Source organism: Aricia agestis, chromosome 8, assembly GCF_905147365.1.
Source record: "Aricia agestis chromosome 8, ilAriAges1.1, whole genome shotgun sequence".
Classification (NCBI taxonomy): Eukaryota; Metazoa; Arthropoda; class Insecta; order Lepidoptera; family Lycaenidae; genus Aricia; species Aricia agestis.
In genome coordinates, this window is record NC_056413.1 from 10,918,635 (window position 1) to 11,055,184 (window position 136,550).

The 136,550-nt window shown below is 35.3% G+C and overlaps 1 protein-coding gene and 1 long non-coding RNA gene across 2 annotated transcripts; one reads left to right on the top strand and one right to left on the bottom strand.

Annotated features, from left to right (window-relative positions):
- Nucleotides 1-9,066: 9,066 nt before the first annotated feature.
- On the top strand, nucleotides 9,067-25,332 carry LOC121729277. The gene is made up of 3 exons (XR_006035942.1): nucleotides 9,067-9,187; nucleotides 12,993-12,999; nucleotides 25,322-25,332. It is a non-coding gene; the product is annotated as an uncharacterized LOC121729277 (long non-coding RNA).
- LOC121729274 lies at nucleotides 21,738-112,349 on the bottom strand. Its single transcript, XM_042117738.1, has 10 exons — nucleotides 112,136-112,349; nucleotides 57,959-58,153; nucleotides 26,431-29,359; nucleotides 26,006-26,244; nucleotides 25,789-25,865; nucleotides 25,334-25,697; nucleotides 25,009-25,139; nucleotides 23,850-23,999; nucleotides 23,393-23,550; nucleotides 21,738-23,207 (listed from the first exon to the last, which is right to left on the bottom strand). The coding sequence occupies exons 2-10, from the start codon at nucleotides 58,038-58,040 to the stop codon at nucleotides 23,087-23,089; spliced, it is 4,251 nt and encodes a 1,416-aa protein (XP_041973672.1). The 5' UTR covers nucleotides 58,041-58,153; nucleotides 112,136-112,349; the 3' UTR covers nucleotides 21,738-23,086.
- Between the last annotated feature and the right edge of the window lie 24,201 nt (nucleotides 112,350-136,550).

Genomic DNA, 136,550 nt, shown 5'->3' on the forward strand with positions numbered 1-136,550 from the left:
ACCGTGCATAATGAACTAAGTTAATATTTTAACACATTGTATAAAATTCTATCATTGAGAGATCGACCTAGCGGATTTTTAAAATGTATATTTATCGAGTTATTGAGTTATCTTAAAATACCCTATTTTAACGAAAAAAAATATAAAAAGTACATGTGATTTTTTTTCGACAATGCCCATTGTGGGTAGGGAAATGTTATAACGACATGTGCAAAATGTAAATAAAGGGATTGTCTACGTCAGCGGCAGGGCGCTGTCAGTTTTCCGTTCTATCTCTTATTCACCACCCTTATCGTTTGTATATTATGCGGCTTTTGGATAAACAATGTACAAATAAATTACAAAATTGAGACTATGCGAGACATAAAGACTCTTTCTCTTTGCCAGGAAGTAAGTTACTCTTGAAATATTATTAAAACTAACTAGGTATTGATACCATCGAAGAAATTGATTGATAAACAGTTGACGGGCCTACATCAGCCCATAAGGGCCCCGAAGACGATCAAACGGTTTGACTCAAACACGTAAATTTTGGTTTGACTCAAACCGATTTGATCGTTTACAAAGCTAGTTTGAACGGTTTGTCAAACATTTACGTGTTTGAAGCTTGTTTGATGAAATTTCATATTTTCGTTGTGTTTGACGCGCCGTTTGATCGTGTTCCGACGCGTTTGATCAAACCCGCTTAGTTTAGTGCTGGATAATGAAGAAGAAAAAAAAGAAGCTGTTGTTTCTAGCACTTTCTGAAGATGTTCGTGGGAAAAACGATATTATCTTAGTCGATATGCCATACCATTAATTTGGACCAAAGTCGTTTTCTTTTTTTTTCTACTGACGCAGGACATTAAAGTTATAAACATAAGATAAGAAAATCGCGATCCCCGTTCTAGAATCTGGACTCAAGAGTCTAGACTCTAGAGCATCTTCTGCATCACAAGACTTGTACTCGACAGTGCGTATTGAATGAAACTGCGCAGTGTCGTTTGACAAACCATTCAAACCGACATCAAACGGTTGCATCAAACACGTAAGGTTTGAATCAAACCGCTTGATCGTCTCGGGGGCTTTTAAGACTTAATATATACTAGCATTATAGGTTTATGATTGTGCCTACATCATTTGGTCGGATTAAAGACGTCATCTGTCAGCTGGGTTTGACAACACACGACCAAAATACGTACGTCCGCCATCTGCCTAAACTGTGATAGTACTAGGTGCATTATAAGTTTATGGTACAAGGGATCCGTAGTTTTTTTATGGAACCTTTGTTGTACAATACTTCAGTAAAGTTTGATAATGAAGATACTGAATATTGAACTTATACATATATAATGAACTTATTTCTGACTAACTAGATATTGCTCATAACTTAGTTTTCGGAATCGTTCGTTGCTCACAAACTTTACCAAAAGTTTAATTGTTATTTTGTAACTTAATATAATATAATAATAATTTAGAGTTGCATTCCACATAATATTTTTATTACTTACTTTGAGGTTCCAGATTCCCATATTATAGAAGACTTAGGGCCTGTTTCACCACTTCCTGATAAGGCTATCCACCAATTAACTTGACAGATCAAGTATGGGGAATCTGTCAAAAAAGTTGTGAATATCCTATTAGGCACTTTATCAGAAAGCGGTGAAACAGGCCCTTATAGTAACCAATGGCGAACGTTACAAATAACACTTCCACAATAGACATAACTACCTTTATAAATTCGTATCTCCTTTTTTTTAAATAGATTCAGTTGTTACGAAACAATTTGTAAACAGCTCAGCTCCCGCATAATTTCGTGACTTAGCTCCAGCCTCCAAAAGGGAAAAACACTTTACGTGTTCTCTTTGAACTTCGATTATTCTTTTCAATTTAAGTTTTTTAGAATATTTTGTATTTCATAACAAAATATAATAAGAAAATCGGCCAAGTGCGAGTCAAACTCGCGCACGAAGGGTTCCCCTTAAATATATATTTTATTTTTATTATTAACTAGCTGTTGCCCGCAACTTCGTCCGCGTCAACATTGTATAATAACAAAGATGGATAGTCCGCTAACAAATATGAAAAAAAAGTAAAATATAACCTCCTCCTTTTTGGAAGTCAGTTAAAAAGTAGCCTAAATTACACCTTACTACATCAGCTATCAACCAAAAAAAGTCCCGGCAAAATAGCTCCAGCCATTTTAGAGATTAGCCGGAACAAACAGACAGACAGACATACAGACAAAAATAGTAAAAAATGTTGTTTTGGTGTATGTAGCGAATATAGATTCATATGCATGTAGTAAAAAACGGTTCTTTCAATATTACAAACAGACACACCAATTTTATTTATATGTATGTATACATTAATTAATTATAAATTTCAAAAGTCTAGCTATAGCGGTTCTTGAGATACAGCCTGGAGACAGACAGATAGACAGACAACAAAGTCTTAGTAATAGGGTCCCGTTTCTACCCCTTTGGTACGGAACCCTAAAAAGGTCAGAAGTCAGAACTTATTTATATTTTGCATCTTTACTTTACTACATATTGGTTTCTAACTGGTACTTACCATTATGTACTTATACATAAATAAACCGGCCAAGTGCGAGTTGGACTCGCCCACAAAGGGTTCCGCAGCAGCAATAAGGTTTATTTATATGAAATTAAAATGTTTTCGATTTATTTTTATATTTCAGTTGATTTAATGAAGGTTCAATTAAGGTTTACTATTTATGACGTACAAAAAATACTACTAGCTAAATCTCGTTCAAACCAATTTTCGTCGGTAGTTTTTATAGTAATGTACATCATATTTTTTTTTAGAATTATCATGCCCCTACTTTAGAAGTTAGAGGGGGGGACACACAATTTACCACTTTGGAAGAGTCCCTCTCGCAAACTATTCAGGTTCGAAAAAAAATATATTAGAAACCTAAATATGATTTTTGAAGACCTATTCATAGATACATCACACGCATAGGTTAGATGAAATTATTTTTTTTGTTTTAGTTGTATCTATGGGGACCCCTAAAATTTTTAATATATTTTCCATTTTTGTATCGAAATCTTAATGCGGTTCACAGACTACATTTACATACCAAGTTTCAATAGTATAGCTCTTATAGTTTCGGAGAAAAGTGGCTGTGACATACGGACGGACAGACAGACAGACAGACAGACAGACATGACGAATCTATAAGAGTTCGGTTTTTTGCCATTTAGCTGCGGAACCCTAAAAATGTAATATAATATTAAACAAGGAAGAAAAGAATAACTTTTCAACTAGTTTTCTGATATTTAAAATTATTCTTGCTAATTAAAGGCGAAGTGAGCAGTACTCGGCTATCATTCAGTTTTTAGTAACATTTTTGTAATTGTAAAACATAAATAAATATATAATTTAAAAAATATATATTGCTTTCTACCTTATTTACGGCGCGGTGGCATTACAGATGTTGATAATTATTATGCGCTGGATAATAAGATAAAGATAAAGTCAACGCTGGCTCATGGCTGACTCATAGAGCAACGAAAAGTCCAAACTTTTAGTTAACTTGATATAAACACAAGTGATGGAGGTATCCACTACGAACAATAAATAAAAAATTTGATAATTTAGGTTAAATCAGATGAGTTTTACACGCATGGGGACGAGGCGGAGGGAAAGGGTAATTCATATGTCATACAATATTATATCCGAGATTATTTAACCGAGATTATTATCTGCGTAGTTTCTAACAACAAGATCGAAAATTTTCATCCAACCATTAAAGCAATAAAACAACTTCGTCCTTTGTTTAACCTTCTAATTATCTTAATTAATAGGCAAGCTCTCTCAATAATTATTTCGTTCCCCGAAGGCAGGCTTCCGCGGGACTTGTTCAATTGTTTATTTATTTCCAGCACATCGGGATGAGCGGACAGTTGGTGGGGCTTACTCTAATCTCTCTCGTAGCAAACGTCGCTCAGGGAAAATTCTTCCGGTTTTCCATTTTTTAAAAAGATGTTTTGTTTCTCCTCTAATGGATTTAGTTTCGTGAGGAATTTTAAATTTCTATGCACATTTCCTTCATTACGTAAAAACATTTATACTTTGTAGCATAGATTAAGACCCAATTTCTCCAACGTCTGTTAGTGTTAATGGCTTATTAAAATGTCATGTCTTCTCTTTCACTAGAATGAAAAATGAGTGAGATAACGTAATACTAATTCGAGCATTAACTTTAACAGACGTTGATGAAATTGGACCTAAACATTGATCTCGCTTCGGAGCGCCAGCTTTTCAAGCTGGAATTAAATGGTATTTAATTTTGCCCAATAATTTGTTTATCCATGTTTTGTATAAAAGTGATTTCTGGAAAAACATCAAAATCAAACATAACGTCAGCTAAGTAAGATTTTATTCGCCACAAACAAAAAAAAAAGAAGCCGACATTTTACAATTTTCCATGAAAAGAAACTGTAAAGTTCGTCTACAATCTATATGCTAATACATCAAGTTAAAGCCAAGGTGATCCGAACATCCTTTCACCCCTCTATCAGGAGCACGACGCATTCATCCCCGACGAAGGTACTTTTATCTGATGAAAAAACGTTTTTACATTTCGACGACGACGTTTGCCTATTGAAACATTACGGTCAATGTGACTTTTACGTCTGAAAAGAGTTGGATTTTCCAATCTTTTTTGGCTAAATAATGGAATCAGAGTTTATTTCGTTTAGAACCTTATTGATATTTTAAAATTAAAACCTTATGAATAGTTTATTTATCTACTGCAAGTAAAAATTAAAAGTATCTAGTAAAACTTATTGCAATTTTCGTAAGAGACAACTAACAGAGTTGGTAGAGATCATATTGCTACGTAATCATTAATTGCATACGTGTGTTATGTGCACTCTTGCATAGGAGAAGTAACTAGCGCTTTTTTGGACCATAGTTGTTAATTACGAAAACTCACAGTAAAACCTAGACTCTATGATGACGAACTAGTCAATAGTTTAAATATCTATATATTTTGTATCGTCATTCGGAAATAAACTTTGCCGTTTCTACAGAACAATGAACATTACAGGAAAAATGTCATAACATTTTCACGCCCTTCAATATATCTAATCAAACCTACAATAAAACACTATTGGAGTCAATATTGACAAACAATTTTACCACTTGCGACTTGACCGTCGGCCTCGCCCTGAAAATCCCCCACTTACAGCGCGAGGCCATTTTTTCATGGAATTGTGAATGTTTTCCTTGTTTACTTCTTCCTGCTCGTCGAAGCGTATTTGCATAGGACCGTGCGATATCGAAACGAAATTACTGAAAGTCTAAATAGAAATTGTTGACCAAATATTATATTATTTCGCCACGAGTAACATGAAGAAATTAATGATTAGTGTCTAATTCAAATTCAAATCGTTTATTTGCTATAAAAGTGGTGAATACAATAGGTGGTAATGATAATTTTTTGAAGAAGTAACACTTTTAGCTATGAAGTCATTCCCAATAATAATAATTAAACATGTATATATATATATATATATATATATATATATTCTAAATGTCAAGAAAATAGTGAGAAACATATTATATTCTAAATATCAAGAAACTAAACAAAATACAAAATTTCACACCATGCTAAACACACCATGCCGAAATTCCGCGGCGGAGGTTCAACAAGATTCCGCCTGCAATGTATTTTAATTAATTATCGATGACACACCATGAAGAAATTCCGTCGCTTTTAAATCTTGTATGCGTTTGACATTGCTGACGTAATCATGCGGAATTTCTGCTGCGGAACTTCGGCATGGTGTGTTTAGACACTTAATATATTATTTTTAGAAGCTGCTACTACTAGTACCTTATTTGATGCTTTATGATTTATAAAAACTTATAACTGTCGTCCAATAATATTGAAGACATGAGGTGATGAATGATGTAACTAATTAACAGGCTTTGGGACCAGGAAAGTGATTCGAAATAAAAAATCGACCTCGACTTGGACTCGCCCATGAAGGGAAATTAAAAGATTTTTGATTTACTTTTATATTTCAGTTGATTTAATAGAAGTTAAATTAAGGTTTACCATTTATGACGTATAAAAAACTACTTGCTAGATCTCGTTCAAACCAATTTTTGTTGGTAGTTTTTATAGTAGTGTACCTACATCATATATTTTGATGTAGGTACACTACATCAAAATATATAATGGGATGGGATGGGATGAAATAGGGGAGTGGGGGGGGGGGGCACACATATACCACTTTGGAAGCGCAAACTATTCAGGTTAGAAAAAAATGATATTCGAGTATGATATCCATAAGGACACGCATATTACGTTAGATGAAAAAAAAATTTTTGTTTCAGTTGTAACTATGGGGAGTGGGGACCCCTATAATTTTTAATAATTTTTCAATTTTTGTATCAGAATCTTAATGCGGTTAATAAGGGTTCCGTTCCCAAGCAGCACAAGTACATCTAGTGAAGCACTATTAGTTATTTTATAGAATTAAACTTGGTATTCTTACATAAGAGTCAATAATCCCTGGAGATATCCTGAAGATATCCTTATATACCGAGTTCAGTAAAAATGGGCACCTGTCTACACTATAATGACAAGAGCAGCATAAGAATTCATCTTTAGATAACGATATGAGCAATTTATATTTATCTATAGGAATATCTACAAAACTATTATAAGAACATAATAAGAGGCACATAAGAAAGGAATTAGGTTTTGTAGCCAACATTAAGATAACACAATTACTCTACTGACGTTCTAGTGGTGAATATTTTTAAAACCACTAATAATCAAAATCAACTAAATAAAAACATCAACAAGACTTTTTTAATGGCACACCGTAGTTAAAAGTATTTTAAGTTAAAGCTTTAATGGCGAAATGAAATTAAATAAGTACTTATAATTTATTTTGTATGTTTCACGCGAACGGAGGGCTCAAATTCCGTGCCGAATTTATTTTATCGTAAAAGTTGATGAGATAGTTTTAAAAAAACTTATGGGCCTAATAAATTCGTAAATTTAAATGATATTTTTTTAATAAAAAAATCTTATTGATGCACATTTTTAAATATATTTTGTTAAAATAAATACCTAAACAATGTATTTTGATAATTTTTTTATTTATTTAAGTATTTTTATGTTTACAAACAAATAAAATGCGTATTTTATTGTAACTAAATTTTAAGATTTTTTACCAAAATGGCGATTACAGTAGTATTCTATTAATAAAAATGGCCTCTAGATTGAATTATCTATAACTAAGTCTTGATTAGAAGATTTACTCCTAAAATTGAGCTAAAGGTAATTTTAAGAGCATGACAAGTCAACTTGAACTTTCACCAGAAAAATTAATCTTTCAATAGTATAATTGTTCTTAAGACCATCCTATCGTAATCTATAGAAAGAAATGTTTGTAAACTATTTTTTCTTGTAATTATCTATCAGTATATTCACACTGGCATAAGAAGGTGTTTTGTTCGCGTTTTGGTGATTTTTCAGTGCAATACCATAGAGAACCAATATTTCCTGGTGGCCTTCCTGTTTTATTGTCAAAAATATTCGCAAATTATTAGGTACCTAGTTGCTTATTACACGTGTTTTAAAAGCAAGCAAATTATAGGCACCTTCATCGCCAGAATCTTCACTTCATTGTCAGTCTATAGTTCATCATGGTTTTCATCAAGAATCGATTTTCGAGACGGTGTCAATTCTTCTTCTTCGCAACTTGATGAAAATATGTCGATTCGTTGCTGAAGTGATCACTGATGAGTGATGACTGATGACTTTGAGGGCAAAGAAAGTTGACGTGACTGTCTAGCGGCACCTTTTTTAGGGTTTCGTACCCAAGAGGTAAAAACGGGACCCTATTACTACAGTCTGTCTGTCTCCAGGCTGTAACTCAAGAAGCGCTTTAGCTAGAAATTTTCACAGATTGAGTATTTCTGTTACAACAAATACTGTAAACAAAATAAAATTATTATTTATTTATACCCATATAACAAATGTGATTTTTTCGTGGCTCGTAGTGCATAGGCAACACGTAGGCACTTAAAATGTTTACAGAATTCTCAAATATAATATATTTGTACTTTAATAATTAATACTAAAATTAAAATAAAATAAAAAATTAAAGGGTGCTCCCATACAAAAAAAAAAACACTATTTTTGGCCTATTTTTTTCTCCATAACGGTACAGAACCCTTCGTGCACAAGTCTGACTTGCACTTGGCCGATTTTTATACTTTTCCACTTTTCTCCGAAAGCCTCCTGTCTTCTTAATATCTCCAGATTTCTTCATGCTTGCAGAACGCTGTCCTTTATATACTTAATACTCTTAAAATAAAATGTTTAAAGCCTAAGTTCCCTAATGAAGGAGGAAACAGGACTTTCACTAGAGTATACACTATTGAGTATCTAGTCATTGATTCTATTGAGTAAAGACTTAAAAAAGTGCCTAACAAATGCATCTAAAAACCTTTTTGATTACTTTTAGAGTAATTGTTCTACAAATAATTTTAATTCTTAAAAAGTATTTGTGATAATAAGTCTATAGAATAATTGAACTACAGCAGCGCTTTTAACAGAGCAAATATAGTCCATAACAAATCAAATTGCTCTTAACTCAGTGTAATGAACTAATAAAGGTTTTAAAACAAGGAACACTAGATATTTCTTTCTATTAGAAACTTAGTTCTTATTCAAAACCATGTATAGAATGCCAATGTCTATTATGTCGATAAAAAAGCCATGATTAGTACTCCTAAAGCATAAATAGATTTAAGGCGTTTGACGGGTGCTAATTGGGTTCTTTGCCCTTTGGCTACGGAACCCTAATGATGGGGATTCTATATTATGTACATTGTACATCTATAATATTAGCTAGATTTTGAAGTATATAGTAAGTTTCAATGTTTGTTTTAATTATGAGGGATAAAACGAGTACTTACTTGCTTTTATGTTGTAAAAACCTTCTTCATCCACATCCCACACATGTCTTCACAGGAGTCGCAGATCCTATTGCAGGGATCTACAATAACTATATTTATTCTGTCAGACCAACGTCATTTGGTCGGAACTCGGATCATGTCAATTCAATGTTAACTATGATTTGTCGGCGAGTTTGACGTAACACGACCAAACTATGTAGATCCCCCATCTGCCTAGGAATCAACTTCTCTGATAGTATACTATATGAGAAGTTGTTTCCTAGGCAGATGGCGGACCCGATTTGGTCGCGTTAAGAATGCACCTGACCCTGACTTGACTACATACTTAAACCTAGATCTCAAAATCAGTAAGGTCTAGAAAACTGATTTTTTTTACACAAGTAACTTCAGTTCATGAAGATTAAATGCTCAAGACGAAAACACGATTACTGAAAAATGCTTGATAGTTTCTTTTTTACAAAAAACCTTGTTATAGACACATTTTTGCTTGGATCTTCGAAGTTTGCTGTCTTTTCTTTAATACTTTTTAGTATCTAAAGGCGATAAAACCTAAATTTGCTCCAAATATTTTTTCATAATCATTATAGTTCATCTTTTATTCAAGTAAAACTAACTTGGCGATGATTCCGCGTCGTCCTTTTTCACCTGGTATATGAAAGACGGACGTGAGTGTGAAGAGAGAAGGACGATGTTTGATTGTTTGGGTCAGTAGCTCTCTTAAGTCAAACCCATTCGACCGATCACAGCTAACATTGAATTGACATAAGCCGACCATGGCCTGTAGACAAGTGGCAAAGCGCTAACGCTAACGCTAGCGCTACAGAATGTATGCGATTTGACATAAGTCATCGCATCGCTAGCGAATAGTAATGTCAAATCCATACATTTTGTAGCGCTAGCGTTAGCGTTAGCGTTAGCCTTTTACCACTTGTCTACGGGGGCAGGTGACTGTCCATCAACGGCCTGGGAATCAATTTCCTAGATGGTACAATTCCCCCAGGGATATTTTGTGCTCACGACCTTATGTCACGTATATAAGGATCATTTCAATGGAGCTGGAGGTAATATAACTATGGACTGTTATTTCAAGCTAGGCAATTAACGTGGCTGGTCACGTGCCCACCTCGTCTTACTCTCTGAGGTTTTCACTTCTCATTATTTTATAGATGTTTACCTATCTCTTAGCTTAGAGAATTGCGATTGATTAAGCGTTGAGTTTTGTGTTTTATTATACTTTTTGTTTTGTTTATAAAATGGGTAGATTTCATGTTCTGAACAGAATAACTAATAAGTAATTAGTATCTAACAAGCTTAAAAAATATAAACCGTCTAAGCAAAAAGTACAAAATTCGGAAAAATGTATAGCGTCATTATTAATCTGTTGAAATTCGAAACCTCATTAATTATTTCTTTAAATCAAACATTTAGCTTAGAAGCTAAGCTATTACGAGTAGGGCATCGAAACCAGGACCCAATTTTCAAAACCCGGGTTTTCGGGTTTTCTTAAAATTCAAAGATTAACGAAGCGAAAATACTTTAAATATGACTTTCAGTGATTGCCAACACCTTTCCAGTAAAATACTATTTAAATACCATAGTGTGCGGTCACATAAAAATTAAAAAAGCGACTATTTACCTTTCCTATTATATATATTGGATCTTATCAAAGCTAGGGATAAAGATTTTCGGGCCAAGATTAAGTATTACAACAAGTTTCACCTCCAAATTACATAATTATATTATTAAATGTATTTGTATTTTATGAAATATATAATCCATCAAGAATTTTTGAAGACAGTAAATGAAAGAATAACCTTAAATATAAAACGTATGCCAATAAATCTCTTTATTTAATCTTTTACATTTTTATTGCTGATTGTCACGTTATTGATAATTACATATTTGGTCCTAATTGATGATATACCTGTAAATAAATTTTTGTGCTTAGTTTTTACTTGAATTTGCCTTTTGTCTGCATTGCTACGGTATGAAGCCGAATATTCTTTTCCATTTAAGGTAACTTTTCTGTTATCCAACAAACTGGAAATCTTACATTACTGAAAAATCTTACATTACACTACACCTCAAAGCTTTTTGTAGTCATTAGTTCTAGTCACAATAGACTATTCATGTCAGATTACCATATAATTGATGAGACCAGACCATAATATTATGGCAAATATGGAATGTTGCTTATAATGAATTTGGAAGATTAACCACGTTGTTACACTCAAGGAAATGTCTTTGGCGCTGGTGCTGATAAAAACTCTGCTTGTTATATTTCATCTCGATTCACTAAAATCACGTGTTTTAACCACCATTCGTCCTATTATGTGTTACCAACATCAGTCTCTCAACCAATAAAAAGCAATCTGCCGCATTTGTCAGACCGCAATACAAAATATGGATTCAAAATATACTTCATGGAAACGCCTCGGCATGGTTTTGTCAGTTGTGAATATAACAAATAATGACAAAAAGCATAACGACAAACAAAAACCTTTAAGTGTTTTTAGTAAGTTAGACGACTGAAAATAATGACTTTAAATTGCAAAGAAGACTGGGTGTCATACCGCAGCAGGACACAACTAATATTTTTTTGTAAAAATACTGTATGCAGCCAAACATCGATCAGTATAAATTATTACTATTAATTTGACAATCAGCAATAAAAATATCTCATTCGAATAAAATTTTCAGTTTATGAAACGAAATAAAGATTTGTTGACTTATCATTGATTTTTTGTGACTGTAGATACCTGTGATTGCTTTATAAACGATAAAATTCGGAAAAGTGTTTTAATAACATGTTTTATTAAATATTAAAAAATAAGCTATCATTGTTCCATACACTGTCTTCAAAAATTCGTGACAGGTTTTTAGATAATATTCCAAAAATACAAATATCCCGAAGACTTTGTTATCACCAACGGTCCATACAAGTTTCAACGTTTTGTCACCTAGTGGCTGACTTGCCCATCATCAAAAGTCTACGGTACTTTCAGCAGACTTAGAAGTTAGAACCCTTTGAAGCTGTCCACATTTTATTTTGTAAGCCTTTGATCACATAATAAACAAAATTGTAGTCAATCACTGAATGTTGATTGAAAACTACAAAATAAGTTTAATAAGACTTGGCTTCCATGAAATTTGAAAACTTTTTGCCAAGGATAGATTGTTTGAATAGACTTGGCTTTTTTATATTGAATAGTTCTGGTAGGTTTTTTAAAATATGTATTATTAATTAATTATTATTAATAAATATTTTTATGTCAATTAGTCTTTAATGCTCCTAAAACGAAACTTTTCCTTAAAAATATTATATTTTGTTTAATTATGACCAATATAAATAATTAAACCTATACAATATGTTATAAAAATAAATGATTTGTATATTAGTTTGTTACAAATACCATTAAATCAGGCCTGGCCTTTAATAATTATCAAAAAAACGAAAAACCCGAAAAGCTCGAAAAACCCGGGTTCCATTTTTGAAACCCGGGTTTTTTCATGATCCCCAAAACCCGGGTTTTCCCGGGTTTTCGGGTTTCGGGAAAACCCGGTCTCGATGCCCTAATTACGAGGGCATATGCAGACAAATACTGCCAAATTACCCTTACTTTGGAAGCCTTTGTGTGGCTGTAGTCGGATAAAAATACTTAACATCTTCATCTGAAATATCGCAGCCTTCTGCTGGTATTCCAATTATAATTTGAATCCCTTACAATAATACATAATCAATATGAACAGTATTGTAAATTCATGTGACAACGACGAATTAATATCATATCACTGTTGTTTTCGTACCGAACACCTATGGGATTAGAATCGATATCGAATCCGTCGTCGGATCGGTCGTACGACTGATCGACGCGCTGAATAGGCAATCAAATGGCCATTGAATTTACTGCGACAATATTAGGACAGTATTGTTAGAGATATATTGGGAAATTAGGTCCAAGTAATTATTATAATGTTGCTTAGAGGCATTGTCCGAAAGCCTTTGACGTCAGACACTTGATATGGGCTTTCCGTGTCAGGTACATTGTACATAATATAATAATAGGTCAAATAGGTTCTAAATTGTAATAGGTATAAAATATATTTATTATAACGAACTGAACAGATCCACTTGCAGTATACGATTATAATAATAACATACTTATCTAATTGTTATAATAAGATAATTAAGAGTTTTTAACTCAATCTTAATGATTGTGCTCCAAGCTTTAATTTCATATTGTCGCTTTTACATTTTACTCCATTGTAAAAGGAAAGCGTCAAAAAATAGGTAACGAAAAATTGCGGATGAAATATATTGTGCAGGCATAATACAGAGTACAAAAGATGGACAAACGAGGAGGCAGAGTGGGCACTTTAATGCGGCAACATTTGTCTAAAGGGTTGCCAGGTTTTGTTGCAAAATATAATAATATTCTTTATTTGCTACAAATTCGCGCTATTGTCGAATCCATTAGGATGGTTTGAAAGAAAATCTCTCTGGTATATTTAGAGTTTATTTTTCTTTGGTTGTCACAAATCACTTTTCTTTTTTGTTGCAGGACGTTGATCATTAGTCATTACTCATTGCGTTAGTATACAGTATTATTGAAGTCTGGGATCGAAAAAAAAGTTCTTTGGAACGGTTCTTTAGTGGAAACTATAAACTGAGGAAAGAACATTAAGCTTTAAAAGGCATCGTAAATAGAGGGCTTAGTTAGATTATCGTCTTTGGAGCTTTTCAAGACTTTAATGTCTTATCAGTAAATATTATGGATACCATTCACGACTCACTAAAAAAAGTTTGTAGCAATTTCAAATTGTGCATTAAAAACGCAAAAAACCTTTACCTGACTTTCGTACCAATTTACCGTATTTCCGTACCAAAAATGAAAATCGGTTCAGCGGTTTACGTGCGAAAAAGTAACAGTATCGGTTATTTTCGCATTTATAATATTTGTGACGAAGTAGGTATTATGTATCTCCTTTATTACTTCGACTAAAGTTTTAAACTATATTGGATCTAAATCCGAACACATAGTCCCCAAGATAGCGGTCCATGAATAAATGAGGAAGCGATTTGGCTGAAATTAATTGCGCGGTTGGGAGCCGGCAGCCCGCAACATACATTTCCCATCAGGGGGATTACTCCTGGAGAGTTACGTAACTGACCGCGCCATGTTTCGTGCTTCACGTTGGCCAATGTTGGACAAATGGCGTGAATTTTGTTCATCTTCGATTGTCGATGCATAAATCTTGTGGCACTTGGCCAATGTTGGACAAATGGCGTGAATTTTGTTCATCTACGATTGCCGATGCATAAATCTGGTGGCACTGGCAATGATTATCCATAACTACGAGTATTAACTAGGTACCAGTCCTGTCCCCGGTTTTCAGCCCTTCGGTTGCCGAACTGTTTGTTAACATTATGGGAGATCACAGACGGCACACTTTTTGTGTGATCGAGTCTGCGGCGCACAAACAGTCTGCATGGCCGCGCCATGACGGTTGTATGTGCGCCGCAGACTCGATCACAAAAAAAGTGTGCCGTCTGCGATCTCCCTATGGCTGATTCTGAAAAAACAGTACAGACCGCTAGGCGTTATTCAATAACGCTTCCTAATGCTGTATCCACACATGCCACCGGCACGGTCGGCGGCCCGGCCGCCAGCTAAGCACACATGCCGCCGGCTTTGGTGGCAAGGTAATCTCAAAGCCGGCGGCAAACCCGGCGGTATAAGCCGGCGGCATGTGTGGATGCGCCATTAAATCTATCATACATCTCGGGACATCGACATCGCGACTAAAGTCAGCCTATTCTATACAGGTTGTTCGGGTGAACCCTGTTATCCTTAAAACCATCAAATGAGAACGTCAAAATGAACAACTTTTTCTATGAAAACAATGAATTAAAAAAAGCCGTCGTCATACCCATACAAATTGCCGATCCGGGCAATTTGTATGAGTATGAAGACAACTTTTTTTTTGAGTTCCCAGCATTGTTCTCATAAAAAAAGTTGTTCATTTTGACGGGCTCATTTGTAGGTTGTAAGGATAACAGTGTTCACCCGAACAACCTGTATAAAGTTACCATACTAAATTTAATCAAAATTGCCTCTTTCGCATTTATTGTTCCATAACAATAAATGCGAAATTTGTTATCCATATAACAAAACAATACGAAAATATAAACAGTCTTTACTATAATGTAAAGACATTATAATGAAGACTGTTCATATTTTCTGATTGTTTATTATTTATATTTATCCTTATAACCTAACTCTTTATATTGGCTATTATATTTCTTCGCTTCATTCTTCGATATATAGTGTGTAACAAAAATAAGTGATAATACTTTAGGGTGTGTACGTGTTCCTTGTAGAGAGTTCACTGTGAAAGTAGCAGCTCTGAAAGACGAATTTTATTTTTCACTTTTGTATGGGCAAGGGCCCGAGCGTCACGAGTTTCCCCATACAAAAGTAAAAATTTTTTTTGGTCTTTCAGCGCTGCTACTTTCACAGTGAACTCTCTACAAGGAACACGTACACACCCTAAAGTATTATCACTTATTTTTGGTACACCCTGTATAATAGGGATGATGACAAGGTCAAAGATTAGCGAATTTTGTTAATAAAATAAAGAAATCACGGTGAAAAATAAGAGTTCCCAAAATTACAGCTCGATAGCATTTGTATTTTTTTTGTTACGCGCCTTCAAAGTTGGATAATCAAGTCGATTTTCTTTTCAATTAAATTTCTTAATATTTGTATACAATTCGATAACTTATGCAATTTAAAGCAACTTTTGTTATGAATGACACTATTCACACTTATGAGTTATGACACTTTCATAAACGCAATATTTAATATACCTATCAAACAAAGTTCTCTCCCGATGCGTACAAACTACGAAAGATTGACGTCAGTCTTTCGTAGCACTTTGTATGGAGCGTTTCGGGCAGGTGTATTTTATGAGATGTTTGAATTGTCATATCTTGGTGAATTTTTAAGCTATGAGAGTCATTGTTTCAGCAATGTTTCTATTTTTTAAGGGTCTTTCAATTACCAATAAGAAAAAAAAATAGTCATCAAGCCTATTGACTAAAAGTAGTAGTGCTTTGCATCCCGCTAGGCAATACGCGTTTTTTTTCTTTAGAGTATGTGGGTACTCGCCAAAAATATCTCGTCTGGTCACTCGCTCGTCAGCGCCCTCATTCTTTGTTAACGCGAGGCAACGCGAACACGTTTACTAAGTAACCATGCTAAAGGACAGCGCTCAGAAGAAAATTGGTTATTATTATTAAGATGATTGAGTCAGTGTTATAAGTAACTAAAGTCAGTGTTATTTTATCATGTAACAAGAAAATACATGTAAGTACTATTAAATACTTAAATAAACGGCAGGCACTACCGAGGCCTAGACGAGCCAATTATATTCAATACTAACCGGCATGTAATACGACCGCGAGTCAATTAAACGTACAATGTGTTTGGACTGCGAGTCTTTATCACAATCTATAATATTATGTATGCTTTATCTGTTCTATAAATAGAATTATAGAACTATATGTTTTTCGGATTGGGGGAAACAACTGCAGGTGATTACTGCAATCATTTTATTAACCGACACGTACTGCGACTGTGAGTCAATAAGTACAGTGTGTTTGGACCGCGAGACCTTTTACACAATCTATATTCTATATGCATCGGAATTGATTGCGGATCTCTGACGATGTTTTACCTATTCTATAAATAGAACTATATGTTTGCCCGATTGGGGTAAATAACTGCAAGTAAATTACTGCAAGTGTTTAATTATATTAAGTTATTTTATAAACTGCCATAATGTGCGGATTGACTGCGGGTCTCTAAACACAATTTATATGCATCGGAATTGACTGCGAGTCTCTGACGATGTTTTATCTGTTCTATAAATAGAACTATGCGTTGGCTGGTTTGAGGGTTAACAGCGAGTTATTTTATAAACCGCCATAATGTGTGGATTGACCGCGAGTCTCTAAACACATTCCTTCTGCATCGGAATTGACTGCGGGTCTCTGACGATGTTTTATCTAAAAATAAAAGTATAATATGTTGGCTGGTTTACGAGGGTTAACTGAGAGTTAATTACTATTTAAATTTAAAATATATTGATATTTTTTAAATCAACATAATGTATGGATTGACTACGAGTCTCCGACAATGTTTAAAAATAAAAATTAGCAACTACCGCGCGTTTTCCCGCGCTCTTAGTTTTATAAATAGAACTACATACGAGTATCTTTGCCGTTTTATAGAGAACAGCTATTTTGAGCTAATAACTAGATTGACTGCGAGTCTCATCAGTTAACAAACAATGCGCGTCCCGCGCGATTCTTTTATTCTAAATATAGAACTACGATTACAATTTATTATGTCTGCCGGTATATAATTATTATTATTAAATAAGTTTTGCACCAATGTTGGGACTCGGGATACACCGCGAGTGTATAACGAAACCTACTGGGGGAGAGCCGGTAACCGTCGGCTGGCGCCGCTAGTACTGTACCGCTACAAAACCTTCGAGTTCGAAGAGCGTTGAGTCGACTAAACGCTCAACACCGCAGCAGTAGTGCTGACAGTTATTTTTATATATATATGTTTTACAGATGTTACTATTATGATTATTGTGGGCTTAATACAGCTATCCCCAACCCGCAGCCCGCGGGCTGCATGCGGGCCGCCGCGCCGGGACTTTATTTGTAGCCCGCGTGATGTTAAACCATTTTGAAATTCACGCCCACCGGAAAAATCAAAGTCAACGTGAAAGTCTTTCACTTGTAAATCGTTAATTTTGAAAATTTATTCGTCGTTATCGTTTATCGTTATTTTTAAACCTAAAAATATTTGTTGCGGCCCGCGACACCAAGACCAAAAATGTTTGCGGCCCGCATGAGAAAAAATAAATAAATTAGGGAACTTCGTTCCAAAAACAAAAAAACAGATTGGAGACCACTAGCTTAATATATTATACATCATAACATCAATAAATTATTAGAATTTAAAACTATATCTTCGTGTACCCCCACCGAAGGTTACCTTATTTCAAAGATTTTCTTTTCCCCAAACAAAGCGGCGGAAAATATTGTATTATATTTTAAATACAATTTTTGAATTATTTTAAATTTGAAACCACTTCGTAAGTTTATTTCGAAATTACATATTAATTTGGAAAATTACTGTACAACTTTAAAGCCAATACCCAAAAGTGGATATCTAGCAAAAATAGATTTAAAAGCCTACTTCTTGGTTCCTATTAACTCACTAATCCATCGAAAGATTTTTCGAATTTACAAAATTTTAAGAGCCGTAAGTCTTGACGTACAGACTATCAGATGCGCTAATATATTTTTTTTTGACAAAAAATATAAAAAGGGAAACCAAACCAAGCGTATGCTTTATCACTACTAGACTTACCACGCTTTAACAATATTAGTGTTCTAGGACAATCTTCAGCGTTAGGCGCCCCTTTTTTGTTTACGTTTGATTGTTTGATATAATCTCCCTCCCACCCAGTCTGCACGAAACTATGTTTGCTGCAGTACCCAAAGAAAGAAAGAAAGATTTTTTGCATTATCTCTCTCTAAACATAATGAGGGCGCTGACGAGCGAGTGACCAGACGAGATATTTTTGTCGAGTACCCACATACTCTAAAGAAAAAAAAACGCGTATTGCCTAGCGGGATGCAAAGCACTACTACTTTTGGTTAATTATATATCTTCGAATGACGCGACTCATATAATAATGATCGAACTTCACTTGGTAAATTCGTTTGATCATTTAGTATTTTATTTTCCCATAGCAAAAGTTCGCTTGCACAGCAAACATCAATATTTCGTTAGTATTTCTCGGTAGCCATGAGTTTGCAATTCACTTTTATGATTCGACTTGGAATTAGGGCTCATAAAACGTCGGAAATAATGCGATGACTTTTGCCTTCAGGCTTGTTCAAGGTTTCATTTAGCGCCTTTTTCATTCTTTGTTCCGATACTTGTTACATTCTGCGTCACGTCTAGCATATTCTCTTTTTCTTTAGGCATTACAATATATAAAACTGTATTGAATGATAAATGACTTTAGTTTATAACAATCAATTCAATATTAGTTACAAAAGGCTTTCCAGGTTGGCCTCAGATTACGTAACAACGATTATCACCATGATTGTGAATCAACATCACGCATAATCGACACTGACAATGAGCAATTAAAGACGAAAATTTGGCTCTCTACACGTTCGTATTGTGTAACGTTTTTCAGTTGTATCCTGAAGTTAGTTGGCCCAATTCATTTTGTAGAGTTGTAGGTGCATATTAATCTTCTTATATGCTTAAGAAGTCGAGAGTCGATACTGAATATTATACCTTTAGCTAATTATACCTCACATCATAAATACATTAAAAAGGTCAGTTATTAGGGCAGTATAAATGTATCGTTTACCTCCGTTATATAAATGCAAATCATGGACCCTTAACAGTAATTTATAGGATTTCGTTCAATAACGGCTGGGACTCGTGACCCTGTGGCTTAAAATGGTGAAGGATCGGGGAAGGCAATTCTACTTAAGACTAAAGCAAAATAGATGGTCTTACAATTCATTTTCATCCTTCATAATAAGCCACGAATTGTTTCATGTTTTTAAACATAGATACTACATAATATTTACAAGGGTTCATACTAGCGAAAACACGATATCTTAAAATTTTCTCGATAGAACAAAAAAGACAAAGATGCATCTAAATTTCACGAATATATTTTCATTTATATTCAAAACAGTGCATTCAAGGGGTTCAATATTTTGATAAATAATATAAAATTCTATTTTACCGAGGGACTGTACTAGCGGATTTTTAAAATGTTGTATATTTATCGAGTTATTAAGAAATATTATATCTGATTCAAAATTGAGTTCCAAATTTTCACCCGAACATACGCACTTACATACAGAATATAGAGCAAGTTAAATAAAAGCTTTTAAAACTAATTTGGCGATGATTCCGCGTCGTTCTTTTTCACCTGGCATATGAAAGACATGAAAGACGTTGAACACGTAAAAGTATACGAGTAGATATTCTTTACTCTGCACTGTGATATAGAGTCCGTTCAAAATTATTGTATCCCTGAGATGACCTTACACCAACGACATAAGGATCACTTTTACATAACTCCGAAGTATAACTGTGACAGCTGCTACTGCGGTGTTTTATTACTATGCGGACATTCGGGCTTTATGTGGAGCTAATATGTGTTGACATGTATAAAGCCTTATGTTGGTTTTATTACGTCTTAATTTTTATACTAAAAGTAAATACCTGCTTTATAAGTTTGAACCATTTAGTTAACTGCAGAATAGTAAAGTAAATACTACAGTTTAAGCGCAACTAATCCGTCGACATTGATCATAAGTTCTATTTTCTGCAATCAGCGTTTTAAAGCATCGTTGTCTCAAGTAAATTGAGAATTAGGCAAACTTTAATCAAGAAAAAAATTAAACAATGCTACGATACGATTTCATTATTATAATGATATTAGCTTCACTAAAGTTTACAATATAATAAAACATTTTCAATAATTGGTTAACTGTTGGTACTTGGGTAACAACAGTATTTACCCTAAACCAACGATAAATCTTCCAAGCATCATTCCAGACGAACCCAAATTGAATGGAATAAAAGATAATTTAAAAAATAAAAAAGCAATTTAAGTCTTCGTGGAATTTTCATAGGCGAAAACAGAGGGAAAGTGCCTTGTTTTTCCGAGGAAAGTTCGCGAAGAACCATTAATACTTTACGAAGTGCAGTAAAACACTCGCTAAGAGCCTGCCATCCTCGTACATAATACACTATACACTTTTAACTGCTTTTCCACACACAAAAGTAATATAATATTTTGTATCTCAAAATTCCTCGCTAAAATTATTATTGTTTATTTTATACTCCGTTGCGGAATTTTTTTTGGGATAAAAAATTATCCTTAGCCAAAAACAAATTTCAGCAAAATCGGTTTAGTGGTTTGGGGATCAAGACAGACAGACATACTTTCGCATTTATTACATTAGTATGTAAGTTGCAAATTTTTTAAATACTTGTTTAGAGGGTATAAAATTAAGTTTACTGAATAAATAAAAATGCAGTGTCAGTTACATAATTTTCTATATTTTAATATCTTACATAAAATTTGTAACTAGCTATTCAAAACAATTAAATTATGAATCTAAAGTACATGTACAAAAATTTTATATACAAGAATTTTTAATGGAAACGACATCCATTGGGTACGAACGACAATAGGAAATTTACAATACGTACTCTCATATACGTTCCAAATATTATATCTATACGAAAACAAAGTATAACATTAAATACAAGTTTTCATAATAAATTGACAAACACGAATGTTTACTTATAATAATTATTATTTAGTCTTCCTTGTATAAATATTACGTCACAAGAAAAACGCTTCGAGGGTTTAGTATGCAATATTATTTTGTTTAAAACTAGCTAGTACTTGTCGCGTTACTACTGCTAGATCTGACTATGCTACGAACAAACAGACAAATAATTTATAATTGTTTTACGATGTGTTTGATTGAATCGAAATTTATTTTAAATTCAGAATTTACTATTTATCTGAAAGATTTTTCCTTTTTCAAGATGCTAAAAAATCAGTTGGCACATTTTTTTCCATGATTTGGCAGTGAACAAGCAACAAGTTCTGTTTTCTATTTTGAACAACAATTTTAACATACGTAAATTACTTCCTTCTCTTTTATTTCAGAATCATATTCTATCATCTATACATCCTTTTACGCTATTTCTACGATCTTAATGTCCATTAATTCGATCGTTACGAAAGGTACTTTATTGAATTTGGGACTCTGAGCTTCTTATAATAAAGTCCATAGCAAAATCAAGATGAAAATATATTTATGTGGACAAATTTCGCGCTAACACAATTCCAAATTTACAATTCAATATTTACAATAACATTTGGCACAACGACGTTGAACTAGACGACACATTTAAAGACAAACGCTACCCCTGCATAATTTAAGCAACGTCACGCATCAATAACTTATTTATTTCCGCAATAAGATAATACGTAACATTGTTATGAGTTATGACATAATATAATATTATGACACAGTCAATACTGTGTCATGTGGCCATTGGGCGTCTATGACCTCCACATGGCCCATTTGACCAGTGTGTCTAGCTTCATGCGACTATTTACCTCACGCCGATTCTACTTGTCTGAGCAAATATAGGTATGCACGAGACTTCTAATGAAATCCATAAAATTTCTTCTATTCATCTCATCTATAACGAATCACTTAAACTAATTATTTACATCATACAATCAGTCGTAGTTACTATTTTGGCAGGTAATAATTGTCGAAAGAAATAGTTATCACAATTTAATAATCCTTCAGTAACTTTTCTTTTAGCAGGACTTTTCAGAGTCGAGTTTTAATAACTAGGTTGCCATTCTTGTCTCCTTCATCTACATAAAAGTCACATCTATGATCTAGCTCGCTGAGTGACATTATTCATAAAATTACTGTGTTCCAATTCTTTGAAAGATTACTAAAGTGTGACATCAGTTATATTATCTAATTCGTTAATCTAAAATTCGCAGCTCAGATTTGAACTAGTAAAATGTCGTAGGCCACTTTCTCATAATTTGTTAGTTTGGTCATAAGAAACATTTTAATATCAAAATCTGATTTAAATAGTCGATCATCTATAGGCCGGACTAAACCTAAACACTGGCTGTCGACGAGATTAAGACGCTGAATTGTTGCGCTGCCATCGAGATTGAACGAAGGAATCTCAAGGTTGAAAGTGATTTTATGATATTTTCCTATCCAAAGTCCTTATATACGCATAAATAATTTCAGCCTCTTATCGTCTATCAGAACTTGTGATGCAAAATGCGAACGTTCCCGACCTACCATGAGTCAAAGCTGGGTGTGCACGATAACATTCATGAACCCAGCTTTAAACGGAGGCCCTCGGATCTAACACTAGATAAATGAAATCTATTCTAATTTGAGGTTAAAAGATGATATTGTCAGGGTGGTATATAATAAGTTAGTTTAAAAGTCTCTGTCATATTCGGAGCGGCGCCTGGAGTAGTGCGAGCGAGGGAACTCTCCGGTGTAGCCGTAGACCTGGGATCCTCCTCCAGTCTGCCCGTACAGCTGCGAGCCTCCGTATCTGTTGACAATTGCAATTTATAACTCACAGTTAGTAAATAATACAATCATCTAGAGTTCTGCAAGTAGATATTTAACGTTGTGAATTGATTGCTAATCAAATAGCAAACAAACTGTCTAAAATTAATATCTGATTAGAATTTTATATAAAAAGGTTTGTTTAAAAAGTTGTCGCTTATAACATACCCATATCCGTTTCCTCCAGTGCCATATATCTGCGAGCCGCGACCCGAGTCAGGAGTATAGTGTTGCATATACTTCTGCAGCTGCGGGGTCCACTCGGAGCGCCACGAGTCTCCGGGGTTCGGATATGCCAGCTGTTCTATGAATGCAGTTGACATTCGCTGAAAAGGTTACGCAAACTTTAGTTGAGAGCATAATAATATTATGAAATCTTTTCGTTTGACTCATATTCGAAAACTAACCGCACGGTTATTGATTAATCCTTGAGTATTTAGTCAACATGGTCGATGTTAATAACTGCGCGATAAATTTTCAAATTAAAACCGAAAGGGAATTATTGTGGTCTATGCGTTGGACAAATTCTTAACGATTCTTTTATCATTCGTTATAACGTGGGTTCAATTTGAGACGTTGTAGTCTCTATATTTCTTTTCTTGTATCTTTGTCGGACAAATCTTACCTTTCCAGATGGCAGATATGGAAGGTCTCGTTCCTTCATCGGATGAACGTCGTCGAAGCCTCCCATGTGGCTCTTGTCCAGCTCCCTCAACATGTCTTCGCTGAGTGGTATTGGCTGCTTCGTTTTTGCACTCTTTTGACGGTTTACCAGCTGTAAAAGCATCAATTGTAATTTTTAAGATGTGAAAAAAATTAACTTATATAAAATGTATAGTCAATGTTAATTAAAATGTTAATATAATAACATTCCACTGCCTTCCAAAAAAAATGTAATGGATTCAGAGATTTTACCATGCCTTACATACGGATGTCAGACTTGGACTTACGATTTAAAGACTCAAACAAAAATCTTGACCACACAAAGAAAAATGGAAAGGAGCTTACTTAACATAAAACTAAAAGACAGAGTAAAAAACACTGAAATTCGTAAAAAAACAAAGGTAACCGATGCTCTATTATTCTCTTTACAAAGAAAATGGAAGTGGGCCGGCCACGTAGCTAGATATCATGACGACAGAATATGGACTATAAGATCGGCAGCTTGGGCCGGACCAACAGGCAGTAGAGCGAGAGGCCGCCCACGCGCAAGATGGGCAGACGAAATAAAGGCAGTAGCGGGAAATGACTGGCTAGACATGGCAAAAGATAGAGCACATTGGATCTCTTTGGAGGAGGCTTTTACCCTTAGGGGGTCCATACAGAAATAAAAATTCTAAATTTCTGCATGCTATTTATAATTTTTGACAATTTTCCTATTAAATGCTAAAATAATTTTAAAAATAATGTAAGAATTTTTATTAATGTAATTTAATGAATATATAATATCATATGAATTTGTAGAATATTGTGATATTTTAATTATTAGTTATATTTGACATCTGATATTGTGATTTAAATTAATTTGCTTCTAGATTTTTTGTTATAATAATTGAAGCAAAACTTTTTTATAATAATTATTTTTTTATGTAAACTCAATACTCTATGGAATTCAATAAAGCTTTATTTATTTATTTTAATTAAAATATTTTGCGACATTGTTTTAAATGTCTCTTGTGGTATTTATAGTAATAGCCAAAACAAATTTCGATACATAATACTTATTAGTTATTAAAATATTTTCAGGCTTCAGGATATTTAATTTAATATTTTGTATAACATACCACAGTTACACCGAATATCACCACGAACAGCAAAGAGGCGAGTGCAATAACAATGACAGCGATGCCCCACTGCGGCAGGAGAGATTCTTCATCTGGCTCCACTATAGTTGGCTCCTCTCGTTTCGGCAAAACTGTAAAATATAAAAAAATACAGAAATTTTGCGACTGGAATCTACCAAAAATTACTCAGTTCTGTTCGATTGGCAAATACATTTGTAATTTTGCCAAGGGAATAGAACAAGTGCTTAAGGCAAAGTACAAAAGTTTGTTCAAGTACTTAATTGAATTGGCATGTAACTTATTCAAAATGGAGTAATATTATTACCAATGAATTCCGTGTATGCGGGGTCCATCACAAACTTTCCAATTTCCAACTTTCCGGAGGATTTATCAATTGTTTTCGTCATCTGCTCGTCACTTTTGTTCAGTCTGTCTTCATCGGGCTGATCACCCTGCATCGCGTCGGGGTCGAATTCTGGATCTGGTATTTCCTCGACGACAGAACCAGGTTTGGCTTCGTGCAGGGATTTGTGGAACAGTTTTTTAATCTGTAACGTGTCAACTTTATCTTCCACGTTTTTCAGCTCAATGAAGTAATCGACGAGCACGGAGCCTTCACTGAACCCATCGATGCGAATGTCTTTGTACCACTTGCTTAGTAAATCGTTCTTGGAATAAACAGAGTTGAGCTAAAAAATATTTGGTTAATTATTATCGAGGATACAAATATTATGATACTGATACAATACAATATTTTCAATTATAATTGATTCAACTAACCTCCTCTTTCACTTCCTTTGCTAACTTTTTCCATTCCTTTGTATGTTGGTCGAGTAGTTCGGGAATCCAATTTACTCCTACAAGGTAAAATATAAATAAGATTATAATTATTAATTGCATGGTGTCCAGACATACAAGTATCAATATATTATTTTATTCCTACACACCACCAGACACAAACAGTTAAATGTAAATAAATAGGCATAATATGTTGTACCTGAAACTAGTTTTATAGTAGCGGCAATGTCACACTCTTGTCGACAAACGCCAGGAGTAGTCGGCGCCGGCGGTGCCTGGGTCGTGGTGGTCGTCGTTACAACGCGTCGAGTCGATGCTTCGGTACTTAAATCGGCTAACGGAGTTGTGGAGGTCGCATTTCTTTGCAATTCTAGCAGCTTCTCGAGTGAAAACGGCGTCGTTGAAGGAGATGGCCATCCAGTGAATTCAGTTGAGGCTCTGAATAAACAAATTCAATTAATTAGTATGTAAAACTAAGTTTTACTTCACATTTATTTTACAAAAAGAAACAGAGCTGTCTTTGTTTCGCAAAGCTATTATAAAACGGGCATTAATTTATTACCAAATTTATGACTATTAAATAGGATGTTTGATTTTTATAAGTAACCAATCAGCAATATTTACCTTGTTGGCCATCCTTTCTGTATTTTTGGTGTAACTGGCGGAGGACCAATACTGGACTTTTGAGTAGTGCTTTTCCTTGTCAATTTACCACCTGGCCGTGAAGGAAAAACTACTTTGAATCCTCCCGGTGCAGAGGTTGTTGCCTCTACTTTAGGAGTGTCAATAGTTTCCTCAGTATTATTTAGCTTGAATCCAGGTGGCAAAAGATTCGAGACATCAGCAATTTTTATTTTCTCCAAAGGACTTTCAATCTTTGTGTTTTCACTACTATTGAGTTTAAAGCCAGGTGGAAGCAAAGCTGAAAGATCTATTTCAACAGCGCTCGCAGGAAGTTTAGGAATGTTTTTAACAGGTTTCGACGTTGTACTAGTTATTTCCGATACATCAAGAGCAATATTTGTATTATTCAACTTGAATCCTTTAGGAAGCAATGCTGAAATGTCTATCTTTTCTACGACTAAAGTGCTATTTTTCAAGTCGGTATTTTCGGTCGGTGGTTTATAGCCTGGAGGTAAAAATTTATTCAAATCATCTTCTTGTATTTTTGGAGTTTTGGTTTCTTTAGGCTTTTCTCTCGGCTTATATTCTTTCGGCAGCAATGATTTATCGTCAAGAATAATTACTTTGTTTTTGGAGCTTATTCCAGAAGATCGCCCTTGAGTTCCATTGATAATCACGTTAGCTATTGAAGGAGGAGGTGATGGAGTAGTTGTTGTAGTTGTAGTACTAGTTGTTGTTGTAGATGGCGTTGTTGTGCTAGTACGTTTATCCTTAAAAGATAGTTTTGGTTTATATCCTGGTGGTAAAAATGCAGAAGGAAGCTCATCCATTACTGTCACTAATGACGGTTTCTTTCTTGGTTTAGGTGTTGTCGATGATGATCGAGGTGCAAATTTCTTTATATTTACAGGCAGAGGATCAGGAGAAGCTCTTTCTGTTATAGCTGAAGATTGTGTGCTCTTTACGGTGAAAAGTTTAACAGGACCTTGAGTGGTTGAAGATGATGCAAGCATACGATCTGTTGTTGTTTCGGTTATTAATTCAATATTTTTATTTTCATTATCAATACTACCAGATAAAACATCAATTGATAGCTCAGATTGGATAGTATCTAATTTATCATTTATATTTTCAGTTGAAGATGAACTACGTGATCCATCTTTTGGATTTTCGGTAACATTCTCTTCATCTTCATCTGTAAGTACTTGTTTCTTTTCTTCTTGTTCAACTGTTGGGAATGGTAAGAAACGAGCACCCGAAACGCTTCTGCTGGTTTGTACTGAGGCAACTACTATCCAATTTTCTGTAGTGACTGACACTCCATCTTCATTTTCTTGAATTGAAGGAGAGCTGCTGGGATGTGATATTTTTGATTTTGGAGTAGGGGAATAAGTCACGTTCGGGATAGATATAGTTCCGTTTACAACACTTTTTGTAGTAACCACCGAAACCACCTCTTCACCTAAAATTGACGGAGTTTCAATTGATGAAACGTCTTCTTTATCATCTTTAGAAAATGTGAATTTTTGGCTAGGTTCACCAGCATCATTATCTAATCCTTGTTCTGGTTGATCAATAACAGTCGAATCAACAAATTCCTTAAAATTATCATCCTTTACCATTGTTTTGTTTGGTTCCATTACCAACACTTCATACGAACTCGTTGTGTTAACTTTTGGAGTCTCTTCAGATTTTTCAGTCTCTTCTGTTGAGTCATATTCATCATAAATATCAGTTACTGGCTCTTTACTTGTTTCAGTATTTTTTGGTGTAGTTTGAGCTGCCTGCGTTTCTTCTTCTTCGTCATCATAATATTCACCGTCATATTCCTCTTCTTCTCCTTCTTGACTTTCAGTATCAACATCTGCATGACTATCATTCTTTTCAGAACTGCTGGGAATAGTTTGTGTACTTGATGAAACAACAGGAGGCCTTTGTGTATACATTTTTTCTATGGATTGTGTTTTAATGGCAGAATCGTGAGCTATATTATCTAATCCCATAGAACTAGCATCAGATTTGCTGTCATCATATAGTTTACTTTGATTTGACTTTATTACCTCTACATCAAATGACCCCTTTGTGTTTTTCATCAATTCCCTGAAGGAACTTATATCTCTTATATCATCTTCAAGCAGCGGCTCTAGATCTAATAAAGGTTTATATTCCGTTGATGCGTCATGATACGAATTAGCAATGTGCTTTGGTAGATTAAAGTTCTTTGCGACAGTATTCTTCGGCGTTGGGAAATTCTGAGGTGTTCGTTTGTCTTCAGGAAGAAGAGGATCAAAATGTGAGAAACGAGAACCAGAAGGCTTTACGCTCGGTCGGTTGACTAACTTCGAAGGATTATAAGTCGTAACTTTGTGATGTTCATAAAGTTCCTGATCATCATTGTCAATTTCATCATCATGTGAAATATGTCCCGATTGTCCGTGACTCTTGAGGCTGTTTCCAGTAAACGGTATATTTTGGAAACGGCCATTCTGAAGAGAGTCTATGTCGGGATTATTTAAAGTAATTTGCCCTAAAAAGGTTTCTGGTTTTGATGGATCATTCTGGTAGGCGACAGAATGTATCTGTGAGTTATCCTCTGGTCTCTTTGTAGGAGCCGAATTTACTAATTGGTAATTAATAGGAGGTGCTGGCCTGAACCTTTGCCGTTGTGATGACGGAAAGTCTGGTTGATTTAAATAATATTGTGTTCCGGATTGACTTCTACCGGTCGGTAATTGGAACGGTGAAGGGTTTTGGTTGTAGCTAGGACTAGGGAATCGTACGTGTCCTTCATTATAAAAAGGTTGCCCCGCTGATGCTACTCTGTAGCTGTCACCGTTTTCCAGAAACGTCGTGGGTCGACTGTTTGGGAATATAGGTGGCTGAACTTGAGCAAAGTTTCTTTCTGGTGTGTAATAAAAGTCATTGTCACCTGAAACAAGGAAAATATAATTTATTACCAAACAATAAAAATTATAAGTTGCTTCTATTTAATCTTATTACATCCTAGGTTTTGAATGAAATATATTCGTAGCAAAAGTTAAATTAAAACAATATTCAATATACAAGCATTTTAGGTAATTGGCAGTTACACGCTAGTAACTTCCTTATGATATAATGAAATAATGAGTTCAGACTTTTAGAATTGGCCTTGTCAATGCATCTACGTAATTGCACATTTAATAAATTATATCCACATTTTAAAAACATGTTGTAAATGTATTACGAAACCGTAGCAAAATTGTCTTTGACCATCGCGAATTTTTGGTTTAGGTAATTATGAAACATAGCTCTGAAAAAGATAAAACGAAATAGACATAAGGCAAACCATAATATACCCAAATGTAGATACAGGTTCAGAGGATAAGATCTAATTACCTTTGCAAATACTGACCCTCGACGATGTCGTGGTGTCATTATATCGAGATAATCAGAGTGAAATTACTTTCTAGCGTATTATATACCTAATTAAGGAGGTATCGGGTGGAGCCTCTTCGACGTTATAGGAAATCGATACTCGGTCCTCATTAGCGATGGCTATCTCAGTATGTAATAAGGCTCCCCGGGTCCCAAAAGTAAATATATTAAGCTCTTATCAAACAGGGGTCCAGATGTAATTAAGAAATACAGGCTCGTAAAAATATTTTCAATACGAGTGTTCTCTCCACGTTGGCCCTTGACAAATACAAAATAAAAGGGCCGAATTGCCCATGTTGCCTATCATTGACGTCGATTGTTGTAATTGTAGCTAGCTGCCTTAATCACACTGGTCAATCATAATAATTATCCATCATGACCCTTAACAAGAATATTATAATCATTCTTTTTAATAATATAAAAAGGCAAAGTACTTTTCGTAAACAAATTATTATGATACAGATCATAATAACATTATTATATCGAGGCAAAACATAGCTTCTCGAAACTATGTTACGGAATGTCGGTTATATTAATATAGAGTCCAAAATATCATTACTTACACGGAAGTCGTGACTTACTAACTTAATTAAGTTTCGGTCTGTGAATAGAATTAATGTGTATCATGCAGACGTTTCTTATTAGTAGTATGAATACTAATGAATTATGAATTTGTACATAGATGATCCGTTACTAACAATTTCAAGGCAGGCTCAACAGAAATACTTTTTAGATTATACATAAGCCTTCACAGTGAATAGCAAAAGAATTTAATTTGGCAATTAATAAAAGTGTATGCCGCCTTCGTTTAGAAAACTAAATCATAATTTTTAATCCTCACAGTCTGGCACATACAAGAAAGAAGGAACTGAAATCGTAGACTGAAATAAAGGAGGCTCTAAACTCAATTATTGTCTAAATTTAGCCAAATGAGTAAGATAAACGTGTAATCTCATACGGAAACATTAATGCAATAAGTGACGCCGCTTCCTGCGAGGGTGTATTGTGCTTCAGGGCTGTGTGGGACTACAATTGCATCATTTACATAATCTAATGAATAATGATTTAGATAAAGATATTTAATAATTTATTCTCGAATTACGTGTGATTAAAATTGTCAAGACTTAGGCCCTTCATCGTTGAGCTGTTGGTTGGTTACTAATCGTGACTGCGAAGCGGTTTGTAGCATGCACAACAACGTCGATATTAAGCAATCATAAATGTTCGTAACCACTTGTATGTGACCATCATCGGCCAACGTGGAGAGGCTGCATGAGGAGTGTTTGCGCCAATCATAAAGATATTTGTTAAAACAATAACGTATTATTATCTCTATGTAAGACTAGCAACACCCCGGTTATTTCTAATTGTATATTGTATACTAATTAAATCCATTACAATATACAATGATTTTCGAGGGTCACTAAAGCTAACTTTAATATTGCAGGATTTCTAATCACTAAAACATGGTGATGATGATGACTGTCTAATGTCTATAAACAACTGATCCGGCTGACGCTAAAATTAATTAAAAAAAAGAGATCTTTTCTTGAAATATTTATATCATAGACATTATTAAAAATAATTACTAACATTTAGAAGAAGGTTACGCTTTAAATTTGTAAAATTGAAAGGTTAAAAAGAGTTGACTTTGAGCTCATAAAGACGTCGAGCAAAGAAGATTTTATGTGTTTATTTTCATACAAAGGCCTCGTGTGATACCTTTCATTTTCCAAAGAAAACACTATGCCCGCGTAAATATTGAATACGTGATAGCAATAACAAGAAGTTCATGTCGACAGATATACGTGTGCTGAAATACACATGCACCTACTATGTATTGTACATACTGTGCAGTATAATAGAATACAGTATAATATATCTACATGAAGTAACAAAACAAAGTGATAATGCTTTAGAATTTAGGATGTGTGTGTGTTCCCTGTATAGAGTGCACTGTAAAAGTAGCAGCGCTTAAAAAATAAGTTAATAGCCGAGCGAGCGCAGCGAGCGTGCTGCGGCAGCAGCCGGCGACCGCCGCCAAATAAAAGGGGGGCTCGGGGGGCACAGGCCCCCCCAAACAAAACAGTTGGCTAAGCGTCGTCTAGCTGTAGTGTTGAACGTTGTAGTCAACAAGTCGGCTAAACGACGTATAGCCGTGTGATTGAATGGCGTTGTTCAGTCAAAGGGCTAGCTGTTTGATTGAACGGCTATTTAAACCAGTCGGCTGCGACATCTACATAGGACACATCACACATAATATACCCTAAGCCTAAGTCTCACTTTGCTTTGTAACAGCCTGTAGTTTCCTAACTACAGGGTGTAATAAAGTAAAGTACCATAGGAACTGTCATAGTAAATGCACGAATGGATGGACACTTGTCATTTACCATAAATATTACGTCGCAATGCGTCAATACTACGTACGCAGTATGCATCTAGCTATGCTAGTTCGGTTACAACATAAGCGTATAATATGTCTACTCTTAAAATTAATACCAAGTTACATTTCACTTCAAATTATGGAGTGCAATATAGCAAAAAGGATTCCCAAATCCCAAGTCCGATTTTACCGTCATAAGAGATCCAAAATGATTTCATTATCCTTATTTTGTTTTGTCTCAGAAAGAAGTTATATTGCGTTATAAATATAAAGATTTTTAAGCTCATCTCACCTTAATTTGAATATTTTCAGGCCATATTGCAATGCGAATGAAATAAATGGCCCCACTTATCACAATCGCCGCGGACAGCTGCTGCCATTTTTTAGGGGACGAATTTTGTGACGTACCAATTTCCACTTCTTTCGCTCCTACTTCATTACTCAAATCGCGTTTTTTGCTGACATAACACGCGTGGGGACTTATCTTTATTTTTGAATATTTTCGTAAGGAGATAATATTTCGCACGTTTTCATATTCTATATCAAAATCCTAGTATAATATCATATCATGTATATTACTAGCTATTTGACAACACGAATAAAATGACATTTTCTAAAAATTTATACATATATACAAGGATTGCTCGTTTAAAGATATAAGGTAAGATATTATAGTATAGTAATTGTAATATACAGTATTATAACGCAACTAAGCCAGGTGATTGATTGATATAAAAGTTTTAAACGCTTGCCACTTGATCTTGCTTGTGAATTCTTTTGCTATTTCAAGCTCTACAATTTCAATTTCTAAACTCTATGCTCTAACTTATTAACGCTACTAGTACTAATACCATCTACCATTACTAGTAGGGCCTGACGTTATAGTGTACTATATAATATATCATTCAAATTGTGTTGAAACAAGAACTTAATTTAAAAAATAGAACTTAAATAAGTAATTTGGAACAGTCTTAATAAGGTCTACTGTTTAATCTTAACAATTTAATTTTGCGATCAAAAGCATTATTCCTATTAGTGTTAAGGGTACCATTAACCGTTTTCTTTAATTAAACTACTTTGTTTGCGACTCCAAACTCGAGGTCGATCTTCAAATTTTCAACAACCTATTCATTTTACATCGGTAAATAAATTTAACATTATTATATTGATTCTTGGTTCTGATAGTCCCTAAACTAGACCTATTTTTTATGTTTCACTTATGGGGCGTCCACAAATTACGTGCGGTGTTTTTTTTTAATTTTCTGACCCTCCCTCCCCCCTGGTGAGATTTCGTGAGATTTTATTCGACCAACAACTTTGGGGGGTAGGGGAGGGCCCCTACCCCCCAATCTTACGTAAACACGCGTTGGATTGTTTGGCAGTAAGTAGATGTATAATGTCAAAGTATGAATGATATTATTTTCTTTCGTAGGAATAAGTGTATGATCTTAATTGTTTAACGATTACGCTTACGATTAAGAGCTCACCTGACTCTAAAAATCAAACATCGTCCTTCTCTCTTCACACTCACGCCCGTCTTTCATATGCCAGGTGAAAAAGGACGGCGCGGAATCATCGCCAAGTTAGTTTTACTTGAATAAAAGACGAACTATAATGATTATGAAAAAAGTGTTTTGAGCAAATTTAGGTTTTATCAATACCTTTTTAGATATTAAAAAATATTAAAGAAAAGACAGCAAACTTCGAAGATCCAAGCAAAAATGTATCTAAAACAAGGTTTTTTGTAAAAAAGAAACTATCGAGCATTTTTTGAGTAATCGTGTTTTCGTCTTGAGCATTTAATCTTTATGAACTGATGTTACTTGTGTCAAAAAATCAGTTTTCTAGACCTTACAGATTTTGAGATCTAGGTTAAAGTATGTAGTCAAGTTAGGGTCATATGGGCTCTTAAATCTTAAGCATACGTACAATCTGAATGATAATAGTATATTTTTTTTGTAACAAAAAATTATATCATTTTGGTTCATAAAATTACGTGAGTTTGCCGAAACCCTCTACCCCCTTTAAACACCTCACGTAATTTGTGGACGCACCCTTACTGACTTACTGACTACGCTGGCTCAGCTACCCAAAGTGGATCTTGGCCTCCGACACGAGTAAGGTACAAGTTGTAACCGAGCGACACGCGACAACTGTAGACGACGTGTCGTCGCGACACTACTGGTTTCTATGTATTTCTATGGGAGATCGCAGACGGCACACTTTTTGTGTGGTCGAGTCTGCGCCGTAAACATACAGTCGGCATGGCGCGGCCATGCAGATTGTATGTGCGCCGCAGACTCGATCTCATCGAGAAATACCCTGCGCAGCTAGCGACACTTATTCATAGAAATACATAGAAACCTGTAGCGTGAAGTGTCGCGACGATACGTCATCTGCTGCAACTTCATTCAGCCGGCTTCCAACTTGTATCTATAAAGATACTTGTATATACAACTTGTATACAGGGTGTAACAAAAACAAGTGATAATAATTTAGGGTGTGTACGTGTTCCCTGTAGAGAGTTCTCTGTGAAAGTAGCAGCGCTGAAAGACCAAAAAGTTTTTTTCACTTTTGTATGGGGAAACTCGTGACGCTCGGGCCCTTGCCCATACAAAAGTGAAAAAAAAAATTTGGTCTTTCAGCGTTGCTACTTTCACAGTGAAATCTCTACAGGGAACACGTACACACCCTAAAGTATTATCACGTGTTTTTGTTACACCCTGTATATAAAGATAATAAGATGTAGGATTGACAATAATTATTATATTAGAAAAATTGTTTCGGAGAGAGAGATTATAAGAAACCATAATTTTTTAACACCATAAAAGTTTTAACTCGTATAAAAACACATTATATTATTTAACACTTCAATTATTATCTGCAGAAATTCATTAATAATTGTACTTAATTAATAATAATTGTTACAGCGAACTGTACAAACACGGATGTCGGTTACCAAAAGTCGATAATAGGAGCGCGTATTGTTTAGGAACAAACATTTGTTGTTTGTGTTTAATTAATTGTTTGTTGATGTTTCAACATTTTTGTATTTATTTATAGAAATAACTTACTGGTGTTTACGAGAAAGTTTACTTTACAAGTAGAAGTTTGGTAAAAATTTATATTATACTAACTTGCGTATTACGTCGAAACCGTTATTTATACGCAAGAGTGAAGTTTTTAATATTCATATAGATTAGCTACGTTCATTTTCTACAAAATATAAATATCCAAATCGATCCATCGATCCGTCCATCTATCACAACATTTTACGTTTTAGAGCAGTATAATAATACTAGATGTTCCGCGCGGCTTCGCCCGCGAAAAAATAGATATTTCACAGAAAAATTATTAGTACACAAAAAATAGCTTATGATCCTTAACGTGGTCCACTTCTTATCTGTGCCAAATAACAGAAAAAATGCTCTAGTAGTTCGTGAGATAAGCCTTTTTGAAATAATTTCCCTTGTTTTTTTCACATTTTCCTCTATTTCTTCACTACTATTACTTTTAGCGTGATAAAATATAACTTATATCCTTCCTCGATAAATGGGCTATCTTATGCTGAAATATTTTTTCTAATCTGACGTATCGGAGTAGTTCCTGAGATTAGCGCGTTCAATGGGGATTGTCCATTTTTTTTAATTTTGCTCATTACAAAAACATTTCGAGGAATAAGGTCAGTGATCGTTTTTCTGTATATAAACGAAAAAAATACCCATTAGTTAATTATATTTTTGAGCAAATATGTTTAACCTTTGTTTGACCTTCAATGGCGTTAAAATAGCAATAAATACGACCAACATTACGTTTCGAACTTTTGGTAAGCTTCTCGTATCAGCTTTCACATAATGAGAACTTGCATTTGACGAACCAGCCATTATAAATAAGATTGAAAGGAAATTTAAAACACTGCAGAGGTCAATTGGCGGCCGATGATGACGTCAGAGCGAAACTTTAAAAATTTATTGAGAAAAAACTAGCCAAAGAATTTCAAAATAATTTAATTTATATTCTTAAAATACCCTATTTCAACGAAAAAAAATATAAAAAGTACATGTGATTTTTTTTGGACAATGCCCATTACGCCCTTTCAAATAATTTCCCCCCTTTTTTTTTCATATTTTTCTCTATTTCTTCGTTCCTATTAGTCTTAGCGTGATAAAATATAGCTTATATCCTTCCGTGATAAATGGGATATCTAACACTTTAATAACAAATAGGACCAGTAGTTCCTGAGATTAGCGCGTTCAAACAAACAAAATCTTCCGCTTTATCATATTAAAGTATAGTTATTTTAGCTAATTATATAGCAGTAACATTATTGTAATGCACCGGCTTACCCGAACAGCGCGGCTTGGAGTTCCGCCAAGTTAAGAGATTTAAATAACAAATATTGTAACGAAATTGGCCTTATTATGTAATACGGGACCCGGTGCATCACTGCCGCATAAAATACATTTAATATTATGACCAAGAGAGAGATTCGTTTGCATGGGTGTAGCCAGAATATTGTCTAAAGTGCCCTCATTTTGCAAGAATTTTTGTGGTGTGCTCTAATGTTAATTGCTATTGCTGAATGCGCTGTACATAAAAAGGGGTATAACATCTTCATCGGGCTACTTCAAGTGATTTATTAGAACGTCTTTTCGCTAACCCTTTTTAGGAATTGCAGGTTCATTGGACGATGTATTTCGCGCTAAAGTGCCTTAAATATTTGGACACTCTTTATTGCAGCTTCTATGCAACACAAGCTAAAACGACGTTTAGACAACGTCATGCTGATTTTATACTGAGTACAAGCAAGTACGAGCAAAGTGCATTAAAAACCTAGAGAACACTTGAATTTATTTAAAAAAAAAGACGGGTTGCACTCCGGAAGTGCCGGCAGAAGTAAAAACTTGATTTTTAACGTTGTGCATTATTTTTTTTAACCCATTTTTCATGAAAATCGATTTAAAAAAAACCGTTTTTTTAAATTAATCGAAACCCTTACAATCGATTAAATTTTTAACCCATTTTTTATGAAAATCGATTGTTAAAAAATCGATTTTTCTTATTAATCGAAAAAACAATCGATTGTTTGAGTAATCGATTTCGATGTTTCAACACTATTCTCCAACCGTCTTACGGTTTTTCGATCAGCACGAGAATCTGACGCGAGTTTCACAGTTTTTACCCATCTCACAAAAGTGCTCAACGCTGCTAAAGAAGTTTTCACAAAAATTCAAGTGTATATTCAAATATAACGCCACCCATAACTCGTTGGCATAAAAAAGGTAAATTAGAAAGATATCCCGATATCAGGCCGTTATCCGCCAAATCCCTCCTGTGCCATCCCATCCTGCTGCTGTCATAAATTCTGACACCTCGCCGATTATCCTATGACTCAATTTTACGAGCAAGCATTGTCATATTTTTGGAATATTTTGAACGTGAAATTGGGTATGAAGAGATAATCCTTGGATTACATAATATTATACCTACCTAAGTAAGATAAATCATTTCATTAAAAATGTTGAAAAAAAAATATGTCTACAGCCAAACGTATAACCTCCTCCTTTTTGGAAGTTGGTTAAAAATAGGTAACTTATATTTTTGTTTTAAATCTTTGTTATATTTATTTATTTACTAACTTTGGAAACTGATCATAATATTGTTATTAAAGAAGTGCATTATAAGTACCTAAATCGATGTTAAAAATACCACATAATGACTATGGCGTTATAATCTTATACTTACTTATATAAAATTCTCGTGTCACAATGTTAGGCCGCGAAACGGCTTCACTGATTTTAACCAAATTTTATATGCATATTCAGTGGGTCTGATAATCGGCTACTACGAGTAGGTACTTATTATATTGATAAGTGCATTTATTGAATAAATAATAGTAAATTATTACAAGTCGAGACTGACGGCGACCATTGTTTGTGCGTCGGGATAGCGTTGGTCGTTGCCATGGTGACATACTTATTTAGTCACTTCAATAAAATAATACGGGTGAAATACTATAAATGGCAAAGAAACGTTTGCCGAGACAGCAAGTAAAAAATAAAAATGTTTTTTTAAGCGTGTATCCGTAATCCACATTTAAATGTTGGTATACCTTAATAAGGTGTATTAGAACGAAGCCGTAGGCGTCAACGAGTTTATATGTAAACAGAATGAAATAAAATCCAATTGTTTTCAATCAGAGCTGCTTTTTTAAAGAATTTTGATCAGTTTCAACTTTCAAATAATGTTTTAGTAATTAAAATTAAAAAAGTACTTCAAACTTAACTTCAATTCACTAGCTAAGTTGATTGGCTATGCCAGGGGTTCCCAATCTTTTTAGCCTGCGGCGCAGTTAACACGTTAAATATTTTGTCACGGCGCCCTACTCTACCTAGTTACTAGAAAAATATACATAAATAACCTTTACTTTTAATGATAATTATAGTTAGGTTAAGCAGGTAAATAGTAATAAACAAATATTAATTAATCATCTACCATCTTTACATTATTTATGATATAACATTTTAAACTTTCGCGTTGCATTATAATTAAAACTTTTTAATCGGGACTTAACGCGACTTTATTCAAGTATTTATTCCCCTCGTGACCACGGCCGTTGCAACACGGCCGAAACATCGAGAAAAAGTATGTACTCGTAGTAGCATTACTACTTGAATAAGTCGCGTTAAATCCCGATTAAAAAGTTTTAATTATTTATGATATCGGATCGGCTCACGGCGCCCCTCTTGCCTTTCCACGGCGCACCAGGGCGCCGCGGCGCACAGTTTGGGAACCCCTGGGCTATGCTATAATTGCTTGTCCTCTCCAACAAGGATGTTACTGAACTTACAAGAACAAAGGAACTACTGACCGTACACGGGTAATTCTATATCTTCCGCCGTTAGCTTTGTAAAGAAAACTACGTCGCGAGATTAAAAATACTTACAAAGAAAAATATCATCTTAATATTAAAAAAGTTTCTTTAAGACTGGAGATAAGTTATTCTTGCGACGTAAATAGCGGGAACGATGAAAACTGTAAAGTTTTTAGCGTTCCGTACCGAAAGGGTAAAAGCGGGACCTTAAAACAAAGATTTCGCTGTCTGTCCGTCTGTCTGTATCTCAAGAACTGCGCTAGCTAGATAGTTATTTCTTTTATAAATTATATAACGGTGAAGGCTGATTTTCGTCGGTCATTTTTGAATTTTAACGACTGTGGGCAGTTGTGGGTAATGTTGGAAAACACTTTAGTCCAATCACAAACTATATTCGAAAAGTTAATATTAAAATAAGCAATCACTATTAAATCACAGTATCTATATCACTCAATCTATTTAGAACGCAGGATGGTTTAGATGCAACCGTCCGCACGCGCCGCTCCCGAGAATTGAAGTGAGTCCTCTCCGCCGCTGGCATTAAATAGTGGCGCGCGCGGTGCACTAACTCCATCGAGCGCCGAGAGATGGCGCTGGCGTTCTGAATAAAACTTGATTTCCGACACGGCCGTCCTGATTAGCACACGCCCTCGTGTGATGATTATTCTGAAACAAATAGTACACGCGAGAACTTCGTTTCACTCGGCCATTCCTGACCAGACTCTATATTAAAAAACCAAGCAGTAATCTCAATTGAAATTTATTTTAGCCATACAAATCTAAAAGTCCATCATAGAAATCAAAATCTTACTAATGGTACTAACAGATACAACTGGGCAAGGTAACAAATCCATATTAAGCATTTCTCAAACTCTACTATGTAGAACACAAACTCTCAAGTAAGATCTCCAACACCACGGCTTCTTTGCCGACCGGCAACAACATTGCCTTCACGTCCTGCGCAAGGACCGTTAACGTACCACTACCATAGAGCATCTAACCCGTGTGCATCACCCGCTGACTGCACATCGTACGGTCCTCAAAGACCCCGACCTCCGCCAGAATCATACGCGCACCGCGCACCCACGGACTACTTGAGCTACCTCAAGAGAAACCGATTTCCACTGGGCTACGGCTACGTAATAATTACTGGTACGGTCGAATATTGTACGGTCGTTAGAGATATTTACTTGAGTTTTTGTCACGATTATTTACAACTTAAACTTCATCATTATTAGATTCACAAAAATCATCAACTTCAACTTGACCCCTTGGCATCTTTCTTAATCTATCGTGTGCGTATTTATAGGTACGCTTAGAATTTAGTGCTTTAAGTGTGTAACGGTTACCCTCCAAAACTTCTATCACCTTAAACGGACCTTTATATTTCGGATCTAATTTGTTTTGATTTCGTTCCTCGTTCTCTAATAACACAAAGTCACCAACCGCGAAATTTTTAATTTTAGCTTTAGTTTTATCAAATCGGCTTTTATCATATTCCGCACACCTCTTTATATTATCTGACGCGCGTTCACGAACTTCGTCTATATCAACGTCTAGCTCTACAGTATCACTACACATCAACGACAACGGTCTCGCCACTTTACCGATTAGGAGCTCTAGAGGCGAAGCTTGTGTAACTCTATTCACGGTACAATTAATCGCTAGTTGAACTTCGCCAATAGAGTCCTGCCACGATCGGTTATCACTAGCCTCTATCGCAGTCAACATTGACTTCAAGACGCTCATAACACGCTCAACCTGTCCATTAGCGCGTGAAGATCCTGTCGCTATAAGGTGCAAATCAATGTTTTTATTAGCGCAAAAATCACGAAACTCCTTGCTAGCAAAACAACGCCCTTGGTCGGCTATTATGCGAGTCGGAGCACCAAATAGTGAGACACTTTGAGATATAGCATGTAAACTGCTCTTGGTATCAATGTTGGTTGCGTGGTATAGAAGCACATACTTCGTAAACGCGTCTATTATTACAAAAATGTACTCCTTTCTATCATTTTTCCCGCTGAGCTTACCCGTCGCATCTACGTGAATTGTATGCCAGGGGCTCGTGACCTTAGGTATCGGATGAAGCTCGGCTTGAACCTTCCCAGAATGAGCTTTAGCTATTTTACAGGTGACGCAGTTGTCTACAAATTTTCTGACGTAAGTATTTAGTCCCGGAAACCAATAATAATTGAATAACTTTTCAGTCGTCTTATCTGCACCAAGATGTATAATCGAGTCATGAAAATTATTAACTACGGACCATCGGAGAGCGCGAGGTAAGTAAGGTAACCATTTGGACCTACGTTTTCTTTGTATTTTACGGTGTAAGACGCCCGCACGTATTTCGTAAGTTTTAGCTTGTTGCTCATCGAGTTGATTATTCTCTAGATCCGTCATTATTTTAGAAATCTCTACATCTCGTTGTTGTTCGGCTTGGAGCCAATTAGGAGAGAGTTCAGTAACATCAACGCGTTTCGGACTTTCACGAGGCTCTACTGATGTCGACTCAAGCGGGAGAGGGTTTCGCGAGAAGAAATCTACATGACTCATTCTTTTTCCTTCTCTATAAACTACGTTAAAATCAAACGATTGTAGATAAGCCCACCATCTATGTGCTCGGGGAGTTAGTTCCTGTTTGGCTTTAGAAGATTTGAGCGAATTGCAATCTGTAACGACAGTAAATTTTCGGCCATGGACGTATTGCCTAAAATGTTTGATAGAATTAACGACCGCAAGAGTTTCGAGCTCATACGAATGATACTTGCTCTCAGCGGGGGATGTTCTCTTACTGTAGTAGGCTACGACGCAACGCTTACCATCGGGTTTTACTTGAAACAAAATCGCGCCATATCCTAAACTACTCGCGTCCGTATGAAGCTCTACCGAAAGATCTGGGTCAAAAATTGTTAAAACCGGGTCACTAGTTAAAATTGAAACTACCTTCTGACGTATATCCTCGTGTTCCGGTTTCCAAGTTAAGTCACCCTTAAGCGAAGTTAGTCGATACAAAGGTGCCATTATTTTAGAAAAGCTTTGTACAAATTGGCGAAAATAAGATGCGAGCCCTATAAACTGTCGTAATTGAGACACGGTCTGAGGAGGTGGTAGAGCAGTAAGGGCCTCTATTTTCCTACGATTAGGTTTGATCTGTCCAGACTCTACTTCAAATCCCAAGAACTCTACCTTCGTCCTGAGGAAGGAGCATTTCTTCAGATTTAAAGAGAATCCTGCCTTAGTCAACACTTCCAGAACCGTACGAAGTCTTTGTAAACCTGACTCTACATCAGGTGAAACAATCAAAACATCATCAACGTACACAATTACGTAATCATGAGCTAAATCACCTAAAGCATTCATGATAGATCGTTGAAATACGGAGATCGCATTTTTCAATCCGAACGGCATAGTCAAAAACTCGTATTGACCCTCGGCTGTTATAAAAGCAGTGCTCTCTATCGACTCTACATTTACGGGAATTAAATGAAAACCACTTGCACAATCTAATTTTGAAAAATAATTAGCACCGTGAAGACGCGCGATTTGATCTGAAATAAGGGGAAGGGGGTAACGATCGGAGACGGTATTACTGTTGAGCTCACGGTAATCTATGCACATTCGATAAGAACCGTCTTGTTTTCTAACTAACAAGGCCGGACTTGCAAATGGAGAACAGCTAGGACGGATAATATTCGCATCCAACAATTCTTTTACACGGTCGCGCATAACGCTGCGTTCCTCAGCGGACATCCTATACGGCCGCCGCTGTACCGTGCGATTCGGGTCTATTAATTTTATTTTGAGCTCGCCCGTAGTCACACGACTTGTGGGTAAGCCGGTTATAAAAAAAATCGAAAATAACTCAAGTATTTGCAACACCTTAATTTTATCGTTACTATTCACGTCCGTTACAATAGAATTTAAATCCAACGAAATCACGTCACTACATTCCTGTCGCACCGAATTGACACTGTGAATTTTAGAAAACGAAATGTCTGTCGCCGTCATGTTAACTACAAAACCTAAATTTAAAATCTCGCGTCCTAACATTACGTCACTTTGTAAATAATTATCAGGTAAAACATGCAATAGAAGTTCAAAAGGAAAACCGTTAACCACCACACAACATAAAATCTGTTCTGTACTGAATACTCGTGTTTGACCAATACCGGTCATAGCAATAACATTGTTTATGCGTTTACCGCTAAATTTTGAAGCAAAACTTTCTTTAACTAACGAGCACTCAGCACCAGAATCGTAAGTAAATCGTATTACTTCACCTTTATGCTGTAGCGAGCCCGACGGTGGTTGTACGACGCAGACGTCGACGCGCCGCTCGGCCCGCGCTCCGCCGCCGTCGGTGTGCGCGCTGCCGCTGCTCGTACACCGCGATGCGATGTGTCCTTGCTTGCCGCACTTGAAGCACACCAAGGTCTTCGCTGCAGGCTGCTGAGGTGCTGGATTCGACGACGACGTAGACGCCTGAGGTCGTCCTCTTGACTCCGTTGGCTTGCTTCTGCACTCGCTTCTTTTGTGGCCGGTTTTTCCACAGTTGAAACACTTTATGGTGTTTATTTTTTGCCGCTTGTTATCGTTTGTACTCGATAATATTTCAGTGGAGCTATTTAACTTCCGCTTTAAATGAGAAAAAGCGTTTAGTTCCTGTTGCAATTTGTCCCTTGTTACAATGTTAGTAGTAAACGCCAAACGTTGTATTCTCGGGTCAAACTGCGATATATGGGCAAGTACTGTAGCTACGGCTATTTCTTCTTTATTCGCATCTTTCCACCGATTAATTAACGACGAAATTAAGCGACTTGCGAACGCGGGTAGGGTTTCTTTCTCGGTCGGTTTTTCGCCGTTTAATTTAATGAGGGTACCTGCTAGTGTCTCGGTCGAAATGAATCTCGTTGTAAAAAGCACTTTGAACTCGCTCCAAGTCATACCCTCATAAACTACTTGCGACAACCATGTTGATGCTTCGCCCTTGAGTGCCCTGCTAACCGCCAAAACCAGTCGACTGCCACTCGGTGGATTTTCTGCAAAGCACAAATCTGCCGTCGCGCACCAAGATCTTGCGTCCGTGTTTTGTTTTTCCGGATCAAATGGCGGTAGTTCCTCGCGATATGCCGGTTTCGGTGATTGAAGCGCGGCAATCAAAGCTTGCATGTTTTTGTTCTGCTGTTCGAACATAGCACGCCACATTCTGGTTTCGTTGTCTCGCTGATCCAACACTGATCCCAATTCTGATAACGGTGAAGGCTGATTTTCGTCGGTCATTTTTGAATTTTAACGACTGTGGGCAGTTGTGGGTAATGTTGGAAAACACTTTAGTCCAATCACAAACTATATTCGAAAAGTTAATATTAAAATAAGCAATCACTATTAAATCACAGTATCTATATCACTCAATCTATTTAGAACGCAGGATGGTTTAGATGCAACCGTCCGCACGCGCCGCTCCCGAGAATTGAAGTGAGTCCTCTCCGCCGCTGGCATTAAATAGTGGCGCGCGCGGTGCACTAACTCCATCGAGCGCCGAGAGATGGCGCTGGCGTTCTGAATAAAACTTGATTTCCGACATATATATTTCTGTAGCCGCTATTTTTAATCTATAATGGTACGGAAACCTTCGTGTGCGAGTCGCAAATCAGACTTGGCCGATTTTCATTCTTTGACGTAACGACTGAGTATTTTCAATTAATTTCTGAATTCAAAGGCTTTGACGTTAATCAACATGTAGATTGGGGGGGGTGGGATGAAAATCGAAATTGTTTTTAATAAGGTTTTAAAGGCTTCGGGTGTTCCCCGCACATCACGCTCAGGCTAAGCCGAGCTTAATTACCTCCATACAGTTTACCCTCGATATAATTTTCATTAATCTCTTGTTAAACGTGAGTTTCAGCAGCAAACACATTACAGTGTTTTGACTCAAGAATTTCATTACAGAATCTCAACATGATGACTTGTTTTGAACTCCTACGCCTCTTATTAAGAAAAATATTTGCTCCAAGCTAACGTTATTGAGTTATTCTATAATTACTGTTAAATGTATATAGAGTGGATTTTCTAATGCATCTGACAAAGACTCATAGATTAGATTATACATAGAGAAAATGTTTTTATTAATAACGGGCATAAGTTCCACTTGCGCCTGTTCCTACTAACAGTTTGCCAAAATAGTAAGCCTACTTTTTCATAAATATGAAGAACGACAGAAATAACAAGGTATTTGACCAACTGTCCCTTAAAATTTTTATAAAATACTTACAAAATAAAAAAAAATCTTAAACAATTCCCCGCATTTCCGCGGAAACTCTCATTTTCCTAAAACACTACTATTTTCCTGGAATCCCTCAAAAAACGTTTAAAAAATACTTTAAGTGATAGTCTTTTAATTAAAAAAAAATACATTTTCATTATTTTATAAGAATATAATAAAGTAAGAATTCTTAGAATGTCCAACGAGATAATCAGCCATGTTAATGCTGGGTAAATAGAGCGTGGTTTCATTTGAACTGCATACCGTTTTGTCACGACTACCGCCGGTAATTTATAAATAACCAGCTGAGTTCTGTTTTAGTTTTGCTTTTGAATGAAAATGAATATAAAATATTTAAAAAAAGACTTGAGAGGCGTCAAGGGACGCCCGGATGGATCGAAGTTATTTCGTATGTACAAAAAACCTGTATACACTCCATAAAAAAAATCTTCGCTACACCACACTGTTCAATGCGAGAGAGAGAGAAACACGCGACACACACTTTCGTGTGTGACGCGACACACGACACTTTTGTGTCGTTACAACTTTTCGTCTAGCCCCCTTTCGCAACGCGCGATAATGAACTTCGTTCCAAAATAAACATAATTAACATAATAATATTATAAATTGTTAATCTTTGTTTCTGTAGTTGTTAGCCATAATCTAGACACGCGGTAGCCTGTCAAGCCAAGTTCAAGTAGGTAGGTCTAGAAAGTAAGTACACAACGTCAGGGGAATAAGATTATTGTAACTGCCCGCAGAATTTAGAACATTATTAGACGCTTCGAAAAACATTTCGAACCGATATTTTGTCATTCTGCCTTTTCAACATTTTCATGCAAGGTTTTATTTACAACCATAATTATTCCAGGGTCCGACGTTTGCCCCTGGCGCGGCCTTCGCCCCCCGCCCTCCGCCCCTCTTCTCAATTAGGGCGAGAGCTCACGTCCGCACCGCAGGACGTCGGTGTGCGCCCGCACTTACATGAGACGTGCGGGATATATTATGTAAATTAAGTGACGTAGACTCTGTGCATGACTTTGACTTAATTTTTTTGGGGATATTTAGAAAAGTAAAATATAAAATACGTGTCACTCGGGAACTGCCGCAGTAACGAACGCACCGTGCCGCGGTCTGGCAACGCCGCACCGTTGTGCTGGTCAGGGTGTTAGGTTAGTTTTCGTTACGGAATTTCTTAGTTTGATCACCGCGCTTATAGCCCGCGCAAAAATTTATGCATTGGCTTAAAAATTGTCTATGCCTCAGCTACTGGCATATGATAAGAATCAAGTAATATAAGTATAATTTATTCTTAATAATTAAAATTATCAATAGTTATTGAATGTGTCACACCAAATCAGAACACAGTACAGCCAGCTGCTTAATCTCACTTTCTCAGGAGATTCATTTAAAGTTTCTTCTTTGGATACATCAGAAACAGAATTCCGCTGCATTGACTTCTGCCTTCTGAGAAAATTCCAATAATATCTAAGTACCCTGTCAAAATATCGGCACACCAGATTTGGAGACGTCCGCGTCGTCAGAAGTCAACAGATATTTTGAGCAGCTTTTGCAGCAAAACAACATAAATTTTGGACTTATTTGGATCAGACTAATTTTACCTCAAGGATATTTGCTATAACCATAAACCCTTAATAGGATAAGACAAATTGCGCAGATATTAATAACTTCTGTAACAAGTCGAGGAAATTGGCCCGTTATATCATAATTTAAATTTGATTAAATTTGCAAACTGCTTATTAGATAACTTTTCTATCTGTGGAGCGTGCTTTACGAGTATTACTCCGACATTGAGTGGGGAAATACAACAAATAATGTTTTTGTCAATGGTTGAGTATCTGTTGCCATCGTTAATAAAACAAACACTAAGTGATGCTTAAGTACCAAGGTTTCATTAAAGGCTTGCTTTGTTAACTTAGCCATCTGCAATTAAATGTTTAGAACTGCTGATTTAAGTAAGAAACGTTGAGTTAAAGAGTTGAGTAGGTGCCAGAAAGCAACGTTTTTAGAGTGGTTTTAAGACTATCACTCTAACTTAGAAGTTCGAAGAAGAAAATCTGTGGTCCTAGTACATGTACAGTATATATCTATATACTGTGCTAGGACCACAGATTTTCTTTTTCTAATATTCCGTCCAAGTATCTTTGGACGACAGATTTTCTGAGAATATTGAGCTACCTAAATAGTTGACACATTACACTATCTGCACTTTAGGCTACGTGACATATTTTTGGTTTTACTTAATCCTTATTTATTACCTATCCATTTTTAGAGGTAGACGTAAATTATTTTATTCACCAAGCTGGTACAAAACTCGTAAGATATATTTAAGTTTAAAATGCATATTGTGAACCTTGGGGTACCCAATAAGGTATGACATTAGGAGTTTGAAGGTGAGCTAGTTGGTAAAAACATTTTAAATGTTGTTATTACACTATCACACTCACACTATATTTACTAGATGTCCCGCGCGGCTTCGCCCACGTAAATTAGGAATTTTACGGAAACCGTACATTTTCCCATAAATAATAGCTTATGTCCCTACTCTCTTCACGTGGTCTACTCTACATCTGTGCCAAATATTGCCATAAAAATTGCTCCAGTAGTTCGTGAGATAAACCCTAATATTTCCCCCGTTTTCCCCACATTTTCTTGAGTTTCTTTGGTCGTATTAGTCTTAGCGTGAATTATTACGCTAAGATACATATAATATAGCCTATAGCCTTACTCGATAAATAAGCTATCTAACACTGAAATAAGTTTTTAAATCGGACCTATAGTTCCTGAGGTAAGCGCGTTCAAGCAAACATACTCTTCAGGTTTATAATTAGGTTTTTTTTAAATTATCGCTTGACAAACTCGAGTCTCGATCTAAAAGGCTATGAAAAGTACCAATAACACATAATAGGCTCATAATCGACGACGCATAGTGTAATATGGTAGTGATGATGATGACGATGAATGTAATTTGCATAGTAGCATAAATATGCTTTCCGTTCTTAAAACAACGCCAAAACTCCCAAACTTGTATCTATAAAGAAATAGGAGTTCTCTCAGCACCTTCTAAACCACGATATACCAGGTATATCTCGGTGCAAAATCTTACTTGTTGGTAGCATATGCTTAGAATACTTCTCACGAAACCGAAGTCACCACACGTTTCCCTATAAAATTTGAGGAGTTCCCTCGATTACTTATGGATCCTTCATCAAATCACCACTTTTGTGAATATAATACTAAATTGGGATTGTTCCCAGTAGTCCCCTTTAGCCATGTCCCCCGGGGTGACAGCTGGGAATTGTCTTCCCGGTTGTCACCGGGGTGACAATTCGTGCCGACTGTTCCCTTTGAAAGTCTGTTTCTCAGTTGTCACCGGGGGGGTGACAATTGCTACGATTCCTTCCCAGAAACAAAAAAGCAGGTATATTATGTGTACCAGAATCTGATGGCAAAAAGTGAGAAAATAAATTGACTCTGAATAAAAAAGAACCAGTTTAATGCGCTAGACTTTTCACAAAAAGCCATTAATTAAAAAATACACAGTTTTTTTTCTTAAACTTTGATTTTTTTATCCTTTTTATACATAAAAAAATCAAAGTCTGACCTATACTTCATAGGAAAATCGTTATAACTTCTAAACTGCCTAACTTAGAGCATTGAAATAAAGAATTTATGTAAGATGAAAACCTCCTCTATATTGACTCTGAATAAAAAAGAACCAGTTTAAGAGGATACACCAGGGGCGAGAGAAATTCGAAATAGGTATTTTGAAAATGTATTGCTGTCTCACCAATCTCAAGTCTCCCACCGCAGAGCGCGATAGAGACAACACGACAAAAGTTCTAATAAAATAAAAGAAAATCATCGATTCGTTGTCCTCTGATTCCTTCTCCAAAACTTAACCGATTTAAGTACTTTTTTCATTAACAATTAAAGCAAGGCTTAAGCTGTGTTCCTATGTTTTATTTTTTTGGTATATTCCAGCCAGTTTTGTTTTATGGGTGTTTGAACACAGAGAAAAATCTGGCCATTTTTTTTGGGTTTTTGAACGTTTATATCTTTTTTAATAATTAAATTATGAAAAAAAAAAAAAAATACAAAGTTTAAGAAAAAACTGTGTATTTTTTAATTAATGGCTTTTTGTGAAAAGTCTAGCGCATTAAACTGGTTCTTTTTTATTCAGAGTCAATTTATTTTCTCACTTTTTCGCCATCAGATTCTGGTACACATAATATACCTGCTTTTTTGTTTCTGGGAAGGAATCGTAGCAATTGTCACCCCCCCGGTGACAACTGAGAAACAGACTTCCCATTTGTCCCCTCTAGTCAGCTTTCAAAGGGAACAGTCGGCACGAATTGTCACCCCGGTGACAACCGGGAAGACAATTCCCAGCTGTCACCCCGGGGGACATGGCTAAAGGGGACTACTGGGAACAATCCCTAAATTGGCATGATACCCTATATACCAAAAGAAACATTTTGAAAATCGGTTTACAAACGGCGGAGTAATCGTTGAACATAAGAAAACGAACATAACACCTCCCCTATTTTGAAAGTCGGTTAAAATTGTAGCCTATGCGTTATTCTGATGTATAAGCTATATTATTGTAAAGTTTCATTAAAATCCGTTCAGTAGTTTTTGCGTGAAAGAGTAACAAACATCAATACATCCACACATCCATACATCCAAACAAACTTTCGTCTTTATAATATTAGTACGAAGTAGGATAGCAGGAAGTAGGATTGTGAAGTGTGCGTGCTTGTATGTTTGTTACTTCAAAGCAAAAACTACTGAACGGATTTTGAACCCTTCCGGTCTTACTACAAAAGATTTAAACATCTGTTGAACAGTTGAATAGAGAAAAATCCAGTACAAAATGGTCTAAAAACAACTATTCAATTTTTACCCCGAAAAAGTAGTATGCCCGTGGGATCCTTTTGATGGTAATAATATGATAAAGCTTGTTAATTCATACTGTTGAATGTTGATGTAAAAAAGTTTCTGTATGTCCATTTCGGACATGACGCGATAAAACTGACCATACAATTTCCACTGATCAATGATAGCGATTTTCAATGCAAACAACATAGAGTGCCTATTTGAAAAAGATTAACAGCTGAAAGTTTATGAAAAAAATACACACGAACAAATGCTTTTTTTTTTAAGTCTGTTAAAAAACGACGTATAAATTTGGTAACGTATTCGGTATTATATAAGCCCACCACGATGTTGTGCAGCCTGATGAAAACATTGTCACACACACACACATAATATGGCACCTGTATACGTTCCATTTTAATATTTATTTTGTTTTTTTTGATTAGAAAGATAGTTTTCGACATCTCTTTAAATTGCCTTGATGATGTGTCGCATACAGGAGATTTTAAAAAATGGTTTGTTGGCAACCTTCAGGTTGACAGCTGTCAGCTGACGGAACTGTCATCGAGACGGATGACAACTGACAGGATCTGGAGCTATTTAACGGCTGTCGAAGACGCCAGGGGCCTCTTTCTCCGCTTGAATTGAACCTAATTACTTTGTTTATCGCATTGTGACCGTTATTTTTGTAAAAAATGTGTAATATAAGTTTGATTGTTCGTCTCTCTATTTTATTTGAGGCCTCTAGTATTTTAAATTAACTTTAGAATACAGTTTTTTTCTAACAGGTTCACGTCATAAAGGGTATTTTATTGCTAACCTAATATTTTTAATACGACTATAAACATTTTAGCAGAAGTCATTAAAATGACCTATATAAATGATTTTAAGGGGTCTTTAGAGCGTCTTGGACTTCGTTTGACCTGTTTTCAAGTTGCTCGCCATCGATTCGTTATAAATATTTAAAATATTTAAATTTTTATACTTACAAGGATGTGTATTAATTAGTATCAATCAAGCATTTAAGCGGGAAGTAATTTTAGAAACGAGACGCATTCAAGTTTAGTGTTCTATTTTCGAAATTGTAGAAAAAAAATCTGTATTATGGTCCCCAAAACTAGATACCTAAAAATTGAATTTCAGATAAATCGGTTCAGCGGTTTAAGTATGAAAAGGAAACACACTACACAGACATATTAGGGCAATATCTAGCAACTCCATAAATATGAATTTTTATTGTACCTTTAATTAACCTCCTAAATTCAGAGCAGCCATGTTAATTATACTTTATTCAATTGTTCAATTAGGATTACATCATGTTTCATTTGAGTGCTACGTTTTTACTTTCTAAACCTATTATGGTGATTATCATATTTCTCTCATAAAAATATCTCGGCAGCTTTAGGGTTGTCAATACTTAATAAAATCTGCAATACCATTTTTTTAAATGAAATAAGGGGGCAAACGAGCAAACGGGTCAACTGATGGAAAGCAACTTCCGTCGCACATGGACACTCGCAGCATCAGAAGAACTGCAGGTGCGTTGCCGGCCTTAAAAGAGGGAATAGGGTAATAGGGGAGGGTAGGGAAAGGAATAGGGTAGGGGATTGGGCCTTCAGTAAACTCACTCACTCGGCGAAACACAGCGCAAGCGCTCTTTCACGCCGGCTTTCTGTGAGAACGTAGTATTTCTCCGGTCGAGCCGGCCCATTCGTGCCGAAGCATGGCTCTCCCACGTATAACATTTTGTTAGTCTCGCTAAAACCAAGAACGGCTTGAACCGATTTAGTTAATATTCGTGGACGTCCAGCGAAGGTTTATATTAGGAGAAAAAAGTGACACAAAGTTCACCGAGTCCCTAAGTCTCAAATAAAATGATAAGTAACAAATATGAAGTTGGGTATTATTATTATTTTTGTTTCAGTGAGACACTTATGCCCTGGTGGTGAACCCTTCCTGATAAGTACTGGATAGGCTATCCACCGCTTAAGTTGACATAATATAGAGTATGGAGAACCTGTCAAAAAAGTTGTGGATAACCTATCCGGCACTTTATCAGGAAGTGGTGGAATAGATCGTAATTTTGCTACCCTATATTAACCCGGCGTCAATGACGTGAACATAATTACATGGACTATGACGTCGGGTCATTTTGACCCGAACTTTGTAGATACATTTTTAATTAAACTAAGTAAGCTACCACAATTTTGTCTATAATTTATTTAAAAAGGGGACTTCAATTATGCATGTAATAAAAAAAACCCTGTGTTATATAAAAAAATATTCTTGTTTCTTGGCTTACTTCACGGCAGACGCAAAATCAACCTTGAAAACTTAACGTGTACGTTAATTTTATATTTTCGCAAAATTTTCTTACCTATGAAGGAAAAAAATTACTGATGAATTTAAAGAGCGGTTGTTATAACTTACTAACATGAAAATAAAAAGAAATCAGTCTTCTCCTTCCTCATTCAGAGTTATAGAACTAATACAGTTATCACAATATGTAATTATGCCCTAGCACATAAAAATTGGACATGCTGGGCATGTGTGAAGTGTTTTTTATTTTTTTAGATGAACAAACTTCACATCTTTTGTAAGTTCCAGGAATTTTTTCACTTTTACCTAGATACGTGGTCTACAAGTTCAATGCCCAAAGCAGCCTGAGACTCGTCTTCTTTAAAGTCTAACTCTTGTAACAAATCTTAAATCCTTTCTGGGCTACTTGTCAATGACATTCTCCTCTTAAACTTAAAAAATTAGGCAAAACATTATTTTAATACTAATAAAAGTGAGTCACGAAAATACTACACCGTCGATGACGCCGGGTCATAATGACCCGTTTTAACTTGACACGCAAGTATCTTGCTGCACACGGTATGGCTCTAGCCGTAACAGCTAGGCGGATGGAAGGGGTATTGTATCTCCAGCTATACGAAAATTGGAAAACAATCGATTGGCGCAAAGACAAAATATATACAATTAAACATGGCTCGGGTCAATATGACCCGGCGTCATTGTCGCCGGGTTAATAAAGTAGCTTCTGACTAGTAAACAGCCGGAGTTACGTAAGCTCCCAAACGTGATTTGGATCACGTTTATAATAAATGTTAGGAAAATATTATTACAGCACGTCATTAATAACCCGCGCCATTGTACGAATATCCGAAAAGTAGAAACTCGCTAATGTTTGTTAAAAACTTACATAAAGTTTATTCCGGAATTTTCACTTGAGCAAAAATGGGTAATAGACAGTAATTATATCGTTATAATATCCATTATTTTTGATTCAAAAACCTTTTTAAAAAAGTGAATACGGTTGAAAATAACACTGAATAAATTCATTATAAGGAAGAGAATTGAAAACCGCTTTATTACTTTTTATATAGATATCCCTGTTAATCTTTGTGCGTTAATTGAATAAAAACAGCGCCTACGTGATCAAGCCCAACTTAATTAAGATTTAATAATTAAAATAAACTACAAAACAACTTAAAAATTAAAAGCGTACCTAAATAAAAATTTAAGATTTATAACTCTTATACAATTTGTAGACAAAAGTATTTCGTCGATGTTAAATGTATCTTTAATTACGTATTGCTTTATCATTTTAAAACTTAAGATTAAATTATTCGATAATTCTAGAACAAATTCAAATCTTTAAAATGATAATATTAACTCGACAGATAAAAGTGCTCACAATAGACTGCCGTAAAGTCCAATCAATGGAGTCCAATAACAATGAACATCAATGCTCGTAAAGTTTATGTAACACTTGAAAATCTATTGAAATATTTTAAATTCAAACTGAAAGATAAAATCTTTAGTATTAACTTTTCCTTTAAATTACTTCATAATCTTTACTTTTATCACTCTGTTGCGAATTGCGTTGCAATTCTTTTACCACGCGAGGACCGTATGTTTTTAGGGTTCCGTAGTCAACAAGGAACATACTCATTATAGTTTCGGTCTGGCCGTCCGTCTGTCCGTCTACTCGTCTGTCTGTCCGCGGTTTTGCTCAGAGACAAGGACCTACGAGGCTGTAATTCGGCATGAATGCAGATATAAATGATGCCGGGTACTTCCCCTACACGTCAAGCGGGGATGATTTTTTTTTCGCGTCCACCCGACCGTGTGGGGTGTCGTTGGATAGGTTTTTTTAAAAATATTATGAGTATTTATAGTTCATTTTCCGATTTAGGGATCCATTTGTGAAATATGAAGTTTTAAAGTGGAAAAAATCATTAGAGTTCAAGTGTCTCCCCTTTTATCAGCTAAACGGTTGCTTCTGGAAATGTGAAAAAAATCACGGGAGTGCTGAATTTAAAAGGAACACTATTACGGCTAAGAAGACTTCATAAGTTTCTTGAATAATAGTCGATCAACTAAAAAATATGTATTCGGCAAAATTTAAAGGCAGTACTCGTAATCTATATATTAATACGTGAGAGAAAAACTTTGTAACCCTTTTTACGAAAAATGGGGAAACGTAGGTGCATGAAATTTCGCACAGTTATAGTTTATATGGTGAAGGAGTGCATCGAGCTAATATTATTTTAAAATTATGCTTTTATCATTTATATATTTTTAACAAATAAAACGTTACACACACTACGACACTACTACTAACAAAAATGACAGATTTTTGAGTGACAAGCCTATACATACGAATTATACTCTTATTTATGGTTGAAGTCTGTTGACAACAAGTTGACAAATTGAAAATGGATTATTGTTTTTTTTTATTTAATTTTAGATACTATTAGACAATGCTTAATCGGCCAGTCTGAGATCAGCTGAGTCCCAGAGACAAGAATTGAAAAAAACTATGATGAAGTCAATATTTTTTTACAAAATATAGGTAGTAGTCCTAATGTCGTTGCAAGTAAGGTCGAATTTCGACCATTGGGCGATCTCTAGTAATATAAACTTTTCGTTTAAATTCCTTTGAACCACGAACGTAACTGAGATGAGATGTTGTTAGTAGGTAGTGTAAAACACGTTATAAAATCATAACTTTTACACTAGTGGAAACTTTTAATTGGCATATCGCTGTGTAACGTGTATCTCACTGTTGTCTTAAAATGCTGTAAGTTTTCCTAAGAAAATAAAATAAAATAAAAATAAAATAATTTTTCAAAAACTAGCGGTAATACGGAACCCTATATTGCGCGTGGCCCGAAACGCACTTGGCCGCTTTTTTATAATAATTATTATTGTACCTACTATGCTATGAGTAGTATCTTCATGCGAAAGATATACAGCATGGACAAGTAGCAGACATACACATTTTCGCATTAAGTAATAAAATTGGTATAATAAATTCGATTCATCTTCGTTTCTGTGAATATTTATCTCTCTAATTTTGCTATAAAACAATAAAATACTCTTTAAATTCGCATAGATCCAAATGCGCAACTTAAGGACGATGGAGGCCTGCATCTTGAATAACAATCAGGGACCGATTAGGAACGCGTAGGCGGGCGGCCCACGCCCTACACTTTACTTAGCGCTAATAAAAATAAACTCAGTGGTTTTAGTTTTTACTTAAACCTAGACATTTGCATAGGACTTAGGTCTAGATTGTGCAATGAACATGCCAATGTACAGGTTTGTAGACCGGATTGTTGTTTGTGTCATTACTTCAAAGTTTACAAGGTACGAGTTATTTCAGTTTATATTAGTCACATTCTAGTTTCTGCAAATAGAGACAGACTTATTTTTTGTGTATGTTTTAAACTTGTAAATACATTATTTGTTTTTTTAACAGATTAAAAATGATAAATATAATACACATTAAAATGTTTTTCATTACAAGTACCATCATCATCGCGAAAGCATGTAAGTACAGTTTACCTCTCAAAAATAATAATAATATGCCATTGAATAATACTTTTTCTATCCTGTTTTGAGTTATATGTCTTCTCTTTTATTAACACGAAAAACAAGAGACATGACTTATATTAACCCTCACTAACGCAAGTTTTTCTAATTTTAAAAGTCACCATCCACGCGACCGTGTACATGACGGATTATTAATACTTAATAATTATTAATGTGCTTACAAGCTTACAACCTTCGTCGAAATCGATATTTTAAACTTCTAAATATGAATTTACGTAAACAATTTCAGTTTGGTTTTGTAAACTCGTCACCAGCTTTATGCTTGGTTTAAATAGGCTTACAAATTATATCACGTGTACGTAAAACTTGTTCCAAATTCAATTTACGATTTTGGGGAATGAAATATCAAAATAAAATGAGAAAAAAAATGTATTCGTGGCTATTGGCTTCTATAAGTACATAATATATATTATATACCTTTATTTTATTTGTTATTTAACGATTTCAATTAATAAACATCGCTATACTTATTTAAGCTCTACAACGCTACGATGTAAAATTTTGTAAAAATATTATTTTATTTGAAACAATTATAAGTATATAGGTACGTTTATCACACTACATTTTTTGTGCCATGGGAGGAAAGGAGAGAATCTTGAAAGTGGATAAGAATATTGTAATTTATTCTCTGCCTTTACCCAATTATTGACACTTAAAGAGTTTATATTACAGAAAGTCCTGTTACTGGCATTCGGCTAAAATGGTCACATTTAGATTCCTCTCAATCAATTCAGCAAATGAATTGTCATAACTGTCAAACTGACAAATGTCAATTTAGTACTAATTACTAGACATGAGTTGCAAACAGACTTGTATTTTGCGGTTTAAAAAAAAAGAATCATATTATGATTAATAATATGATTCTACCAAGCGACCATTTTAGCCCCACAGGTGCCAATATCAAGATGAGTGCCAACGATGGGTATTTAGCCCTATTTAGGTAGGTAATATGCGTTTTAAAATCTGTTTCCGTGGAATATCCGGGAACTGGCAACCCAAGTACTCGGGCCTTGGGAACCATCGATAAGCAATTATTATTGTCAATGGCCCCTTCATTTAATATTAACGGGCGAGTTCTTTCGTAATAAACCTTGCGTTCGAATTTATTTCGCATGACAAATCTAATTGATTGAATGATAATTGGAAACCTGATACATTAAAACTATCAATGCCCAATGATTGATTAGAAACTAACAATTTATTTGTTGAGAAATTAAGAAACAACAAGCTTTGTGATATGGTGTTACAAAAGCTTGTATGAAGAAAGAGAGTTGATTTGGAGTAGTCTAAAAGTCGGTTAAAATGTTTAATAAATTAATGCAAATCTTTTTGTTGGCCCAAGATGGAGAAAATTGCCAATACAAACTCGTAGTCATCGATGAGGATTACTGTCGACTTCGATTGTGCATGCGAATGTACCTTTGAAGAAATTGATTCTTCGGAGCTAACAGAGCCAATCATTTTGTCGAATTTTGTCATTTCAATGTAATTCGTGATCTATCTGAGTTTGACTGACCGCGACCAAATTACGTAGGTCCGTTATCTGCCTATGAATCAATTTCTCTGATAGTACCTTGTACCATTGAAGAAATTCGTAGGCAATTGACGGACCTATGTCATTTAGTCGGTTTATGCCAACTTAAATATAAGTTGTCATCTATCGGCTGGGTTTGACAAAACCCGACCACAATACTCACGTCTGCCATCTGCATATGAATCAACTTCTCTGTTAGTACAATCACGGTGGACTTTATTGACCATTTTTACTAGGAAATAAACTAACACATACCTTGACATTGTATATCTTTGAACATCAAAAGGAACGCGGCGATCGTCACTAACCGCCAGCGTCGCCGTCCCATCTTCTTCATTTATTCTCACCGTATCATCGAGATATAGAGAAAAGATTATAAGCTTTGAAAAAAATCCATATTTGGCACGATTTGGCACAGTTGTTTAGGAGCAAATCATGTAGATGTCACATCTGGAACAAAAGAAAGTCTTCGTTAATGTTGGATTCGAAACTTCGTACAATCAATCATGTTATTGTTTCGAGAAAATTGTATATAAAATTCTTGATAAAAAGATGATGTACATGAGCCGTAGAACAATCCAAAAGGCGTGTTCAGAGTCTAAATAGCTATGTCCACACTGTGCACTTTCATCTTAAATTTTCGTCATCAACTTTCATATTGGCGCATTCAATAATTGAATGCGTCAAGGAACGCAACGCCAATATTGTTATTTTTGAAGTTTTGGATACGATCAGAGGGCATGCGTCGCGGGCATGCCTCATATTCACTGTTGACTGCGCTATAACGCATGCCCTTGACGAACAGAAAAAGGCACAGTGTGGACAAAGCTATTAGGATCTAAGCCTATTTTATCTCTTTTATATGGTTGTGTGAAGCTCTTCCAAGTAGGTGGCTCAAGATAGCAAGCATAATTTGAGTATATCAAGTTTGCATTTAATCTGAGATTGATACAATATGGGTTATAGATAATAGAATCTACATTTTCCCTGGTTTACCCGGCAAATATAAATTAATATGACCTTCACATATATCTCCGACCATCTAGATTTACGGCAGTATTCGAAGTTCAAGATCGCTAGCATGTTTTTGTTGCAAGCCCATTACCACAGATTTATGTTCCCCGTATTGTTGACTACAACTTTTCTCACATTTCATGCCTGATACGAAAACATTACATCACACATCTCTTTGTTGCGGAGAATTAATGTATTATACTGCCGAGAGTGTTATCAATCGGAGTAGATATTCTACGGACAAACATGGCCAGTGCGAGTTTATTTAGTTAACAAAAAGGATAGTTTGTACGCGATTCCGCGATTTAGAATAACCATACATGGTTATTACTTTTTTAATGGGTAAACTGCAATTATCAAGACGTCTTCCGGTCGCGTCATCTGGCAACACAGGAATGCTAGCAACACCGGAACTTCCCTATACTTCTGTCTTCTCAACCCATCCCTGCAGGGATGCAACAACTATTCTTCTAAAAGCGTAATAATTTTATTTATCTTATATTTTACATCTAACTTCTCACACAGTCCACAAGTTTAAGGTAATAACAATGTCAGTCTGTTTATATATTTTTTGCTATAGTTTTTCATTTTAAGTAAGAGAGTACTGTCTGCCTATTTGCCTCAGTCTTCTTCACTTGGCAACATTTCAATAAAATGTAGGTACATAAAAATATAAATTATTGTTAAAAAAAAAGAATATTTCCAATTTGAACTTTCATAATCAAAGCGTAGAGATTTGATAAATAACTTGTTTCGCGTTTGAATGAACTTTTCTATGATGAAAACTTGTTTCACAAATAACAAGGTAGCCGTTTAGTGTAATTGCCAACCTTTCCTCGTACACAAAATTTACATTTCAACATTTCCTCAAGTGTCCGTAAAATTTGACTTACTTTTACTTCGCCTTCGAGTTGTCTTTTAAATTATAGCAATTATTTACCAATCTAAGACTTTGCAAAGTTTTTAATTTAGTTATTTTGTAATACCTTCATTTCAATTATACGACTAAAGACAATTCTAAAAAAATAATACAATACAATATACTTATTTATATACAAAAAAGGAAACACAATATTTTCAACAGCGATGACAATATCATACTCAAATTGGTGACAAGGAGTCGGTTAAGTTGGCTGAACTTAGTAACAGTTCAAAGTGTAAAGATTATGCCGGGGTTTATTGGTAAGTAGTTTCAAGATTGTTGCAATATTCTCATCGACTCAAGGAGTTGAGGATTAAGAGGAGCTGTATCAAACTACATGCTTATGACAACGTTTCGTGGTTTGGTACAAAAGCAAGCCTTTGCAATCCGTTGTTAATTTTTATACGTGGGAGAGCCATGCTTCGGCACGAATGGGCCCGGACCGGAGAAGTACCACGTTCTCACAGAAAACCAGCGTGAAACAGCGCTTGCGCTGTGTTTCGCCGAGTGAGTGAGTTTACCGGAGGCCCAATCCCCTACCCTATTCCCTTCTCTGTCCTCCCCTATTCCCTTCCCTTCCCTTCCCTCTCCTATTACCCTATTCCCTTAAAAGGCCGGCAACGCACTTGCAGCTCTTCTGATGCTGCGAGTGTCCATGGGCGACGGATGTTGCTTTCCATCAGGTGACCCGTTTGCTCGTTTGCCCCCTTATTTCATAAAAAAAAATATATATATAGTACTACGACGCCCGCAACTCTGATGCGCCAAAATTCGTTTATTGCGAGACAACCTTACATTTTTCGAGGATAAAAAGAATCCTATATTCTTTAACGGAACTCCAAGTGTCTATATACCAAATTTCAGCAAAATCGGTCCAGCGATTTTGGCGTGAAGTGGTAATAGATGTAAAGACAGACTTTCTCATTTGTAATATTAAGTATAGAAGTATGAATTTAGTGGTTTGGTCTCAACATCCAAGAACCATCTAGGATCTACTAGAGAATGCAGATAGCTACCTACATATTCACTTGCTTAGTGCTTGAATAAGTCAGTAGGTCTGTCCTATGAGGTAACATACTATGACATAAGGCTGACCTCACACCTGGCTTTCTATGTCTTAGTATGGCCTTTTACATCTTAGTACCTGGCTTGTAGCTTTATACTTTTTAGGGTTACTACCCAAAGGGTAAAAACGAGGCCCTATTACTAAGACTTCGTTGTCTGTCCGTCTGTCCGTCCGTCCGTCTGTGTGTCTCCAGGCTGTATCTCAAGAACCACTATAGCTAGACTTCGGAAATTTTCACAGATTGTATATGTCTGTTGCCGCTAAAACAAAAATACCAAAAACAAAATAAAATTAATTTCTAAATTCCCATACAACAAACTTGATTTTTTTGGCTTTTCTTGCTCGTTATCAATAATGGAAACAGGTAGGCACTTGAAATTTTCAAAATTGCCTTAATTATATGTGTACTTAAATAATAATAATATTAAAATAAAATAAAAATTCCCATACAAAAAACACAAATTTTGGCCTATTTTTGCTCTATAACGGTACGGAACCCTTTATGCGCGAGTCCGACTTGTTGTCAAGTTGTTAGTTACCTTATTTAAAGTAATAAATAATTTGAAAAAGAATTTACAAATTAAAAAAAAAGAACAAAATGTGTTGACAATAAAATTCTGTGTTCTTATTATGGGGGACGAAAGCCTGCTTTTGATTCCATAAAATCCTACTCATAAGTCATAACATAGATCGTATGGTAGTAGGCAATGATATTGCTTTTTAACTCTTTTTAACCGACTTCAAAAAAGAAGGAGATTCTATGTGCGGCTGTGGATATTTTTTTGTACCGAATATCTACGAAGTAAAAGCAATATCATAATGGTGGCAATGTTTACAGATCAAAGTCTTCACTACAATACATTCGCTCTACTTTCTCCCACGTAAACACCATAACAAAACGTTGTTTACAATCTTCGTGTTTTTAACTTCTAGTATTTTGAGATACGAATCTATTTGTAAAATCTAGTGATGGACTGTACTTCTTTCAAAGAAATGTGAAATTAGTTATTTTGGAGTGAAAACTTTTAAAAGCGGCGTTGTCCATTTTTTTGATTAGTTAAAAATGTTTAACTCCCATGAAGACATCCTGTGACACGATCAAAAATTAGTAAGATGGAGAACGGTAGATAGGGAATATATTTTTGACGTGGGAGAGCCATGCTTCGGCACGAATGGGCCGGCTCGACCGGAGAAATACCACGTCCTCACAGAAAACCGGCGTGAAACAGCGCTTGCGCTGTGTTTCGCCGAGTGAGTGAGTTTACCGGAGGCCCAATCCCCTACCCTATTCCCTTCCCTACCCTCCCCTATTCCCTTCCCTTCCCATCCCTACCCTCCCCTTACCTATTAACCTCTTCCCTCTTAAAAGGCCGGCAATGCACCTGCAGCTCTTCTGATGCTGCGAGTGTCCATGGGCGACGGAAGTTGCTTTCCATCAGGTGACCCGTTTGCTCGTCTGCCCCCTTATTTCATAAAAAAAAAAATCTTTCTCTTTTACACCGCGCCGATGGCCTACTCTCCCATCGTCATACGAATTCTCGTTTGAGTCACGTGTCCATCCTTTCTGATTTTAGCCAAAAAAACTGAACAACGCCGAAGAAGATTTCACTACATAATTAGTATCTGACATCAAGTGATTACTGATCTGTGATGAGCAGACCGGACAATAGCTTAAAGGTTATTATTTAATTGTTTGTCTTTGTAATATGTCAAAGTTTGCATAACGGTTTTGTAAGGTGTGAGTAACACTGTGAAGGTTGCTTCGTAACATACTCGTACAATGTTCCATTACGATACGATCTGATTGACCATTTGTATGTTTTGATATTTGTCAACTGTTATTGCTCTTACATTTCTATTAAGATCATGTTTGAACTTATTAATATTATTCGCAAGTTTAAGTTTAAAAAGGTCTAAAATATTTTGCGTTTAAAATCCTAAAAAAATAAGGATATTTTAATATAGTCGCCTGCTTAATATATACGGGGTGTTTATTGGTAAGTAAGTAGTTTCCAGATTGTTGCAATATAGGTACTTATTACATATTTTGGTGGTTTGGTACGAGTATAACCCGTATATTAAGGCGACGCCTTGATAATTTGGCTGTAGCGATATCGATTTTTCTCAGCAATAACTGAAGCTAAGAAATTAAAGTTCATTGTCAGTATTCATCATGTCAAAACGATTGGTTAACTTTTATAACACAGAGTAATCAATCAAGAAGACCTCTGTAAAAAAAGGGATTCTAGTTTTGTCTGTCTGTCTTTCTGTCTATTACCTCTTCACGCCCAAACCACTAAATAGATTTTGCTGAAATTTGGTATGAAGATACTTTGAGTCCCGGGAAAGGACATAGCATACTTTTAATCCTGGTAAAAGGTACGGTTAATGAATTTTGGCGCAACGGAGTTGCGTGTGTCATCTAGTATTATCTTTATACAAAAGATGTTTAGTCTTAATTCTTCTTTCAATATTGATGTAGCTTGTACGAATTTAAAAGCCTATGTTGTTGAATTTTCTGGACAGTCAAATTATTTTAGCTTTAGACAATTTTAATCTTGTAACAGTGACGAGGTTCATCAGTATCTTGCCAGTAGTATTCAGTTCAGCTGTGCAAGGCTTTTTTGTCTCATGACCAGAATCCTCTTGACAATTTCATCCATGTCCTTTGACAATGTCATGCAAGTGTTAGGTTTTCTAAATGTTTACTGTTAAAAACAATAAATTGTTGCATTTTCTTTTTATAAAAATTGTGAATTTAAATTATTAATTGGCAATACTATTAGATTTAGATAACACAAGTGTCAACTGTCAAAGGATCCTTGTTAGCATACAGTACGTATTACGTGCGTAGTGAAACGCGTCGTGACGTAGCAACGCGTCACAGCCGGCATTCGAGCCGAGAAAGCGGTTCCACGCCGCCGACCGCGGAGTTTCTCGATACTAAATACGAGATTATTCTAATATACGATGAGTTTTGTCTCAATATTATCTATAGATCAAATGATCTACAGTTCTATAAAATGTACAAAGCTTTTATAAAATGTCCAAAATATTAAAATTAGCTGCTTTTTTGAACTTGAACCATTTTACCTTGTTAAGCTTCAAGGGGAGTTAAATCCCATGTTTCGGCAATAAAGCCGTTATTTTTGAGATGTTTATTTGCGCTTTTTGTTTACGCTACTATAATATCATAGTTTTTACCCTTATTTTATGATTTTGTAAGGTACAACCTGTGATGACATAGCCCTATGTGATCATAACTGCTACAAACTAAATATTAAATAATTTTCATCAAGTTTCAAAATATTTAACGCTCATTAAAACATCTAGTATCCTCCTAGGGACCCATGGTCATTAATAACGTCTCTATCCTTTGAGCTTTTAATTATAACATGACAATTACAGGCCTCAACAGGGGTTGGCTCGTTGTCATTTCGGTCACGTAAAGATTCTTATTTATTTCGCCAAAGTTGGTATAATGTAAGAAAACATCGTGGCATTTGATGAGGGTCTACGTAATAAATGTGAGTTTTAACCTATAGCTACAGTGGGTCAAAATATAACCTGATATGACAAGACAAGGGTTATTTTGTTTTTACGGACAAGGTTCGAAGAAAAATAAAAAATAATAATGGATCTACTTGCCATTTTGTGGTTTAGACGATTATTTATAAGTTTCGACGATAATTATTCATCATGACGACTTTATTATCACTGGATAGTCATCATTGCATGGTGATCAGATGACCCAGTAGCTAAAAAGAGTGTTAAAAGAACGAAAGCTTTACGATCACATAGTATTAGGATTTAACCACTGAACACATTCTATTTAAATTGAACATCAAGGCAATATTTTAAGATATTTTAAAGCGACGCGATGTTTACAAAACGAAGTGAAAAACTTTTGCGGGCACTCTCGAAGTGCAACCTGCATGGCTAGCACGGCCACCAGTAGAAATGCGAAAGTATGGACAAACTGTGGACATAATCTTAAGGTCCATTCCGATCTTTACCGCGGCTAATCGCGACCGACAAAAATTTAATTAAAATGCCGCTTTATGACAGACTATAATATTATGTATATGTCATAAAGTAGGATATATTATTTGAATTTTTAGGACTATAGTCTGTCATAAAGTGGCATTTTAATTGAATCTTTCGGAACGAAAAAAGATCGGAACTTCACCTTAAGTTTATCTCCACAGTTTGTCTATACTTTCTCATTTCTACTGGTGGCCGTGCTAGCCCAGCTGGGGTAGGTTGCACTTCGGGAGTGCCGGAAAAACAGGAGGATTAGGCATACTTTGAACTAACTTCCTCTCCTACGCTGCGTCGGCAATCTAATCTCCCTCCGTCTTTCAGTTTTCGATCAGGTGTGTAGTGAGTAGCGAGTTTAACTTTTTTTTAGCAATTCCAAAAAAGTGATAAAACGGTTATCATTTCAAAAAATGGCCATAATGTTATCACTTAAAATGGGTAAAATAGAACTTAGAATCCTTCCGTGGGGAGTATCAAATTCCTAGTTGATAAGGAGTTATCAGCAGCGCGGGACAGGTCTCCATAAATTCGACCGTCCCGCTAGATTTATTACATGTTACAATAACACGGAGTTTACTGGTCCACATGATCATAATTCACAGCTTCGCAAACTTGTTGCGTACCCCTTAGGGACAGTTTATACCTTAACCCCCTTTAATACCTACTAGAAACAATACGTTAATAGCTATGTCCACACTATGCAATTTCATCTTCAATTTTCGTCATTATCTTTCTATTAAGCTTTCGTTTGGCATGTGCGATGTTGACTGCGCTATAACGCATGCCCTTGATGAACAAAAAAAGGCACAGTGTGGACAAAGCTAATGGGCCGCTAGATCCACTTCATTGTGCAATATCATTGAACAATATTTTATATTATTGAACAATTTATTTTACGATAAGATTGAAAGGGGGGCGCGTTCAATATCATGCCTAGACGGTCAATAAAATTGCACATTACGTGATATTGCACAATAAAATTGATCGTCTACGGGCCCACTAACTCATTGTTTCTATTAGTAAGTCCTTGGAGTTAAAGTATGAACTGTACTTCACACAAACCTTGTCTGTCACATTGGTGAAGACAAAATAGTCCAAATAATATCCATTATGAGGTTACTAATATAGCTCTTTTATGCCAACATCCCCCGTGAACCGTACATTTTACAGTGATAAAAAAATAACCTATGTTCTTTGTCGTCGTATGCTCTACATCTGTGCCAAATTTTATTAAAATCGATCGGTATCTTCGAAGCGTATTCGACAGATTAAAATATATTTTACTATTTAAAGTATTGTGTGTAGCAGTATATTACACTTTGTTTACGTTTATTGGACTGAAACGGAATATAAACTTGAATATTGCTCATCTACGGTGGAGGACTTAAGTTTTATGAAGCTAAAAGATTTTCCGCGCTCAGCTTAAGTCGGCGTTGTGTAATATTTTCCGTCGGAACACTTCGTTGACTGCAATTTAAGTTGTTGCCTTTTTGGCTCGTTCGGTATTCCCCGAAAATTGTGTTTGTTATTTTTCATTATAAATAAATGATGTTTTGAGCATAATAATATGGGGCCGTTCATAAAATACGTCACACTAAAATTCATTTTTTTTTGCCCCCATCCCCCCCGGTTGTCACGCTGTGTCATACTTTCTGTGACCCCCCTGTAAATATTTCGTCACAAAAACCAATCCCCCCCCTAATACTAATTGGTATTGCTATATCTTCTACATCTTCGAAACTACTATCCACTCCATCGTCATCTATCCATTCTGCATTTTCCATACCAGCGTTTTCATCTCCTAATATTATATACATAATATCTTTCGAGCTTTTTAATGAACGGCGAACGTCACGCTGCCGTAGACCCCCTGTCCCCCCCTTGTCACATCCTCTCACACTCGGCAAAACCCCTCCCCCCCCTTGTATTCGAACGTATTTTATGAACGGCCCCTATGGTATTCAGCATAATAAGTACTTCTGTATCAGACGCAAAAATATTGTCGAACTCAAACTAAGAAACTTAGTTAAAAACTCGCATTTTTTTAGCTTTACAATTTTTTTATTTATTTTATCCGCTTGGGCCAGAAAAAATATTGTTTTTGGTGACTGTACTCGTGGATCGTGAGATGGGTACTTATACCGAAGCACTTTGGTTTTAGTTTTTTAACAAATCATAATTAACCACACCACAAATCGCAATCAAAATTTAATGATCATTCGAAATTATTTTCGTAGCCAATTATGAGCTGTTAATTATTTCGATTAAATACGCTGACCTTTGCCTTTCACATTATTATGTTTTATATTTAATTGTATTGCTGAAAATAATTTCTTTGTTTTGATAATAATTGGCTCGGAAAGTAACGACTTGATTGTTTCAAGTCTACTATGTATTATTACTGTTAGACACGATTAATGAGAGAGATCAAGGAGAGATCCATACTAATATTATAAATGCAAAAGTGTGTCATCTGTCTGTCTCAACTCCCAACCGCTGAACCGATTTTGCTGAAATTGGTATGGAGATACTCTGAGTCCCGGGAAGGGACATAGAACACTTCCTATCCTGGAAAATGTACGGTTCCCGCGCGATAAACGATTTAGGCGCAACGGAGTTGCGGGCGTCATCTAGTAGTATATAGGTACTTATATATAATACTAGATGTCCCGCGCGGCTTCGCCCGCGTAAATTAGAAATTTTACAGAATCCGTAGGTACATTTTCCCATAAAAAATATATCCCCCGTTTTTCCCACATTTTCCTGAGTTTCTTCTGTCGTATTAGTCTTAGAGTAATAATATAATATAACCTTCTCGATAAATGATGAGTCTTACTCGATAAATGATCTATCTAACACTGAGATAAGTTTTTAAATCGGACCTGTAGTTTCTGAGATTGACGCGTTCAAGCAAACATACTCTTCAGGTTTATAATATTAGGTAGATATAGATTTTTTTTAATTATCGCTTGACAAACTCGAGTCTCGATCTAAAAGACTATGAAATGGTATAATATGGTAGTGATGATGATGATGATGATGAAGAATGTAATTTGCATAGTAGCATATGCTTTCTGTTCCTAAAACAACGCCGAAACTCCCAAACTTGTATCTATAAAGAATCAGGAATTCTCTCAGCACCTTCCGAACCACGGTATACCAGGTATATCTCGGTGCAAAATCTTACTTGTTGGTAGCATATGCTTAGAATACTTCTCACGAAACCGAAGTCACCATATGTTTCCCTATAAGTTTTGAGGAGTTCCCTCGATTACTTATGGATCCTTCATCAGATCACCACTTTTCTGAATATAATACCAAATTGGGATGATACCCTATATACCAAAAGAAAAATTTTGAAAATCGGTTAACAAACGGCGGAGTAATCGTTGAATATAAGAAAACGAACATAACACCTCCCCCATTTTGAAAGTCGGTTAAAATTGTAGCCTATGTGTTATTTATTTAATATTTTAATCAGCACATGAATTGAATAACAAAATTTTTTTCAAATTAATCGTAGCACCATCTGTCAGGACAAACTAAAATTGAAATAGAATAATATTGAATGCGATGATAGCGCCGTCCGCCGGATCTAATGTAAAACATTCCAAAATCAACAACTCCTTATAAATAAGAAATTAATTGAAAAAACATTTTCCAGTAGACCAAACTGTAAATCTAAACCATTCTCGAATCTCCACGAACACACACAAAAAATTTCATCAAAATTGGTCCAGTCGTTTAGGAGGAGTTCAGTCACATACACACGCACACAAGAAATATATATATTAAGATATTTTTTGATCATTGTTCTTTATAAAATAAGTTATTGTTTAGTATAAGGCGCAGCGCAGACGACAGACTATCCGTGACGCACTTTTTAGTCTGTGGAAATAGAACCTATCCAATTATATTATGCAGTAACGCACACGACGCGCAAAAAGTCCGGCGCGTTACTGCATAATATAATTGCATAGGTTCTATTTTCACAGACTAAAAAGTGTGTCACGGATAGTCTGTCGTCTGCGCTGCACCTTAGACATAATAATAATAATATATTTTTAAGTACTGTCAAGATAGTGAGTTTTAATTGTAAGTTTCTATCGCATTGGAGAAAACCTGTAATGAAAGAAAGAAATATTTAACTGTAAGGGGCGATTTCACCAAAGAAATGGAACGCGTTCAATGCACACTGAACCGGTTCAAAACGTATTAACGCGATTATAACATCGAATTGCATTTCACCAACATAAGCTGAACGTGTTCACAGTAAATCCGAGTTCTATCTTCTGAACGCCCAATGTCCGAAGTTTACGTCATAAAGCCCGTTCAAGCCCTGTCAGTGTAGTGTCATGGCGGAACGAAAAACATAGACAAAAGAAATGTCAAGATGACAGTTTAGACACAATATGCGTTTGCTTTGGTTAGTTTGTGTATTGTTTCTTGCTATTTCTTTATTAAATTAACGTGACAAGCTCCAAAATTATGAAAACAATATGTGAAATATTGGCGTCACGTAAACTTAGACTTATTAATCGCGATCAAAAGAAGTTTGTGAAATCGATTTGAAACAGAACGAGATTTACGTCACCGCGAGAACGCGTTTAATGAGAATTGAGAACTAAGTTTTATAAAACGAAATTTCGAGTATGCCTGGTGAAATCCCACCTTAATCGGCGTAAAAGTTAACCCTGGTTGAAATAAACATGACATTATGTTTCTCGTTCTTCGTATTTATAAAAGAACCTAACAAAAATGGTATGTATGCTATCATTGCTATGACACAACACATGAATAATATTTATATTTTTTCCTATTAGGAATCAAGAAAGGAAGAAAACTATACTTAGACTCAATTCTCAAATAGTCGACCATTGAATCGCTAAAACACAAAATGTTTCGAATTGTAAAAATTTTTGAATTTGGAATTTATTAACTTTTTTACGTCTCTTTGTTCCAGTATCGATATTGATACAGCATATTTTGTAAACATTTGTTTTACACAGCACACAGACTGCAGAATAAAATTACAGAATTTATTGCATAAAACAATTTTTGATTCAAATCGGAACAAACATTGTGGCGCATTCGATTCCAACTGCAGACGTTTATTTTAAAGATTTTTGTTTTTGCATATAAAATATCAACATTTCCATTTTCATACACAGATAATAACTAGATGTCGCCAGCAACTCCGTTGCGCCAAAACTCGTTTATCGCGCGGGAACCGTACATTTTTCCCGCATAAAAAGTATCCTATATCCTTTCCTAGGACTCAAAGTATCTCCATACCTAATTTCAGCCAGTTCGGTTCAGCGGCTTAGGTGTGAAGAGGTTTTTTTTTACGTGGGATAGCCATGCTTCGACATGAATGGGCCGGCTCTACCGGAGAAATACCACGTTCTTACAGAAAACCGCCGTGAAACAGCGCTTGCGCTGCGTTTCGCCGAGTGAGTGAGTTTACCGGAGGCCCAATCCCCTACCCTATTCCCTTCCCTACCCTCCCCTATTCCCTTCCCTTCCCTTCCCATCCCTACCCTCCCCTATTACCCTATTCCCTCTTAAAAGGCCGGCAACGGCGGAAGTTGCTTTCCATCAGGTGACCCGTTTGCTCGTTTGCCCCCTTATTTCATAAAAAAAGAAGAGGTGAGAGACAGACAGACAGACGGACACACTTTTGCATTAATAATATTAGTAAGTATAAATTATTGCAAACACTTTATCAGTAAGGGGATGAATATTTAAATATCAAGCCTCACTCGAAGTATTTTACCATAAACATTCTTGGAATACTCAATCGCAGATATAAATTCAGTCGAAAGTATTCTTGGGATTGTAAATAAAGTGTGTTTATAGCTATAATATCGCATTCGATATGCTCCGCAGCGTATTCGGGTAAGTAGACAATGCTCACAAAAAATTAATAAAACATTGGCAAAGAAGAACGATGTATTATTAATGTTGAATCTTTACGATTGCATTCCCCCGCTTATTGGAATTGATGTGTGGCTGTATTCACTAAACGTACCTACGATTTTATTTGTTTCTATAATATTATGTCGCTGCAAAATGTTTGACGACCTCTATGGCTCAGTTGGTGGGCTGTTGGTAGCTCAAGCCGGGGGTCGCGGGTTCGGATCCCGCCGACGGAACAAAAAGTTTTCAAAGTTCCTGGGTCATGAATGTGTATTAAATATGTGTATCATATAAAAAAAATCTTACATCGGGCTCACAGAAAACCGGCGTGAAACAGCGCTTGCGCTGTGTTTCGCCGAGTGAGTGAGTTTACCGGAGGCCCAATTCCCTACTCTTCCCTTCCCTATTCCCATCCTTACCTCCCCTACCCCCGGCAACGCACCTGCAGCTCTTTTGATGTTGCGTGTGTCTATGGGCGACGGAAGTTGCTTTCCATCAGGTGACCCGTTTGCTCATTTGCCCCCCTATCATAGTGTTCATAAAAAAGTATAGTATAAAAGTATTAAATATATTTCCGTTGTCTGGTACCCGTATAAACACAAGTCCTTCAGGTACTTAGCACGGGGCCAGACTGAAGTGGTGTGAAGCGTCGATAGATATTATTATTATTATTATTAATCCTTCGATCGCGAATTCTTGGAAATGCTATTGTATTCTATTGTTGTCGCGTTCACCGGTGCTCTTATGGGGCTTGGATGATTAAAATATATGGTTCCCAAGTCCTTAGTACTTACCATTTTTTTCTTAAAATAATTCTTGTAACTCTCTATCGCGGCGTTTGTTGCCAAACTCCTTGTAACGGAAGGCCAATTTTGTTAAAATTTTGTGTCCTTATCCCGTAGTAGGTCTGAGAATCTGCCAACATATTCATACCCGAAATATACGGTAAAACTATTTTTGTTAAATATACAGGGTGTAACAAAACTAAGTGATAAAGTGTGAAAGAAAGACAAAAAAAAAACACTTTTGTATGGGCAAGCGCTCCAGCGTCACGAGTTTTCCCATACAATAGTGAAAAAAAATATTGGTCTTTCAGCGCTGCTACTTTCAGAGTCAACTCTCTACAAGGAACACGTACACACCCAAAAGTATTATCACTTAGTTTTGTTACACCCTGTATAGACTATAGACGTTGGTAGGTAGTAGTTAATTAAAGATTCTATTGTATTGCAAGTTAAATCTGTTGGTTTTCCAAAATAAATAAATTAAAAATCATAATAATTATAAGTTTGTCACTATGCCGAGCTAATTATTTTTTGGCGCTTAGAACTTAGAAGTCGTGTTACAAATCTATTATGCCTTTAATTGCAAAACAGTATGGTCATGCAAATAACGCAAGCATAGAACAGATTTGCCTGCATTGTGTCGACACTCTCTCACGGCCGGGCATTGTGATTAACCATACACGTTTACAATGTACCATATTTCTTGCCAATGAAAACGCATTGTGTATGCTATTGACCATAATGAGAAATAGCTTTTGTGTACTTTCTATGCCACTTTGAGCTTAAGCTGCAGAAAAATACGTTTCACTGCGTGGATAATAGAATAGAGATTAGAGATCTATACTAGTGTTATATATAGGAAAGGTTTGTTCAATTGCATCGAATAGGTATAATATTGTACTAATTAAGATTAAAGCCACAATTAATGGTAGGCCATGACGGGGAAGAGCACTTTACTGCAGGAACATCTACGGTTCCCAGTAGAGTTATTTTGCGTGTACAGAGTCGCGGAAAAACTTTACCTTTAATATTATGGAGGACCAACTTAATTCAGTCGAGCTATTTCAAAAGAAAATAACAGTTACTAGACTGACATTGACTTAAAATAACGTGGTCAAATAACATAGGTACTCTATATGAATCAATTTCCCTGAAGGTAAATTTACCGCAAATATGTGTAATGTTTGCGGATATTATAACCTCACGTGTAAGTTCTGAAGCTATCCCAAGCAGGTGTTACAGTGTTCGACATTGTTAGCTACTAATTACTATGGAGGTGAAGGCTGCCATGATCCCAAGCGTTAAATTTAAATAAGCACATAATGTTACAACATCTGTTCACGGTTTCAAGGTAGCGTGTAACATGCTTAAGAAGACAAGTAAACAAAACGTTAATAATATTTTTACTTTGATAATAACAATCTGGTTAACTTAGCAATTAAGTTCTTAGTCAAATTCGATCTTGTCTAAAATGAAGTTAAAGATGATTTACGTCATAGAAACTATCAAAATATAATGCAACGTCTAAAAACGTTTGAGGGTAGGTTTGAAGCTTGAGGTCAATTCGACCACAACGCAACGCGTAGATGCATTTTTAAATTTGTACTGAATTGACATATTTGCAATATTTTGCAATATTTGATATATTTGCAAGAGTCAAGACGTCTCACGCAGTTGAAATCTGTCAAGTCCATACTTTAGAAATCCATCTACACGTCGCGTTGCGGTCTGATTTAACCCTTAGAGTTCTTAAAGACGACTCCTTTGGGTTTTTAGTCTAAAGTCTAGACTTTAGGAGTAGTCCTAACAAGTCTGCAGCTATAAAACATAACATCAAATTACGGTATTTGCTTATAAACAAATAGGAATGACAATTATTGGCAAATGACAACCCGAAGCTTCAAGTATTTATTACCGCATCAATTACCATCCACGAATCACAAGGCTCCGTCTATGACATATTAATGTCATTGGCACACAATTCCGTCACGATCCCGTCACGATCGCGGATGGTACGACCTTTTGGGAGCCTTCTAAATAATGAAGTGTTAAAATGCGTATCAAATTTTTGGATCGTTTCCTATGTGAGGTCAATTTAATATGATCTAAGGTCAGCTCGATCAAAACATTTTGATTAACGATAAAGATGTTTTAATTGTTATGTATTATGATATAATAAATTGATGCCCGAACGTTGTAATTAAATAATATTTTACAGAATTGATGACTCTATTGACCTAGATAAACTTTTGAGCGTCTGAGGTCTCAAGGATTTTTTTAATGGAGGATATTGACAAAATAATAGCTCGATTTGTTAGAACAAATTGAATACATTTGATAGATCAAAGAAACAGACAGATTGTGAAGGTGATTTCGTAGGTCTATAGATAACACAGATCTCGACTGAACTTGAGTTTGTATAACCCAACCAAATAACATAATATGATTGGTAAGTATTATCTTTTTTTTTATCTAGATATTGTATAAGGCAGTAAAAAGCGGATTGTGATATATTTTTCAAACTGCAGTAATAAAATACTCAAACCGACCCGCGAATGTAATCCATTTTTAAAAGAAAACCAAAGACTTATGGGCGAAACATTTACGTACAATCTACATATCCTATTTGTAAGAAAAAATGAGATTTAAACACGTTCAGAAGCGTCGTAGGCGGACATCAGATAAACAAGTCTGCACCTCACAAGTTATGGCTGACATTTACTGAATATTATAATACCTTCTAGTCCACAAATAGCAGAAATCAGAAAAACAATCATATGAGATTCTATCGAAGTAACTAGAGGTGTATTAAGTGTTTAATTTATTAAAATCCTTTTAGATACCATCGGGCGTATTAACATATATAATTGAATACTTTAAATTAGACATTATCAGCATCAAAAATAAACAATCTGTGACTTACAGGATTGTAGAAAGAGTTGCGTGTGCTAAATCAGAAATCGAATCATATTTGATCGAAAAAAGTTGTAGAAATCCAGTATCGGCTTTATTTTTTCGGAAGGAATGAGATTGCAGAAGTCCTAATGACTTGGACTATCTGATTGGACTAGCAAAAAGTCTGGCATTAAAAGACCTAGCTATTTCTCTATAAAACTCCAAAGAGACGCTAGAATTCTGAAAATAAAGTGTCTTACAGCCGTGTAGGACAGTATATTGGCTATGTAACATTGCGTGTGACTGTATATGGCGTGTCGCAGTAACAAGTATCTCTCCGATCCACTGACCACCGCAACTAGAGCGTACCCGTTTTAGCGCCTTAAGTAACATCTATAGTATTTGCTTTACTGACAAATTAATTACTTGCTATCATACCTATCACATACTTTCAATCTATGCAAGTAGGTGGTAAAAGGTTATAAGTATTAATTCAAGCTTTTTTTTTTTCAAAAAAATCTACTATAATTGTGTACATTGCACCGGTTCAACAATATTCTCTCTGCGAGCGGTACTGTGGCCTCCTAGAAAGCCACTGTATTTTAATGGTTGTTATTATTTATAAAGTACATAAGGATTCACTCGTAGAACTATAGTATAACGCTACTACAATTTTATAGATCTCAAACGTCTAGATTGGATGATCGATCGATCTCTCTGACTCTTATAGAACCATTTTTCTTATACTTAACATGATCAGATAATCTGCCTTTTGTAGCAAAAAGATAGGTTGGACATAAGTGCACATCAAATAAATAAATAAACTTTATTTATTTTAACTTTTATAAAGCCTTCACTTTGCTTGTTTCGCTGCAAATAATTGTTTAATATTACAAAACACGGAACAGAAATGGCCTCAAAAAGTACAAGTAAAGCAAGGGTAAGACCTAGTTATATCGCCTTGGATAATAACATAAATATTTAAATTTTTCACATCCGCTTCCGAAGAAACGTAAAACAATATACGGATATACAGATTTTAACTAACGCTAATGATTCTGAGCTTGAACGGAATTCGTTGTTAAAAATAACATTATGTAATTAAAATTAATAATTATTATTATTGTGAATTATCATGGAACCTAAGAATTTGTTTTATTTATTTACTTTTAAAATCATAAAATGAAACTTGTTGAAATCAACGAACTATAATTTCAAAATTAAAAGTAAGAAAAGACAAATCCTTAAGAAAACGAAATTACAAAAAATTAAGGATTCGATGTAGTATCTTTGCAGTTGGCATAGGTAAAGGTTCGTGCCCTTGACATATTGACATATTTATATGATGTAATAAATGAACGGATTTCTAAACGTGATTAGAAAATGATTTCAAGGCTCGTTAATAAATTAATAAATCTTATGCTTCTGAATTATAAATTGTAAACAATAATATAAACATTGAAATAAAAACAAACAACAGAAAGTAAAGATTTACAAAATTACTCTATATCCAACATAATTTTTAATTTTAAAAGTAAATATTGGTGTTGAATGATGATGTAAATATGAACTAGTATTATTTTAGGATTATCAAAACTATGTTCTTGTTAGTGCCAGACCATCATGCTATGAAGACCATCATAATATGAAATCTTCACTAAACATACTACGTACAAGTTCTATCAAAATAGCATTACTAATGAAAATCATGCCCTCATTAGGAGAACCATAACGTACATTTACGGGAACGTAAACCTGGCTCAGACCGACGAATTACGTGTTAGCATTGTATATTACATTGGGGTTACAACAGCATCTATTAAGCTAAGTAACGCAACGAATATCGTTACTCAACCAGCTACTCTGTGAGGTCGGTGCGGTTCGCAACCTTGCGGCACCCCTCCACTTAGTCCTTACACTTTCACCGTTTCGCCTTCCGGATTTTCGACAATATCGATATTTTAGCACATCACTAATGTGTGAAAGGTGCTATAAATTTTTGTTAGCGACACATTATGTCAGAAATCTATTTTGATGTAAGTATTTAAAAATAGTGTTAATTTAATTGTAATAATATCATGAAGTATTAAAATATTTTACAATGGAAAGTTTATTCAATTTATTTTTTATTATATATTTATTATTTATTATATTATATTAACTATTACGACTTTATATAAAATAGGCGACAAAAGTCATAAAAATAACATTTTAATGTTTATTTCATTTGCTTATCTTTATAGTATGACTTTCCTTTATTGAGCTGTCTTTATCTACTATATAATATTATTCTAAACTTTCACATAGTAGTTTCACAAGTATTAAATCAATTTTTTATCGACAGCTTCTACATTCCCATCACTAGCCATGGCATAATTTATGGAATTTACATTCAAACGAACTAACTGCTGGAAACTGATTTTTTTCTTTTTCTGCTCCGAACTACATCACTTTTGCTTCCGGCTGCTCGTGCAGAATCGATTGACATCGATCTGTATCGATTAACTTTTTGTATTCGAATGGAAAACAGGAAGTGGACGTTACGATCGTAGTGTTGTGGATTTTTTTTTCGATTTTCATCAGTTTAATGATACAATAAGTTCTTATATTTTCTTCTTAGTATCCCAATCCTAGTTTAGCTTAGATTTCAGCCATTGATAATATTAAATGAGTTATTGAATGAAATGAATCCTTATGTTATTATTTTGTGTGCAGTAATACATGCACATATAAACAAAATTTATTTTATTTTGAATTTTTGCCAAAACTCCTAATAGTTATTACAACAACATGCGAATAGGTCCCATTATAAGATAAATTAACATTTTCAAAATAATCACATTATACTAATGTTACATTGTCCACGCAAACAATTCACACGAAGGAGATGTAAAAAATGGCAGCTGTTGATTTATTTTTAACATCGATTACAAAAACCTGATTACCTACGTACTTAGGTGTAAATTGTAGAATTCGCTAGCACTATAACGTAGATTCGTATCTGAATTAGATTTGAGGATACTATAACATTATGTAATATTTTACACCTACTTTGGAATTGGGTAGGTAGACTACTAAAATTAATTATACTATCTATGGTTACTTAAAAATTACCTACACAGAATGTGAACTATCGTCCAGTGTAAGTTTCATACTTGAAATCTTTTCAGCGGCCACTATTATGAGACCATTTCACATACTGATACGTCTTGACATAATATACCTGACCAAGAGTTCTGGATGCTGAAAATGTAATAACCTTGAATTTCAATTGCCATACCTCGGATCTCATTTCTATTATGTAACGCTTTGACTTTCTGCGTATCAAAAGCGTGAAAGACGTACCTTCGATTCACAAGAATTGGGGCCCAGAAAGTGCACGACCAGGGAATGTAGAGATGGGCCAAACTGGACACGGATGTGACCCGACAACCGGTTGTGCACGTCGCGGAACAAAATACCACTTGACGACCTTCCCAAGCTGGGTTTTGCTTTAATTGTGCGAACTTTTTGTGGATATTCTGATCGCTGACGCTGAAGGGTTTATTTGTATGACGCATATGATACTCACCTGTAGTTTAGGACTGGTTAGTTTACTTATTGGCAGTATATCAAATTATTTTAGGTTTTCTATATATGATTTTTTATGCTATGTAATGAAGAGATTTTTTATATAAGTTGACAGTGCCCGCAAATTCGTTTCTTAGAAATTTAATAATACAGTTTCCAGAATTTTTAATTTTTCACACTTAAAATGTCCGTGGAGATATTATTTAATATAATATTATATCAAATAAGAAGTACATTTTTGTAACAAAAAAAATATAATACCAATTCATTATTTCAAAATGTAGCAAAATAAAAGTTCAAGTGAACAATGTGTTTCAATTTTCGGAGACAAGGTCGTTACTTGACAGCTTGAGGCTTTCCTCGCGACTTGCGACTCATAACCACAATAGACCGAACGAACCAGTAGGCCGACTTCAAGTACGCTGACAAATCGGCGCGTTGTAACTTTTACCACGTGTTACAACTGCACACTGCAAGCATACTAAGAACGGTTTAGAAACGTGCGCAACAGATGCGCGGTATGACATACTACGTCAAACGTATAAATTTTGAGAACACTTCTAAGTCGGCCTACTGGATCGTTCTGTCTATTGTGTCATAACATTCCATTAATATTAATAATACAGCTGCTCTATCGAGTGTGCCTTATACAGAATGTTTCAAATTCTACAACGTACATGCTACTGTGAAGTTATTTGCGAATTTACGTATACGTGATCTTAATGTTATATTCCTAGCACGATCTGCTAAATAATGGTAAAAAATTCCACAAAAGAAAATGTTATAAGCAAAATTATCATCTATGTTTATTAAAAAGTAAGTCACAATATTTTTACGATATTTATTTTTGGCTTTCTATGTGCAGGTAATTAGATTTTGTATTTGGGCAATATATTGGTCTGGCGATCTGTATCAGATGTCAATTTCCGGGAAGAAATCATTTGGGGATACATGCGACAGGAGGTCGGTATAGTTGACATCCACTGAGGGTTTATAGATTGCTATGTCATTCGTGCGTGTATCTATGTACGCTGTAAAACTACCATTTAGAGCTAAATCTGAAAGTAAAACAAAACTAAACCTAAAGGAATTTTTCATTTTTTTTATATTTATCTTACCAAGGATTTTGTACCATTTTTGACATGTGAATGGGTAATATATTTTTATAATTTTTTTTTTTGCAAGACCTAAAGTAAGTACAAGAGACGGGCAAATTGAAATGTTGTTTCATTCAATGTCAAGTGTGTTAAGTCATTTCTAATTAACAAATTATAATGGAGCAAGTGCGATATTTGCAACATTTTTGGGTAACCGTCATTTAGACCGTAGCGGGTAACGAGCGGTGACGTCACATCGTCCATTAGCACCACTAATTATGCTAACGCGCACAATTTACATTCACCTAACCTGCCTCAATTACGAACACGAAATTAATTCTCGCTCGCAAAAATTATAACACCCTGTATATCGCTTATGACAATTTAAAATCATTAGTATTTTTTAACCTTACTTTTTCCATTTTATTTATATGTTTTACATTTTTTCAACTTCTTGATGGCTTTGCTATTTATGTTGTAAAATGCGCTGCTATAGTTAATATTAACCTTTTTAGAGCTCCGTAGCCAAATGGCAAAAAACGGAACCCTTATAGATTCGTTATGTCTGTCTGTCAATCCGTCCGTATGTCACAGCCACTTTTCAACAAAACTATAAGAGCTATACTATTAAAACTTGGTAAGTAGATGTAGTCTATGAACCGCATTAAGATTTTGATACGAAAATGGAAAAATTATTAAAAAATGTAGGTCCGGAAATACTGCTGGTGACAGTTCGTTCCAGAGTTTTACACTGCGCGGTAGAAAGTTACGCGAGAAACGCACGGTGGAAGACTGCCACTCATCAAGGTGATGAGGATGGTATATTTTTCGCGTGAAACGATGGCGAAAATTTGCAGGTAGTATGATTCCGAACAATTCCTTAGAGCACTCCCCGTGATACAACCGATAGAGGATGCAGAGTGAAGCTCCATCTCGGCGTAATTCCAAGAGGTCCAAGCTGTTTGAAACACTATGCCGAAAGTCTTAACCTGCCGAAAGCCTTAACATAGCCAAATAAAAAATGAGCATTTCGCTGAAAAGCCATCCATTTGATGTCATCATCAAATATCGATGTTCAAATACTGAATGAATGTGTCAAATAAAATCAACCGGCTGGCAATTTTCACCTTTTCCGTATAAATATTCATGACAATTTCCATCTGATAGCAATAAGCTTTGCCGGTATTATAGTAAGCAAATATCCGGTATTTGTTTATTTTCATTAAGTTTCATATTTTGGAATATTTTCGAGGGTTTTCCGAGTACACAATCACTAGTTTTCCTGTAAGTACATCATTTAGTATGTACTATGTGCTCGACATAGTATTTATTCTCAAAACTTTCGATCAAAACTTGAAGGTTATGTGCAAGTTTGTTACTCCTTTAGTCAAAAATTACAGAATGAATTTTGATCGCAAAATGTACGCGACTAGAGATACGGGCACAAGCCAGTAACCTAATATTTTCAAGAGAAACCCAGTCGTCCTACTTCCCGGAATACTTTAATAACAAATAAACCTTCGGGACACAAATATTTCCGAATGTTATTGTTAAGATATTGGAGATGTATGTACTCTTTTTTCCTTTGTGTGGTAAAAGTCTAACTTACAATAGTCGCATATAAATATGTTCCTCTATATTCGATAGTAGGACATTCCTTTTTGGTATAACAATAAAGTGAATGATATAATAATTAATAAGATTTCCATTTAGATACATACTGAAGTATATAAACTGTTACAACAAGTTTTCTGGTGAATGGATCTGAGGCCCTTACCTGTAACAAAAAAATAAAATATTAGTTACTAAATTAAATTTCAAGTAAAGCTTCTTTCACTATTAAGGGCTGTTCAGACGTGCGCGTTTCCTGCGCGTACTAACCTCAAATAACATGCTAAGGCGTTTGGGAAAACGCGTGAAACGCGCAGATTACGCGTATGTCTGAACGCACCCTAAGAGAAAATTAAGGGAAAAGATTTCAGTGAGGCGTCTAAATAACTCATCAAATTTTAATGAGAACAATAGATGAGTAATAATAGCCTGGTCCCTAAGTAATTTTAAAAGTTTAAAGGATGGGGTTTGTAATGTTTGTAGCTTAACTATTGTTTAGTATTAAGAAATCTTGATCCTTATGGGTATGGGTATATCATCAAATGTTTGAAAGTTACAAAGTATGAACAGAATACGTAGAACTTATGTTTGAATGTTTCCTTCCTATATTTATTATATTATATGCTGTCAAATATTTGGATTTGATTAATGAGAGTATCGTTAGCTACACTTTATAGCTTCTACTTTAACTGAACTCTATAATGACGCTATAACGTCTCAGAACTTCGCCCTCATTTCCCGCTAACCAGAAGCTATCACTTCGACTGAAGATCAACTTCGAAGTTTCGCTCATTAGCTCGTCGTAACTATCCACTAAATGTTATTACTCTCTGGAAAAAAGACAAAAGAACGGTAACCCAATTTTGCGCACAAATGGATATGGGATTGGGGTGTCGAATTCCACTTACCAGTTTTGATATCCATTTACTGGATATCTACCGAACATTTATGGACGCTTCAAAAATGTCATACTTTATTTTCTTACCCTCTTAATAATAAAGGTAGCGTGGATGATTTATACAGACGCTTCAGCAAAATCGGTTTGGTGTGAAGAATTATTGTCACAGATAGACGGACAAACAGACTGACAGACATACATTCGCATTTATGATATTAGTAGTGTATGGGATATGATAGAATATGTCATACAATATTACAAGTAGTATGGACTTAAACGCTGTGTGGATCTTTTTATTAGCACCAGAGTTAAACTATTGTTACAAGAAAGTATATAATATTTTGTATTGCATAAGATAATTGTTTTAATTGAAGAACAAGTTACACGTTATGTAACATAAAACTTGATAATGTTGTCTTTATTACATTAACGCATTACAAGTTGTTAATTATGGCAATTACACGACAATTGGGCAATACAGTGTTAATTTCTATTGAAAATAAAAGAAAAAATCTTGAGAAAATGAAAAGAATAAAAATCTAAAAAAAAGTCATTTTTTCGGGTAGAAGCTATTTCAAGTCTCTAATAGAAAATCTGTTACCTGTCATTTATGAACCTGCCTTTCATTTATGAAGTTTCAATAATTAATATATGTTATATTTCCCTAAAATCCCCCTTTCCATAATATTATACATGGTGTAACAAAAGTTAGTGATAATACTTTAGTTTATGTGAGTCCTCCATATAGATATATAGAGTTCAATGTCTTGAAGCAGATTTTTTTTTTCAACTTTTGTATGGGAAAATTCTTGACGCTGCGGCGCTTGCCCATACAAATCACAACAAAAATTTGCTCCTTCAGCACTGCTACTTTCACGGTACTATACAATTAGGGACACGTCATAATACACTCCCTAAGGTATTATTATTTAATTTTGGTACATTCTGTAATATAACAATGAAAGTTTTTTTTTTTACTTTACCTAATAAGCGAATGACCTATTTAATTTTGATATTAAGCTAAGTTTAGCCTCGTACCATTCACGAATATAACATGAATGAGATAGAGATAAGACTCTTAAAATTTTAACAGCCAACTTCCCTGTCGCCATTTTGTTTTGTAAGCGTTGTATTTGGGTCCGTTACCGCTGCTGTTTGCCACAATGGAATGGCGGTCGTAATTTATGGTTATGAAACATAACTTGTTTTGTGTTAGTTGTGTACAGATACTTTCATGGCTGCTGGCAATTCGTCATTATCTGGCTTTTAACGCCTTTTGTTGTATGTCGTGTATACTGTATGGCCTATGGGTCGCCACTCGCCGTGTCGTACGCGTATTGCGTGGGGCCATTTAGGTTTTTCGTGTGTGAACTATGAAATGAAACTTGATAACTCATCCTTCTACGTACTACCATAGCCTCCAATCGCTATTCTTTCAGCATTCAACTTCTTTCCAGAAGCACAGATTGCTACATAGTTGTGACCATAAAGCTAAGCACTTGAAAGCTCCAATTGAATCGCTACCTCTTTTTAGACGCTGCCTCTCAAAGTAACGTAACGAATACGTAGCTTTTTCACCTCACAAGATACTTAGACAACTTGAATTATGGCATGGCTAACACCAAGTGTCAATTTCAGATACGTAACGTCACATCCGGTAACTTTTTGATCTGTAACTTCGCTATCGAAAATCGTATGTAAATCTAAGCACCCAGAGGGCCTAGACAAGTGGTAAGCGATTATTGTAAACGCCAATGCCAACGCCACAAAATGTATGGGATTTGACATTAGTATTCGCTAGCGAAGCGATGACTTAAGTCAAATCGCATTTGTTAGCGTTTACGATAATCGCTTGCAACTTGTCTACTGGGGCAGTTCGTCATTTTCTGAGTCACATTGTTTTCTTCCTACTTTTTTCTAAGACATTCCAGCTGAATGCAGAACTGGTTTGCCTTTATTAGCTAAGTTATCGGCTTATACTTTCGATTTCATTCGGCCTCGGCGCGCCCCGCCACTCACATACCGTACTTGGTCGTGATCTCCGACAAGTTTGCTCACTACTCACAAGTTACGTTCAATTCCTGTATTTGAAAGTATTTACTACAAAAAATACTACTGTACATTACCATTGAGTTTTTTTTTTATGAAATAAGGGGCAAACGAGCAAACGGGTCACCTGATGGAAAGCAACTTCCGTCGCCCATGGACACTCGCAGCATCAGAAGAGCTGCAGGTGCGTTGCCGGCCTTTTAAGAGGGAATAGGTTAATAGGGGAGGGTAGGGATGGGAAGGGAAGGGAATAGGGGACGCCTGTATCCAATCCGGTGTATTGTCGATTTTTGGACACAGATCAAAGGATGCTTGCTTGGATGTACGTAATACACTGACGCATTCACAAGCGTGTACAAACGACTTCCAAATGCCAAGCGAGATTTGTGGACGCTTGTGCCTTCTGGTTAAGATATTTCGTTACCAGCTTACATGTGTGGCTGCGCCAGTGTACCTTAATATACTTAAACATGAATCTCTACAATTATACCTACTCTTGAATCGCTCTACCTTTGAATAAGACAGCGTTTGAAATTCCATTGCGTACTTGAGACCTAAGCATAAATATAGGGACATACAGCGGGAAGCTACGTTGTTGTAAACCTATTAAATATAATATATTATATCTAGGTTACTCAATATTGTATATGGCCTAAGAGCCGGTGGGAGATCGACCTTCACCGATCTGATAACCAGATGAGACATATTTTTTATCAAATATAATTTATAAACAAATATGCCTATAATTACTTGCCTATCTAAAAGTGCTTAAAATGGTACTGCGGCAACTGTCATGTTGTAAAAAGTTAGAATATTATTCTTCGTAGAGAAAGAAACGTTTTAATTCCCAACGAAGTAACAAATCGAGCAAACAATAAAGAAAGCTCCTTATTGACTCGATCTTATTCGTCGGAATTCTCGAATCTCGAACGATATTTCGCACGTGCGGCCATCTCATAAGCTATCGAGTGTCAGAAGTTGGAAGTGGGGCAGATTTGAAGGGCATCAATAATGTTCTCCAGCCCCAGGAGGAACGTGATCAAGCGTGTATTGATTAAGGCTGATATTGCAATCAATTTCATCTAATGTGAAGTTGTTTCCAAATCCCAAGTGAGTGAAGTTAGCGGTGAGTTACCTGTTAAGAAAGTTTTGATGTTGGTAATTGAAAAAATATTTGTGATAATGTTTTGATTACCTATAAAATTGCTTGTTTTGTTATGAGATTTTCTGCGTCCTAATCTGTAGGCAGCTCAAAGGCTTTTTTAAATAGCACAATTTAATTATTAACCGACTTCCAAAAAACGAGGAGGTTATATGTTCGGCTGTGGATATTTTTTTTCTGTTTGCTAACTTTCAGTTCAGGACTCAGGTAGGTAACTACTATATTTATATGGCTTACATATAATATGTACCTAATACCTATATAATGCGCCGGCTACATTGTTTTCATAACATTAAGATAATGTTCCTACATAATCGCCTACGATGATATACCAAATTTATTCATTGTCCATAACAAAAAGTGACCTTAGCAACAATACAGTCCATAAAAATAAGGCCAATACCACTACTATTAAATTAGCTTCGGAAAATTTATATGCAATCAAAACACGAACAGATGCAATACAAAGCAAAGTACTTTTATATCAAATAAAAATAATTCAGTTTTACTGTGGTTTTACTAAAATATTGTATCTACATATTTCTTTTTATAATATCAATAATGAAAACAAAATGGCTGGTATTTGATTCAATGAACGTCTATACAATATCAAATTATAAATTAAACAAAAAAAAAACAAGAGTGATCAAGTTTAGAATTACTACCTACTGTAATATTTCAATGTTTTAAAGCGTTGTTAAAAATGTTTTTTTTTCGAAATGGTTACAAACTGATTTCTAGTAAGTACTTTCATTTGTTTTGTCAATATTGAAAAATAAAAATATATCTGATAACGTTATTCCGAGAAAACCATTTAAAGAAACACTCTAGGTATCGACAAAGTATAAAAAGGGGAAATATACAGTCTTGATACTCGGTCCGGTCACGTGCGGCAATATTATATAACTTTTTCAAGGATCTGCAATGATTTCACGTTCCTAGCGTTTTGATTACTGATATTCTTCGATGTAATCGAATATTTTCTATTTACTTTATAGAAAGGAAACTTATATAAAAACCTATTCTAAATATCTGCTGAATTGAATCTTCGAAGAACTCATAAGCTGATAGCTTTATCTTTCTTCTATCTATATATATATTATAAAAAACTCAAAGGTGAGTGGTGACTGACTGACTTGGTGATCTATCAACGCACAGCCTAAGCCACTGGACCGATCGGGCTGAAATTAGGCATGCAGGTAGATATTATGACGTAGGCATCCGCTAAGAAAGGATTTTGATCAATTCCACCTCCAAGGGGTTAAAAGTTTGTATATAATAATACTAATAATACTTACTTTGTAATAAAATCTAAAAAAATATTCCATTGTAAAAATATAAAGATTGTAGATCTCTGAGAATTGAGATTCTAAGCTCGTAATAGTTACATTCAGGGTGAAAATAATATACAGCTTTTATATTTTCTCGGTTCGCTATTCAAAAGATTCAAATAAAAGATATAAGCGTCTGAGCGTCAAAGGAAGAAATCAGAGAGGATACAAAGAGTGATTTTTAAGGAGTGCACGCTTTTGTGCCGCGCGGCCGTGTCTAGCATCGCGATGGTGATCTTGATATGCAACAATGAATTCTAAGCATTGTAAAGAATTTCATTTGAAAAATACTTTATAGCTAAAAATATATTTTCTAGCTTTGCGACTATTGTATTTTGCAGTATCAGATTTTGAAATTAGAATAGGACAGTGATTCGTCACTCGCGTGTCGCGTGCTTTTACAGCGTTGCTATTGGTCGTTAATGTGGCATATTGTCACAAAATATTATGCCGTATTCTATTTTTGAAACAGGACTTTCAAAATCTTTTGAATCTGATATTATCTGATATAATTTTCTAATTTCATAACCCATTTTGTAGCCAATTATTCGAATATTCACTTGCACGAAGTATCTCGATAGCGTCTATATTTTTACGTGATATATAATATTTTATTCGGATAAAAGAGACGGGAAATTTATCGTCGTTTAAGCTTGCAACAGACCACCTGGTGTTTATTGATTATATCCCCAGAGATACAGATTGAACATTCAATTCGAACAGAAGTGTTATATTGGAGGACAAAATTAAACAGACAGCGCCTAATGCAGCTTAAAAACTTAGTTTTCCAAAAACAATGTACCATCGAAGAAATCGATTCATAGGCAGTTGACAGACTACGTCATTTAGGCGGACTCGACCAAGCCAATATAGGTCTACCAGGATCTGATGGCAAATTTGGATGGCAGATTTTCAAAAAATATCCTTGATCATCGGATAAATTATAGTTATATATATTATAGTTATATATAAATTATAACGCCTCCGTGGTCTAGTGGTTAGAGCGTCGCTCTCGACTCCGGAGGTCGTGGGTTCGAATCCCGCGTTGGAAACATGTCATTTCCAAGTTTGGTTAGGACAATGCAGGCTGATCACCTGATTGTCTGACAAGTAAGATGATCCATGCGTCGGATCCAGGGCATGTAAAAAGTCGGTCCTGCGCCTGATCTCTCGCCAGTCGTGTCGGTCTTCCGTCCCACTGGGTTATGAGAGTAAAGGAATAGAGAGTGCTCTTGTGTACTGCGCACACACTTGGGCATTATAAAATCACTCCTGCGTACCTGGTCTGGTTTCAATGAAACCGGCCACCGTCACCGAAACCGGTGTGGGGAGTATTATTATTATTATATAAATTATAGTTATAGTTAAATATAAATTATAGTTATATAGATAAAAAAATATAGTATTTGCATGTTTCACACACAGAATCAGCCGTTATAAGGAAAAAAAATGTTTTATTCCAACTACCTCCGTATTGCTAGTCAAATTTTTTTTCTCACTTTTTACCACCTTTTTCTCACTTTCTTTTTTCTCTATTATTTATAGTTGAAATTCTATTTGTCACCACATGACAGCTGTTTCGTGGCATAATATCAGAGTAGACAGAATGATAGAGTATGTCGACTTAGAACTGATGTTGAAATTTTTAAATTTGACGTATTATGACGAAAATCGTCGCAAGGGTTGTTAAATTGTCACCTACGAATTTAAAACTATGACATATTCGCTGGACGTGTTCCTTTTTGGTCGTATTGTTGTTTGTGTTTTGGAATATGTGATTAAAATTGTCAGAATCCAATTTTGAAATCTTTATTTTAAATATTTAAAAATAAATTATATCAGCCAGCGCGAGGCACATTCCGTTTATAATCCTAGTGAAACCCGACGAATTTGACAGATATTGAAACCTGTCCGTTTCTTTGCAGTCGAACTACTGGTCGTTATGTCTATTGTGTTATAATATGATGTGCCTATGAATCAACTTCTCTGATAGTACAAGTAATTTTCACGCGAAGTTTGTAGAACCTGTCATAAAAACTAAGCAAGTCTCATTTAAACATAATTGATATTTCTAAGCTTTACTAGATGACCCGTGAATTTCCTACTATAGGTAAGCCTTCCCAAGATTTCCACAAATATTTCCAGGCTAGAATTAGCCAAATCAGTTCAGCCATTCTAGAGCTTTAGCGAGACTTAGAAAAAAAAATATATTTTTTTTAATTTCTATATTATTTAGAAGATTATGTTAAAGTTGTGTGACTCGTCTCGTGTTTTGTATTATAAATGTGTAGGTAGCTGCACAATAAAACTATAATATTATGTAAACTCAAACCTGCAGCCTTTGTACAAAGTAGTAGATAACTGAGATTTTTGAAATCCCGGTGGAAATCGTCAGAACGTGGCAATAACTTAAGAATTCTGACTAAGCCGTTCGGCCTGAGTCTGAGAGATTATTTCCTCTGCGTCGGTTTGCGACAGAATCTTTTCCGCCAAATTTGGTATAATCCTGCATAACTATTTTCTTACAAGTATATTACTTTAAAAAGTTCAATTAAATTCCTTGACATTGTTATGCAAGGAACTTAATAACTTACGAGTATACTTGCTTAGAATTGGCATTTTTCCTTTCTTGTAGATAAGTTTTTCACATCAATAATAATAATTACTGAGCATTTAATAATAATAATTAGCTGTTCCGGTAGACTTTGTTTTGCCATAAAATTATTTTCCCTGTTTTCCTGCTTTTCTCTGGAAGTTTTTTCAGATTTTTTTTTCTATAAACCTCACGGAGCCCAAGACCTTTCCAACAAATGCAAAACCGTGGAAATCGGTTCGTGCGTTCAGGAGTTATAGCGTCAGGAAGGAAAACCTTGACTTATTTTTATATATATTAGACGATAAAGGTTCGCATTTAGAACTTACAAAGTTAAGTTGCGGAGAATATAGAGTGATCAAGGATCATTATTGCCTAATCTGATTGACCGATTGACACTGTACCTCTGATTAGGGTAAGCTTCGACAGTTACCGAAATATGGATCGGTATAATCCGTTGGAAATTGGGTACTAACTCTACACTTTACCGAACATCGGTCCCTTGGTTATTAAAGGTAAAATAATATTGTAGTTAGTAATACACATAAAAACATACTAGGTTCCCGTCTTCCTTTGCAAATGCACATGTTTAATTTTGTAAGGAACAATTAAATCTTTCTTAGCATTAAATAGCCCACTAAATTGATTTTATTTTCTGTTTTTGTGGACAGATAGGAATGTCGTAGGGTACTTTTGCGCGCAAGAAGTCGCTGGGAACAACAATATTACTGAAAGTATAATGTTATTTAGAATATATATTTACTTAATACTGTTTTTCTTGTTTCTTACCTCTCAAAACAAAATCTACCTAACAAAACGACGTCGGTCGGGGCTTGCACCATTTGTAAGCCACAATTCAACGTAAGAAAATAAAATAGAATTTCAAACGTTACGTAAATTATAAAGCTCGTGTTGAATATCAGGGCGTTAGTAACAGTACCAAAATTAAGGGTCTAAGTATTTCCTTTGATGAGACTCTCGCATATTCTCTTTGATAAATAATTACTCTCAATTACTAAGGCTCGTAGGTAATAGTTTTAGAAAGCTTTATGTACCTACTATGGCCTAAGGGCCAACCCAGACGTACCACAACCACACCACGTCGCAACGACAAAATGCCGTCAAGCAGTGGTTACGTGTGAGTGGTGTCTCTGCAGCTTTTTGTAGTTGCGTTGTGGTATTGACAAAATGTCGACGTGGTTGCGTTGTCGCCAGCTGTAGTTGCGATGTGGTTAGGGTTACGTACAAAATTCAATGAAACTCCTTGAGTAACCACGACCGAAACCCCATAGTTGCTGGTCGTACTCATGTCTATGGGGGTTATATACAGGAAAACTTGCAGCTTTTATAAAATGATGAAATGCTGGCTGTCGCTGGCTCTTACTCTATAGTCTACTAACGTGCTAAGGGTCTACCAGAATCTGATGGCAAAAAGTGAGAAAATAAATTGACTCTAGCAATACCGGGGTAATTGATATAAAATATGTTGACCTTTTTTTTTCCTTAAATAATATGTGTGTGAAACAAATAAATATAAAAATTTATCCAATCCAATGATCGAGGATATTTTTTTGAAAAACTGCCATCCAAAGAAGAAGGGGCATTTTTGTATGGGACCCGTACCCGAGCTGTAGCACGTTGAGACATACATCAAATGAAAGGGCTTGAAAAGTTGTACATTTTTTTGTATGACATAAAACCTCTAAACCATGGGAGAAAAAATATAACTAGGGTAGAAGGTAAGAAAAAATCACAAAAAAACACCGTGTATTATTGCATCAATTTATAGTGTTGCTGGTAAGGAATCATTTCTAGAAAGTAATCGTATATGACAAACTTGAGGAAAGTGTTGTATTTTAGTATATTCTTTTATATTTTAAAGAAATGTATGAGAAAACAATAAAACCTTAAAAATCTAACCTTTCCTGGATTTTAACGTATATAATCACTTTAAAGAAATGTTTTATAATTAGCAATACTAGCGAAAGGCGCAATAATACAGAATGTTTTATATTTTTCCGAAAATGAACAAATAATATCCTGTATTGTTGAATTAATTTGTAGTGTTGCTAGTAAGGAATAATCTCTCAAAAGTAATCATATATGGCAAACTCAAGGAAAGTGTTGTATTTCAATATATTGCTTCATATTTCAAAGAAATGTATGAGAAAACAATAAAATGCTGAATGTCGAACCTTTGCCAGATTTTTTGGGTAATTATCACTTTGGATAAATTGTTTATAATTTGCAATACTATCGCATGGTGCAATAATAAAGGATGTTTTTTTTTTCTTAGGAAAAAATAAAACACCCTTTTTATTTCACCACTCATTTCACTACTCGCTAGTATTGGTTATTATAAACAATTTCTCCAAGGTAACAATATACGGTAAAATCCAGGAAAGGTTAGATTTTTAAGGTTTTATTGTTTTCCCATACATTTCTTTAAAATATGAAAGAATATACTAAAATATAACACTTTCCTTAAGTTTGTCATATACGATTACTTTCTAGAAATGATTCCTTACTAGCAACACTATAAATTGATGCAATAATATAGGGTGTTTTTTTTGTGATTTTTTCTTACCTTCTACCCTCATTAACTTTTTTCTCCCATGGTTTAGAGATTTTTCATCATACAATAAAATGTTCAACTTTTCAAGCCCTTTAATTTGGTATATGTCTCAACGTGCTACATTGGTGGGTACGAAGTGCCCCTCCTTCTTTGCCATCAGATCCTGGTAGACCTATAGATACTCGTATGATGTGTTGCCCGATGCGAAATTTTGCATACACTCATGCAAGTATCATTTTGCCGTCATAAAACTGTCCTATGATTCCTATGTCCCAGGATGCGAAGTATTATTTTGCTATGACAAAAATATCCTATGATTTTTATGTCCATTCCCAGGACACGAAGTATCTCCATGCTTTTAATCTAAAACGGTTCAGTGACTTAGGTTTAAATCGCTAATAAAGACAGAAACTCTTTTGAAATTATATTATTAGTGGTGATGGTATGGAGACCTTATGATTCATCCAAGAATTCACAACTGTCTTCGAACTTCAAACATAGATACCACAAGGAAGCCATATTCATCGTGAACTTTTAACATTATAAAGTCAAAAATTGACCCTGAATAATTTAAATTACAAACATTTACAAGTAGAGCCATAAAAGAATAAAATTTATTGTACTCGAAAACAAAGATAATAAGGGAAATTATTACCGTTGTTTCTGTATGTAGGTAATTTGCTCTGGCCTCCATTAAGGTAACATGTGCCAACACCAAAACAGTGTTACAATCAAATGTAATTGAGGTACTAACTCGCTTTAAATTGACAAAATATCATTATTTGTGTCCCAAGCTTCCGAAAGTTAGTAATTTACAAGAATAATAATGATGGGAACTTTACAAGCTGGTATAAAACGTTTTCCAAGTAGGTACACTAAAGTATAAAGTAAGTTCCATGATTTTATAGGAAAAAGTTATAAGGGCCCATTCACGGCAGGCCACGGCGGACTGCAATACAGGATAGTGAATGGGCCACTTTAGGTAGTTAATGTTAGTTATGAAGTTAGTTATGAAACGAACGAAGTTAGGAGTTGTTATTGTTTCCAATTATTGTTATAAACACTAAACTCATATAAAGCCCTACAACCACCTTGCGATAGCTCAGTAAAATTTTCTACAGGCCTTGCAAAAAATAGCCTTCGCCATTGCAAGGCAGGTTCTATAAAAAAAGTTGATTGTTTATGGGTAGAGTTTGCGTGGTTCCGGCATTCCTGCGCGGTCATGCGGCATGGCGGCGTGTGGTTGAATTCCACACGTCTCTGACACGACGCCACGCAAATTATTTTCACAATACTCATTATGGCCTCGGTGTAGATATTGTGATTTTGTGAGAGACATTTCATATTATGGGGTAGGAAGATAAATGTTTATGATAAACTTTCTCAACAGTACATTGTATTTTTTTCATACCGTTAAGACAATACAATCCATAAACAGGTGATATTCTAAACCTTTTACAGCAAAAATCACAAAACTGTCGCGGGTTTGAGTTGTATTATTTAAAGATACTTAAAAAAAATAAAAAATGTAGCTGCAACATTAGATTATAATTGAAATGATCTTACATGTTGTGCATTAAAACTTATAGAAATACTGTATTTTAACTGTTAAATCACGTCTGTAAAATGAGCGAAATCGGCAAAATTGCGTATACGGACACTTAAGGTTTTTGTAAATTTCTCTTGGGAACTAAACATATAAGTAACCCTAAATTTTTAAAAGGGGCAAAATGTAGAAACTTCCTAAACTTGTGTTGAGGAACACCAAACAATTAAATTAATGTCATAACTCATATTAGGTATCACTTATCACTTATCTCTTATGACACATAAGTTCACATAACTTACGAAAAAGAATGGAATGATCCATGAAATTTTTAAGTAAGACTTTTTCTGTAACAACAGTAGCAGAATGCTGATCACTAACTCGAGAGGAAGTTATACAAATCCAAGACAAAGGCAGCAGTAGAATCAATATTCAATGGCTTCTACAAGAAGCCCATTACCAAAAATACGCTCTGAAATCGTTCCCCCGTCAAATATACGGAAATCGAATTACTCCCGTACGCCGAGTCAAAGATATTCCAAATTTAAAAATTCACGGGGAGAAATAACAAATAGAATGGTCGCTGAAATTCTGGAATTTAGCACGTGTTATGTAAATAAACACTTAGGTATAGTCAAAACAGTAAAGTTTAATATCTTTTCACTCATACATCGGATCTTTTAAATATCTAAATAGAAATAATAAAATGCCTTGTCTGAAAATATACCTTAACCATTAATACACAAAAAATATCGATTTCATGCAGAGTGCAGACCAAATAAATTAAAATTTATAGCCCCAACCCAACTAAAGAACCACTCCCCTTAGCTCTTAGGTAAATTGTGATTTATATTATTCAGAATCATAAAAGATTAGAAATAAAAAAGTTCTTACAAAATAAAGGTTTTAGTGCTTTACCTGCTCACAGGTTTTAAGATCCGGTTCAATCATCTTAAAAAATATTTTTTATATTAAGTTACTTAAAATATTATTAATTGAAATATTTTTATAGTATTTGAATCTTTAAGTTTCTGGAATCAAGACCTTAATTTACGACTAACACAATTCGGTAATTTTTTGTAAAAAAAAGCAATAACATATCTACTGTTAGCTTAACAGCGCGTATAAAAATTTGTCATTAAACTTAAGTATAATATCCAGAATCTGAGTAACAACTTATATAAAAAATTCTAGTGTCACAATGTTAGGCCGCGTACTCCTCCGAAACGGCTTTACTGATTTTAACCAAATTTTATATGTATTTTCAGTGGGTCTGAGAATCGGCTACTGGGTACTTTTTATATTGATAAGTGCATTTGTTGAATAAAAATGGTAAACTATTACAACTCAATACTGACGGCGACCATTGTTTGTGCGACGGGATAGCGATGGACGTTGCCATGGTGACATACTTATTTAGTCACTTCAATAAAATATTACGGGCGAAATACTTTATATGGCAAAGAAACGTTGCCGGGAAGCTAGTTTTTTTACAAAATTATCGAATTGTAATGTTAGCTGCCTTTCTTTGAATAGGCAGTTCACAGTTGGCTGCAAGTTTGTTTAATTTCGGAGTTTATTCAAATCCCGCACGTCCGACCGCAGTTGGAAACTTTGTAAGTACTTAATATGCATTTTATTTACTTGACCCACTTAAGACGAGTTTCGTGAGTCCAGCGTACCGACCTTACGTCAACCAAAATTGTGCATAAGTCATAACACCTTATAATATTTAGTAATAAAATATCGTACGCATAATAAGAGCATGTAAATAGTGTATTTAAAACGTTTTGTAGAACTGTTTCAGTATGTTATTAAAGGAGATTAATTACAAATAAATTAAAAGCAAGTAATAGTATTTTAAAAAGATAAAACCGACTTCAAATTGTACGTAATTAAGAATTAAAATTCCCTATCTCAAAAACTACTGAACCGGTTTTGATGAAACTTGAAGTATTCCCTAAGTTGAACAATACCTAGTACAACAAAAAAAGAATGATTTAAATCAAACTGGACTCAACTTATACAAAAACTGGACAGTTCTGGAAATATTACATACATACGCGTCGAATTGATAATCCTTTTAAATCGGTTAAAAATTAGACATAAAGCCTTATAATAGATACTAGAACAAAATATATTAGATACATCCATGTAGATTGTAGATATTGAATAGTATTATAAGGTACTGAAACACAAAGTGACTCAAATAACACTCAATAATTTAGTACCTACTATACCTTCCCTTCATTGCATACAATTGTGAAGAAAGTATGCACTACGCTGCACGCACAGTGCGACTTTCTTCACTGTTAGCAGAGTAGACAGAATGATAGAGTATGCCGACTTAGAACTGATGTTGAAATTTTTAAAGACGTATTATGACGAAAATCGTCGCTAGGGTTGTTAACTTGTTACCTACGAATTTAAAAATATGACATATTCGATGGACGTGTTCCTCTTTGGTCGTATTGTTGTTTGTGTTTTGGCACATGCGATTAAAATTGTCAGAATCCAATTTTGAAATCTTTATTTTAAATATTTAAAAATAAATTATATCAGCCAGCGCGAGGCACATTCCGTTCATAATCCTAGTGAAACCCGACGAATTTGACAGATACTGAAACCTGTCCGTTTCTTTGCAGTCGAACTACTGGTCGTTATGTCTATTGTGCTGTTAGAGGACGCCTTTATTGTACGTCACAAATATTGTATTCTGTGTCCAACCCTGAAATTATCAAAACTCAAAAAAAAAGTTATATAATGACGTTAGAAAGTTGAAAACCTAATGGTTGGTAGAAAAAACCATTAGTACGTTCCTAGAGCAATGCTTTCCAGATAAAAAAAAGGTTGATTTCTATAATTATTTCGGATATAACGAGAAGAAAATGTTTAATGCTACTTCAATATAAAATACTCCGTGCAAATTGACAATAAACTTTTGATTGGCGACAAATTATAATTAATTAATAAACAATCGTCGACACGCAACTCGAACTGAGGTCGTAGCGAATTTCATTTTAATTACAAATTACTTGTATGAAACTGTGCGTAAACAGTGTATTTTAGGATACTACATGTAGGCTACGGGATTTGAAAATTAATAATTAATTTTCAAATAAAATTCTAGATGTACGAGAAAGTCACTTATATATATTAACAAAAAACACACAAAATACACTTTTAGCAACTAAAATTATCCGCCGACATTATTCTCTTTTTTAACAATGAAAAAAACAGTTGAATTTCGAGGCGTCGCTTAGCCATAGACAAAACATAACTTCCTTTTCCTGAGAAACATAGACATTAACCTTTTTTTTTACATTTCTAAAATGTGGCAAGGTGCAGTACGGCGGCGCGGGCGGTCGCGTCGCCAACACTACATAAAGTTAAAGAAATAGTTAAAGAACTGTTAAATTACAAGTCTTGTTGCGCGAAAATTGATTATCACGTAGAAACCTCACATTTTTCCGAGATGAAAAGTATTCTCTGTCCTTTCCCGCGCCCTGAAGTATCTCTATAGTCTATACCCAGCAAATAGATTCAACGGTTTAGGCGTGAGGAATCAACAGCCAGACACACTTTTGCATTTATGATATTAGTATGGATTATTAGAAGCTATTAAATACTATTAATATAAAGGTAAACATTTTGCACAATGATAATGTGAAAATATTTAACTTAGTTACTTATACTTAAAGACATATTGAAGAACTTACATGGACAAAGGATTAAGCCGCAAGGTACAAAAAGCCAGGTCTAAGCTCTGTGGTTTCCATTGTGTACCTCCCTACCCTTTGAACATGAAATTAATAAAGAGATAAGATGTTATTACAAAATGTTTAATGTTTTGTTAATAAAAAAATGTAAAGCTACCGTTTTTTTACCGTTTTAAGTAAATTTTTCCTCAATTAACAAAAGTAACTCTGCTCTTTAGGGTTCCGTACCCAAGGGGTAAGAACGGGACGCTATTACTAAGACTTCGATGTCTGTCTTTCTGTTTGTCTGATTCCAATGAAACTCAAGAAAGGTAAAACCTAGAGAGATGAAATTTTCACATATTTCTGTTCCCGCTACAACAACAAATACTAAAAGCAAGATAAATTAAATACCGTATTTAAGGGGGGCTCTCATACAACAGACGTAATTTTTTTTTGACATTTTTGGCTCGATATCAATTATGGCAGCTGCAGGTAGGTACATGAAATATGCACAGAATACTCAATTGTATTTATACTTAAATAATTAATATTAAAGTTATATAAAATAAATAATCAACGGGGACCAATACAAAAACACAATTTTTGTTCTTTATTATTACAGAATATTTTGTGCGCGAGTCCAACTCGCACTGTATGACTGATTATTTTTAACCGACTTCCAAAAAGGAGGAGGTTATAATATGTTCGGCTGTGGATATATATTTTTTTTTCATTTGTGTATGTTCAACGATTACTCCGCCGTTTGTGAACCGATTTTCAAAATTTTTGTTTTGTTATATTGGGTTCCGCTCCAATTTGGTACCGTGTTCACAAAAGTGGTAATCTGATGATGGGATCCATGAGTAATCGAGGGAACTCCTCAAAATTTTTAATTCAAAAGGTTGGAGCTTACTCTCATACCCACCGATACAAGTGTAAGAAAAAAAATTCATGACACATGACAATTGACAGACTATTAGGGCCAATTCATACTAGCGCAGAATCGAAGCGAATTCCCAAAAACTGAACATAAAAAATTGAACTTTCAACATCAGAGCGTAACGCAGTACGCACACATTACTTAATCTGCGAGACCAATGAACGTTGGGCAGGCGCATTCGCGCGAATTCTCACGAAAGCGCGCGCCTTTTTAAATTCTCAGAAGTAATGTGTGCGTTAACGCTTTGGAGTTAAGGTTGAATTTGTTATGTTCAGTTTCGGTAATTCGCTTCCATGCGCTTCGACTACGCGCTAGTATAAATTGACCAAATTATAAAGCCAACGTTATCTTTCAAATTATCATTCTAATAGCTCATAAGATAAATTACATAATATAGAGTTATATAGCACAGATAACAATTATTTAAATTAAAAGAATTTCGGTGAAAGTGAAGAAACGAGTTAGAAAATGAGCACCGATGATTTGCATTAGAAATCTGAGTCAGGTGGCACTTTCTCACGCGTAGGCCGCTTCGGCAATACTTGCTCGTCGTCGATAAGATAATATTTCAATAGTCTAAATTAAGGGTTCCCCAACTTATTTGGTCTACTGCCCACTTTGCGCAAAAATATGTTTTAGCGCCTCCTTTGTTTCAATTTAAAAAGAATCCAGATTAAATTAATTACCCCCCAAGCCCCTACACAACGCCTCCTTTTTTTTGGGTCCCACACCGCCCCGCTTTAGACCTTCAGCGCCCTCTGCGTTATCGCCCACTTTGGGATAACTCTAAATCTCTAAATCGAGTTGCATTCGATGGTTAGAAGTTATATCAATACTTCGTAATAATTACACACTACACTTCTTCTAATATTATAAATACGAAAGTGTGTCTGTCTGCACCTCCTCCCACCGCAACCGCTCAACCTTAAGCAAAAAGATACTTTGCGTCCCGGGAAAGGACATAGGATACTTTTATCCCGGAAAATGTACGGTTCCCGCGCGATAAACGAGTTTTGGCGCAACGGAGTTGCTGGCGTCATCTAGTACCAAATATCAGGAATTTGCCATAGAGGATCGCTAAGTTTATTTATTTATTTAGAAAATTAGGGGGCTAAGGAGCAAGCGGGTCACCTGACGGAAAGCAACTGCCGTCGCCTATGGACAATTGCAACAGCAGAAGAGTTACAGGTTACTGACGACGTCTGTGGCTCAATTGGTTGAGTGTGTGGCAGCTCAAGCCGGGGGTCGCGGGTTCGAATCCCGCCGACGGAACAAAAAGTTTTCAATGTTCCCGGGTCTGGATGTGTATTAGATATGTGTATGACATAATAAAAATCTTAAATGTAATATGTATATTGTATAGTATAAAAGTATTAAATATATTTCCGTTGTCTGGTACCTGTAAGTTGTAACACAAGTCCTTCAGGTACTTAGTAAGGGACCAGACTGACGTCCTGAGCGTCCATAGATAATATTATTATTATATTATTACAGGCGCGTTGTCGGCCTTTTAAGAGGGAATACACTCTCTTCTTGAAGATTTGCAAGTCGTATTAGTCCGGAAATACTGCTGGCGACAGTTTATGTCAAATATATTAAGTTGACATAATCCAACTATGAATCAATTTTTTCGATAGTACTCAATCACTTCTCAAATTTCTTATCTCTATGAGAAGGTCCTTTTATAGATAATTATTGTTGTATAATAATTAATGTTACGTGAACTATTTCAAGACTTACGGAAACGTTTTCAGCGAGTACTTTGGTTAATTAATTTTGATAACTAGGTAGGTATATTTACTCCGACGAAATTTAGATTTTATCGAGGTACGTTCAAAAGGTATTCTTAAAAATAAAAGGTTTTTCGTTTGTTATTTTAATTTTTATTTTAGCATTTCGCATTTTAAATCTATCGTAGTAAAATATTTTTTGTTCTAACCATTGCGCAGTGTTTACGTTATAAAAACGTAAATAAAGTAGGAATCGGAGTAGTTTTACATAATTAAATGCGATACGCCGGGGGAATTAAAAAGTAAAGTCCTCTGCATCTCCCAAATGAATGGGCCGGGAGTGGCGTTTATTGCCTTATCTGGAGGCGGCATTATAGCTTGGACGAAAAACTCCAAGTGTCTTTGAACCTTGGCAGAGCGCCTTGAAACATCGCCAATACCGCGCCGGGCGTTACAACTTAAAATTTGAAAAGTTCATATCGTGGCATTTTGCTCTGTTGGAAAGTTTGAATTTGGAAGTTTACGGTCGTGAGATGAAAGCCGACCGAAGCCGGTAGACCGGACAAGATAACCTTTTTTTTATGAAATAAGGGGGCAAACGAGCAAACGGGTCACCTGATGGAAAGCGACTTCCGTCGCCCATGGCCACTCGCAGCATCAGAAGAGCTGCAAGTGCCTTGCCGGCCTTTTAAGAGGGAATAGGGTAATAGGGGAGGGTAGGGAAGGGAAGGGAATAGTTGAGGGTAGGGAAGGGAATAGGGTAGGGGTTGGGGGATTGGGCCTCCGGTAAACTCACTCACTCGGCGAAACACAGCGCAAGCGCTGTTTCACGCCGGTTTTCTGTGAGAACGTGGTATTTATCCGGTCGAGCCGGCCCATTCGTGCCGAAGCATGGCTATCCCGCGTATAATATAACCTTTTTTCTTGATTTTTTTATTGTCCTACTTAGACTCGAGAACTGACTTCCTTCTAAGCTCCTTTAGATAACACGTCTGAAATCCATACTAATATCATAAATGCGAAAGTGTGTCTGTCGACGCGTGTTACCTCTTCACGCCAAAACCTCTAAACTGATTTTGCTGAATTTTGATATGGTACTTTGAGTCCCGGCAAGATTAACTCCCGCGCAATAAACCCATTTTGGCACAACAGAAGATTGCAAGCGTCATCTAACTACGTAATAAATAACATGAAATATGATGTAACTAATTATATTTCATGTTTTTTAGGGTTCCGTACCTCAAAAGGAAAAAACGGAACCCTTATAGGATCACTTTGTTGTCCGTCTGTCCGTCTGTCAAGACCCTTTTTCTCAGGAACGCGTGGAGGCATGAAGCTGAAATTTATATCAATTACTCAGGTCTACTGTCCCTTGAAGCTGTGAAAAAATCAAACTTCTAAGCCAACGCAATCAAAAGATACAGCCGTTTATGCCGCAAATTTTCGACACTTGCAAGGGAATCAAAACCTACAGGGTGCTTCCCGTGAACTCAGAATCTTGAAATTTGGTACGAAGCAACGTCTTATAGCATAGATAAAGGAAAAATTACGAAAACCATAAATTTTTAGTTACATCACATAATATATTTTTTTTTAATAATTTTAAACTTACTACCCATTTCCTCATAAACGCGTAGAGGTATTAAATTGAAATTCATACTAAATACTCAGGTCTATAATACCTTTAAGCTGTCGGAACCCTCGGTGCGCGAGTCCGACTCGCACTTGGCCGGTTTTTTTTAAGCTAAATATACATATGAGCAGATGACTTCAACATTAAGTAACCAGCACACGGTGACTTCGGAATGTTCACAACGGTGGATGACATCACTGGGCCAAGTGAATTACAATATTTGGGTAAAGCCTTGAACTGGGAAAAAATGCCGAATGATACGGCTCAATAATCGAATACCAGCGGTTTCTAAGAAATGAAAACAACCTTAACCACTATAACCTTAATTGAATGTCAAAAATTAATTTTTCACATATGCGTGCGTGCGTTTTTCTGTTACTATAGCATAATTAACTGGTTTTATAGTTTGATACTTTCGTGGAAAAAGTCGGAGACATATTATTATGTTTCTTATCTATAATTTAGTGAAGAGTTTGACAGAGAGTTTATGGCAAACGCGTCATTAAATTAAAGTTAATAAACATTTAACATTATTAAATGTCTCAGTGGCCGTTCGTATGGTAAGACTATTCCATGAAAAGCATACAATAATAATGAGTCTTAAACAAAAGCAATCAGCTAATAGGTACATTAAAATGATTGAGCCTACGTCCCATTGCGTAGCAGTGTTTGTCATTATCTTTATGTCATAACAAACCAGTGAACTGGTGGTGCTAGCACAATAGAGAGAACAAACCAGTAGGCTGACTTCAAACAAGCTGACAAATCGGTGCAAACCGCTGCTGCACGCAATGAACGGCTGAGCATTGAGCAACGCAGTCACGGCGCGCGCCGGCCGATATGACATACCATGGTAACTTATTAGTTATTAGTTACTAAATGACGCCTGCAACTCCGTTGCGCCAAAATTCGTTTATCGTACATTTTTTCAGGATAAAAACTATCATAATATGTCCTTTCTCAGGACTCAAAGTATCTCCATGCCAATTTTCAGCAAAATCGGTTTAGCGGTTTCAGCGTGAAGAGGTAACAGACAGACAGACACACTTTCGCATTTATAATATTAGTATGGATTAGTAATATCTGATACTATGTCATATATAAAAATTTCAAGAACACTTCAAAGTTGACCTACGGGCTCGTTCGGTCTATTGTGGTGCTAGTATTGATTATAGCGCATAGACAACGAGGACAATCTTACGAAATCAGTCGAAAGTCGAGACATTTTGAGTTGCACACTTTAAAATATATTTAGAGGCATGTAAAGGCTTTGAAACTGGCCGAACAGTTTTGTCCATCGTACATAGTGAATTAAATAATGTTGTACAGAGAAACTTACTGATTGCAGATGCATGATAATATCCTAGAGATTAGTTTGAAATCATACCTTTTTTATTATCTAGCTAAAAATTAAAATAGGCATTGTAGTACCTATCGATTTTGTAGCTATTTTCAGTTTATATTATATTTTTACATCTATTAAAAATAACCTATGTACTACCACAGATTACAGAATATATTAATAATAATAATAGCTCCCACACCGGTTTCGGTGACGGTGGCCGGTTTCATTGAAACCAGGCCAGCTACGCAGGAGTAATTTTATAGTGCCCAAGTGTGTGCGCAGTACACAAGAGCACTCTCTATTCCTTTACTCTCATAACCCAGTGGGACGGAAGACCGACACGACTGGCGAGAAATCAGGCGCAGGACCGACTTTTTACATGCCCATCCGACGCATGGATCATCTTACTTGTCAGACAATCAGGTGATCAGCCTGCATTATCCTAACCAAACTTGGAAATAACATGTTTCCAACGCGGGAATCGAACCCACGACCTCCGAGTCAAGAGCCGAGCTCTGAACCACTGGACCACGGAGGCGTGAGGACGCACAGAATATATTATATTAGTAGTGATACTACCAGGGAAGTTGATACTTGATTCATAGGCAGATGACGCACCCACGTAAATTGGTGGCTTTATGCCAAACCCAGCTAATAGATACCGTCTCATTGAATTGACATAATCTCACTAAATGACGTAGGTCCATCAACTACGGTAGGTCTACGGATTAATTTCTTCGATGGTACTTAATAAAAAATAAAATATTTTAAAAGTAGTCTTATTTGAACCAAGAAATTAAGGCTGTATTTATTGTCTTCTTGGTAACTAACTAATTGTTACCTTTACATAATCCAGAACGGGTCTAGAAAGTCAGAAAAGAAATTGTGAAATAGGCCGCCATTTTTGGGTCAGACAATCAATGGAAGGCATAATTAATAAAATTCAAAGCACATTTCTATTCACTCAAAGTGGTGTCACGTAACGAGGAACCGTAACGCATACGTGAGCAGAAACCGTTAATATTGTGGTCAAATTTCTGTTTTGCCGCTTGCTGAGCTTAACGTGTTGGGTGTTTGCTTAGGGTTAGGTAAGATTAATTTCCCTTGATGTCTTTGAAAAGTGACTATCCAATATCAATAATTCCAAAAATGAAATATTATAAATGCAAAAGTCTGTCTTTCTATCTGTTTGTTACCTTTCAATGAAATTTGGTATGGAGAATCTTTGAGACCTGGAAAATTACTTTTTTTCCTGGAAAAATGTTCCGTTCCTGCGCGTATAAACAAATTTTGGAGCGACGAAGTGGCGGGCGTCATCTATCTCCACATAACTGTATCAAGTAGGTAGTAAGTATATAGATTATTATATTAAATTGTTTATGCAGAGGAATTCACACTTTTTAGGGTACCGTACCCAAAGGGTAAAAACGGGACCCTATTACTGAGACTCCGTCCGTCTGTCTGTCTTCAGGCTATATCTCAAGAACCGCTATAGCTAGACTTCTGAATTTTTTACAGATTGTGTATATCTGTTGCCGCTATATCAAACAACAAATACTAAAAACAAAATAAAATTAATATTAAAGGGGGGCTCCCATACAACAAATGTGATTTTTTTACCTTTTTTTGCTCGATATCAATAATGGCAACTTGATAATTTCACAAAAGCCCTTCTTATATATCTAGTTCAATAATTTATAATAAAAATTTAAGGGGGGCTCCCATACAAAAAACACATTTTTTGGTCTATTTTTGCTCTATAACGGTACTGAACCCCTTAAATTGTCATAGTTTACTAAATTTTTCATATTTCAAATTTTTGTTACACTAACTAGTAAAAGGCTGACTAAACTTTTTAAACAAGACCTATTACAAACAAGGTTGTAAGACTGTAGAGTATTCTAGAAGACATGCGCATCCAACTTGTATTTCGGTCAGTATCCCCACCACACGACTCGCCTTGATGTACGCCATTCAATTACATAAGTCTATATTTACTCTGTGGTTCTAGTCTTCATATTTAATTATACCATACTCTCCCCTATTCGCTTCCCTTTCCATCCCTACCATCCCCTATTACCCTATTCCCTCTTAAAATTAAATAATCTTCTGCATGTTATATTATATCTTGACAGTGTGCGCGAGCCTTAGATAACACAGAGCTCGATATTTTTATGTACCCTACACTTTTGAATACAAAAAATTATTACAGTAATTAACAGTTATAAACTTGTATTGAGACAATTTGGACTTTGTTATGTTCTCTGAAGATATCAAAATGTAATTTATAATTATAAGTTTATGAAAATGTGTAACAGAAGTACCAAAATATAAATAGGTAGGTTGTGCAGTGTAGTAAGCCGGCCGGTGTGTGATGTGCCGTGTGTTAAACGAATTTCTTTGATCTATATTGCAGAAAGATGTGTTCAAATTATAATAACTGTAAGTATAAGTATTATTTATGTTATATATAAGCTGTGTCTTGCGCTAGAATAAGTTTGCTTATTATTAGTCAATGTTCTCAAGTAAGTGAATTATTGTAATTCTTTTTGAGAAATAAAGTCTTTAACCGTAAAAGGCCAGCAACCACCTGCAGCTCTTCTGATGCTGCGAGTGTCCATAGGCGACGGAAGTTGCTTTCCATCAGGTGTTTGCTAGTTTAGTCGTTTGCCCCCTTATTTCATAAAAAAATTGGCGATTAGTGGACCTTGAACCTATTCTAATAAACACTGAAGGGTCTTTGAGTTATATTTAACTTTTGTAAATGTCAAATTAAGTTTCTTCAATATTGAACTTCAAAAGGTTAAGGATAGAATATTCTCGAAATCAATCGTTTAGAACTCCAGACTCTAGCCGATCGAAGAGTTTAATACTTTCTCGTTTTTGCTTTGTTGTTAAAAATGACATTTCATCGTTATTTTTTTTTACAACATTTCATATTGATTGTTAAAATATCTTTTTGTCGTAAAATTATTATTCTACGTTAAAAAAATAGTACAGAGAAAGACTAAGTTAAGACTGAAGCGAATAATGTAACATTCATTTCAATGCTTCTAAATTAAAAAAAAAACATAGATTCCATACATTATTAAAGAAGTATTAACACAATAATAAGGGGTTCTATATTTAAAAATCAGCACAGAATATAAAATGCACCGGTACATGCATACCGCGAAAAGAATTTCTAATTTGGAATTTGGGAGCATTCCTATTTGTTGCACGTAGCCCGTGAGAAGGTTGCGCAAGCGGCAAGAGTCGAAAACCCCAGCCGGATGAACAAACGACCTCAAATGAGGTCTCTGACTCATTTTTATATATGCCAAAATGGCTTCCCATTACGACATAGCTTAGTTTTTTTGTAATCTATTTATAGCATAGTTGGTAGGAATTTTATATTAACTTTTAATAAAATATTGAAGAAAACGCAACCTTAAAATCCTTTTGTAACAAATTAGCTTCTTGAAATAACATTTGTTAAGAACTTTTAATATAGTTTTCATTTTACGGATGTATTACGACTTACGTATTATACCTATAGAATTTTATAATAAGATAATATAACATTCCGCCTCCAAGCCGGACCTTGCGATTATCTATTACATAACTAATAAAAGTTTTATTAATGTTTTTATAATGAAGGTGAGTCTTGTTTATATTTTTTATACTTAACTTGAAAAGTATCTTCTTATGAATCGTGTTTACTAGCCACATGTTAAAAGTAATTATTAATACTTAATATGTTTTATTTTTTAAGCTGAATAATATATGAGTCTACCAGAATCTGATTGCAAAAAGTGAGAAAATAAATTAACTCTAGCAATACCGGGGTAATTGGAATAAAACATTTTGATCCTTTTATTTTCCTTATAGCGGCTTATTCTGTGTGTGAAACATGCAAATATATAAATGTATCCAATGATCAAGGATATTTTTTGAAAATCTGCTGTCAAATTTTGCCATCAGATTCTGGTAGACCTACCTATATCAATTACTGAACCTTGCAACTGAAGAAACAACGCAACTACCTTAAAACCTATTGCTTGAAAAAAAAATCTTCAAACAATGCTCTACATTATATTATCGTATCATTGTCTATGTTCTATTTTTCTCCGCACAGCGCAACCTCTGTGGTGAATGTAAGGCCAGGTGTTTAGTCACGAACTACCAAAGGTCGCTAAGCCTACGTGTGTACCACAGTAGATCCTGCGTATATAATACTAGCTGTGCCCCTCGGTGCTATGCGCTATTTAAAGTAAAAATTAATTGGTATAATTTATATTATTTTCTTCCACAGTATAATTTAGCCTATATGACGTGTTTATCCAGGAGTTTAAGCTAAGTCCATACCAAATTTCATCAAAATCACTTTAGTCGTTTATACGCGAAGACGTAAGAAATATACTCGCTTACAGAGTCGCACTATAATATAAGTAACAAGAAAATCTGTGCTTTCAGTGTCGAATAAAATGATCGGTGATTTTAGAGCAGAAAAGTAATAAAGCAGTGGGTGTGTAATGATTAAATAGTCTTTCATATAAAACAAACAACTTTATTTTATTTTAACAAAAATAATGTGATGTGTATGAAGTAAAGATAAAATAATGTTAGTTCTATAGTAATGTTATGTGAATAAATATCTCAAGAGAGTACTTAGAGAATGTGAGATTTTCATAGATAATAATATCGTAACCCTTTACCCTTCAACATACTAAATATATCGTATTTATATAGGGAAGAGGCTAAATAATTTACTTTGAGCGTGGTCTCAAACATAGTTTGGAAAATTACCCTAAGGGCGAATAGCTGCCTATTACATTTCAATATTATTCCAATAAATAAAGCCCAGTTATATAACGCGTTCGCTGTGATATATAAGGCACTTAATAACAGACGCCCTAATTGTGGTCCTTCGACGATAATAGATGTAATAAACAGAAGACGAAATGGTAAAATTAAATACACTTTGTTTCATATAACGTTTCGTAACTAGATGACGTCCGTAAGTCCGTGTCGCAAAAATTCGGAGCCGTTCATTTTACTTCCGACCGGACAAAAAGTATCCTATATTGTCTTTTCCGGGGACTCAAATTATCTCCATACAAAATTTCAACAAAATCGGTTTCTGTCATAGACAGGCACGCTTATCACTACATAGTATAAACAAAGTCGCTTTTTCAGTCCCTATGTCCCTTTGTTCCCAAGTTAATCTTTAAAACTACGCAACTGATTTTGATGCGGTTTTCTTTAATGGATCCTATCCTACTTCCTACTAATATTATAATGGCGAAAGTTTGATTGGATGTATAGATGTATAGCCTTTTATGGATGTGTGGATGTGTGGATGTGTGGATGTATGGATTTATGGATGTTTGTTACTCTTTTACGCAAAAACTACTGAACGGATTTTAATGAAACTTTACAATAATATAGCTTATACATCAGAATAATACATAGGCTTAAATTTTAACCGACTTTCAAAATTCTTATGTTCAACGATTACTCCGCCGTTTGTTAACCGATTTTCAAAATTTTTCTTTTGGTATATAGGGTATCATCCCAATTTGGTATTATATTCATAAAAGTGGTGATCTGATGCCTTCATCAGATCACCACTTTTGTGAATATAATCCATAAGTAATCGAGGGAACTCCTCAAAATTTATGGGGAAACATGTGGTGACTTCGGTTTCGTGAGAAGGATTCTAAGCATATGCTACAAACAAGTAAGATTTTGCACCGAGGTATACCTGGTATACCGTGGTTCGGAAGGTGCTGAGAGAACTAATTCTTTATCGATACAAGTTTGGGAGTTTCGGCGTTGTTTTAAGAACGGAAAGCATATGCTACTATGCAAATTATATTCATCATCATCATCATCACTACCATAATATTATACCATGCATCGTCCCATGATTATGAGCCTTTTCATAGTCTTTTAGATCGAGGCTCGAGTTTGTCAAGCGATAATTTAAAAAAATCTATACTTAATATTATAAACCTGAAGAGTATGTTTGCTTGAATGCGCTAATCTCAGGAACTACAGGTCCGATTTAAAAACTAATTTCAGTGTTAGATATCTCATTTATCGAGTAAGGCTATAAGGTTCGGAAGGTGCTGAGAGAACTGATTCTTTATAGATACAAGTTTGGGAGTTTCGGCGTTGTTTTAAGAACGTTGAACGGAAAGCATATGCTACTATGCAAATTATATTCATCATCATCATCATCACTACCATAATATTATACCAATTACCATGCATCGTCCCATGATTATGAGCCTTGAGAACTACAGGTCCGATTTAAAAACTAATTTCAGTGTTAGATATCTCATTTATCGAGTAAGGCTATAGGCTATATTATATTATATTATCACGCTAAGACTAATACGACCGAAGAAACTCAGGGCAATGTGGTAAAAACGGGGAAAATATTAGAAAGGGTTTATCTCACGAACTACTGGAGCAATTTTTATAGCAATATTTGGCACTTATATAGAGTAGACCACGTGAAAGGAGTATTTATAGCAATTTTTATTCGAAAATGTACGGTTTCTGTGAAATTCCTAATTTAAGCGGGCGAAGCCGCGCGGGACATCTAGTAGAATATATTCAAGAGGAAGGTTCATACATTTAATAACAGCTAATACATGTGCGAAGCCGGGGCAGGTCGCTAGTTTATTATAATATCAGTATGGATAAAAACTTTACCATTAGTTAATTATTAATTGCGAATTGCAAATTGATAGCATTATATATTGAGCTTTATTTATATTTACATTAAAAAATATATTTGAATGGAGTATCCGCAGAATATTGTAGTAGATTTTCCACAATAATCAAGATTTATTTCACGTTTTTTCTAATCGTTACTAGAATTTCAGATTTCCATAAAAAAGTACGAAAGCAGAAAATGTCCAAGTTTTAATCCATCGTACAACACACTATACATAGTCCATATTAATAATGACGCTTTGTAAAAGGAATACAGAGTCAGCTATCTCTACTTTTCCTAATGAAATCGGTAGTTTTTCCCAAGGTCGACTATTTCCCAAGGTGTAGGGTTTGCGAATAATTTTCTTGTGGAATTAACTTTATTTAAATCTGATTCTGCTTAATCTCAATAAAATTTTTATCAGGTAGGTTTTGTTTCTTAAACTTGACAGGTACAAAACGGTTTTTTTTTAATGAAATAAGGGAGCAAACGAGTAAACGGGTCACCGGGATGGAAAGCAGCTTCCGTCGCCCATGGACACTCGCAGCATCAGAAGAGCTGCAGGTGCGTTGCCGGCCTTTTAAGAGGGAATAGGGTAATAGGGAAGGGTAGGGTTTTTTTTTTATAAAATAAGGGGGCAAACGAGCAAACGGGTCACCTGATGGAAAGCAACTTCCGTCGCCCATGGACACTCGCAGCATCAGAAGAGCTGCATGTGCGTTGCCGGCCTTTTAAGAGGGAATAGGGTAATAGGGGAGGGTAGGGATGGGAAAGGAAGGGAATAGGGTAGGGAAAAGAATAGGGTAGGGGATTATGCCTCCGGTAAACTCACTCACTCGGAAAAACACAGCACGAGCGCTGTTTCACGCCGGTTTTCTGTGAGAACGTGGTATTTCTCCGGTCGAGCCGGCCCATTCGTGCTGAAGCATGCCTCCCACGTAGGTCTTATTAATTTCATGAAAAGCTTGTGTACCAACGTTGGCACTACTTGCGCTGAAATAAAACGTAACAAAAACAGGCCGAGCTATTGTTCATACGAAATTCCTCGTTAAAATACCGCTAGTCAACAAGTTACCCGAAAACACCGTCATATAACGATGGTATTTTAGGGTTAATGCTATTGTGCTCACTAAGCTCGAGCCTGAATCAATAAATGAAGACGTAAGTGAAGTGGATAACTAATGTTTTATAATAAACGGACACATAATATTATGTTACGGGCCGGGCCGTATGTTACGGTTAATTACTCATTATTTTCCTTCTAATTTGAACTAACCTTCAAATCAGCTTTACATAAAATCCATTTTTTTTATTTAAAATATTTTTCCCGGTCCTAAAACCTCCATTTATGCAAAAAAAGAAAATTAAAATTATTAGTTACCCACTACATCCACTTACGTCTGAAAATATAAAAGCACATAAAAAGGGATTTCAGAACAACGGGACACCGGTCGAACTTCGTACGCTTTGGGTCTTGTAACTGTTTGGTTCCAGAATTTTTTCGTAGCCCAAGAACAGAGGCTACGAATTCTAGACGAAATGTTGTTGAATTGATAATTGAGATGGCTACTTTACAAAGAAAATCCGTAAAATGAATATCAAAAATTTGAAATTAGCTATGATTAAAACAGTCCGTTTTCTAATTATAACGACGTCTCATACACGAATAAGCGTTTTTTACAATGCAATGGACATAAGTATCTAATAGGTTTAAAACCAATTTTGTTCATTATAATATAGAGTTCTCAAGGGCTTAAAAAGCCGTCCCATGACCAAATCAGCATGACTGTATTAACGATGTCCTGTATTCAAAAATGTACGCGGAAGGCTTGCAAGCGTGGGCGAGCGACGCGACGTGCGTGCTTTCCGCAACTTTTTTGTTATAATGTATTATTTAATATGCTTTACAATATACTCAAGGTCGTAGAGTATCCATATTGAATTTGAAGAGACGGGTTTTTCAAATTGTTTTCTATGGTCTAAACCTGTGGTCCGATATTGTATAAAATATATAAACCCTGAGGCTTTATATATTTTATACAAATTTTGACCTTTAATGTAATGTTTTGGCAGCTCGACTCGCATTGTGGTTTCGAATCAAAATTCCAAGTTGGAATATTGATAACCATACTTAAATATTATGCCACCATCACGGACTGCGTAGTTGTCTATATACAAAAATGTTTGTAATCGCCTATACATAATATATTTTGGGCTAATGCAGGGAGCCTACATAATTATAGTCCATACCATGAGATAAAACTTCATATTAATAATATCTAGCTATTTGACCGAGCTTTGCTCGGTATTCGATGAAAATGACATTTTCTAAAAATGATCTACCTAGATCGATTTATCGCCCCCGAAACTTCATGAAAATCGTTGGAGCAAGAGAGATTACAATTATATATACAAGAATTGCTTGTTTAAAGATATAAGATATATATATTGTGACAAAAATAATTATGAGTTATGACTAACCTAGTGGTTTAGGCCATAGTAATCATAACGTATATTTGTAACAGCAATATAAGGGATTTTTCCAACGTGAAGGGTGGTTTTGCAAAACATTTTTCTTTCGTATTTCTATTATTGGGAGTTTTGTCTTAATTAAATCTGTGTTTAAACAATTGTTTACTCTTATTAATGTTAAATTATATTAATAGATATTATGTTGATCGATAATAATTAATGTAAAAAGGTACAACTGCAAAATATTCGGTGAAAAATATTCCTTACAGAAGCGCACCATGCCTAGTAGAGTCAGCTGATTCTCATAAAACATTGTATTTAGACTTGAAAGGTTGAATTCTCATAAAATTTAACTAAAGTATAGCGTATAGAGAATTGTATAGAGCTGTATACAAATGTAGAGTTTTATGTTATCTATAGAACTCTATAAATAGCTTAAAATGTATGGAAAATAATCTGTTTTACGCTTTGTTGAGAAAGTTTTTACTACTTATGTAATGTAGAGACTAGAGACATAGCTTAGGTGTAATATGGCAAGGATTCATATCGCATGTGTTTTTATACCTGCTGTCAAAACGTGAAAGTTTTAACAGTGGCATGGCAATGTTTATTCGTGAAATCTTCTGAATAAACGCTGATTTGGTTAATTATGTTATGACTGTGTAAGTGTGTACAGTAAAGTACTTTTTAGGATTAAGATATTAAAAATTATAATATACAAATAAATCTAAGATAAATTAGATGAATTCTCTCAAAAATATTCAGCCATAACTTTGGAAAAATGCGGCAGTTTTCACTTGTTTTATTTCATAATTAACTGTCACTTACCAAAAAGCTTCGGTGACAAATCCAATCAGGGATGATACACAAACACAGAAAGTCGGCACCGGTCACAGGTTCGCGATACAGGGGTCAAACGGGCACTGGACACTGAGCACTGTCAATGTATTCGATACGTGTGTGGTAATGTTAGCGAAATAGTATCAGACTGGCATATGTTCGCAGCGATGTATAATGCGACGACGAACGAACCGCACCCGACCGACGCTCGCTCCGCACTGCCGCTCGTAACACCGAAAGGTCGTTCATTCCCCACATTCTCTTTCCGCGCAAGCCTCCCATGTAGAAAAGAGATGACCGATACCTCAATATTACATTCAATAAAACAGACAGGGACGGACATAATTGACTAGAAGGAAAACCCGAATTCGAGACTTGATAGTTTCGACTTAAGATCGCGCTTTGTCTCTGAATTTTTAACACACGAGTTGCAGAATGTGCGAAAACGGATATGTCGCAAACCGATTGTTATTTGTCTAACAATCATGTAAAAATCGCGACACCCGACAATGTGTTTCGTTTTCTCATTGATCAAATTCAATTCACCCATTATTAAGTTTTCACTTTCAATGGAACGGTGATTGTATTGATGTAATACTTTGCCGGCGAACAGTTTTTGCTCCAACTGTTTTGTTTATGATTTTCACCTTCATTACAATTTCCTGTAGATTGCCTTAATTATCTATAACAATAGCTCCTTCTGAGTAACCCATAAAGTTAATATTCCTAGCGGAATAGAGCAACAATCTCGAGCTGTAACAACAAACGAAACCAAAATTGGTTTTCATCTGTGTGAAAAATATATGTACGTATACACTTACACAAGCATGAACATGAATTCTATGAGATTAAATTGTCAACGTTCGGCACGTGCCGACTGGACGTCAAAAAAGAGTGCTGCTGTCATGTATCACACGTGTTTTTTTACCACGCAGTGTTACTGATAGTGACATCTCTCTTGCTCAGGCCTTTGTTTCTCTATTCCGCTAAGTATATTAACTTAATGGAATAACCCAACACTCCTGTCATGAGCTATCAGAGAAAGAGATTAATTAGCAGATGACGATCCGTCAGTCGTTGGTCAGTATAAGTCAAGTTCAATCGATAAATCTCGTCTTCCATAACCCGATAAAATAACGTTGGTCAGCCACCTGCCTATCAAATAATTTCCCTCGTCGTACTTAGAGCAGGGAATGTTTGCTTAGGATCAATCTTGATGGAGTTATGTAAAAAGGAACCACTATAAGGTCGCGACTTGCAATTTCGTAGACAGCGTAGGACTCGAGGGTCCAATACAAGTGACCTTGAAGGAAATGAGATACGCGATGGCTCAGTTGGAACTTAGAAAAATGGACCGAAAATATTTATTGGTCATATTCACAGACTACTAGTTTGACCAAAGAAATTAATTATCGATAATAATAAATGAAATTCGCAAATAGTTTCGCGGCTTTTGTCATAATATTATATATGATTCATACAAAAAGAAAAATCTGGTGAAAGTGCTGATGAAAAAGTAGCTAGTAGTAATGTTTCATATGAACAGTATAGTCACTCTACTTATTCAACCAGATAGGTAATGCAACTTGGATAACTTAATTCTAATAAGAGGTATTCGGCTATATAATACATTTTAGGGTGAAATGATCAGTCATTTCACCCTAAAATGTATTATATAGCCGAATACCTCTTATTAGAATTAAGTTATCCAAGTTGCATTACCTATCTGGTAATGCAGCTAGGATTATCTCTGAATAAGAGTTAAGACAGGGTCAGCCCTGTCTTAACTCTTATTCAGAGATAATCCTAGCTATGTTAAACCAGTTTATTTTGTTTTATAAAAATCGCTCCAGCCGTTTCGTCGTGAAGAAGTAACAAACATAAAAACTCACAAACATGGATTTGTATTATTATATGTCAACAGCGATGACGTATTAAATAATGACAATATCGTCGTACCAGACTCATCGGTTACTATTTTCCGCATCAGAAAAAATCATAGGTCACACATGAATCATTTTTTACTTTAAACGATGATCTTTAACTTTAACCATTCTGTCCTTCGTTTGTTAAAACTGATTTGGTCGAATATTGAATGTCTATTAAACTTGTTTCACGCGGAAAACAACACCTGGTGCTACGGCTTAATTGGGAAATATTAGCACGTGATTATAACATTTATGTAACAAATAGGATATAACATTTGCAATATTATTGGTAATTTGGAGGTTAGGTTAGGTTAGATTTAATTATACATAATATGTAGTTCCCGTCCTCCTCTGGTTCTATCTACTATCTTCTTCTGATTTCTTTGATTTCCCAAGACAGCTATAGCATGTCCCTCGGGCTCCCCGAGATCATATCAAAGGGTTTTCGTGGTTGGATACCGCTGTCGATCCCGGCGACACAGGAGATACAGCGGTGGGAATGTGTGGTGGGCCAAAGCCGCTAAAAAAATTAGTAGTTCCCCGGGATAAATTTCTAACCTAGGTCCTTTAAGAGAGCTGGGATAGTAGCGGAAGTCGTTGGTTAGAGTTCCTGATATCTTCTTCGTGCGGAAGTCTGTCAATCGCAAAAGCTTTTAGTAGGTAAAAATCACACATAATATTATGACACATCCTACTTAGGAATCTTTTTTAAGATTTCCCCTGTGTCAACAAAAAAAAAATTAAAGGTTAGGTTACATATCTACATAGGATTACATATCTACATGCCGTACTGTTTTTGTAGTTTTGATTTCTTATTTCTATATTTTAAAGGTTTTATAAAGTTACAGAATAAACAGTTTTTGTCTTATAAAAAAACATAAAATACAACGTAATTAAGTAATTACCATTATAATGTGCGTAGGTATATCTTCTATATTCTAGCTTGAAGTAACATAAGTATTTAATACTTTTATATTAAAGCCTTTTATTTTAAAAACACTAGTAGTTTTAGTTTTCTATTCGTTTAGAAACAACTGAAATTATTATTAAGTTTCTTGGATCACCGTCTAAAAGCTTAAGTTCTATGCAAAGTTTACTATTGTCTTACGTAACATATTTTTTCTTTATTCTTTTACCTTGTTATTTGTTAATGTTTTGATATGGCTAAGATTTATTTAACTAGATGTACCAGTGAACTAATACTATACTAACTATAAACGAATATTTCAGGACCAAAATTAGCCAACGATTAAGGTAACTTAAGTCTTGTCTAGGCATTCTCGAGTTTCAGCGAGACTAACAAAATTTAGAATTCATTTTGATTTATATAGGTTTATAGTTTCATGGCAATAACAATATAAATTAAGGGATATTATAATTTAAGAAGGTAATTTAAAACTAAAAGAGCAAAAAAGTTGTTTGGTTTTCCTTATAAAAAACCAATCTATTTTTAAAAGAATGGAAATTTAAGATAGCATATTTTACTTTAAAAATGTAATATTTAATAACTTGTAAATTATACAATTATATGAAAATCAATAAGAGCTGAACTATGTGTATTGTATTGTGCAATATTGTTTTGATGTATTGTTTTGTAGAGGAACTCTACAATTGCAATTAAAGAGTTCCTTATTAATAACATTAGTTCTAGAAAATAATAATTGTTTCAATAATCGAGGTAATTGCTTGTGTGTTCTTTTCACATTAGTCATAAATCATAATAGATCCTACCAGTGCTAGAACTGTGGTTATCTACAATTAAAAATAATCAAGTAACTTGAGCCGAAAATTAACTAGTTCATTCGTTACATTAATTCTTAGTCTGTTTTATCTACTATATAGCTATAACTATGTAACTTCTAGTACAGTTCTTGCAATCTACGAGTGCGCGTAGCCTTTATTTGTAGTTGTAATTGTAATATAGACATTTTCGTTAGTGTGCGTACCTGACGGAGCAGTCAGTAGCGAGCGAGCCATGTACGCGTGTATAGATATGGTCACTCACACAACTAAGGGCGCCGCGCACTCGTAGATTGCAAGAACTATATCTGCTTATACACTTGCGAGCCTTCGCGAGAAAGAATATTGTCCGCTTATAAAGGGTTTTCAGTCAATCATCTTCATAAATTTTTTGTAGAGTCCGACTATAGCTCGGTTTTTAGGCTGAAACTGAAGCCGATTATTTTTTTACATTCTTCAGTCATACATTATACTTATTACTTATTCATTCGTTCTAATAAAGTGTACCCAGGTCGTTAAAGGTATAAAAAATCCGTGCAATAAAGCGAACTGTTTAATTAACTAGAAAGGCTTAATTAAAAAAAGAAAAATGCTCTTTATTTAGTGGTTGAATTAATTTATAATGTCAACACGCAGAAGCACTCTCGAGGAGCAAACAATTTATAGTAACTTTGTAGTCTCCACTTTACTTTTTTCATTAATTAGTCGCTACTATTGACATTAACTTTTTCCAGAAAGTACCAACTAGGCCATAAATTACTGACTCGTATATTCTGGATGACTTAGTTTATGTAAGATTTAAGAATCATCATTATCAACATTGATTCCTGTCTGCTTAGATCAAGTAAGAAACAAAGATAAGAAATAAAGAACATAGATGATAGAGAAGATATAATTAGAACTAAAGCCACTTTATATAAAAAAAAAACTATGCACATATATGTACAAAAATACGCTACTTTGCGTATAAGAGATGTCTCATTTACGAGGTTAGTCAACTCGCAATCTATAGATAAAATAAAGAAAATGGCAAGTACTAAAACTCCCAAATCGACATTAAAACTAAAGCACTAGAAAGTTATTGGTGTCACGGTATAAGTGATCTTAATATGTCCTTACTTTTATCGTGTTTTAATCGCTTTTACTCTTACTAATACTTTAATGACTCTTGGTAGTAGTCAAGAGATACTCAAGTAGGTAGTCTCAGACCTAATTTCTAAGAGCAATCAAACAGAAAATAGAACACAATAATTTCTACTGTAAATATGACAATCCGACCGAGACAGACAAACATTCAAATAAAATGTCACTGTAACCGCGAAGGCTTTCATTTTCTACCGATATTGGTCTAGCAACCCATGCCGCCGCTGCTTTGTAGAGGCGTAGAGCAAAACGGTTAACCTTATAGACTAGGTATAAAGTGGCATTTTATTTGAATGTTTATCAGTCGGATGCGTCTTGCCGCGAGGATCGGAAAGTCACCTTAAGAGCGAGGTTATACTGTTCCAATCATAAAGTTAATATACCTAGCGGAATAGAGAAACAAAGGCCTGAGCAAGAGAGATGACACTATCAGTAACACTGCGTGGTAAAAAGAGATGTGTGATACATGACAGCATCACTCTTTTTTTGACGTCCAGTCGGCACGTGCCGCACGTTGATAATTTAATCTCATAGAAATCATGTTCAATCATGCTTGTGTAAGTGTTATCGTACACATATTTTTACACACAGATGAAACCAATTTTGGTTTCGTTTGACAGCTCGAGATCGTTGCTCTATTCCGCTAGGTATATTAACTTTATGGTTCCAATTGCGGTACCATTGGCATATCTGACGCGGTGTTTTGACGGAACGACTAGGTTTGTGTTGAACGACAGCTGTAGCAGCAGACAACGTCTTCCAATGATACTACTGGTTTCTATTTGAATTGCCTTCCGTGGTTAGACGAAATTAAAAAAAAACATGACGTGCAGCTTGGCGTCTGTTTAGCTGCTTTCAGTTGGGTTACCGCTACGTTAACAGGAGATGAAAACGTCACCGTCTTGTGTTGAGTAGACGTGCGTCGCCGCAACGACGCAACATACAGGTGGGTGTGGCCTCGCTGTGACAATTTTAGCTGTTTTTCTTCATTTACTGATATTATTTAATAATAATTAATCAAATAGTTTTATCTCGCCCAGGGTTAAAATCACTAGAATTTAAATGGTTCAATGTCGACTGTCCATCACAGTCGAGAGTCATCGGATCGGAATTAAATTATTTCGATTAATGTGCCATTGATCCGTGGATTCCGGATCTGTGTTCTGCAAAATAAATTAGTCACACAATTTTCGATACAAATTAAGTCCAATTCTGGTTATAATGAGAGCAATAAGCTATTGTTTCAGTTTTAATGAGCACGCTTTCCTGTAAACCTTGTTTTTATGTTTATAGGTTCTTTTATGTCGTTTTATTATGTATTTCGTGATTTACATAGTTAGATCCCGTCCATCCCGAAACTTTAGTCAGTGTACTTAGTCAATTACATTCGATAATCTCGACAGCGAACTTCATCTAATATGGGACTCATCGCAACGATTTGTCCTATACATTTTTGATTTCCTAGCTTACTTAGTTGTCGAAATTATAATCAAATGAAAATTTTCTTGTCTATTATGTGATTCTCTATATTATAAAATTATGAATATAAAAATTCTCCTTTGGAAGTAAACTCTCCTTTTAAGAGATGAAACTAGGTTAAATTGTCGTATTTAGAATGGTTTCAATAAAGATAAGGCAAGCTTAACGATGTGCAAAAAACTCAAGATTTACCCGCTGAAGTGAGCTTCAAAATAGAAAATGGTTGGCCTTGCGAAAGCGATTTCTGAATTAAGAACTTAACTCTTAGGACGCCTAAAAACTTACTTTTCTACTTAAAATAATGTGAAGCTTCAACGACAAATTTTTTTTGTCCGCCAAAACTAGGTCCTTCTACGGGGGCGATTTTCCTGTCATGCGTGTTGTCGCCCGCGCGCGGATCTGGTCCGTACGAAAGTTGCCCGCATCCTATCACTTTATAGATGTTCTGTCATGCGGGCAACGCGCGCGGTCAGGAGCGTGTTTTCCACCGCATGCGGATAGGAAGTTTCCCGCAGGACTTTCTCTTTTGTGAAATATTATAAGATGTTTGTACACGTACCTACACGTAATATTTCACAAATTAATATAATGTTTGATTTTTGTATCACATAAATAATAAAATATTTTTAGCATACGTATTAACTTAGTTAACAAGTGTGGGACGTCATTTTGACGTTAAGTTAATTATTATAAATACGAATATAGCATATTCTATTCGAATTAATAAAGCTATATTTAGTTGCTTTGTAAAGTAATATTTAAGAAACTCCAATTCCATTATTATTTTAATATAATTTTCACAGTAAACACTATACATGGGACTCATACACACCATAAAATATTAACACTTAGTTTTGTGACACCTGTGTAGGGTAGGTAAGTTCCGAAATACATATCCAGTACACTGGCCAGTGCTCAAAAGTCATACTTTTGATTCGTTCCAAAAAATACCGCTTTGTGCATAATATGATCTTGTTGGGATGTTATAATAATATGAAATAGGTTGTCCCAGTAGCACATCAGGGGGTACAATAAAGTGAAAATTTACGCCAACGTAACGTGAAAATGCACGTCACGGTGTAGCAACATTTAATATTTTTTTCTTAAATCTCTCTCTCCGTCTTCTTAATAAAAGCAGAAAGCAGAATAATATGTATTATGCGGTCCATATCTAGTAGTGAAGAAAGCAGCAGTTTTACAAGGCATCGAGATGTACAATGTTGCTACATCGTGAGGTACATTTTTACGTTACGTTGACGTAAATTTTCACGTGGCGACGTACCGTGCCACGTTACCGCACCGTTCCACGACGTCGTAACGTGGATACGTGGACGTCCTTAGGCTAAAAAAATTAATCTTTTTATCTTATACTTGCAACACATCACGCAATTAACTATGCAGCGTCACACGCGTCAGGCGGACATTAAAAGTACTCTCATTTTTTTGTACTTTAATAAGTACACACTAATTATCATTATTTATTAAAAAAAAAATAATAAACTAATCCCTGGAAGTTGCTTAAACCCTTTCATGCAATAGATAATCAAAAGTTTTCAAACTCTGAGGAACACTCTCGACCGTATCTTTCTAAACAACAGCTTTTAATTATTTTTTTTGAAATCGGAGTTCAGATGATACGATGCCACGGACACAGACACACAGAAAAACAATAAACACACGATAACGCATCTCATCATCGTCTTATGGAGACCTCTGTGGCTCAGTGGTGAGCGCGTTGATAGCTCAAGCCGGGGGTCGCGGGTTCGAATTCCGCCGACGGAAGAAGTTTTCAAAGTTCCTTACCGAGCATAACACGTCGCTCGGTCGGAAGATCTTCCTTTGCGGCCTCTACACTTATCCCCACAGAATAATATCGTGAAACTTGTCTAGTATACAAAAAAGTTAAGCGGTACTCAAACTACCACGCTTCCTTTTGAAGCTTCTCAATTACTTGTAAGAGCACCCACCGACATATTGGAATGTTCCCAAACTTTTGATCCCCTATTATCCTAACAAGTAGCCTCTACATGCAGTGTATCACAATATAAACAGCATATAGTATCACGTCACATGCGCGTAAAACTTAACTATGTATCGAACGAGCTTCATTTTAGTGTCCTTAAAATGAAGCTTGTTCGATACACAGTTGAGTTAGGCTTAATTTATAATATGCCTCCGCGCGATTGAGCGATTTGGCCGCTACACCACGAGATCACAAGCAATAATTGGACGTAATTATATGTAATTATTAATTGTACGTACGCAATAATTGTACGTAACGATTAATTGTACCGGGGCGACCGCGCTGCTATTTACATACAGTAGATCTACCATGAGTTTAAAGCTATAGTATTTATCTATACTCGATAACGACTATGTAAATATTTAGTATGGCGATTTTAGTTCCGCAAGTAACCGCTAGAGGCGCTGCAAAATTTGCCATACTAAATATTTACGTAGTCGGTATCGAGTATCGATAAATACTATAGCTTTAAACTCATGGTAGAGCTACTGCTTGTGATCTCGTAGACAAACCGCTCATTCGCGCGGAAGCATATAAAATAGTACCTTTATCTACTGTATGATATTTATTATATAATCTTATCGACATAAGATATCTCCGGAAGGGTTTACCGGTGGCTAGGAAAAACTATGTGAGATCTGTAAAGATATCCGGGCTTCTCATTTCGGTCAATGAGCGTTTTTTTCATTCGGATTCGAATTTGGCTACCTGAGGTAGCCTCAACTTTTATTTATAATTAGTTTATGTATTGACTAGCGCCTTCGATTAGCCTAAAATTATAAAAAGCTAACTAATCAACGTGGCCATTGAGAAGTCTAAAAACTTTAGAAACTTGGCATTAATATTATAACGATTGTAAAAGAAAAACTGTCCGTTCGCAAGTTTTTCTAACATCATTTTTTTTTATTTGGCCCAATTTTTGGCTAACAGCAAACCCCAAATGTCATTGTTTAAGCATAATGGTTCCGTAGGACCGCGGAATTTGATCGTGGCGTTATAAATGCTCGTATCGGCCGCAGAATTTTATTGTTTCCGGGCCAGGGATTCCAAACATTCGCTATCGAACGCATATAGCCTCTATAAAGCCTTTGATTTTATTCCGTTTGTCTTTTGACTCAGAATTTAAATGCCCCGATTCGGAAACGAGCTTAGCCAATGTTTATTGTAGATTTTTCTTTAGTTTTCAAGCTTTAAAATTTTAACCTTAGTCAGAATAGACTACTGAAAATGTCAACCGCACTATTGTTGTTTATCTATGAGACAGATTCACATCTCATTTGTTAAAAATCGGACTAGTAGGCTGCTACGAAGGCACAAACTGGAAAAAAAATTGCCCGTACCTTTTCAAACAGCTCTATCGGGTTAGAAATTATTAAATTCTTCCTATCCTTCCCCGGTCCTTGGTGAAAGTTGATGATTACGAGTATGATGCTTGTTGGAACATAATACTTATACAATTGTGCAAGACTAGAAGTTAGTCCAGCGAGATAACCTGTCTGGACAGCTTGTTGTGTGCAACTTAAGCTGAATAATTACTCTGTACATATTTTAGACATAGCGGTCTTAGAAGCAAAAGAATACAGTACACACAAACTCACAAAAATTTAACTACTGACGGCCGAAATCGAAGATTTAAGAAGATTAGTAACTTTATTTTTTATGAATATTTTGGCATACCTAAACTCGAAAGATTATATATCAGCCAAACTCTTCATTTACTTAATTAAAGTTAAATGCCTAATCTTAAACGTCTCCGAGATGCAGCCTTTAAAGGTCTTTCTGCCGTCTTATCATCATTTAACTTTCGAAACCTACCCTATTTCTTTCATTCTAAAAACGAAGTAACAAGCTAATAACTTAAAATATAATAATATTATTTAGGAATTTACGTAGAATAAAATAAAAATCTATACTAATATTATAAATGCGAAAGTATCTCTGTCTGTCTGTCTCGCTTTCACGCCAAAACTACCGAACCGCCTAGTGCGGGAGGGACGGGAACCGCGGAGCGACTACAACTCCGCCCCAGATAGTCTAAAGCCTAAGAAAGGACATATGCTACGTTTTTACTGAAAAAAGGGTTGTAAGGGGGTGAAATTGCGTAAATTTGTTGTAATAGTTATGTGTAAAGTTGTGTAATTGGGGGGCTAAATAAGCTTTAAAATTTGGCATAAAATATAAAGTTTAATTTAAATAAAAAATGAAATATTATGTGTACAATGCACAGCTGTTTTGATTTAAGGGGTACCAGGGTTTTTTTATAAAAGCTTTTGAACCTGATTTTGTTGACATCGCGCGCTATAAACTGAAGTCCACGCGGACGAAGTCGCGGGCAACAGCTAGTAGGATATAAAATGCGTTTTCCTAGCAACCAGTTGACAATATTCGGTCTCGTGTTGGACATTTTAAACAGGTCAACGGCACGGGAATAATTAGGATGACTAAAGATTATTGAACTTTGAATGGATGTTTTTCAACTTAGTAACAGAATTGGGAAATCTAATAATAATTAAAATTAATTATGGGTTAACATGGCGATATTTCGTAAATGAGTTAGCTCAAAGGGACACCAAGGCCTTGTAGATTTTTGGCGTCATGTTGTTTTGCCAGATAGTAGTTACCGGAACAAAGCTATTATACAAATTTCATTTACACACTATGAAATACAATCTATTATTTTCGCCTTGCCCCATCGGCGTATACATACAGCATGACTGGTGAGACATGATCAATACTTAAGGAGAGTACTCGGTACTCGATTCTCATTACAATTATGTAATAAAATTGGGTGCTTAATTTTTTACCAAATTTCCGTTTAAATACAATCATGGACACTTAGTAAATTACTATGCGGCTGGCGCGGCGGTGTGCGCCCCGCGCCGCGCGCTACACCTCCCGCGCTCGGTGTCATGGAAGTTGGGTAAATAATTATTTAACTTCAAGCTACATTTTCTCAGTGATCAATTGATATTATTTTTGTTTCAACTTATTAGTTTTTTTTCACTTTAATAGCCAAAATATATCACGTTCTCAAGTATTGAACATGTCTCACCAGTCATCCTTTATAATACGTAAGTCGTAACTTACGTACCAACTCTGATCAACTAAAATTAGTACAAAATCCACTAATTCACTATCTTATTTAATGTTACTATGCATAAACCGTAGCACTAACAGATAAGCTAATCCGTAGTTGCAAGGAGTCCAAAGTTTGGAGCGGTTGAGCTGAGATTTAGACTCAGCTCTGATTATTCTAGAATAAACTATCAGAAATGCAGGGTGAATACTGATTTCCGATCAAAACTTTGTATAATTAATACTCTCCTGGATATGCAACTTTTTATGTGACAGCAATTTTCCTTTTTTTTTATGAAATAAGGGGGCAAACGAGCCAACGGGTCACCTGATGGAAAGCAACTTCCGTCGCCCATGGACACTCGCAGCATCAGAAGAGCTGCTGGTGCGTTGCCGGCCTTTTAAGAGGGAATAGGGTAATAGGGGAGGGTAGGAATGGGAAGGGAAGGGAATAGGGGAGAATAGGGAAGGGAATTGGGCCTCCGGTAAACTCACTCACTCGGCGAAACACAGCGCAAGCGCTGTTTCTCGCCGGTTTTCTGTGAGAACGTGGTATTTCTCCGCTCGAGCCGGCCCATTCGTGCCGAAGCATGGCTCACCCACGTATAAAAACCTCTTTGGAAAAAGTCAGCTCAAAACGCGTCAGTAGCTTACCATCTGGGGACTAATTACATATAACTTGTTTACAGGAAGACTGAGTTTATACAGCTAGTTTAAAATCCGCGGAAAATGTACCAGAGTCAATTGCAAATAAACCCTTTTTATGTCACATTTGAGCAAGTTATGGGCTAAAAATATAGAGTTTATAATAATTAACAAAGAAATGAGAACATTCACATTATATAAATTTTATTAATATTATGTTAATTAACATTCTCGCTAGATCCTTCTTCTTTATTGCTCTTATCCACCTAATGAGGTCGTTGCCCAAAAACACAATTTCATAAATAAGACAAACACATTTTGCTCTGATAAAACCGGTCCGCGTTTTGGCGTTACCTAAACCCACATACGCAAGTTTGGGTAATGTGCCATCGAACAAATTGATTCCTAGGCAGTTTAAAGACCAACGTCATTTGGTCGGAACATGTTTGTGATTTGTCGGCTGGGTTTGACGTAACGCGACCAAACTATGTAGGTATCTGCCTAAGAATCAACTATTCTGATACTACCTATTTGATGAACTACTACTAATATAGAAGTTCATATAGTGAACTTCTATATTTTATTACTAGAATAAATCGAATAACTGATTAGTGCTTAGTAAAATATTTAAATAAAGCAAGATCGTAGTGACTAACCAGCAATCCTTAAATTATATTCATATTTGCTATATTATTTTACAGATGAAACATAATAATTATTGTAAAGTTAAAATACATAACTACAAAAAGTATTTATTTTATGTTTCAACTTAGTTTTGTATTTTTGTCACTTTATGCAAAATTTACGTTAAACACTATATTTTATTGCGACTCCAGTCTCTAGAGGTAACTGAGGTCATTCCTGTATTAACATAACAAGTTAGTTTCTTAATGTCCTGATAGAAATTTTATAAAACTTAAAATAACATTTTTTCATAATATATTATATCTATTATCTAATCGTTACTATAATAACGTTCATCTTTTATTTGCGCAAACCCTTTGTGCTGAATTTCTTTTATCACGCAGCGCAGGAAGAATACATTTTTCCGAAAAATAAACAAATTCCCTATTACAAATTTAACCATCAATGGCTACTACAGTGTTTTTACACCCGGATATACAGTATACTACATGTTTTAAACGATTTATAGTGGCTTACGCATGAAGAGGCAACGGACAGACGGACAGATAGACAGACGGACACACTTTCGTATTTATAATATTATTAATGGGTTTGGACAGTATGGATATAAGTGTACATATTATAGTAATAATCTTTTGTAGAGCCTTTTAGTAATGGTAGAGTCCACGTCTCTACCATTAGATTTCGATCTTAATACTTCTCGTAAGTACTCTTTTTCTCGTAAGTTCCAGATAATAAGTCAACTCCATACGGACCATGTCATTTCTATTATTATTTAATTTATGGCCAAAAAACCGGGGGAGTTTCGGCCATTTATATTCGGCCGCGATAATGAAATACCACATTTTGTTGGTCCCCTCTACGGGTACGTGCTCTGACTCCAGACAAAAACACTCATGAGATAATTCAAACCGCCCATATATTTTTAATAAAAAGCCTTGAACTGTTAGGGCTCAGTTACATGTATTGTTTAGAAAATATATATCTTAACCCTTAAATGGGGTCAGGTCACTTTCAAACCGAAAAAAAAAATGTGCTAGAGTTCCAGGAATGCAACGACGCTTTTGTTAGTTTCCTAACTCCTTTTGAGGTATCCTATTAAGTAGTAGCCGGTCAGCTAACGATGGTGCATGTGTCGCTACTCTCTTGAGCTCTGACCCCATGCGACAACCTACGTGACTTTTTTTGTCACAAGACAAGTTTCCATTTTTGTAACATTATGTTTAATTGTAAGATTATTTTTGATATAATTTAGAATGATTTATAAATATATAAGTATGTCATTCTATTGACCGCCTTATTTTATATAATTGCTCTCTAAAAATTTTTATATAGATCGAGATAGTGAAATACACTGGCGGCTAGAAGGTTTCTGAAGACAAAAGAGATTTTGCGTGCCTATAGCCTCCGAACTTCAAAACTATACACCGATTTGTGACGGGCCTGTTTCGGTAGACAAGATTTAAGAGCCTAGAGATGCCTAAAATAATCCGTGACCACTGGATGGTGATGATGATGATGAGGGGGTGATGACCAGAAGTGCGTAACAAATCATACAAATGAGGAAAATATGTTTGTCAGTATTAGCTCGGGACCTACTTCCTACGGTGCTACAAAAAAATCTGGTCATCAAAGTGAATAATAGATTTTTTAAATCTCGATATCAACCATAGTAATATTTATGAGATTTCGAGACAGAGCAGTAGTTGATTGATTTTTTTAGTTGTATAGAAGCAAATGAAGGTTTTTGCTTATTAAGATTAATTATCATAAAGCATTCTAACAATTCGCATAAATAATACTTCGTTTTACTCATTTGGATTCTATAGGAGCCGAGCTCCATATGAACCCAAAGTGGAGGTTTCATGTTTGCACTCATATTGACGGCCTCATCCAAAAGGACATTCCTAGATGGTATTCATTGGGATATAATATTATGATCCTGTTCTATCAACAGAACAGAATTATTCTGCACTATAACCAACACAAGTTTAAAAAGCATAAAATAAAATTAAATTAAGAAATAAAAAAAAAACCCCGCCAAACAACTTTAAAAAGTAATAAAATAATATATTTTACTGACTTTAAGTTTAAATAATTCCTAAGTGTAAAGTGATATTTTAGTCCATAATTGTTGTCAAGGTGTGTCGGGGGACCGCTAATGTAGATGTTTGATTTCATATAACATTATAATTTAAGGATCAGTGTTCAGCGAACTAAATCGAGACAATCAGTGACATGGCGATACAAAATGCAAAAACACTGTTGGCGGTCCCCCGACACACCGTGATAACAATTATTAAAATATCACTTTACACTTAGGAATTATTTAAACTTAAAGTCTGTAAAATATATTATTATATTGATAAGTGCATTTGTTGAATAAATAATAGTGAATTATTACAACTCGAGACTGACGGCGACCATTGTTTGTGCGACGGGATAGCGATGGACGTTGCCATGGCGCCGTACTTATTTAGTCACTTCGATAAAATAATATGGGTGAAATACTATATATGGCAAAACCACGTTTGCCAGGACAGCTATTTTTTTATATGTTTGTAAAAGACTACAATCTAAAATTCACAAAATGTAATATTTCGGTTAAAAAGCATTTTTTAATATGGTCAGCAATAGCTTGTAAATGTTTTTGCTCTTCTAAATCGTCAGTGACTTTGGCAGATCGAAAAAGATCATAACATTGTTCTAATAGAACTTTGTATAGGTACTAAGCATTGAGCGTAATAACTTTCTTTTTTTTATGATTTAGGAAATGTATTAAATGATTTACAACGGAGAAGAGCAGAAAAAATCATGTTCATTCATTTTCTGAAAATATTATATTGATTTTCCTCTGATCTAGTGAATGAAAAACTTTTGAAGTAACAATTTACATATTAACCGTAATACACGTTGATCAGAACCCCCACGAGTTTTCTCATAATATTTTATGAAATGTTGATTGCTGAAATACATTTACATTTTTAAAAAGAGATCGCAATTCCGACGGACAGCGGGCCATAAATATTTTTTTTATTTTCATCTATATTAATAACTTTTAATCCAAAAGTTAAACTCGATGCAGTTTTAAAATCGTAAATGGCTGGTATTTTGTCGTGAAAATTCTGTAAAAATGTACATTCTCATTTTTCAATTTGCTTTACATTCATTTTGAAACTCTAGTTTGAAAGTGAGTTGTTCTCTAAAATGAGAGTAAATGACTCTTATTTTAATTTGTTTTTTTCTAGTTTGTCGTGAAGAGAACTATAGGCAGAGTAGACAGAATCTATAGGTCTACCAGAATCTGATGGCGAATTTTGACGCAGATTTTCAAAAAATATCCTTGATCATTGGATAAATTTATGTATTTGCATGTTTCACACACAGAATCAGCCGCTATAAGAAAAAAAAGGATGAAAATGTTTTATTCCTATTACCCCGGTATTGATAGAGTCCATTTATTTTCTCACTTTTTGCCATCAGATTCTGGTAGATCTATACAATATATTACATTATAAATTGTCGTCACATTGATTCACAAACAGCACCTCATTAGTATAAGTATATAATTTCTAATTTAAGTCTCAAATAATGTAGATACCCATAAAAAGTAAATTTAATAGGTAAATGTGCATCTACGTTAACATTTAAGGTTTCGCGGACTTTTCTTGTTACCGTCGATTACTTTCCGCATAGCGGCTACTTTCTGCGTAGCGGGTAGACTGTAACTGCTTAAAACAATAGACAATATTTATTTAAACCATACATTATTTGCACACGTGACTTTTCGATCCTTCAAATCGTTCCATATAACATGCGCTTAACTGGTAATTAATTTTGATTCGATTTACCAACGAAATTCCATTAACTAGGCTCCCGGTAATTACTCGAACATCGGTGAAGCCCGCCCGAGCGCCTATTTTAAGCGCCGATATATTTCGCTTATAAGTCACACGACTTAATAAATAATTATTAATTAAATCCGAAATAGAAATCGCCCTGTGACGCCATTCCGATGTAATTACGTAAATTACAAATTAGTAATTAACTTTAGTTAAATGTCAATTATGTAGTTAAATAATCTAAATATAAATAAATAGCAAGCAATTATGGCTTTAACTTAACAAACATAATATTATAAAAGCTCGTAAATAATAAAAAACTATGCTTTTAAGTTATAGCTCTCACAAATAAAATCTATATTTAAATTATATACAACTCAAAGGTGACTGACTGACTGATTGACATAGTGATCTATCAACGCACAGCCCAAACCACTGGACGGATTGGGCTGAAATTTAGCATGCAGGTAGATGTTATGGCGTAGACATCCGCTAAGAAAGAATTTTGATAAATTCCAACCCCAAGGGGTTCAAATAGGGGATGAAAGTTTGTATATAATAATACCTCTTAACGCGACCGAAGCTGCGGTCAAATGCTCGTTAAGCATAAAATATACGAAAATAATCTACCTACTTATTTATAACGTCACATCAGAAAAAATGTACAAGATTGTGTACGACACAATTGACCGCAGAATCCTGAAATGATAATTTTATGATTTCATTTTCAGGGCCTTTTACACCCAATTTTCGCTTTGTCCCTGCGATATCACTTCGTATCTATCCTAAATTATTTCATCGTACTCAATGCTATCTGATTATATTCCGAATTCGACTCGAAAACGCGAAGATATAAAGATAATAAACTTTTTTTGGAAAGTTTTTGAAGACATTTCCTACTTTTCGGGTTTTAACTAAAACTTTGTTGCGTCGAAATAGTCCTTGGGACCGGGAATTTTTGTGGTAAAACAACTCTATCTCCTATATCCCACAAAAGCCGGGACTTGGAGTAACTCTATGGAGTTTCATCAAAATCGGTTCGGCGATGAAAAGAGCCTAACCGATTTTGATGAAACTCCAAAGTTAAAATTTAAACTTAGTGAAGGTAGCCTATTACTGTAAAGAATGCAGTAAAACGTCTTTCGTATATTTAATGTAGTTTTAAACGTAATATCTATGGATAATAATAATATCTATGGACGCTTCACACCACGTCAGTCTGGCTGGCTAAGTTCCTGAAGGACTTGTGTTACAGGTACCAGACAACGGAAATATATTGAATACTTTTATATTATACATAATATATTTAAGATTTTTATTATATCATACATATTATATTTAATACACATCCAAGTACATATATTTTATACATATCCAAGACCCAGGAACATTGAAAACTTTTTGTCCCGTCGGCGGGATTCCAACCCGCGACCCCCGGCGCTACCAACGCACCACCAACTGAGCCACAGACGTCGTAATAATTGCATTAATAAATGTGTTAGCATTGTAAAGAGAAAATAGTTTGGTCAAATAGTTGACACAGCACTGCAAACTTCAGTTTCCAGCAGTATTCGGTCAACACAGGCTAAGTGAAGAGGTTTCCGACTTCAAACCAAAGACTTCCTTCAAACGCTTTACACTAAAGGTAGCATTCGAATCAAGACAACCGCGACGCGAGACCGCGACCGACGACCGCGACCCACTGCTTTTCGGATCAAGGCAGCATGCAGCGGGTCGCCGCGGCCCGCGACCCAAACGGCCACTGCTCACTATGAAGTTGTATGGAGGACTAAACAATCACGTCGACCCGCGTCGCGAGACAGAGAGACCGGTCGCCGCGTAAAATAGCATACCGATGTCCGCGACCCGCGACCCGAGACTGTCGCCAAGCCACTGCTTTGTATGTGTTTCAGGGTGACCATATTTAAATTACAGATCCTGCCAAACTTTGGTCAAAAAACTGCTAAATCCTGCCAAAGCCAGTAGTAAAAAATGCCCAAATACTGCCATCTTTATTTACTGTCGTTTTAAAGTAAGAAAAGTAAAAATACACATATAAAATATTGCATTTTTTATAAGATTAAACATTCGCATCGTCTTCTTCCATTTCTTCATCTTTATACATAGATTTGTTCATGCGGTTCAAAATTTATTTTGTAGGTTTGAAGGAGAATTTGCAATTACTATGCTCACCATTCATGCAACATAGATGCAACATGTTTGTTTATAAAATCGGCCAAGTGCGAGTCGGGCTCGCTCACGAAGGGTTCCGGACCGTAACAGAGAGAAATCAGAAAGTACTTAAGCAAAAAATTGTGTTTTTTTATGGGATCAAATATTTATTTTATTAAAATTTTATTATTATTAATAATTCAATTACAAATATAATTAAGGATTTTGTGAAAATTTAAACCACCTTACTAATAAACGCTGTATAAGCTTTGAATAGTTATACAGTGTTTTGTCTTCTTCAATCCAATTAAAAATGTCACTTGTGTGACAGGAACAAAACACTGTATAACTATTCATAGCTTATATTTATTAGTAAGGGGGTATGTGTTTAGCTGTTGCCATTATTGATTACGACCAAAAATGACGTTTGTTGTATGAGAGCCCCCTTGAATATTAATTTTATTTTGATTTTAGTATTTGTTGCTCCGGTTGCTTGGTTTAGCGGCACCGGAAATACACAATCTGTGAAAATTTCAGAACTCTAGCTATAGCGTTCTGAAATTTCTTCTTCTTCTTTCTTCAGATATAGCCTGGAGACAGACAGACGGACAGACAGGCGGACAGACAGACATCGAAGTCTCATGAACAGGGTACGGGGTACGGAACCTAAAAACGGTTCCGAATTTTCGTATTTCTTTTGGGAAAACATTCTTTCGCATGAAGCGTTGGTAAGCATAACAATCACTTTAAAACATTTAAAATTATACTGTCTAGACTCTAGTGTCTATTAGAATTTCGCAACCGATCATGCCACAGGCCAAAATAAGACGCCAATCCTGCCAAAATGGCAGGAACCTGCCACATATGGTCACCCTGATGTGTTTATATGGATGACATTCCGATTACCGCGACGCGCGACACGAGACCGGTGGGCGTGGCACGGCAAATTTTGATAAGCGCGACCCTGTCGCGTCGATAGCAGTAACGCGACAGCCGCAGGGCAGCTGTGGTAGATATTCTATCAAGAAACACGCCGATAGGTTATTAATCATATCGAAACCGAAAATAAAATTATTCGTATAATATAAGCCATGGAGGTATCAAAGTATGTAGGTATATTATTATAACAGCTACTTCTCTCATAGTAATCTATACTTCCATACTAATATTATAAAATGCGAAAGTATCTGTCTGTCTGTTTTGGGAATTGTGTTTATTAGATGGATTCTGAGGAAAATTTGCAGTAATGTAGGCTTCATTTTATCCCGATTCCCGGCATTGCCACGGAAACGGGAAACACCATGCGAAACTGAAGTCCACGGCGGACGGAGTCACGGGCAACAGCTAGTATTTTATGTGTGTATATTGTGTTAATTTGCTTCCTTACTCGGGGTTCCCTACGCAAATGGCAATAAAATCGGCCGAGGTTTGTTGTTGCTATAGCGCACTGCGCAACAGAAATGCACAATTTGTGTGTGAAATTTTAGAAGTCTATCTAGCGTCATCCTCTTCATCTGCCAACAGTTTTTGGATAATTTCTTCCCTTAATACTAATTCCCTGCCATAATATTGTAAAATAATTCACAATTATTGTTTTGTTTACACAATAGTGGAAAAATGGTCAAAGCTTCTGTCTACGCACAATATCACAAAATTGTAGATCGCAACATAGTTTGAAATGCTACCTAGTTACGTAGTTAATAATGTTGCATTTTGTTCAAATGTACTTATTTACGCGGCGCACTTGCATGCCGCGGGTCTCTGCGGCAAGCGACGCTGGCCACGTGGTTATTATAATACTACTTAGTGACTTAGACAAAAATGATAGCTATAATCATGTCAATAAAGTATCATTTTGATTAAATTTTTGTCGGTCGCGGACATTGGTAAGCTATTTGCTGCTCCGCAGCAAGCGATCGCTTACGCGTCACGCCGTACGTTTGCCTCGCAGATCCGAATGGTACCTTTAGGAAGAGCTGACGGATGCAAGCGACCGAGTCGCGCGACGTGTGGGCGTGGCCTTCATATAAAGCAGTGTGTCGCAGTCTCGCGTTGCGGTCGCCTTGATCCTAATGCCTGTAGATACTCCTGTAGTAGCATCGCAAAGTTTTAATACAAAAATAGTAAATACATTTTTCACTAATTGGTCAAGTTACGTAAAACAATAAAAGTTGGAAAATATTCAATGCTCCAAGAGAAATAAATTGAAAGGGTTACATGAAAACAAAAAGTTTGGAGAAGGCGATTCAAGGCGAAAGGCAATTTCGTTGCATAAAAAAATAAACACGAGACATTTTAACTTTCTTCGAAAATAGAACGTTGAATTCGACTTTCGAATATTCTTTACTCCTTTTCCCATTACGGGACTTAATCTTGAGGCTTATTTTGAAATATTACTTTTATATTTCACTGTTATTAGAATTTATTTTTTGTTTCAAATCTTCGTAAGCCTGCCCTCGTGTAGAAAGCAATTTATATCTTGGAAACCATTCATTTTGGGATAGTACCTATATAAGTCATATCTTGTATCTAGCATGAATATTTTGGCCAAACAACGCCGCCATCTTATAAATGGAAATTGTATGCTTTAATATTATGTCATGAAAATCGGTCCAGCCGTTTCGGCGGAGTATAGCAATGTAGCAACAAATACCGTGACACGAAAACTTTACTGTATATAAATCTAGGAACAGAAGTATAGAGTCTAATAAAATTCTCGTGTCACAGTGTTTGTGCGCGAACTTCTCCAAAACTAAAAAAAGAAATTCCTACATAAACTTATAATGCTAAGTATATTATAAGTTTATGATTTGCTAGGCCTGAGAATTGGTTTTATCTACTTTTTATATTGATACTAGAAATAATTTATATGGCAAAACAATTTTTACCGGGTCAGCTAGTATTATAGTAAGTACATTTTTTAATATTTTCTAAATATTTCTGCGCACACAGAATTCATATTCTGTGTGCGCAGAAATATTTTTTATTCGCATTCGCATTATGCCTGACAATGGAGCATTGTGGCTGAGCATCAGTTTACCGCGACACATCAATCACCGCCTTTCATCAAACTTCCATGACACCTGCGCCGCGCCGCCCCGTCACTTCTAAACTCTATATCAAAAGTTTCAAACCTCAGATTCATACCAGTTACCACATTATACGGTGCTCTTACACGCATGCTATCTTTGTTTTCCTAAAAATAAGATATGGCTTTTTATTGGCGTGTTTTGTATTCGATCTTTTTAGCCTTATTAAATGCATATCACATATATTATGCATATTTCGGCACATAAATAGTGCATACGATGTCTAATTATCACTTACTATTGATGAGAATTGAGTACTTATTAACAATTTTTTTAATTTTTGAAAAGAGCCATCGATAACCAAAATTTGGGCAAAAACGGTCAAGAAACAAAAATAGTTTAAGTTTAGGTTTAGTTTAACTCACATAATAGACCTGAATCCTAGAAGGATAAGACATAACTTACTCTCTGATGGATAAAACCATAGGTTGTCTTATCGGTCTGGGATCTGGGTCTAACAGGTAGGCACTTGACTAGGTATATGACCAAAAAAAACTCAATTGTATCCATACTTTAACAATATTCACTACACGTTAGAAGGGGGAGGTACAGTCTGGATATGGACAGACAGACAGACAGAAGGACAGGCTGAAATATGTTTGTTATCGGGTCCCGTTTTTACCCTTTGGGTAAGGAAACAGAGGAAAATTGTCCATCTTTGTTATTATTCACAAATATGCTGACACGGACAAAGTCGCGGGCAACAGCTAGTAGAAAATAAATTCTTGCAATATCGTATTGTTTTCTAATGTGTTATATTAATTTATAAAATAAAAATAATGCCTATGAAAAAAAAAGCAACAAAGTTACTTTTAAAACGTCTGACAATAGTTTTGGTCATTGAAAAGTGTCTTACACTACATGATACTAGTTCAGAACAATAATCTACAAATTATATATAAATATTAGCCATTTGAAAATAAGTAAAGTAAGACTCATTTTTAGTCAACTTTGGTTCCTGGTACCTGACCAGGTGTCACACTTAGAGCTACACAAATTCGCAGGTATTCTAAATACACGAGGCACTACTAATAACCTATGGTTTCATCCATCAGAGAGTAAGTTATGTCTTATCCTTCTGGGATCCAGGTCTATAACGCTTTACCGCTTCCAATTATAATAATGAGCTTTGTCATAATGGTCATAACAATGTCACAGATAATAATATAAAATCTTTTGTATTACAGTTAATCGTATAAAAGTAAATATTTCGTATGAAAGTGCATCATCACACGGTATGTAAACGCGACGCATATTGTTTTCGCTTACAAATGGATGAGAGTAATTGCACTTTACAATTTGCTGAATAAGTATTAAGTACAACGTTTCAATTTATATTGTGTTTATAAAAATGTGTAGTTTACCAAAGTGTATTTTCTTTATTTTTCTTTATTGCGCGATTGCATAAATATATGGATGAAGAAAGAAGATTGGCAAACTCTTTCATATTTATCTATTACTATGTAAGTTACCTATTATTTATCTGTCAAAAGCAAAACCAATTCGTTAATTTGTTTTGATTTTGACAGATAAATAATAGGCAGTAGCAATAATAGATAAAAATGAAAGAGTTTGCCAATCTTCTTTTTTCACCCACATTGCCACCTATGCAATTTTTAATATGATTATATTTTTTCAGTCAGTAAAATTCAGTGCAAATAGTGCAATAATATTAATGACACAAAATATGAATGGCAGTAAAATATTCGATTTCCTAAAACCATCAATATTGTTTCCAATATTATACCAACTTATTAAGATGCAACAGAAAATCCAGAAAATTAATGACACAAAAACATGACGACGAAATGATGTAAAAAGTTTTTAATTTGATCATTACTGGATTTCCCGGCCTTCAGCAGAAGGTCGGCTTTTATCTCTCTCTCTCTCTCAAAGCAACATAGAGGAATCTCGTTAAATGACAGCTCTCGTCTTGCCCGGGGAATCCCCTAATTACCGGGGCTTATTGTGGCAAAAACTGCAATCCGATCTCGCCATTCTATCTGCTTCAAATGTTGCTATTTGATTTCGCCTTAATTAAATCTTGTTAGATTTCTTAAAATTTATCCAATAAAGTTCACCTATCACATTAAAATGACGTGATGTCATCACATCAAACTTAACAGTTAACACTAATATTATAATTACGAAAGTTTGTTCTAACAAACTTTCGTAATTATAATATATAATATAGTGATTGCTATTTTTACACGCAAAAGCTGCTGAACAAATTTTTTTTCAAAAGACATAGGTATTGTTAGTAATTGAGAGCCTGAACATCTGGACCTGTGGACATGGTATTCTCCCATGTGATATTTTATAAAACGTATTATTATGTTAGTTAGTTTTGTTAGTTAGTTTTGCGCACGGTGGAGTCGCAGCCTGCAAGTAAAAGCGCAAAAAATTATACTTTTGTGAACTTGAATTCGATCTTGAAGCTAGGTATTTATAAATAAGTTATAGCTAATTCTAATAAATGTAGTGCTTTAAACCGCTTTAAACATTTCGTCAGTTACTGGATTTAACCTATTTGGCACAATTATATTGTAATTCTCATTTAAACTTGTTAAAGTAAATGCTCGACGATGTAAATTAAATTGTTAATTATTACGAAACTTCACA

Excerpts from the sequence above, each read along its gene's own strand:
- LOC121729274 (XM_042117738.1), bottom strand. The coding sequence starts at position 58,040 with ATGAAGAAGATGGGACGGCGACGCTGGCGGTTAGTGACGATCGCCGCG. Across the intron at positions 26,245-26,430 it reads CAGAAAGGATGGCCAACAAG|AGCCTCAACTGAATTCACTG; the intron begins GTAAATATTGCT and ends TTGTTTATTCAG. Across the intron at positions 25,140-25,333 it reads CGCATACACGGAATTCATTG|TTTTGCCGAAACGAGAGGAG; the intron begins GTAATAATATTA and ends TATATTTTACAG.